Below are 144,179 nucleotides of genomic sequence, written 5' to 3' on the forward strand. Positions count from 1 at the left end.
TTAAGGCCCTGTTTGTTTGGGCTTCAAAAGCCGGCTTTTTGAGCTTTTTTGACTTTTAAGCCTAAAAAGCCAGCTGATCAACGTTTGTTTCGGCTTTTTTAACTCCAATCAATTTTAAAAAAAAGTCAAAAAATGGCTCATTTTAAGAGTCGCACCGTGCTCGCTTCTTCATTGGGCTTTCACGCGAAGCTAATTTTCGAAAAATAATTCAAGTGCAACTACCGAAATGCCCTTCACTTTTAATTAAATTTCCAAACAAATTTTAACCTAAATCGAAAGAGAATCGAGACCGGTCCTCTCTCAGCTTTGTCTCCTTCAACCCGATCGACTATCAACCCTTCTCGCCTCTCTCAACTTCGTTGCCTTCAACCCGATCGACTGTCAACCCTTCTCATCTGTCCCTCACGTTACAAGAAATGAGAAACGTTTTACGTTTCTCATCTTCTCCAGCAAGTTCACGACTGTCGATTGTTAGCTTTGTTTCCTTCAACCTGATCGACTCTCTCATCTTTCCTTGTCGTAGAGATCCTTTCCTCCCTCTCTCTTATCTTTTCCTCACAACTAACCAAGTGAAAAGCCCTAACGGTAGACGGCAGATCTCGTCTCATTACTGGTTGCCATTAACGATCTCTTCTGTAACGACAGCTCTCGTCCCCTTTCTTTTTGCCATTAACGACTAATTAAGGTATCGATTTTTAATTTATTTCTTTTTATTACTGATCTTACAGTAAATCAAATTGGGGAGTTCTTTTTATTATGAATTTTATTGTCAATCGATTTAATTATAAGACTTAAACTCCCACGAATTTTATTGTAAATCTGACATATAGACTGGTATTGAGTGAGTAAAATGAGGGCACTTCTGGAGTGTTATGTGATTGATTTGTATCCATTAACATAAAGGACTGATTTTGCAACACAACAATAAAACCAACTGTGTTTTATGGAGCTCATTGTTTAGTTCTCTATGAAGGAATAATGATGCAAATAATTTTTTACAAAAATGATTGGATGATTTTTTACAAAAAAAATTTTACAGAAACATTATGAGAAAATTCTCAAAAGAAATAGCTGAACTGGTAAGGACATCCCTCCCTTTGCTCCAATTTATAGATGAAGTAGATGAGAAAAATGATCTAATTTGAGGTAAATTGGATTTCATAATTTTCCAACCACATCCATTATTGATCTCACTTTCTAGGATTCCTAAGTTCAACTCACCAAATACTTTTTTCATTCCCCATAAGAGTTTTTATGACAAATTTCTAGAATTCCCTGAAAATTTTCCCAAACCTACTCTCCAATTGGTTCCATGTCCTAATTCATGTCTTCTTGGTGCTCCTTTGAGCTTTGACTATGTTTGTTATCTTCTTGAACATCAGAATTTTGATGCTGAGGGAGGAAGAGAACTGAAATGATGACTAAATTATTAATTATTTTCAAGGATTTGAATGTCATATGAAACCATTTACTCCTAATCATGGGACCACCGTTGGGTATTTGGATTGAATTAATATCTTGAAGAGAATAGCTTGCCTCCTGTTTTGTCAAAGAATCGAAGTCTTGGAAAATCTAATTATGTGAAGAAGTTAGTTAAGTTTGGCCTTTGTACCAAACATGGGCATTAATTTTATGACATCTATATTGTAATCATGCCAATATGTTGTTTTACTTTCTTGAAAACTCTCACGACAGAAGACTAATGTGGCAATTGCACTAAAGTGTGAGTTAAAAAATGTATAGTTGGAGTGTTTGAAAATAAAAATGCTTACCAGTGTCCTACCTAGGGATCCTTATTAGTTTGAACTATTTGATGGTTTTTACTATCTATTTTTAATATAAACTCTCAATAGATTATGTATGACTTAAAGTTTATATGATTAAATGAGTAAAAGTTGGGGTGCCAATAACATCTCTCATTATTTATGAAAGATACTATTGGCACCCTAACTCTTACTTTTTCTCTTATCTTAATCCAATAAGACTGTTAGTGAATCTCTCATGTATTTTATTCCATTAAAGTGTTCATTTAACCACAAATAAGATCTTATGTAGTATGTATCTACACACGCAATTGTTTTTAGGTATTATTTTGGGGAACGATGGGTTTAATATATTGTTTGATATTTTTAACATTTATTTATAGTGATATTTATTTACGATAATTATTTGTTTGCTCATTATTCTTGTTGTTGTTACTCATATTTCATTACGTTTTTCATTCCTTATTCTTATCCATCACTTTTCATTTTTTTTTAAATGAATAATCAAATTGTCAGATGTCGAGACAAAAAGAAACAGAGCCAAAAGAAATAGAATCAAAAATTGATTCTACAAGATGGACACCCTATCTTCATAAGATTTGGGTTGATATTTGTGTGAAATTGGTTAAGAAAGGAAAATACCCAGTACTTCATTGAATATATCAGGGTATTCATCTCTAATAAAGCAATTTCAAACAACGACGAGGCTTAATTACACTAAAAAGCAACAAAAGAATCGTTAGGATAAAACAAAAGGTATTTGGGTTAGATGGATTAAATTAAAAGCATGTACTGGAATGGGTTACGATGCTGTTAACAATAAGGTATTGGCGAGCGATAAATGGTGGAACTCTTGGTTGGAGGTAATTTTTTATTAAATTACCAAATAGGAATATTACATTTATCAATTCGAACTTATAAAACAAGTTTATTTATTTTGAAAAAAAAATAAAACTGATACACAATGGCGTTATGACGGACTGGAACATGTTGAAAAGTTGGACATACTATTTGGAGGGACTTATACTATTGGAGAGTATGTTGCAAGCTCTTGTAATCTTGGTGTGCGTCCATCTACTGAGTCATCTAGAGTAGTTGAGCACGAGCTTTAAGATGATGATGATGATGATGCATTTGCTTAAGAAATGCAACCACTAGAGTCCCAACCATCAAGGTCCCAACCACTAGTAGATATTAGTCCTGATGTTGATGGTGATGGTATCCCTCTATTTATTGCACCATCGCACATGATACCTAGAAGTAACCTAGATTTCCAACACTCCAAACGATAAAAAATGACGAATGCAGCTATGTTAGGACGATAAATTGAACTTTTAGTTGAAGCAGTGTCATAGAGGACGAGTGCGAGTAGTGCAACATCCCCACTACCACCTACACAACTTGGTAGCATTAAGGAGTATATTGATTTATTGGATGCAATAGCAGAAATCATCCCTAATAGTGATCGTTATCGATTTGCACTAAAATTATTTAGTATGAAGAATGAGTACAGGAAAATTTAGTGTATGCTAAAAACAAATGAACTCCGTATTGGGTGGTTGGATGGAAAAATGGAAGATGCTCGAGTTCATCATTCTAAATAGTGTGTGATTTTAATGTGTTTGTGTGTGATTTTAATGTGTTTTTTGTATTGCCATATTTCATTGATGGTTATGACTATATGCCACCCCTATGGTGGTATGACAATTCCTGTCTATTTTTTTTATATTTTCCTTGGATTGTGTAATATGTCCGTTATGTGGTGAATGCTATTGACAATGTTTATTATATAGTAAATGCTAAACATGTCTATTTTATTATCTATGTTATTTGAATGTTATAGTTTTAAATGAATAATTTGTAGTTATGTATTTATACAGACTTATGGATTTCAATAATGATATTTTCACCCATGATGGTATGTCTACCGACGATGATATGTCCAATATTAATGAAGTTCATGACGTGAATACCATAGATGATGATTTATCGTTAGATATTTTGGTAACAGATGCCATTGTTGCAATACATTAATACGTTGACTCCTTTATTTATAAGGAACCACATAGGAATTCTTGTTATACTGGAGCAAATTATGTGCGTGACATCATTGATGGACTTAGTAACACATGCAATGATTTTTTTAGGATGGAATGACATGTTTTCTTAAATTTGTGTGACATATTAGAAGGAAGGGGTCTTATAAAAGACGAAAAGAATATCTTGATCCAAGAACAAGTTGCAATGTTTGTTTATACCGTGGGTCATAATGAAAGGCATAGGATACTTAGGACTACTTTTAAGCATTCATTGAATACTATTAACAAATATTTTCATGTAGTTCTTAGAGGCTTAATTGAAATTTCAAAGTTTTTTATCGTTCCTCTTAATCTCAACGAAGTCTTTATGCATATACGAACCAATGAAAGATATTGACTATATTTTAAGGTATTTTCTCAATGATTTCTTTTATTTATCATTATTTATAAATAACGTCAAATATAATTATTTATATTTGAATTATGTAAATATAAGGATTGTGTTGGGATGATTGATGGGACTCACATTAGTGCACATATCTCGTTCATGCATCAAAATAGATTTCGAGGACACAAAGGCATAACACAAAATGTTATGGCCACTTGTACTTTTTATATGACATTTACACATGTCGTAGTTGGATGGGAAGGATCTACTAATGATTCTCGCGTATTCCTCGATACTATTGCAAAGCCAACATTACAATTTCCACATCCTCCTCAAAGTTAGTTTTTTTTTAAAGTAAAGACAAAATAAAATATTGAAAATATCATTATTAATAGGTTGTCATTTTTTTTCAAGGCAAATATTATTTGGTCGACTCTGGATACCCATTGATGGAAGGCTACCTCGCACCTTATCGGGGTACAACATATTATTTACAAGATTTTAGAAGAGAGTCAAGGTCAAGAACAGATAAATAATTATTTAACTATATGCATTCTTCTCTTAGGAATGTCATTGAGCAATGTTTTGAGATTTTAAAAGTCAAATGGACAATTTTGAAATAAATGTCACGTTACAAATTTCAAACACAACGAGAAATTACATTGACTTGTATGGCACTCCATAATTTCATAAGGAAGCATGCAATTATAGACGAAGAATTTTTACGTTTCAAGCAAGAACAAGTTATGAAAGATGAAGGGAGTGCATCTGAACATAATAATAATAATGAGCTTGTAGATCGTTGATCTCGTGTTACCATGGAGAGGATAAGGACTGAAATAACTAATGCATTATATGATGCTTATGATAGAGTTTAAGAACTTTGATTTATTTTGAATTTGTTATTAATGAAAATTATAATTTTCGTTTTGTATGATATTGCAACACTTTGTTCTTTCATATAAGATGTATTTGTTTGAATGTTAATGTGTATGAGATGTTATGTGGATGTCGGATTGTGCATGAGATGTTATGTAGATACTATATTGTGTATTATGTAGGTATTTTCTTTATAAAGAAAATTTTATATGTCCATTTTTAAGAGGAGATATTATCAAAATTTTGATAGAATTATAAAATTTATACATTTATTTAAATTGAAAATAATGAATCTGTAGATCGTCGATTTCATGTTATTATGGAGATCACAAGGAGTGGATAACTAATGTATTATATGCTGCTTATGATAGAACTTAAAAACTTTGATTTATTTTGGATCTGTTGTTAATGAAAATTATATATTTTTTTGTATGACATTGTAATACTTTTGATTTCTGTATAGTATGTATTTGTTTGAATGTTGTGTATATGATGTTATGTAGATGTCGGATTGTATATAAGATGTTATGTGAATGTCAAATTATATGTAGGATGTTATATAGATATTAGATTGTGTATTATGCAGGTATTTTCTTTATCATAAAAATTTCATACGTCCATTTTTAAGAGGAAGCGCTGCCGAAATACATTTATTTAAATTGAAAATAATTATTTTAATAATTTTTTAATATATATATATAATATATATATATATATATATATATATATATATATATATATATATATATATATATATATTGTATTCTTCTGGTCATTTTTTGTGTATTTTGGATGTATTATCAACATTAAGGGTATTCTGGTCATTTTACCAGAATTCAGCAATAAAATACTGTAAAACGAATAGGCTTTTTTGACTTCTGTGCTTCTGTAATGGACAAACTTCTGTCGAATATGGTTTTTCAGGCTCTAGGCTTCTGCTTTTCCCAGAAGCCAGGTTCTATAAAGAACATACCCTAAATGTTTACTAAGAGCTTATTATTGAGTTACTAGGGGAACTTACCTCAAAGAGGGATTACTCTATACCCTTAAGCCATCAAACTAACTATGGAATAAAAGACTATATTACTTAGAATTTAAATATACATAAAAATAAAATATAGGGAGATGTTAGAAGAGGGGATTTTTGGAAAAATTAACTTCAAAATAGAAATGTAAATGTTGCTCCCCATCTTGATGTTTTCTCCTTCTTTTTCTAGTTTGACTTATGGAAATGTGAGAAATTATTTGAACAGAATTTTGGGGAAGACTAAAAAACTTAGAGAAAAGATTTTGACAGAGATTTGGAGCTCAAAGTCCTTTCCTTTTTTGTCTTAGATGCATATCCTATTTATAAACTTTTGAGAGACCTTAAAGATAAATTTGTCATAAATACAAGAGTTCCCAATATTCTCAACAAAATCATATAGAATGACTTCTTTTGTCCTTCATCATCTTGACCTTAATGGTCTTTTATACATCTATGAGTCTAAGCAGTTATGATAATTGAGGGATAGAATAACAAAAATCCACTAGTTTCTAAAGAATTTTTGAAGGAGGCTAAAATTGTCATAGACCTTAGACTTTGAGTCAATTTGAAGAGAACTAGACCAAATGGCATGTAAATTGGTTATTAGTTTTTGCATATTCTAGACTTTCTACCTAGCTAGGCTTCTAACAACCTAGATATAAGAGTGTCTTTGCACACAAATTCTAGAGCCTTTTCTTGGGTGGGAAAAATTGTTATAGCCTCTTGAACTTGAAAATTTTACATTGAATCATCTTTGAATGGTGAGCAAGGTTGGGGTTACTAAAGTAAACACTCTTAATAAGTCTCAACAAATCAAGGTTAGATGAGTAATTCTACTTAAGTGGGAACCAAATGTGTCTTGAAGTCAAAGATAGAAGAATGAGAAATTTACAAAAAGACCTTGATAGAGAAATTAGAGAGGGATTAATGCATGAGTATTGAAGTAATTAGAGAGGATTTTCTTGATGAATAAATCAATTAGAGGGGATGTAAGGAGTCATTTCCTCTAAGCAATCTTTTGAGCATATGTGCCCTAACAAACTTAACCGAATGGGTCTTAGGTGGGGATGTTGGAATGCAAATTTGGTTGAAATAATGACCTACCTAAAGTTTTGTGCAAAATTGCATGGGGTTGTGGGTCCAACCTTGTGAAAAATTCCTCTAGGTTCTAAGTACCCTATGGCCTAGCTTAAATGAGCTTGTAAAATTGGTTTGGAGAGATGGGCTCCACTAAAGGAAATCCTACTCAATCCACTTTGAAGACTTGGATTGAGCTTTCCTTTATTGGATCTCGAGAGCTTTTGGGCTCAGTTCGGATAAATTGTGGTGTCTACAAAGACTTCCTTTTATTTAGAACATGCACCTCGACTAAGGAAATTATAGAATTGTAAATCTTAAAAAAATAGAAATAATAATGTAGGCATTTTAGAATAACAAGCCCATGCCCAAATCCAATGTTGGACTAAAGAGTTTCAATAACAAAATACAAAGTAAAACCATTGTTAGTAAAGATTGTTGGGAGTTGATTTTTCATTCACCTATAAAAGGGTTTTAGACAAATGATTAAATGACATTATTCTCCTTGATGAGGAGAATAGATTCCGAGGCAGACCCGCCTCAAACAAAATGTGGGTCCCACTTATATATAATTGCTCAAAGTGACTTACTTGGTCATAACCAAAATTCTGGTTTTACACCAGATTTTTTCTTACAGCTCATCACAACCAAAAGGTTAATGGGTTGGATATCCATAATTGTGGTGGGAAAATGAATCCAACTTGCTAGTAATGGAGGTTTGGTAAGCATCATGTCAATGTAAGAAAAGTAAGAGAAAATATTACTTGAGCGTGTTCTTAGTCACTCATGTACTACATCCACCGTGCGCTTGTGCTCACATATTGCCTGTGCCTGTATAGGTCCGAGGACTGGATCTAAATGGATGTTAATTTGGCCTATGCTTCTATTGTCTAGGAATACAAAGCAAACGCACACGCAATGCAAAAAATAAGAACTAATACAAGATATTTTTAAATTTTGAAAGATAATCTAATTTTATCTTATTTTATAATTTGATGTATTGTAAGAGCCTTTTCAAACTGCTAAAAAAATGGTCTTTTATTAACTAATTTATAAAGACATATTTATAAAAAGATATTTTTGCAACTTTAGAAAACTAAAAACTAACTAAGCTAGTTATAGGGTTGTGGGCTTGTAATTTTATTCATTTTGATCAATATGACCTTGATAATAGTAAGGTTAAATGTAAATGTGGTAGGCGGGGGTTTATTTTGTTGTATCAATCCACCTTCTCTTGTTATAATAGTAAAGATTAGAATTTCTTGATTTCCACATTTTAAAGCTCATGGGAATCAACTTAAATTCATTGACCTTAATTGAATTTTATGTTGACTTGGTATAGATAGCCATTTGAACCAATTCATTGATATGACTTGGAAAAACACAGAGACTGGATCGAGTTATGTATTATTTTTCCATTTTTAATGAAAAATAGGCAATAAATATCTTATAACACTAGACTTGAACTCACGACTTCAATTGTGCAAGCCACACCAAATACACTTGTTGAATTGACTTAACCACATCGAATTTGAGTCAACTTTTATCTAGAAGTTTGGGAACAAGAAATAGTTAATGCAAGAAATTGCAATCCACTTTGGGATCCCAATTCTTATAAAGATAACACAAACAAATCATACAAAGAATACAAAAAGAGAGAAGATTCGGCAAATATGCTTATATCCGCAGACTACGCGAGGTTTCCTCTCGTGCTCCCACTTCCAAATGCCTCCCTTTACAATGTCTCATATCTTTTATTTATTTATTTATTTAATTTTTTAATAGATAAAAACCCTAAAACCCAAAAAAGGAATTCTAATGGTAACTAAATTCTATTGTTTCATTAATCCTTATCAAAATAAGTTAATTATCTATTAGGAAAGTTGGAATTCTAGATTCTTTCCTTAACTAGATAAGATCTAATACAATGATGTCTTTGGGATAGATCTCAAGATGCACATTAACATAATTCTCTTGACCCCATACTTAATCATACCTGCATCGATATTGGCACTGATTGGTGTCATATGAACGGTCCAGATGGTTGTATCGCGGTAAGATTTGGGAGTGCTCCCAGATTTCGCTTTCTATAGGAGTTGGAAGCACTTCCATCAAATTTAGAGTCATTTGGATAAAGAAGCAGCTTTTTCTTCTTAGTTTTTGCAAGAGCAGGAAGTGCGCTCTGAAGGAACAACCAAGAGTTGCTCCTCCACTAACACCTCTACAGGAACCTAATCAACATCGAAGGTAATTTTGAACTTTAGGTTTTTGATGTGAAGTTATTTTAAAAAATTATTCCATTATTCATCTCTACCTCTATGGAAATCCATTTAATATCCACAAGAAGTGTCCCAAATACTTGTCACATTTTTTCCATTTTAAATACTTTTTACTGTGGTACATTGTTATCTCGTTTGGCTTCTAACCTTTATTTTTTAATGATCATTAATAACTGATTGGTGATCTACCAAATGATCATTGATCAATGATTAATTTTTGTTGTTATTTTTATAAAAATTAAAAAAATATATAAACATGAGTGATTGATTGTTGATCTATTTTACCATATGATCATTGACTATTGATCAGTGATTGTTGAGTTGTTTTATCAAATTATCATTGACCATTGGGATATGGTATTTTTTTAAAGTTAAATTTGACCTTGAAATCTTGCTTGTATCTATGATGAGTAATACTTTTTAGATATACATCCATATATATCAGTTGAGTCGTGTACCACACTACAGAAGATGCCATATAAACCTATCTGACATTATATGCATGCCTAGTTACTATTCCATATTGTTATGCATGTTGATGTATACATTACACCACGTTGGTCCCATACATGCCGTGAAGGGATAAAATCACCCCCATCTGGATTGTTCATATTGCACCAATCAACACCGTTCATATTACACCAATCAACATGTATCCCAACACATATACCATGTATATTATCATGTCATGGAGCATTATAAGGATGGGATCATATCATATCTAATTAGGGAAAGAATTCTAATATGAAACAATTCTTTCCTTGTGGGCACTTAATTAAGATTGATTTATTAGTTACAATTTAATTAGGATTAGGGATTCTATTTTAGGGTTTGAGATTTTTATCTATTTAAAGAGACTAGAAAGATTGAGAAGGGGATCACGGAGAGGGAGGCCTAAAGATTATCATGTATAAGGATGGAGTCAAGAGGGGAGCAATTGTCCTCTCAATTTTTTTTTACACTCTTATATATTTGATAATTATTTGAGATCCCTATTTTTTCAAATAGATTTCATGCCCCCGTTGACCCTTCCTAAATTTTCAAATGCCCCCTAAATTTTTGGTTAATTTCCACCTCCCTCCAAATTTTGGTGAACATATTTTAGATATCCTTGTTTTTTCATAATGATGACATACCCTTGACCTTCTTGATCCTCACCCCATTAATTTTTTAGATGATTTAAACACGTTTTGCATATTATGGTGAATATCTAAGATATTCTTATGTTTTCAACCTAACGACATGCTTCCTTTGACCTTGTTCTCCTTTACTAGTTAGAATAACAAAAGATAACCTAATACTTTTATTTTCAACATCTAACAAAAAAAAAAAAAAACCTCAATACTTCTTCCTAAAATCAATCATCTTCGAGCTCTTCAACCTTGTAAGTTAATTTTAATCTGTTTAACCTCATTGTTAATCCATTTTATTGAATTTCTTCTTAATCCATTGTAGAAAATCCTAGAAAGATTTACTACAAAATCTCACCATCTTATTTATACTTGAAAAATCATGTCATGTTCTTCAGGTTTGAAGTAGGTTGATTGAACGCTAAAGTAAAAAAATTTATGCAAGGGATTGAAAATTGGGAAGAGAAATCAATGGGATTTTGGTTTCATGTTGAAGACGAAGGTAATGAGGTAATACTGCATTAGTTTAATAGATACAATCGAGGTTAAGGGGCATGTAGATGCTTTAATGAATATTTGAGATACCTATATTTTCAATCTGATGACATAGTACCCTTGATTTAGGTCTTCTCTCATAGATTAAAGAGAAAGACTTAAATGCCTTTTTCTTCACCTTATAGTCAAAATCCCTTGAATTTTCTCCTTAAAATTAGTCATCTTCAAACATTTCAACCTTAATTACCTGACTATACTTTGCACCCCTACTAAAAAATCTTGGCTCTGCCTCTGACCATGTAATAGTGGAATTTATGTAATAGGAAAACAAATTATATATAGTGGAATGACTCTCCATGAAATCTGTGGATCTAGCCTTTCTTGTACCACCAAAAATCTTGGTGATTTCTCTCTTTCCCTCTTTTTCTATTATTTTTAGGATTTCTCTGTGGGATCTTGATTGAAGTCGAAATCTTGAGGTGGATGGCAGATTATGATGTTTTGCATCCATGCGTGCTATGGAGATTGTCGATTGAAACAGATTCAAATGGATGCAAGGGTAATCTCGATCCATTTTACACTTTTGTTCTTATTCAATTGAATTATCCGAATATCCTATGCAAATGTGAATCAATTACGAAGATTATGGAATACGAGTAAGCACTCTCACTCCAATGATTGAGATGGGAAGAGAAATATAGACTTCCTACGAACCAATAAAGCTTCACACGAAGCAATTCTCTTTATAACATCTTCCAACATCTCAACCATCAGTTATAGACACTATAATTTTTTTTGACTTTTTATGATCCAACACCCAGTGGACACACTAGGTAGGATGGCACTATTTCCACATCTAAAATGTTCAATGTACCTACTTAATGTCAAAACATAATATTTTATTTTACAATTTTACCTTTATACATACATATATATATACTCTTTGTACCCATCATAATCTATCGATAAAAAAAAAATCCACTTCTTCTCTTTCTCTCTCTCTCTCTCTCCATCTTCATCTCCTTTTGAGTTTTGTGAGAAATTGAATCTAAGGAGATTAAGTTTTTTTGAATTTTTTTTTTTTTTTTTAAATTATCTTATTTCTTTGAAATTTTTCTTATGTTTTTGCATTTAGTCACTAATGAAGATGAAAAAATCACTTTTAAAACTTTCAAAATGATAATTTTAGATTGAAGAATTCAAAGATTTTTAACAGATTTTTTTTGGTAAGTTTAGACTGAACTTGTTTTAGTTGTTTCGTTAGGTATCTATTGAATATTAAACAGATTTGGTAGGTGCGTATCAAATCTTACAAACAAATTCAGTTGGTACCTACCGAATAGAACTTTCTCAAGTAAATCTTTTGTTTTGTATGCTGGTACGAAATATTTATATATAAAATGGGTTCAGTATGTACATATTAGACATTGCAAAAATGATTCGGTACGAATATATAGATCACAAATTCCGTACACAAAAATTATCATATAAATTACTTGACTCGATCGAATTGTTGAGGTCTTAGAGTAAAATAACAAGTAGGATTAAATCTTAATAGTCTCATTGAAACTTTTTTAGATGCAAAAAAGAAAAACGAGATGAAGAAGAAGAATGAGAGAGAGTGAAGAAGAAGAAGAAGAATTGTTCGGTGGCCACTTGGGTGGGTGGATTATGAAGTAGTTAAAATTCAGTGAATTAGGTGTAGCATTGAGAATTGTAATTTTAGGTGGGTATGACGAGTAAGTGGGTACAATGAGAAATTTAGGTGTGTGCAAATAGAGCATCCCCACTATGTGCACTGAGATGGGATGAGAAATACATGTTTTCAATAAATTAGTTTACATTAAGAAACCCTTAGTATTCCTACCAATCTCTCCCATTTATGAGACACCATCATTAAAATTAATGATGTTATTTCTACTTCAAAATGACAGAAAATAATCTATTTTCCCTCATTATCAACCTCTAGCAAAAATCCCTTCATTTTTCTCTAATTGTGTTTGATTGTATACGCAAAATGTCATTTTTCATCTATTTGGTTGTTCTTTGTCATGAAAGATGATTTTCCACGTATTTTTGAAAATTCACCGAAGTATAAATTTTATTTTTTCTACTTATACCCATTAGAAAATGAAATCCACCCCTAATTTTCATACTAAAATCAAAATCCAATCTCCTCTTATATTCTTTCCCACCACCACTATCACCAACCATTGCTACCAATTCTATCTTCAATTGTCGTCGTCATCTCCATCAACTAGGGACAGAGCTACATGGGGTCGAGAGGAGGTTATAACCTCCATTGCTCTTTAAAATGATTTTTTTTTTTTTTCATTATTTAACCCTTCTATTTTGATTAATATTGAAGATAGCCACTATGGTTTCAAAGGACGGATCCACATAGGCAATGAAAGCTATAATCTGTGATTTAACTCCCCTCCTCCTCAGTTAGGATGGATATTAGAGATACCCCTAAAATTTTCAAACCGGAGGTCATGCGTCTAGAAGTTGAAAAACACTTTCCTTACTAGCCTAGTAAGATTTCAAATCTTACTAAGGGTTGTTAGGCTCAAATGGATTACTAAATTGGCAAATCCAACAACAAAGCCCTCTAGATTTCATAGAAAAAGTTATATAAAAGAAAATTTTAATTTTAATTTTTTTTATTTTATTCAAGATTTTTAAAATGGATGGCTATTGAACTCTCAAACTTAAAATTAATATTCAATGGTAAAAAATATATATATATATTTTTTTGGATTTTTTTTCAAAATTCTTAAAATGATGTCCTCTACATCACTTTGGTGACGGATCATGTTTTTAGATGTTACAAGGTAAGCTCAACGACCCTTTGTAAGATTCAAAAGTTATTAAGGCTAGCCTTAGTCCAATACTCCGGGAAGTTCCACTTTGAAGTTGTTAGTCCACTTGAAAATTTTGGCGAAACTTACAAGTGGTTTTTTTTTTTTTTTTAAAGTAACGATATACCCCTCAACTCTTTTATGAATATTTGAGACACCTTCTTATTTTCTTTAAACCATAGTGAAGTCAAGGATGGAAATAATTTGACCAGAGAAAGTTTTGAAAAAATTCGACAAAAGTCAAACAGATATTGAATATATTAAAAAATAAAAACAAAAATTTTAAGTACAGAAAAATATATATTTTATGTATTAAATGATATAATTATACTTAATATGCTAAAAATAAAAATAATCTATGATGTTTTTTTTTCAAAAAGTCGTCAATTGAATCACAATTTAATCGTATATATTTTTTTTAAATAATAAACTTCACGATTTTTTGAAAATATCATGATTTAATCGACAAATATTAAAATTGCTATACTTCAAAGTGATGATGTGCCTCTTGACTTTTGTATTTTCCTATAGAATAATGAAAAATAACTTCAATGCCCTCATCACCCTCATCATATTCATCACTAACACAACCATCATCATCATCATCTCATCACTATCATTATTGTTATCATCACCACCTTCATCATCAACATCTTATCATCTTCACCATATCTAAAAGAGGTTGCATATGATTGATTTTGAGAAAAAAAACCAAATATTTCAAAGTATATTTTCTTTAGTTGATAAGTGAAAACGGAGATCAAGGGGTATGTCAAGAAAGTGAAAATAAAGGTGTTTATATTTGGCCCCCATTGACTAAAAATCCTGGCTCCACACCTACTGTCAACTATCATTCCCCCTCTCTTTTTCTTTTCTTCTTCCTCCTTCTCCCCCCTCCACCTCTAACCAGGGGCAAAGCTAGTAAGGAGCTAGTGGGGGCAATTGTCCCCACAGAACTTTGAGACATCCCTATATTTTCAACTAATTACATATCTTATTTGCCCCCACACTCTCACCTCCTTCCAATCATATCTTTTAGCCCAAATAATTTTCCCACCATTCAAGTTCTTCTACTATACAACTAACCATTGTTTGCCTCCACTACAAGAAAATCTTTACTCCGCCCCTGCATCTAACCTACTTGCCTCCACCCTTTCTTCCTACACAACTACTCTCCCTCTCTTCCTTTTCTTCTTCCCTCTTTTCTGATTTCTTTCTTGTTACAATTTTCTAGATGTAATCAAACACTAAGGGTGTGTTTTGATTGTAGAGAAATTATTGCTTGAAAAATCATATGCCTGACAAATTATTTCTCAAACAAATCATTTGCTAGGCAAATCATTTTTTCTGTTTGAGTACATCATTAAAAATTTCGAAGAAAATTATTTTTATTGTTTGAGTTGCATTTAAAAAGACAATAAAAACCATTATTTTAACTTTTTTTTTTTTTTTTTTGATAACTACATAAAAACCATGTTAATATCATTTTTGTGAAAAATTTGAAATAATCTCTTTTATGAAATAAGATAAAAAATTCCTTCTAATAGACAAGCATTGAGAGTATCTATAAGTACAATATTTAAAGTCCTTGGGATCAAGTTTTGGCATTCAAAACCATGATCAAGTGCTTTAGGGTTGTAGAAGACAAGAAAAATTCCAAAAAGAAAAAGTTACTTTTTACCATTGGATTTTATATTTAAATTTGGGAGTTATGTAGCTATCCATTTTCAAAACCTTGGATTAAGCACAAAGGAAATTATTTTTTAAATATAATTTTTTCTATGAAATCTAGAGGGTTGTCTTGTTGGATTGCCAATGTGGTTATCCATTTGATCAAAACAACTCTTAGTAAGGCTTAAATCTTTATTAAGTTAGTAAGCAAAATGTTTCTCATGAAAGGTATATACATTGTACCACTCGTTCAAAGTTTAAACAATGTAGTACTTGTTTAAAACATGTAAAAACTAAGTTCGATAGGCACCCAATAGTTTACAACTACTATAACTCTTCGATTAGTAGTTGCTACATACTAAACTACTCGTTAGGCTCATATAATATCCTATTCTAAAGCCTAAAAAGTTGGAAATTTAATAATAAAAGAATGAGAAAGCAATTGGATTCGCCTCATCTAATATTCTACTCTAAAACCTAAAAGATTGGAAATCTAATAAAAAAATGAGAAAGCAATTGGATTTGCGGTGTGTGCTAGTAAATCAATTTCCAGGGGGGGTAAGAGTTGGATTTGCCTATGATCATGGAAAATCCTCAGTGCAGACAAATAGATTTTCCCCCAATTTTGTTTTATTTGCTGCGTCAAACACATGAAAAATATAATTTTACCACGGCAAATCATTTTCCACCTAATTTTCCTTGCAATCAAATGTACCCTAAATAATTCTTTTTCCACTCTACTCATTTTTCCATGGATTTCTAATTTCATAGAAATTGAATTTCCATGAAATCAAATAGACTCTAAAGAAGGTTTGAAAAGCCTTCAATCTCTCAAATAAATTATTTTTAACCTATTCAACCTTAATTGTCTTCAAACTTTTCTTCAATTTGCTATAGAATAATTTTGATTTTTATATTAAAATATAATCATCATCTTTTACTTATCAAAAATCATATCTTAGTTTTTGGATTTGAAGGTTGGAAGACAGAATCTTCACGTCGAAGGCGAGGGTAAATTATTTTACTCGATAGGTTAAAAAGGAGGGATTTTTCGCTGGTGGTTGATAACAAGGGTATTTAGATCATTTTAAGTCAGCCTTTAGAGAAGATCTAGGTCAATGACTCAAAAATGCATGAATTGAATTAGAAACTAAATCAAGTTATTCAAACATATATAATATTTTTATGGAAAAAAAAAAAAAGAAAAAATCTTATTTATTTCAGTTACAAGTATTTATAAATTTAATCTAGAGATATTTCCCAAAACATGAGCAACTTTTGGCGATATTTCGATTCCAGCTCACTATTCATTTTAATTCCCAAAACGTAAACCTCAAGATAGTAGGTTTTTCAAATGATGGTCTCATTAAAAGTAGTGAACCTACGTGATTGTCGCTTCAAACCTGCAAAATTGTCACTTTAACCTGTGAGATCGTCACTTGAAAGACATGCGATCTTGTTGTTCACTTTTTGGGAATTAAAATGAACATTTATCCGAAATTGAAATTTTGTTATATTCAGCTCACAAAATTGTAATTTATCCTTTAATCTATTTTATTTTATTCATCTGACTAGGCATGTGAGTTTTCAGCTTGCCTCCACTTCATTGACGAGGAGTCGAGTTTTCAAACTATGTCTAGACAACATAGAGGGTATCTTAAATGTGAACAGTTGTATCAAGACTTGAAGGCCTATTTAGCTGGTAAGCATGTGAAAATGGGAATGAAAACTAAAAAAATTACTTTATGGGTCGTGATTGAGAAATTTCTTCCTAAACACCACCTAATTTTTCTTATTTGGTAATTTTTTTTATTGCAAAGTAATTTTTTTATGAATTTAGTAACTTTGATACTGGTGGGATTCGAATCAAGTGTCTAGTGTTGTCACTTAAAGAGTTTACCAACTAAGTTAGTTGGCACCTGCAATTATTTAGTAACCTTTTTTCTTTCTTAACGCCCCTCTCCCTCTTTTGGTTGGTGTGATCGATGATTCAAATGGTTGTGATCGACAATTCAAACTATTTGAGATCCACTTTATGTTAGCTCACATTTGGTGTGGCCCATACAGCCTACACGGTTTAAAGTGTATTGATTTAATATGATTCATGATTAAAGAATGTCAATAATTAAGGAAATCTTATTTTATGGAAATTGGAAACAATCCTTATTAGGTTTTATTAGAAAATCTTGATGGAAAAGAATTATAATGAAAGAGGAACTCTAAGTGCTCTACTTTCATCTATATAAGAAAGGATAAGTACACGATATATCCCTAACAATTGGTTTTCTATTAGGACTCTATTTTCATTAGGTTTAGTTTCTATTTCTATTAGGATTCTATCAATAGGATTAATTATTGCTTTACTAGGTATTTGATTTGGATAGGTATTTTAGTAAGAGTAGATTTGGTAAATTATTAGGACTGAAACTCTTTATTTATAAACGGATGTAATCCTTTTATCAATTAATAAAGAATATAATTTTAATTGTGTTTTTACACAATTCTTGGTGTGTTGAATACTTGAGATCGCCTTATCTCTTGTTTGAGTGGGCACATTAGGAATAGCTTCCTAACAATTGGTATTAGAACATTATTCTGGGCATACTTGCAAGGAAAAAGCCAACAAAGATGAATATATTGGAGGGTGAGTGGACCGTTTAGAAGAAGCGACCGCGATTGTACAAGTTACCTTGCTGTCAATCCAATAGACTATGGAGAAATTGGCGGTTCAACAACCACCCCCCTTACCGAATCCTCAAGTACAAGCCACTTAGGTTGTTGGTTGAAACTCAAAGGTAGGAGATCAGGTTGGTGATCTTGTCAATCGAACGATTCCAAGGCCTCATGAAGATCAAACTAATGGATGATTTTTGTCACACTTTGCTTAGATCAATTTCCCTCATTTTGATGGGAATAATCTATTGGAATTTATATACAAAGCAGAACACTTTTTCTATTATCATCAAATTGTCGAAAACGAAAAGGTTCTTTCCTCGTTCCACATTGAGGGAGTTGCGTCCAATTGGTTTCAATGGTATAGTTGTACCAATCCAGACCTTATAGGGGAAAGAATGGCAAAAGCCATGTTGGTTCGTTTTGGATAAATTGATTACGAGAATCTTGATAGAATGTTGGCAAAGATACAGCCAGGTTCTAGATCTGTACAAAATTACCAAGAAGAATTTGAACGACTTTTCAATTGAGTTGATGGTTGGACAAATAGAGCCTTGATGGGATCCTTCATTCGAGGCCTTCGAGACGAGATCGGGCAAGAAGTGTTGATGTTTCAACTTTCAACATTACAAGAGGCAATGATGTTCAGTCGACGACAAGAAGATAAATTGTTCCGACTACAACATACAAATCAACCAATGTTAGGATTAGTTACCAATGGTCAAACACACACACAAAATCTACATGAGATGATCGACGGGACAAAAGATTGTGCTAATATTCTGATGAACGTTACACTCTAGTCTATCAATGTAAGAAAATGCAAATATATTTACTATAAGGATAAGATGAAGTGGATGATGAAGTGGATGATGAACTTTACCGCCATGAGGAAATGGTCAATTTTTAAAAGGGACATTGTTAGAACTCTATTTTCGTTAGGTTTAATTTCTATTTTTATTAGGATTCCACCGGTAGGATTAATTATTGCTCTAATAGGTATTTGATTTGGATATGTATTTAGTAAGAGTAGAATTGGTAAATTATTAGGACTAGGATTATTTATTTATAAAAAGAAGTAATCCTTTGATCAATTAATAGAGAAGATTGTTTTAATTGTGTTTATACGCAATCTAATCTCCCTTTTTCTCTTTTGAGTGGCCACGTTAGGAACTAGGTTAACATGTTCAACATGAATTAAGGCTCACCCTAATCAATGTTGCAAATAGATAGAGAGGATTAGGTAAGTCTAAAAATTGTGAAACGCGGATTGAGAATGAACGTGTGAAATTAAAGGGCAATAATTCACTCCGCCAGATTTGACATTAAAGCAGGTTTTTATCTTATGGCTCAACAAAGTTAGGACCCTAAAATTTTGATTAGATCCTAACGTGATAGGTCCTTGAGATATAATTGATTTTGGACGATTTTCATAATTATGAAAAATATTTTTGAATCATATAAAATTAACACGTGGCATCAAAGTGGAGGTTACAAGATCTATATATCTTGGAACTGTTTTCAAAATGTTGCTTAACCTTGTTATTTTGATTTTTGGTTCTTGATTTCTTAAAAATTTAAACTCACCCTTAATCAAGAAGTTTTGGGCAAAGGGTTTTTCTCCCAAGATCCAATCTAATAAGTTTTTAAAATTGTGAAATAAAATTCCCAGTTCAGTTTTCGCAAAAATCCATTCAAAATCAATTTCGGTTTTCGTAGAAATCCATTCACGATCAATTTTGATTTTTTCAAAAACCCAATCAAGATCAATTTTGCTTTTTGCAAAAACTCATTCAAGATCAGTTCAGTTTTCAAAACATATTCAAGATTCATGTTCAATTTTTCAAAACCCATTCGAGATTCGAGTTCGGTGTTTCGCAATCCCATTCAAGATTCAATTTTGATTTTAATTAAAAGATCCATTAAGGATCAATATTAAAGAAATGGTGATTATTGGTCGATCATGAATTTTAATCCAAATTCCTTTTAGAATTTTTGGATAAGTTTAAGTTTTCAGCATTTAATCAATTGTTCCCAAAAAATTTATTATGGTTAATTTTAGTTTTAACTAATTATTATATTTTTAGGCTATCAATTAATAGAATTTCTTCTCAAATCATAATTGTAGCTAGTTTCGGTTTATGACTAATTATTGCAATTTGTTGAAATCATGATTATGGTAGTTTTAGTTATGGCCTATTATTGCAATATTACTTTTAGATTGTGGTCAATTATTGCGATGTTATTGAAAATTATAATTATTTGGTAATGACCTTTATCCTAACGTTTGAATAAATCTTACTTATAATTAAATTCACCTTTTGGCCTATTATTGTAAGGATATTAATTAAAGTTGGCCATTTTTTTTTTAAAGAAATTGAAAATCAATGATGAGTGAATATTGGGCATTGAAAAACATAACCTATTATTATTGACAACCTTAAGGATATGAGAATGAACCATTAAAATTTTCATATAAAAGACTATTGAATATTATTGGTTAATTTAGTAAACATAGACTGTTATTAGTTTAGTAGCCTAGATTAGTAGAACTTTATTACAAACTAAATTACATAAAAGTTTAGTCATTAGGGTGATATAAAAGATAATAATATTCACAATGACATATTCGATTAGGAAAATGAGGCTAACCAAAAAGGAGACTCATATTTAATTAATTGAAATCTGGATAAGATAATAAATTTACATAATTTAACAAATTAAGGATTGGATGCCCAAAGGTGAAAAATCCAGTTGAATAAACTATGTAAATTTATTAGCCTTAAGGGGTGATTATTTTTACTCCAATTTTGAGTAAACAATAAATATACCTAACTTTAAGCCAAAGGATAAATTTATGTGATATTAATAGTTCATCAAAAATTAAATATAACTCAAAGCATTAGTTCGAGCATTATCCTATTTCAGTTCCAGTCCCTAGTTATTAGCATTTTCTTACTCCTAGCGTTTTGATCCTCTTAAGATCCAACTACTTTGAGTGGTACAAGCATGTATAATTTATTCTAGGTATTCAAGGCCTTGACCTAGTTCTTCCTACTCATAAGTTCACAGATGTCACTGATGACAGCACCATGAAGCAAGAAAATTACTCTCATGCTTGAGAGGGGTCTAATATCCTTACCTCCAATTAAGAACACATTGGAATATCTAAAGGTTGTGGAAGAAATGTTCAAATCTATTGGTAAGATTCTTGCATGCACACTGATGACTGAGTTGATTAAGAAAAAACATGATAGGACATGAGAGATTCATGACCACATCCTCAATATGACGGACAAGACAATGAAACTCAAGACTTTATGGATAAACATGGATGATTTCTTTCTCATGTAATTCAATCTCAAATCTCTCCCTGCTCATTTCAATCCTTTCAAGATCTATTATAACACAAATAAGAATAAATGGAACTCGAACAAACTGACTAATATGTGTGTTTAAGAGGAGATGAGGCAGAGACAAGAAGGGAAACATTAAGTGTTCATGATATCTGGAGGGCTGGAAAGAAGAGAGGAAAATCGAGAAAATGGAAGAAATCACCATGGAAGGGAAAAAGGTTTGGGCATACTATCAAACTGAAGGAAGGAACATGAATAGTATAAAGTACTACTATTGTGGAAAGACTGGGCACAAAAAGAAGGATTGCACCAAACCCATGTCTTGGTTCAAAAAGAAAAGTAAATGCTTTTCTCATATATGTTATGAATCAAATTTGACTAATGTTTTTTGTAATACTTGGTGGATTGATTTTGGAGCCAAAACTCATATTACGAATTCAATGCAACGATTCATTTCAAGAAAGAAATTAAAGGAAAACATGAAAAATCTGTCTTCATAGGGAATTGCCTCGATATACAAGTGGTAATAGTTAGGACCTATTGCTTAGTTTTGGGGACTAGCCATCATGGACTTAGAGAATAATTTCTGCATCCCTTCTATTTCTAGTAATTTGTTTCTTTGTCTAGGTTAGATAGTATTGATTATTATTATGTTTTTTTCTTTTGGATTTGAGAAATTACAATTATTCTTGAACTCAGTTTATGTAGGATTTGAAATTTTATATGATGATTTATAGAAAATTAATTTAATTTATGACTCTTCAAATATTTAATTACCCTGCAGTTGAATGTTGGTTTGAAATGTGGCATGTTGAATGAAAATTCCTCCATCTTATGGCATAGAAGTCTGGGACACATTTCAAGAGAAGGGATAAAGAGATTAGTAAGCAACAAGATTTTGGATAACTTGGACTTCACATATATTTTTAATGTGTGTGGAATGCATTAAATGAAAGCACACACAACACACAAAGAAACTAGCCATAAAAAGTAAAGAGCTTCTTGAAATAATTCATATGGATATTTGTAGACATTTTCCCCACTACATATTTTAGTAGTGAAAAATATTTCATTACCTTTATAGATGGTCTTTATAAGTATGATAAGTCTATCTTATTCATAAAAAATCTCAGTTTGTAAAGATCTTTAACAAATTTATTACTAAGGTTGAAAGACGACTGTAGATACGTGATTTTCGTCATTACGACGGTCACATCTACTAAAATTTGGAGTCGCCACCATTCATATTGTAAGTGGGTGTGAATGGTCACCCGATGTACATTTTCCAAAAAATTATCATTTTTGGCTCGTAGTGACTCACGATGGATAAGGATAAGTCAAACCTTGATATTCGGGGTAAGCGGCTTGGTTGGAGAAAATGGAAGGTGTTAGGCACCCTTTTCTCCTCGTCAAGTGGCGGTAACCTCAAAGAACTCGATTATTTTGATTTTTAAAAAGTGAAAAATAAAGTGTCACGTGTGTGCATTTGTACCCTAAGTAGGGATTTACTTTCGGCTCGATCATAGGATCATCTCATTGAAAAAAGATGATCCTAATGAATCATTTGCCTTGAGGTTCATTCATCCTAAATCCATTTGAACAAAGTGAAGAGGAGAGGGGATGATAGAAGAGGGAGGAGGAGAGGGTAGAGAAGGAGGGAGGAGGGAGGTCTTCTTTGAACCCACCTTGATGCTTGACCCTTTTCTTTCCTTACTTATCTTCTTCTTCTTCTTCAATGTCTTCTTGAGTTGAATCCTTGATGAGTCATGAGAATGTAACTCCTTTTAGATTAGTGTGAGAGAGTAATGAAAAGGTGAGTAGAGAGAGTAGAGTGATATTTATGAGACTTAGTAAGAGATTTTTTGTGAGAGTTGGGAATCATTTTTGGAAAGAGAAGGGGGGTTTTTATAGATGTTGGAAGGGTATTTTAGGGGTATAATGGGGTGAAGTGTGGGGGGAAGTAGAGAATGACATATGTTTTAAAGGTAGGGGGTATGGAATTATGAGTTGGGAGAGGGGTAATTATGTAATGAGGGTAAATGGGTTGTGTTTTGATTCAAATGGTTTGGATCTTACCCAAACCATTTAGGTGAAGTGTTTGATAAGATGAGATGATGGGTGTTTAAGAGGGTGGTTGATTGATTGAGTGGTGTTTGATTTAAGAGAATGAAGGGTGTAAGAGGGTGGTTGGGAGGGTGAGGGAGATGGTGACATGTGGCAAGATGTGTGAATGTTAGGGGTTTGATTTAATTGATGAGAGAGATTGAGTTTTTAATTTGAGAGAATGGGTGTAGGTTTAGGTTGTAGAGATGGGTTTATAGGAAATGATGATGGTAGATTAGGGAGAGGTATGATGATGGTAGGTTAGGGGGAGGTGTGGGTTGGAGGTGTTTGATTTGAGAGAATAGGAGTTATGGAGTTATGAGGGTAGGTTAGGGGAGGGTGTAGGTTGATGGTGTTTGATTTGAGAGAATGGAGGTTTATAAGGAGTAATGAGGGTAGGTTAGGGGAGGGTATGGGTTGATGTGATTTTTTAGAGAAAAGATGATGTAGGTAGTTAATGTTTTAGAGAAAGGTGATGGGGTGGGTGGTTTGATGAGGGAGGTGAGAGGGAGTGATGACATGTGTCATCTTTTGATGATAAAAGAGTGATTGGTTAATGTGGGTTGTATTAGTGGGTTATGGTTGTAGGTTGGATATGAATTGGATATGGGTTTGGGCTTAGGGGCATTGGACTTGGGTTTTAAGAAATGTTAGGGGTTTTTATGAATTGGTTTGTGGTTATTTTGAATTGGATTTTTGAGGATGGGTAGGTCATAGGGTTTTAAGTGACATGAGATTGAATTTTAGTTAGGGGGGTGAGAAATTGATTTTGGAGAGTTGAGGGCTTATGGGCTTTAGGTGGGCTTGAGGTCTTTTCGGATTTGGAAGTGGAGAGGTGGAAGGTATAGGAGGTGGTAGGCGTCCCAAGTCTTTAATTTTATTTATTTTTTTGAGGTTTTTGAAATCATTGGTTTGATCAAAATGCCACGTGTTGGCAAATTGGGCTTTTTTAGGGCCCGTTGGTAAATTTTATTGAGAATTCATCATTTTCGATTTTGGGAATGGCGCAGTGAATATTGGGAAAGCGTAGGGTAGGCCGAGTCCTTTTGGTGGGCCTCCTAGACCATTAAGAGATCTTAGGGGCATCGGTTCGATCAAAAAGTCACTTTTTAGTGATGTGGACCTTTGAGATCCGTTGGCCCATTTATTTGGAAAATCGATATTTTTGGGCCCTTTCAAGTATGGGCCCGTTCAAATTGGGGTGTCTACAACGACCAAATAAGAAAATTAAAATAATTAGGTTAGATAAAGGTGGTAAATACTATGGTATAAATGATGAATCGGGCTAGAATCTTGATCCATTTGTCAAACTCTTTGAAAGTATAAGTATTTGTGCACAATACACAATGCATGATATACTTCAACATAATGGTGTTGTTAAGAGATGTAATCGTATAATTTTAAATATGGTTGAGAGTATGTTAAGTTTCTCAACTGTACCTGAATCATTGTGAGGGCAAAGCTTTAAAGACCACTATATACATCTTAAATCAAGTTCCTCGTAAGGTAATCCCAACAACTCATTTCGATTCGTGGATTGTTAAGAAACCTAATTTAAGACATCTACATATTTGGTGCTGTCCAACGGAATCAAGGATCAATAATTAACAAAAAAGGAAGTTGGACCCAAAAATATTTTTTGGATATTTCATTGGTTATTTAGAAAAATCCAAATGGTACAAGTTTATTGTCCTAATCACTGTACAAGAATAGTAGAATCCAAAAATATTAGATTATTTGAAAATGATGAGATTAGAAGTGAGATTATTTAACGTAGAACTTGAAGAGATAAGAGTGGATGTCCTACCACCTCTTAATGTCATGGTAAGGCGTAAGTCATTGGTTCAAATTCGATAAGGGACTTTTTCCACAAAGCTCCAGTTCGAGTCTTTAGTTTGGAGCAGAGAATAGAGATATTGTTGATATTTCTAATTTAATAAAGTAATCGGAAAAAGATGGATTGTTTTGTGAAAGAATTTTTGGGCCTATAAAAAGTGGAATTTGTGCTTGTGGAAATTATCGAGTAATCGGAGATGAAAAAGAAGACCCGAAATTTTGTGAACAATGCGGAGTCGAATTTGTTGATTCTCGGATACGAAGATATCAAATGGGATACATCAAACTGACATGTCCAGTAACCCATGTGTGGTATTTGAAACGTCTTCCTAGTTATATCGCGAATCTTTTAGAGGAAGCCACTACGAAGGAGTTTTGGGAGTTACGAAGAAAGCTTCGACTCATAGTGGTCATAGGTTGCGAACGAGAATTTAACTCTATGAGATCTAATTTCTCATTGTTCCTCAGTAGCTCAGTGGTAGAATGGTCGGCTGCTCCTTAATTTGTTCCAGACATTGAGGCTCACAACAAATAAATAAAAATGATCCACTACTTTATCATAACATCATTAATGAAAATATAGAATTATCACAACTTGTAATGCTAAGAAGATCTCTCAAAGTAAGAAGACTTGAAATTTTAGATGATTATGTGGTATATCTACATGAATTTGATTATGACATCAGAATTAATAAGGACCCGGTTACATATTCACAGGTAGTAGAAAGTGATGAATTTACCAAGTGGATTGATATTATGAAAGAAGAGTTAAAATCAATTGAACAAAATGATGCTTGTGATATTGTCGAATTCCTACTAAATGTAAAAAAAAGTTGGGTGTAAATGGGTTTTCAAGTCCAAATGTGACACAATAAGCAATGTCGAGTAATTTAAAACTAAATTTGCAATCAAAAGTTTCCCTCAGAAAAAAGGTATGGATAAAATTAAAACCTTCTCTCCAATTTTTAAAGTAAGATTCACTAAAAACATTTGGCTGTGAAAACGACATTTCTGAATGAGAGTTTGGATGAAAAAATCTATATAGAATAATCAAAAGGTTTCTCAAAAAAAGGAAAATAACATTTGGCTTGCAGATTAAAGAAATTCATATATGGACTTAAACAAGCTTCAAGGTAATGGTATGTAAAGTTTAATAATAGCGTTACCTCCTTCAAATTTAAGAAAAATATTGTTGACTACTATAAATATCTGAAGATCAATGGGAGTAATTTTATTATGTTGGTCATGTATGTTGATGACATTCTATTAGCTAGTAGTGATCTTTGTTTGTTGAACGAAACCATAAAGTATCTCACCAAGAATTTTAAAATGGTTGATATGGGTGAGGCAAGTTATGTGATCAGTAAAGAAATATTTAAGGATCGGTCTTGAGAAATATTGGGAATGTCTCAGAAAGGTTACATCAATCGAATCTTGGAGAGATTCCACGTGCATTCCTGTTCAAAAACAAATGTACCCATCGAAAAAGGAAATAAACTCAATTTATTGCAGTTTTCAAAGAATGACTTAGAAAGGGAATAGATTAAAAACATTTTGTATGCTTCAAACATTGAGAGTTTGATGTATGCTTAGACGCACACCAGACCAAATATCAATTTTACAGTTAGGATGTTAGAGAGATTTCGGAGCAATCCATAAATGGAGCATTGAAAAATCGCAAAGAAAGTAATGAGGTATTTGCAAGGGACAAAGTATTACATGCTTTGCCTATAGGAGATCATATTATCTAGAGGTGGCCGATTTTTTAGAATTGAATTTTGCATTATGCACAGATAATAGAAAATCTACATCAAATTTTGTGTTATATTTAGTTGGTAGAGTTGTATCGTGGAAGAACGTGGGGTAGAGTATCACTTCTTCATCCATTATGGAAGTCAAGTTTGTGGCATGCTTTGAGGCCACAAGTCAAGCTCTATCATTCTTGAATTTTATTTCAGGACTTAGAGTTATCGACTCTATAGCTAAGCCATTAAATATATATTATGATAACACAATAGATGTTTTCTTCTCTAGGAATGACAAGTACTTGAATTGTGTGAAACATATGGAAATCAAGTACTTAGTTGTAAGAAAAATAGTCTAGAAATAATAAATGTCAATTAAATATTAATACCTCGTTTATGATTGATGATCCATTAATAAAAGGGTTATCACCAAAGGATTACAAAGAACACGTTAAGATGAGGCTTTTGGAGAAACCTTGATGAAAATAGAATTTTCTCTTAATGGTATGTTGTAATTGACATTAATATAGTACTAAATAAAGTGTTTCTATTTATTTTATTTTTCCATTTTGTATTTTATTATATAGATATTGAAATTGTGAGACTTCGTACCGTTTTTAGTCCTATTAAACCTATGATCTCAAAGTAGTCAAGTGATAAGTTTAACTCACCTAGAGCTATTCAGATACACCCTAAGTAATCTTGGTCCGCAATTTTGCAATGTAGTGTAAAGCACTCAAAATTACAAAATTTAACACATGACATTCATAATCATTCGAGTGCAATTTGAATTAAAAGCATAGATCAAAAGAAGAGACAAGACTTATAGTGGTTCGACGATGTACCTATATCCACTCTTAAGAAACTGTCCACAAGGTTCTTAGTTTCACTATCAAAGGTTTGTGATTAAACCTTAAACCGTTTACAAGATTTTTATACCTAGGCTAAATCTTAAACCTTAAGCTTGAGAGAAACTCTTCCTTTCAAAATCTTAGTTTTATGTTTAGAGAACTCAAAACTTATTCTCTTATCAAGAGTCCTAGACTCTAGAAAGATGTTGATTTTTTATGGGCTCAACCAAGTAATCACTTACAAATGACATTCAAATGAAAAACAAACTATAATGACTAGCTCAATACTTAGAATTTTCCAATCGCGGTCATGTATTCTTTGAGTCCTTGAGCTTCACTAATCTGTTAGATTTTGTTTCTTCATGCAAAATTAACACATTTGGGAAATAGAAAACCAAAAATAATATATTTTGTGGAATCAAAAACCCTAGATCTCAACTTCAATAGTCAGTATAGTGTTATGGATCTACCAACCAGAGAGAGAAAAGAGATAGACTCACCTTAAAATCAACAGAGAAATTTCAAAAGGTTAATGGCTTCTTCTTCTCTCCATCCTTCCAATGTTGAGAGATCAAGAGATCACTTCGACAGATCAAAGACAGAGAGATCACTTGGACAGAGCAAAACAGAGAAATATGAGATCGAGTGATCAGAGGTGAGATGAGATCGAAGAGAGAGAGAGAGAGAGAGAGAGAGTCCCAATCGCGGTTTAATGGGGGAAAAACATGAAATTCGTGGTCTACTAGCCGTCAAATTTGGACTCTAAAATTTGTCGGGCCAGGCCCAACAATTTTTTATGTCAAATTTTGAAGTTTTCACGTAGTGGGTTGCTGTTAAAATGTTGTGGAGAAGAAGGGTGATAATGGCTATTGTTTGGACGTTGTAGAGAAGGAGAAGGGTGATGTGGCTATTGTAATAGAGAAGAAAGAGGGATGTGAGGCTGCTATGGTGGATAATAGAGAGGAGCATGACTATTGTGGCAGAGAAAAAAGAGAAACGTGGCTGCTGGAGTGGAGGAAAATAAAGAATAGAGAGAAATGTGGCTACTGGTTGGAGGAGGATAAAGAACAGAGAAAAATGTGACTGTTGTACTGTAAGAGGTGTTTAATTGAAGAAATATCAACCTAAACAACATAGTGAGAAATGAGAGAATGATGAGAACGTGCCTTCTAAAGAGATAGTGGACTTCCCTTTTTATAGGGTTAATTTTTTCTTTTTTACTTTTACTTTCTAATTATATTTATTATTTATTATTTTCTCTTTCTATCAATTTTTAATTGGGAAGTTGGATTGGTCTCTTACATAAACGATTTTTTTTTTTCCTTTTTATTTCTCGTATTTCTCATGTTTCAATTTTGATTGATTAATTAAGTCAAAATTTTAATTTGATTGGTAATTAAGTTTAATTTTTTATTTGATTGTTAATTAAAATGATAATTATAATTTGCTCACTGTAGAGATCATCCTCACCAAAAATCAGCCAATTTCAAAACTTCTAACTCATGTTTTGCCAAAATTTTTGGTGCTGAATATTTCCCATATACATATATATATATATATATATATATGGGAAATGTTCAGCACCCTAAGTTTTACCACACTTTAACAAACGTTTTTTGTCCTACATGGGTTAGAAGTTTTGGAATGAGCTAATTTTTGGTGAGGATGATCTCTATGGTGAGGAGATCATCCTCCCCAAAAATCAGCCCATTCCGAAATGTTTAGCCCCATATTTACAAGTTGAAAAATCGTGGACCGTCAATTTTTTGTAAATCATTTTTGATGGGGTTAGAAGTTTTGAATGAGCTGATTTTTGGTGAGGATGATCTCCTCACCATAGAGATCATCCTCACCAAAAATCAGCCCATTCCGAAACTTCTAACCCATGTAGGACAAAACGCGTTTGTTAAAGTGTGTGGTAAAACTTAGGGTGCAGAACGGGACCCTATATATATATATATATATATATATAGGGTCCCGTTCAGCACCAAACATTTTGGCCAACATTTTAGCCAACCATTTTTGTCCTACATAGGTTAGAAGTTTTGGAATGGACTGATTTTTGATGAAGATGATCTCTACGGTGAGGAGATCATCCTCACCAAAAATCAGCCCATTCCAAAACTTCTAGCCCCATGTTTACAAGTTGAAAAATCGTGGACCGTCCATTTTTTGTAAACCATTTTTGATGGGGTTAGAAGTTTTGGAATAGGCTAATTTTTTGTGATGATGATCTCATCACCGTAGAAATCATCCTCACCGAAAATCAGCCCATTCCAAAACTTCTAACCCATGTTTTGAAAAATGTTTTGCAAAAATGTTTGGTGCTGAACATTTCTCATATATATATATATATATATATATATATATATGGAAAATGTTGAGCACCCAACCATTTTTGTCCTACATGACTTAGAAGTTTTGAAATGAGCTAATTTTTGGTGAGGATGATCTCTACGGTTAGAAGATCATCCTCACTAAAAATCAGCTCATTCCAAAACTTCTAACCTCATTTTACAAGTTGAAAAATTGTGGATCGTCCGGGTTAGAAGTTTTGGAATGGGCTGATTTTTGGTGAGGATGATCTCCTAACCGTAGAGATCATCCTCACCAAAAATCAGCCTATTCCAAAACTTCTAACCCATGTAAGTCAAAAATGTTTGGGCAAATGGTTGGGTGCCGAACGGGACCCTATATATATATGGGTTAGGATCCCTAGACACATAAAGCTGCTCATAAAACTACAACGTTTTTATCTTATATGAGCAAAACTGTTTGGAATGGGCTGATTTTTCATGAGGATGATCTCTATAGTGAAGGGATCACCCTTACAAAAAATCAGTCCATTCCAAAACTTCTAACCCCATCAAATGTGGTTTATAAAAAATGGACGGTTCAAAATTCTTCAACTTGCTAACATGGGGTTAGAAATTTCAGAATGAACTGATTTTTAGCAATGATAATCTCCTCACCATAGAGATCATTCTCACAAAAAATCAGCCCATTCCGAACCTTTTTGCTCATATAAGACAAAACACATTGTAGCTTTATGTGTATACAGATCCTGATCCTATATATATAAGGTCAAGATTTGTGTACACATAAATTTTATCATATATCTACAACGTGTTTTGTCCTATATGGGTTAAAAGTATCGGATTGAGCTGATTTTTGGTGAGGATGATGTCTATGACAAGGAGATCATCATCACCAAAAATCAGCTAATTCTAAAACTTCTAACCCATATTTATGAGTTGAAGAATCGTGGACCGTCCATTTTTTATTTAAAGGTTAAAAGTTTCTGATTGAGCTGATTTTTTGTGAGGAGATCTCAATCCAAAACTTTTAGCCCAAATAAGATACATGAGTAGATATATGTGTACACGGATCCATATGTGTACACGGATCCTGATCCATATATATATATATATATGTGCATGTTCGGCACCCTACGTGTTTTGCCCTACATGGGTTACAAATTTTAGAATGGGTTGACTTTTTATGAGGATGATTTATGTGGTAAGGAGATCATCCTCATCAAAAATCAGTACATTCTGAAACTTCTAACCCCATCAAAAATGGTTTACAAAAAATGGATGATCCACGATTCTTCAACTTGTAAATATGGGGCTAGAAGTTTTGAAATGGGTTGATTTTTGGTGAGGATGATCATCTCACCATAGAGATCACCATCATCGAAAATCAGCCCATTCCAAAACTTCTAACCCATGTAAGACAAAACATAGGGCAAATGGTAGAGTGTCGAACATTTTCCTATATATATATATAATCTTCTCACTATAGAGATCACCCTCACCAAAAATCAGCCATTCCAAAACTTTTAACCCATGTAGGACAAAACATAGGGCAAATGGTAGAGTGCCGAACATAGGACAAAACATAAGGCAAATGATAGAGACCTGAACATTTCATATATATATATATAGGGTCCCGTTCGCCACCCTTAGTTTTACCACACACTTTAACAAACGCGTTTTGTCTTACATGGGTTAGAAGTTTCGGAATGAGCTGATTTTTGGTGAGGATGATCTCTATGGTGAGGAGATCATCCTCACCAAAAATCAGCTCATTCCAAAACTTCTAACCCCATCAAAATTGATTTACAAAAATGGACGGTCCACGATTTTTCAACGTGTAAACATGGGGCTAAACATTTCGGAATGAGCTGATTTTTGGGGAGGATGATCTTCTAATCATAGAGATCATCCTCACCAAAAATCAGCTCATTCCAAAACTTCTAACCCATGTAGGACAAAAAACGTTTGTTAAAGTGTGTGGTAAAACTTAGGGTGCTGAACATTTCCCATATATATATATATATATATAAGAGATCATCCTCACCAAAAATCAGCTCAATCTGAAACTTCTAACCTAAAATAAGACAAAATACGTTGTAAATATATGAGCAGATACATGTGTACACAGATCCTGACCTATATATATCCTACTATTTGCCCTACGTGTTTTGTCGTACATGGGTTAGAAGTTTTGGAATGGGCTGATTTTTGGTGAGGCTGATCTTTATGGTGAGAAGTTCATCCTCACCAAAAATCAGCCCATTCCGAAACTTCTAACCTCATGACGGTTCACGATTCTTCAACTTGTAAACATGGGGTTAGAAGTTTCAAAATGGGCTGATTTTTTGTGAGAATGATCTCCTAACCATAGAAATCATTCTTATCAAAAACCAGTCCATTCCAATACTTTTAACCCATGTAGGACAAGACACGTAGGGTAAAATGTAGGGTAAATAGTAGGGTGTCGAACATGCCCCATATAATATAAAGAATGAGAGAGAGAGAGACGAAAAGAGTAGAGGGAAGAGGAGGTGGAATAAGAAGAAAAGTAGGAGATTTTATGGTTGGATTTTATTTTCCTATGGGATTAGGTGGGAAAATGAAATCTAATCATAAAATCTCATACTTTTCTTCTTATTTGAATTTTTAGATGAAGGTGGAGATTCATTTTCCATGGAAAAACCATTCAAACATGAAACATACAATTTTCTATGAAAAATGAAAATCCTACGAATTTTCTATGCTTAATTAAACACCCTTAAGTTGTAAACCATCTAGGGTAAATTATTTTAACATATTTAACCTCTTCTTCAATATCTTGTAGAAACTTAGAATTTTCTATCCAAAAGTTCACCCCTTATTTCTCAGAAACCCCTACCTTGTCCTTGAGGTTTGAAGGTTGAAGTAGATAGACTTTTAAGGCTGAAGACGAAGGTAAAACAAAATTTCCAATGTGCTAAAGATAGTCAAAGGTTTTCAGCTACAGATTAAAGATAAGGGCATTGAGATCGCTTATGTTAGTCATTTAGAGAAGACATAGGTCAAGGAGCCATGTCATCGATTTGAAAATATGGGGGCATCTCTAACATTGATCAAAATGTTGAGGGCCATGCCTAATCATCCTTTCGGTTATACTTTAAACTAAACTATTCATACTTGTCAATCTATTCTTTATCAAGGATAGCATTTGACAAACAATTAAGGGGATAATTTTAATTTGTCTTATATGATTTAAAAATTTCAGATTTAATTTTTTTTTTTTTTGGTGTGTGTGTGTGTGTGTGTGTGTGTGTGAAGATGATCTCTTTCATGACGAGATCATCCTCACAAAAAATCAGTCAATTCTAAAACTTCTAACCCCATCAAAAATAATTTACAAATTAACGATAAAAATTGATGGCCTACAATTCTTCAACTTTGTAAACCACTTTTGATGCCAAAATTTTTAAGTCATATAGGACAAATTTTACCACTCAGTGTTGTCCCCCTAAAATTGTTTGCTGAACACTCCCCCTTTATCAAATCCATCTTTTGTGGATTCTCACAAAAAAATCAACCCAATCTGAAACTTTTAAGCCATATTGGGCAAATTTTGTCTCTCAATTGTCCCCCTAAGTTTGTCTGTGGAACGCTCCCCCTTTATCAAATCCATCTCAAGGGGTTTGAATCATATTTACTTAAACCATCACCTGAAGCCACCCACCTTTATTTAGGCTCACAACAAACGATGCAAGCCTCATGCTCACACAGAGGTAGAGCTCCTTGTCTTCCCACTCATCCATCTCATCCCCTCGTCTCTTCTATTTTTATTATTGTGAACAATAAACAAAATCAGAAATTAGTGAGCTTGTAAAAAATTATAGGGGAAAGTCTATTAAAATATTCTGCACATGTATAAGAAAGATGAATATATACATCCATGAAAAGAAGTGTCTCGGTACAAGTCGAAAGCTCCAAAAAAAAGAAATAAAAATAAAAATAAAAAATGAAAAGTCTTTGAAGACAAGTGCTTGACTGAAAATATGACTCAAGATAGAGTTTCATTTTGCCTACCATATGGAATAAGCATAGATGATGATACATGACAGGCGATACTGTAATTTACATCATTATATCACTCAAAACTCCTCATTTGGAAAGGTTTTTTTTGCATGTTGTTTCATGGTATCAAAGCAGAGCTGGTGAGTAGAGGATCCTAGATCGAATTCTTTTCTCTTTGTTGAAATCGACCACAAGGTAAAACATCTACAAAGGCTAACCTTTTGTTCAAGCTGTTTAATTTATTTATTCTTTATCATTCTACTTAGGAGTAATGAAGACATATTGTAAGCCAGAGTTTCTGTCTTAACAAAACTGTACAGTAAGGCTTTAGACTTGCAGCTTTTGCTGTATGAACCATAACATTGGTAAAAATAAGAAATGCAAAGAAAATGGATTGGGTTGAGGACATTAAAGTGAGTGATTACCAACATACTTACTATTGATTTTCATCAATAACTTCTTGTCACATCAATGGCATCGGATTCATACCCATCTGCCTTGACAAATCTTCCTTTCACTCGCTTACGTACATCAGCTCTAGCTTTGTGAGTAGTGTATCGGATTCGTTTCTCATACCTGAAAATAGAGGAGACCCAAAGTAACTCTTAGATGAGTTCCTAAAAGGCACAAGGACAATACTCTTGGATTAATGTGGGATTTATCCTTATGTTTGAATAGAAGTGCAAGTAAAAATAAAAGTAAAAGTAAGAGTTAAGTGATTTGTTTGTAAGTTGTGTAAAATTTTAGTCTCACATTGGATAGAAATAACTAAAGAATGTAATTCTTATATTGAAGCTCTCACATAATGTAGTAAGTGTGAGAGAGATATGGGTAAAGCCCATGCACACATGAGGGCCAATGGGTTCTTAAAGCGGTTTTGACTCATTGGTCCAAAAAACCTTAAGTGCACGTGTGTGCAGGGGAAGGGGGTTGCAAATCTTCGGATTTAAACTTTTCATGGGTGCACGTGAAAGGCCCGCCCGCCCAATAAGGAAATGCTCGCTCATGCAAGGTTTTAAAGTTTCCTTGTATTCCAAGTTTCGGTTCCTCCAGAAGTAGAAAAATGTCACTGAAGTCTATGGAAACTTGCAAGAACACTGGAATTTTGGAAGAAATAATTTTGGAAGAAATAGGAAACATAAGTCATGCTTTAGAAAAGAGAAAACAGGTCAATTTGAAATATAAAGATCAAGAACAATAGCAAGAATTTCATAGTGACACATTTTGGGATGCAAGATCAGTATTCTTACATTGGCATCTTAGCATTCAAATAGAAATGTAATCTAAGAGAATTAATGCAAAGAAGATATTGAGCTCAAATAAAGTCATAACTGTGTGTATAGTTTTAAGTCTCTGTTTCCATCGTGAGCATCATTTCATCACTTGCCCTTCATTGAAGACCTCCAATTATAAATATTAACTTATTTTTAATATTTAAAATTGAAAAACACACCGAATGGGATCTTTACACGTCTATTTTATACAGTACATGATTATCACTAAACTACATATAATTATCTAATATTTTTATTTAAAAATAAAATTTTCTATTTTTATTCTACCATAATATTGGCTGTAAAAGTATGAATTTAGAGGAAGCCTTGATACTTACATTCGGGCTTTCTTCTTCTCCTTGTACCTCTTCATGGCATTTCCTCTAGCTTCAGAATGACTGTTCTCCATATCTGGTGAATTCCATGGCGGTTTCCCTTCTTTCATGTTGGGTGAAAGTTCGCTAGCGAGATAATCAGAAACAATTGTTTCAGCACTGAACCTTGAAAAAGAGAATGATAAACTCGAATAATCTGGTTGAATTGGAAGAAGATAATCTGTGCATCTGGTTAAATTATGCTCTTGGTCAAAAGGACCAATCTCTCTGTCTCCATAACGTGACTGGGTGATGTGAGAAGATGCAGCCATTGATCTATCCTGATATAAAAGAAAAAAAGAAGAGAAAAAAGATAAGAGGAAGGAGGCTTGCCGTTGGAACTGAAAAGTTTAAATGGACCTAAGACTAAGAATGATATGTATGTTTAACCACAAAATTAAAGCTAAACCAAGAAAAGAAGAATTACAATGAAACACAAGGCTGCCACAACAATAAAAAACTACACAGAAAGGACATTACCTAACTCATCTAGTACTAGAATCTCTAAATCCAAATGTTAAATATTTGTTGAAAGTGGTTAGTAACTTCAAATGGGCTTAGCAAAAAAGGAAAAACAAACAAACAAACAAACTTCAAATGGCTAAATGAAAATTGTACAATGGTGACTTTGAACCCGGGCATATAGAATTCAACATGAGCATGGAAAGCACCATCTCTTTAATGATAATATCATGCATATATAACCACAATTTTGATTACTGAAATGGTGGAAAGAGCTTGATGCAAAGGCATGAAATGATGCATACATGTGCACAACTACACCAGAATTTTCTAGAAGAGTGAAATATTTAACAAATATAAGATATAGAAATGAGATGAGGCCTCTAGAGTAACACAAAACTACATAGAAAAGAGTAGACTGGGAAATGTCTTCTACTATCAGATGCTCTAAATTTACATGGTTTATATTTGTTGAAGCTGACTGCCACTTTGAAGCGGGAAAAAAAAATGCAGTACAGAAATCTCGTACTGAGGCACAGCACTGCGAAATGATGCTTCAAAGAAGGCATATATGAATTTATGTGAGTGAAGACCCAGCTGGGGGAGTTAGCTTCAAAGAGGATTTACCCAATAAGCTTCATTGCAACAGCCTTGGTTATCCATTCACCATTCTCCCTTTTCATCTTTGCTCACTTAGTGCATCTTCTTACCATGCACAAAATTGTCAAGTTTACCATTTGGTTTACAACTGTGAAACATATAAACAAATATCCAAGTACCACAAACACTCTAATTGTCTCACAAAATTTTCCTCCCCATGCACATGTTATGAATAACAGAACAAAAGGTAACATGAAACAACAGTACATTGGTTGAGAATGACTCAAGTGTGGAGCAACAAGTCAACAATTAGAAGGGAGAACCAGATTGCTATGCCACATGCTCTAAAAGAAAAAACCCAGAAATTGTAGTGAATGTGAAACTTGCCTAGAACATCTCTATCAAGTTGGGCAAAAACAAAAATATGTCATAGGATGGCTATTTTAAATCACGGTTTAAAATATGGGAATGTATCGGCAGGGTATCGGTCGAAACCGACACGAAACATTGAACCCTAAACATTGAATGTATTGGCCGATACCGTATCAGTTTTTACATTAACTGAAACATTCAATCAATACGGCATTTTAAACATTGTTTTAAATTACACAGAAAACATTTTAGACTGGAAATTTAGCAAAGAATGATAATAAAGAAAAATTTAGGAGGTTAACAAAATTAATTTTTATCTCATTAACATTGTAATATTATAATGATAACGGTATAAGAGTTGAATTCATATCTGCTTTACCATACAAGAAAGAATGTAATTAAATGAATATAAATGCTCAAAATTCCTCAGCACGTTAATAAATAAGAGAGTAATGATTTAACCTCAAATGCTCTTGCGTCGCCATTATCCAATTTGTCAAACGATACACCCTTCTCCACGGAGTTGCTAGCCCCACCACCAATGTCATCAAACAGGGATCTATTTTGATCTTGAGTGCCACTAAAAAGTTCTTCATAATTTTGGAATGTCAGAGCAACGTCGGGTATCTTATCATGGAAACCAATTTCTTCACAAATTCCAAGGTCTTCTATATTTTGAGACCACAGCTGAAGAAATTCATGAGGAAGATTCAAAATGTTGAAAATATATTGAAGAATAAGGCAATAAGAACTTGATTGACCATATGTAGCTGTTTGCTTGTGTGTGGCTGGATATAATTATTTTCGGAACCAAAACAATGGCACATCAATCTCATGTCAGACATTAGTTTATGGGTTCAATTGAATTTGTTAAACCCAAAGGAGTACAAGAACACAGAGGAATTGTACTGCCCCAGGAATGCTTAATTTTACTGACCATTAAGACTAGAACAACTAGCACAATTGATGCAAAGTCAATGTAAAGCTTAGCACATAGAATACAAGGGGATTTTTAGATGCAACTGTATCTCCTTCCGGGATAGACCGAATTCAAAAGAATTATCTGGTGTTCAATTTAAGGGTTTATGGGGAAGGGTAATGTTCTTCGCCCTCCCAATGGAGTGCTTCTGCACACTTTGGTAGTTGTTACTTTAGAGTGAATAAGCATATTCTTTTCAGAAAATTGTCATCGTCTTATATCATAGTCCAAGTGTTGGGGCTGGTGGCAAGAATTGTTTTTCTCTATTAAAATCTATCTTAAGCAACATCTCCTGTTAAAGAGTATGCCTTTCTATCCTTTATTGTTACCTCCATCAAGGTCAATTTTGGCATTCCTCTCATTGTTTTAGAGATTAAGGCGTAAGTATTATAATTATACTAAAACCTACAGCCAAACAGTCCCTGAAACTGAAGCTTAATATTTTTTTCCCTGACTGTATTAGTAGCCAAGATGGACTAAAGGCATTCATTAAGAAATACCATCATGGACATATGTTAAATATTCGAAGGCATTTAAAATACAAGTTCTGGAATTCCCCATAGAAAAATCACTTTAACATGATCAGTGATGAACAAAGATTGATGATACAATCAAACTAAAATCTCTATATTGCTCCATCTTTTATAAATACTAGAGTTTGCCCATGCCTACGGCATGGTCATCCACTTTGGGGTTAAGGGGGTAAAAGATGAAAGACAATAAAGTTGTAGGGGTATTGCTGGAAAAAAGGTATAAGGGTGAACGCAATAAAGTTGGAAGGATATATATTATTGGAAAAGGGGAGGAGGGGGAGGGGGAAGAGGAAAGAATAAAGTTGGAGGGGTATTATTGAAAAGGAAGTAGAAGAGAAAAGACAATAAAGTTGAAGGGGTACTCTTGGAGTGGGAAGAGACCAAATGTTCCAGCATTGCATGGCACTGATTTTAGGTAAAATTTCCCACACATTAATGGATATCTTTCTAGTTACGAATTATTCGTCTATAAGGCTATGAATTCTATTTGGCTCGGCGTTTTTCCTGATTATTGTGCTTTGGGTGAAGGGTCCTTTCAAAGGTAACTTCCATCCAGTGGATTGTCTCTCTTGATATAATTCTAACCATTGATCATCTTAGGATAATAAATGTTCTCCTGTTGGATTTTTGTTTCTTAAGCAAGAGATGCAGAATCTGTGAATCAGCTATTTCTCCATTGTCTCCATAGCACATTATATATGAAGTTCCTTCTTCCAATTCAATGTGGAATGTGTGTTACCCAATTCTATTATGGATGTATGCCATAACTGGTATGTTACAGCTTTCTCTTTGAGAGGCCATATCTTTTGAACATTGCTTTAATTTGCCATTTCTTAGGGGATTTGGAAGGAAAGGAATGCCAGAGTATTTGATGGGAAAAAAATCATTTACAATATTTCAATCAATATTAAAGTTTTGATGTTTCACTACTCCAAGAACTTCATCTGGTATAGGGGGATATATTTTGAAGATTACATTTTCAATTGGGGTTTTATTGTGAATTCGGAGGAGTAGTTGAGTGGTTCTTATTTGATTTGGTTTTATTTTTTCCTTTCCTGTTCTTTATAAAATTGGGTTTATCAATAAATAAATAAAAAACAATATTCTAACAAAATAATACCAAAGGATATGTTATAAGAATGAAACATCAGTAATTGTTAATAATAGTGATCGAACCTGACTACTCTGAACTGGGCTTCTGTACTGCCAAAATGGGTCACTGTGCAAAGGGGTTCCATCACTCGAAGAAAAGTTTAGGTGCTCTAGTTGAGAAAAAGAAGGAAAATGCTGTTGTTTTAGCTCTTGATGCATGCTCCCTACTTTCTGATGAAAATCTTCATTAGACTGCAATGAAGTATTGTCTTTGGATGAATATATATCATTTTTTACCTTCCCAAATATTATAGAAGACTTCTCATTTCTCTCAATGGACTGGAGCCTTTCGAGATCAAGAATCTGTTCCAGAACAAAGTGAGTGTCTTTCTGGTGCCAAGTTTCACAAAATATCTGCAAGATTATGTATTAAACTAAGAATTAGTGATACCAAAAACACTAGAACAGAAAACAAGAACATAAGAGAGAAAGGCAATGGTCTTTGGTTTATTGTTGTGTATAACAAGACCAAATGAAAAACTGTCACAACTCACAATTTATTGAACCCAACCAACAAAACAAAATGAAAACAAAAAGTCTGAAAATTTCTGGCATTGGCCCATTAGATGGCGCCATGAAGAGGATAGTAAAAGTCAGAAATCATACCACCAAGACATACTACATAAACAGGCTTTGCACTTACGGCCAATGTAATCACAATAATGACCAGCCTTCAATAATGGAAAAGCCTTGGGAAATTTTCTATGTTGACCTCTTATCAAAAGAAAAATATAATTCCTTCCATTGTCATCATTCCTAAGATCATGGATGAAGCATTCCCTAGTTTTATTTAAACTAAACAAGAAATTGAGTACAAAACTAAGATAAATCTAACTTCACATTATAGCAACCATCACTCTTTTAATCACAAAGCCTACCATGCTTCCTTTTATTCTAAATATTCTGCTACACTTATCCCTTTCCACCAATTTATTGAGTGCCCCCTTACTATTGGAAAACCTAGTAACCTATCACAAGAACTTGAATTCTTGTGATTATAAACTTTAATGAAAGAGGTTCATCAAATAACCAATTCTGATAAAAAAAAAATACCCACTATGAAGTAAGAGTACGTAGTTCTCTTGTGAAACCAAAAGTCATCTAAATTACACAAATAACAAAATTTATTATGTTTCTAGTGATCAAATGTAAAGAAATTGAAAGTAAAAAACTGATCTGATTCAAGACTTCGATCAATTCAAGATGTATTCAGCCCCTAAATAAAGTTATTAAATTATTTTTTCTTGTGCTTGATCTTTTAAGCCAATTATAAGATACCAAGAACATGAAACTTCAATGAAATTTTATAAGACCAATTATTAATTAAACAAATAGTCAAATGGAGTAATCACATAAATAAAGCAAAGCAATAATCTAACACAAGCAACTCCTGCCTACCTTTCTTTGGGAATTGCCCAATCCCAATTCTTCAGAATTGTCCAAATGTTCGACGCCCGGAACCAAAGACCTCAATGAAGTGGACATAACCAAATCTTGAGAACCATTAGGCCTAGGTTCATTCAAATCAAAACCCCATAACACCGCGAAATCCCTAGCAGAAGGGCTACCCATGTAACCACTCATCTCTCGTTTTCGATGTTGTGCGGTGGCCTCATTGTGCAAGTTCCAATCACAATTACAACACATAAAGAGGCTATGATCGAAACACTGTACAGAAGCTGGGTGGTTCCCACAACCTTCACAAAGAAGGGATCGGAAATGCCGTTGGGATAAAGCATTAGCTGAATGAACCCTTGCATCGCAAGTAAGGCAAAGAAATGCAGAATCTGCCTTACAGTAAATAACCGGCCTCGATCCACCGCAAAATTCACAAGTTTTCTCCATTTCTTTTCACGTAGAACACAAGATAATCAAATTATCTGTTAAAATTCAACGTCAAGCATCATCCTTTCATCCTTACAATATCTAAATGATTGAAAATGTGGTCTGCTTCCATAAAATCAAGAAATATATATATAATCTACTCCAAACTAGACAAATTTATAACATCAACATCAATCTTAAGAGATCTAAACCATAAAATCTAGAACAGAAGTTTATACTTTGAACTAGTTAATAACCACAACATCAATCTTAAGAAATCTTAATGATTAATTCTAGAAAAAAAGTCTAAATTACTTTGAACTCGATAAATTTATAACCTGAACATGAATGTTTTTCTGTTTTGTTTTGGGATTGGTTCCAAAATATGAATGTTAAGTATTCTAAACCATAAAATCTAGAAAGAAAAAAAAAATCAAAACTATTTATAACGTCAACATCAATCTTAAGAAATACAAACCACAAAATCTAGAAGAAAATAAATCTAAATTGCTTCAAATTACATAAATTTATAACCTCAACATCAAAGTTATGAAATTTAAATAATAAAATCTACAACAAAAGTCAAAACTACTTTAAATTAGATAAATTTATAACCTCAACATCAATATTAATCAATTAAAAGGATCAAATATTAGGTTCAACAGGGGAAAAGCCTGACCTGCAGTTGGTTTTCATGAGAAAAGCTTGAATTAATAAATTCAAAGAAGACTTTTCGATTCTTTCTTCGAAACCCTTACGACTTTCATCCAATTCTCTCCATTACAGAGGTTTAAAAAGCGCTCTCTCTCTCTCACTGCTTTTTCTTTTTTTATCCCCAAAAAGTGATCCGTCATCTCTCTGCTTTATCCCCCACAAGAGACTTCACAGTCCACGTGGCCTATTTTGGCGCCAACTTTCTGACGCGGAAGAGACATGTGGCGTGGTCCCATACAAACGTCACCTTTTGTAATCCAAAGACCAATCGTACATCCAATGACTTCTTGACACGTAATGATTCGATTTTGAATTAGTGGGACGGGGGTGTTAGAACATGTGTGGGCCCCGCTTGAAAAGTGCATAACCTAACTGAACTTCTCCCAACTTTAGTGAAGGATAAGTACATTACTGAGGGAGCTATTTACATAATGGCCTTTGATTCATTCCATTAATTACATCAATGCCCCTTATACTTATTCGCTGTTACGTTTAAATTGGAGATGACCTTAGTTATTTTCATACAAGAAATTACTTATGACTATGGAGGACGATAAAATTATCTTTTTTTCTTAATGGCCCCTTATACTATAATAAGGCAAAATCGAGGATTCAAATCATGGATATTGATGATTCATGTTGAAAGTTGAAACATCAAGATCAATGATTATGACGAGATTCTTCTCGACAAATTGAATCATTGGTCTCGATGATTCATGTTCAAATATCGAGTTGATAATTTATAATCGTTGATTTTGATGATTGTAAAAGGTTGACGTCGACAATTGGAATAAAGTGTTCATTTTATATGATTCAAAAATATTTTTCATAATCATGTTCCTTGCTAACAATCTTCTATTTAATTCTTGAAAAATTTACAAAATTTTTTGTTTTTTCCAATGAAAGTATTATTCTTCAGATTATTGACCAATTTTGAATAATTCATGTATTTTAAGTTAAAAAAGAATAAAACACAAAATTTATGACTGTGGACATCAAAATTTAAACGGGCCCTCGTAACTTTCTAAATTAACAAAAAGCCCATTAAATCAAAATTGGGCCTACAAGTCTAAATTAGGAGTCCATTAATTGGGATGGGCCACATATAATTTGGGTTTGGGTTTTCGTATATAAAACCCATGATCCAACCAATTCAAGTGATCCACATATTAAATATTGGGCCTTATACCCAAATAATTAAGTTTGGCTCAATAATAATCCATAAAATCCTTAAAATTGGATTCAGACGAATTTATCATTTAAACAAACCAATCAAAACTCTTTAAATTAAGGTATAATTGGAAAGCTTCCCTCATTTAGAGGGGATCTGGATCACTTTCTTTCAAAAGAAAGAAGCTCTCAAGTCCTCCTCTAAAGACAAAACAAAAGTTTTTTAGAAATCCGAACTCTAATTAAAGAGAAGATTAAGCATACAGCCCTTATTCGCAAGTTAAGGAATCATTTTCAATCGATAAAGCGTAAAGTCTAGAGAGTAGAAAATCTACAGAAGCCCCTACTAAAGATCAAGTACAAACAAAGTCATCATCAAAGTAACATTTTCAATCGATAAAGCGCGAAGCCCAGAGAAAAGAAAAGCTACATACATTACTATTTTATACTTGACTGTTAATCAAAGGAAAGTACTGAGATTTGTACTTTCGTTTTCATCAAAATCAATGTAATCATTTGTGATTTTATTTCACGAATCTCGAGGTAGATTTGTTGAAATTTGTTGTCGACAAATTTCTAACATGCTTGATAGGATGATCTCAACCTCTCATTTTCCAGTTGTAGACACCCCAATTTGAACGGGTCCACACTCGAAAGAGCCAAAAAATACTGATTTTTCAATAAGATTCCCCAACGGACCTTAAAGGGCCAAATCACTAAAAGTGACTTTTTGATCGAACCGATGCCCCTAAGACCTCTTAATGGTCTAGGAGGCCCACAAAAAGGACTCGCCCTACCCTACGCTTTCCCAACCTTCACCACTCCGCGTTTGTATCCAAAAAATTGATAAAATTCTCCAACAGGCCTAAAAGGTCCAATTTGCCAACACGTGGCATTTTGATCGATCTAATAATTCCTAAAAATCCTAAAAAGATAAAAAAATGAAAAAATGTGAGACTTGGGAAGCCTACCCCTCCTCTACTCTCACCGCTCTACGTCCGAATTCGCAAACACCCTAAGCTCATTCAAAGCTCATGAACCCTCAAATCTACAAAAACCAATTTCCCACCTTACCTCTAACCCAAATTCAATCTCATGTCACCTAAAACCCTATGACCTACCCACCCTAAAAAAACTCAATCCAAAATAACCCCAAACCAATTCACAAAACCCAAAACCTCTCCTAAAACCTAAGCCCAATGCCCCTAAGCCCAAACCCATATCCAATTCATATCCAACCCACAACCATAACCCACTAATCATAACCCACATCAACCAATCACTCTTTTATCATCAAAAGATGACACATGTCATTACTCCTTCTCACCTCCCTCATCAAACCACCCACCCCATCACCTTTTTCTAAAACGTTAACTACCCACATCATTTTTTCTCTTAAAAATCATATCAACCCACACCCTCCCCTAACCTACCCTCATTACTCCCTATAAATCTCCATTCTCTCAAATCAAACACCATCAACCTATAACCCCCTAACCTACCATCATAATTCCCTAACCCCTATTCTCTCAAATCAAACACCTCCAACCCACACCTTTCCCTAACCTACCATCATCATACCTCTCCCTAATCTACCATCATCATTTCCTATAAATCCATCTCTACAACCTAAACCTACACCCATTTTCTCAAATTAAATACTCAACCTCTCTCATCAATTAAATCTAAACCTCTAACATCCACACATCTTGTCACATGTCACCATCTCCCTCATCCTCCCAACCACCCTCTTACACCCTCCATTCTTTTAAACCAAACACCACTCAATCAATCAACCACCATCTTAAACACCCATCATCTCACCTCACCAAACACTCCACCCAAATGGTTTGGTTAAGATCCAAATCATTTGGATCAAAACACAACCCATTTACCCTCATTACATAATTACCCCTCTTCCAACTCATAATTTCATACCCCCCACCTTTAAAACATATGTCATTCTCTACTCTTCCCCACTTTACCCTATTATATCCCTAAAACAACCCCTTAACATCTATAAATACCCCCCTTCTCTTCTCAAAAATGGTTCTCAACTCTCACAAAAAAATTTCTTACTAAGTCTCACAAATATCACTCTATTCTCTACTCATCTCTTCACTACTTTCTCACACTAACCTCAAAAGAGTTACATTCTCATAACTTACTAAGGACTCAACTCAAGAAGACATAGAAGAAGAAAAAGGAAGGAGTGAAAAGAAAAGAAAACCTTGAAGCTTCAAGGTGGGTGCAACAAAAATAACCCCCCTCTCTCTCTCTACCCTCTCCTCATCCCTCTTCTATCATACCCTCTCCTCTTCAATTTATTTTAAATGGAATTAGGATGAATGGACCTCAAGGCAAATGATCAATTAGGATCATCTCTTTCAATGAGATGATCCTATGATCGAGCCGAACGTAAGTCCCTACTTAGGGTACAAATGCACACACGTGGCACTTTATTTTTCACTTTTTAAAAATCAAAATAACCGAGTTCTTTGAAGCTACCGCCACTTGACGAGGAGAAAATGGTGCCTAACACCTTCCCTTTTCTCCAACCGAGCCGTTTACCCCAAATCTTCAAGTTTGATTAGTTCCTATCCATCGCAAGTCACTAAAAATGCCAAAATGTCATTTTTTCGAAAATGTACATTGGGTGACCATTCACACCCACTTACAACATGAATGGTGGCGACTCCAATTCTTAGTAGATGTGACCGTCGTAATGATGAAAATCACGTATCTACAGCTGGCGACTCCACTGGGGAGGTATGGCTCATCCCTCACGAGTAACTCGATTATTTGAAAAGGAAAAAAAAATAGATTTTTATTTTACTAATATTGTTTCTTATTGTTGTGTGTGTTTTGTTTTACTTTTGATTTCATTCCTATGTCCGCAATGTAATATTTACTTACATTCTTGTTCACGATATTTGTAAAGGGTCGATGAAAAAATAATGAATGAAAATGCACATGTGTACTTGCGAGCATAGCTTTACTTCCGAGCCACCCCACCTTCAATATACTTAGCCCTGATGCTCAGTAGTTCCACAACTTGAGATCGTTATTTCAAGTGTCGGGAATGAACACATCAAACTCGATCACCAACCAATGACATGTGTACTTCGGTATGCATTGAGGTTTGAAGATCGGGTAGCCGTGAAGCCACCTATTAAGCCGCATGCATGTGCCCGACTAGACAATGCTATGACACGAGTTTCCAACGTTACATCGACCCCAAGCAAGGTTGTAATTGTACAAGTTGTTATCGGGCCTCGAAGCCCAAGTTGTAAGTCACAATGGCAAGTTGTATACGCTTAGGGGTATGTATTTTCTTTACTTATTCCCTTGGTAAGAAGGGAAAAATCAATTTTTTATTTTATTTTATCATGCACATCATCAAAAAATATAAAGAAATGAAAAAATGAAAAAAATGAAAAAATGTAACTTTTTTTTTTGGCCCAAACCAAAAACCAGAGACAATGTGCCTCATTTTGGACTAACAACTAAAAAAAAAAAAAATTTAGCCAAAAATTCGTACTGGTCCGTATTTCAAGTATGGTTCGGCGTATTTTATGCCCAACCGTGTTTGAAACACGGATTAAAAAAAAAAATTTCTCATTTTGTTCTCGACATCAGACTTAACAACTTTTGTTCTCGGGTTTATTTTTCTTTTGATGTTTAAGGCTTGAAAATGCTTAAATAAATTATTTTTTAATTAAACTTAGGGCCTACTCCTCGCCGTTTTTCTTTGTTTGATCAAAACAGAACTCGCATGCATTCTATCGATCAAAGTTGACCCTACTTAACGTGGTATACTATCAACCTCGCCTACAATCAAATCCGTTACCGTCCATCACCAATCATAAAAAATGGGTCTACGACCCATATCCATTTAAATGGGTTCACGACCCGCACCACTCAGACTGGGTCCACGACCCAGATTCATTCAAACAGGGACTACGACCCAGATCCATCTCAATTGGGTCCCCGACCCAAATCCATTTTAACTGGGTCCCCGACCCAGATCCACTCCAACTAGGTCCATGACCCAGATCCATTTTCAACTGGGTCCACGACCCAGATCCAATACAACTGAGTTCACGACCTAGATCCATTCCAAACTGGGTCCTCGACCCAGATCCATATCCATACCAACTGGATCCACGACCTAGATCCAAACCCTTTTCAACTGGGTTCACGACCCAGATCTGTGTCAACTAGGTCCACGACCCAGATCCATGCAAACTGGGTCCACGACCTAAATCCATTCAAATTGGGTCCACAACCTAGATCCATTTTAAACTGGGTTTACGACCTAAATCTGTTTCAACTTGGTCCACGACCGATCCATCACAACTGGGTTCACAACCCAGACCCAAACCCATTTCAGTTGGGCTTACGACCTAAATCCACTACAACTGGGTCCAAGACCCAGATCCGTTTCAATTGGGACCACAACCTAGATCCGTTTTGACTAGGTCTAAGTCCCAGATCCACTACAAACCAGATCCATATCCAATTTCGAACTAAGTCCATGATCCATATATGATCTAACAAGGCTGACAACTGATCAATCTACTCAAATTAATTCAATCTTTTTCAACAAAAAAAAATTTAAGCACCAATTGCAGTCATTGATCAAAGTCGATGCCTAGAAAGATCTTACCCTATTGATACGAGGGGGATAGACTATGTCTATTTAGGGAATAAGGTGATTTAAGAGTGCTATTGTGCGTCGCCTCTTCCTTGGAGATCTGCCTGGCCGGCGGTGATTTCAGAGAACTGAATTGGAGGCTACCAAAAAACATGGGTTATTCCAACTCGATTTATCTCAGAAATTACTTTTTCAAAATATTTTCCCGACTCTGTGTCTATGCCAGCTCCGTGTTGATGCCAACTCTGTGTCGATGCTAGCTCCGTGCTGAGATAATTCCTTTTTCAAAATATTTTCCCGACTCCGTGTCGATGCCAGCTCCGTGCTAATGAAATTACATTTTCAAAATGTTTTCCCGACTGTGTTGAAAATATTGACACTTCCAACATGACCTCTGCCACCTTTGGATCTTTTGGTCCAATACTCTTATCAAGTTAGTATGCAACACAGACTCCATCTCCCCAAATCACAAAAGTTCTACTTCAACCACCACAACCCATATCCATACACTCTGACATTGAAAAGGTCCATCTCATGCTAGGAACAAGGCCAAATCAAGGTAAGAGTGTCACACTTCCCATTTCACTTCAATAAGGATAGTGATTTCATTCGGCTTCAAATTCAAAGACTAGTATTTTGTAGTCCTCTTCAATTGATGACGAAGGATAGATAGTTGTAACTCGTCAAAAAATATATTATATGCACATGCCAACTCCTCCAACTCCAAAGCCAAAGAGAAAGAAAAGATAGTCAAAATTAAATATAGGGTCAAAATTGAAAAGGAGAAACAAAGAAGAAAGTTTTTCAAGTTCTGCCCGTAGACCCCGAAAACGTCCTTCAGCAACCTCCTCGTGTACCGGTTGCTCTATTATAATTTTTACACAAGAAGCTCTTGAAAGAAGTTAGCACAATTTCATGTAACCAAGTGGAAGTGAAAGTGCTAGAAGATGATGTCGATAATAGGTCTGAAGAGCATCTTACTACTTCTAGTGATGGATATCAAAGACTTAAGAAAGATAATATCACCTCAAAAAGGAAAGATTCATAGGTCAACTTGGATTTCTCTAGTGGACTCCAGAAGGCTCAGCATGCTTTAAAACAAAGCTCAGTTGAATCAAAATAGGAAGTTCAACCCGACATATATCTACAACAAGACGGTATGTGCATGGTCACGATCACCTTTACTAATGAGGATATCCAATTGGGGTCTCGACCTCACAAACAACCTTTTTACGTCACAAGTTATGTGAGGAAAAATAAAGTTTAAAGAATCATCTTAGATTGTGGTTCTACAATTAACATTATAACAATTCGTACCATGAAATAAGTTGGCATCTCATCGGACGAACTTGCTCACAGTAAGTTGATGATTCAAGGCTTCAACTTGGGTGATCAGAGAGCTATTGGCATAATAAGAGTCAAGTTCTCTATTGTAGATTTAGAGTCAACAATACTCTTCCATGTGATTGATTGTAAAACCTCATATCATTTGCTTCTCGATTGATCGTGGTTGCATGAAACTAAAGTAGTAACATCCACATTACACCAGTATTTCAAGTATTACTAAGATGATGTGTAAAAACGTTTAATAGTCAAAGATCAATTGTTTAACAAGGTAGTAATGAATTTTGCCGATGCAGAAAACACTTCTAATTTCAGTACCTTCTTCTAGTAAGTAAAGACCTGACAAAAAAAAAACATACCATGAATTATATCGAGTAGATTTCTCGTAGTTCTCAGCTTTAGAAAGAATAAATAAAGAAGCATGAACTAGAAATTCAATGGATCAAGGTGAGCCAACCAAAGGTGGACGTGTCATCCACAGTTGTGCTACCAATCCCAATGATTCGTTACGTACCGCAATTACGACGGAAGTAGGGACAATCCCCTTTCAAAAAGATTTCTTCAAAGACCAAGCCTTCTATCTCTAAAGTCAAATTGGAAATGCTGAAAAAAAAGTTAACCCTTCCAGTTACACCTCTTCAAAAATCTTATATAGTAAAGACACCTCGTGGAAAAGTTGTCATAACTACGTCAATCGCGAAAAATCATAAAAAAATATTGCAAAGGTAGAGTCCAAAAGTTGGTTCGGTCCTAAAGCTTCAAAGTTATTTGAGATTGTCGATTACGAAAATGATGAACCTGTGCGATTGGGTGAACTATAACCAACTAATCAAATTCATGGCTTAACGACAACATAGAGAGAGAGAGAGAGAGGGAGGAGAGAGAGAGAGAGGGAGTCTTATTCACATGAGTAGGGCTAAGATATGTGACAGACACTCCGATCAAAATTTTAGGGATGGAGACAACTTCTTTATAACATACTACAGTAGTAGTCATCGATAAGTCTATAAAAAAAACACTGGTTCCATGCGCATCGGTCTTTGATCGATTGAGTGTTTTAGATGACCATGACGATGTATAAATTCCTAAAGCTCATACATTTGCATTATTTAGACTTGGTCAGAATGCCAGGTTTAACCTACAAAGGGAATCACGATACCGATATAAGCAAATAAATAAACATGTTAAGCATAAAGATAGTAGCGACTTACATAATACTATTCCATCTCGCATGAAATGACAAGTAGTTTTAGAGGTCTCGGTATCAAATGCATTGGTTGTGAAGTGTTACACCATCATCTTCACAAACCAAACGAGTGACAGCCGAGCTTCAATTATGGGGACAGATAATTTTGAAGATGTCATTTATGTAATTTACATTACCATTGAGGAATTATTTGAAGAAGATTCTACGTCGTTAGATAAAGAAATCAAAAATACTTCACTAGTCTTCGAAGAAAGTAGACAAGCCATTGTCGACGATTTGAAAGAATAAACCTTAAAACGATTGAAGAGTCGTGACCCACGTTTGTCAACGCTCTTCTAAACCAGAATGAAGAAGTCGAGTACTTCAAGTTGCTACAAGAGTACAAAGACATATTTTCTTGGACTTATAGAGAAATGCCAAGACTTGACCCAAAGATCGTTGTTCATCAGCTGGTAGTCAAACATAGAGTTTGCCCAACAAAACAAGCACACCGTTGTTTTCGACTAGACTTGGTACCACAGATTGCGACAAAGGTCAACAAGTTAATTGAAGCTAGTTTCATCCAAGAAGTAAAATATCTAACCTAGATTTCCAATACAGTTCTGATAAGGAAAAATAATGAACAGATTTGAGTGTGTGTGGATTTTCGCAACTTGAATAATACGTGTCCAAAATATGATTTTCTGTTCCCAATCATAGAACTTATGGTTGATGCGATTATGGGATATGAGGCTTTGTCTTTCATGGATAGATCTTTTGGCTATAGTCAAATTTGAATGTCATTAAAAGATGAGGAGCTCACGGCCTTTTGTATCCTAAAAGGCATATATTGTTATAAAATTATGTCTTTTGGACTTAAGAATGCTGGTGCCACTTACCAATGAGCTATGCAAAAAAATCTTCGATGACATGCTACACGACAAGATAGAATGTTATGTTGATGACCTAGTAGTAAAGTCTAAGAAAAGAGAAAATCACTTATGACATCTACGTGATACCTTTAACAGACTTCAGAAATACCAGTTCAAAATGAATCCACTAAAATGTGTTTTTAGAGTTACCTCAAGTAAATTATTAGGGTTCGTAGTTCGGCATCGTGGCATTGAAATCGATCAAAATAATATTGATATTATCCAAAAGATGACTGTACCAAAGAATATTCACAATCTCAAAAGTCTACAAGGTCGACTTAAAATTCACAGATTTATTTCAAATTTAGCTAGACGTTGTCATCCCTTTAGTCGATTGATGAATAAAGATACTCATTTGAATGGGATAAAGCTTGTGAGAATGCTTTGAAAAGTATCAAAGAGTATCTTCTCAAGCCACCGGTTCTATCCACGTCGATTTCTAACAGAACATTGATTTTCTATATCAATGTACAAGAAATGTCACTAGGAGCATTATTGGCTCAAGAAAATAACGAAGGAAAAGAAAGCGCATTTTACTACTTGAGTTGAATTCTTTTTGGAATAGAAATAAACTATTTACCCATCAAAAAAATATGCTTAGCGCTCATCTTTGCCAAAAAGAAACTTCGACATTACATGTTATCATACACAATTCGATTCACTACGCGAGCTAATCCACTCAAGTATATCATGACAAGGCCAGTCTTGTCGGGAAGACTAACTAAATGAGCCCTTTTCTTATTAGAATTCGAGATTATTTATGTCCCTTAAAAGGCTATAAAAGGACAAGCATTCATCCTATTCTAGTTGATTGGGAATTGTCTCACGACCTGCCTGACGAAGAAATCTTTTTTGTTGATGTGCTTCTAGCTTGGAAAATATTCTTTGATGGCGTAGTTAGAAGAGATGGAGCGGGAACAAATGTAATTTTTATAACCCCACAAAATGAGATATTACCGTTCTCATTTACCTTAACGAGACTATATTCAAATAATGTTGTAGAATACCAGTATCTGATCATTGGTTTTAGAACTTAGGCTAGAAATGAAGTTACACCAACTCTATGTATATGGAGACTCACTACTTGTCATCAACCAACTTTCAATAGATTATGACATTTAGAAACATGAGATGGTGCCTTATCACCACTATGTTGCACAACTTGTAAGTCGATTTGAAGACATCATTATCAAACATACACTAAGAGCTGAAAATATGCAAGCTGACATTTTGGATAGTCTTACTGCAAGCTTGGCTATGCTAGAAAGGAAGACAATAAACATCCCTATTTATCAAAGGTGGCTACTACCCACTCAAATATATGACAATTACGAGCCACGTGAAACAAACATCGTCAAAATATCTGAAGTCAAAGACATGAAATAACCGCTTATCGACTATCTATAGTATGAAAAGTTGCTAGATAATCTAAAACACAAAACTGAAATACGTCGTAGGACACCTCGATTTTTATACTTCAATGATAAGTTATATCGTTGCTCTTTCGACGACATTTTAATGAGATGTCTCAGAGATGATGAAATCTAAAATGTTTTAGAAGAAACCCATTTTGAAGCGTGGGGTTCACATCAATTAGGACTAAAACTTTATCATAGTCTAAAGAGGATGAGATTTTACTAGCCCACTATGGTGAAAGATTCCTTAGATTATGCAAAAAGGTGTAGAACTTGCCAATTTCATGGGGATTATCCTATAATTACATCTTAGACTTTTAACGGGTGGGGACCTGATGTTGTCGGACAACTCCCAAAATCTGCAAGGCATCACTTCTAAATCCTCGCACAACAAATTACTTTTCTAAGTGGGCTGAAGCAGTTCTCCCTCGAGAGGTCAAGAAAGAAATAGTAGTAGACTTTGTAAAAAATAATATTATCTTCCACTACGACATTCCATAATATATTATGATAGATAATTAAAAGTCTTTTAGTAATACGTTGATGAATTAGTTCTGCATGAAGTTTGACATCAAGCAGAGATGATCTACAATGTACAACACTATAACAAATGGACTTGTTAAAGCTTTCAACAAAATCTTTTGCAAGTTTCTTGAAAAGATTATCTCAAAATATAAAAAAATTGGCCTGAACAAATTAGGAAAACATTATGGGCATACAAAACCTCATACCACACCCCCACGTAGGCGATACTTTATTCATTGGTCTATGAAGTTGAAGTTGTTATTCCTTTGGAACGTCAGATACCTTCACTAAAGATAGCCATTCAAGAAGGTCTAACCTATGATGAGAATGCCAATATACGTCTAGCTGAACTTGATACATTGGATGAAAAGATATTGGAAGCACAACAATGATTAGAGTGTTACCAAGCCCGTTTGTTACGCGCATTCAATAAGAAAATTCAACCATGTTCTTTCTAAGTTGGTGATTTAGTACTCGCAGTATAACGACCGATCATCCTCTCACATCGCTCTGGGAAGAAGTTTGATTCAAAGTGGGATAGACCTCATGTAATGAAGAATGTGTACACTAATATAACGTACCTTTTTGTAACACCTGAAGGATTACGTCTTGGTCCAATCAACTACAAGTTCCTCAAATGATATTATGCTTAAAAATAGAAAGCTCATCGACACGAACCTAAACTGTTTAACAATGCTCCTTGATATGAGCCTAAATTGTTAGTTACAATCCTCAACACGAGCCTAAACTGTATGACACGTTTCTCGAAATGAGCCTAAATTGTCTAATAATGCTCATTATCATACGAGCTTAAACTACATGATACTCTTGACCCGCATGAGTTAAAATTGTGAACGTGCTAAAAAAAATTGAAAGAACTCGTTAGATTGAAAATCCAAGAGGGCGATTTATGCAAAACTTAGAGTATTATCCATCTGAACTACATTATGGTTTGATCCAATTTTGGGTATGTAAGCAGCCTGTAAAGTTACTTCAGGTTCAGCCACATAAAAAAAAAATAGTATACTTGTATAAGGAAAGAAAATAATTTTATTAATTTCAAATGAAATAGATAATGTTATAATTTCCTAAGTTCTATACAATGAAATAAAAAAAGAAAAAAGATAAGCATAATATAAAGAAGTAAGGGTCTATAACTTCTTTTTCAAAGACTCTTCGTTTCGCAAGCAACTGTTTCATCATCATCAATGATTGGAGCATTAACATGGCGAGTGCATTCAGTCTCAATAGTAAATAGAGCATCCCCCTCCTATTGAACTTGGGTATTAAGAGACTCTTTAGAAGCAGTGACTTATGGTAGCAGTTATCTGATTTGAGACAACTCGATTTCTATCTTAGCTTCTCATTTAGTTAGTTCAATTATTTTCTCTTTAGTTTCAATCAGTTGTGTGCTTAAACTATCCATTGATTGATGTTTTAGTTGAGTTTCTTGGTTTAGGATGGATAGCTGAAAATCCCTATTATCTGTTGACAAAGATGATAAAGCTCTCTCTCATCTTGAAAGTCATAGGATCAGTTTTGAGAGAAGAGACAATTGCAGGCATATGAAAAGATTGTCATTCTCTAAGTTTGGAAAAATCAAAACTAAGCATCAACTTAACCCTAAATCGAAGGAATTCATCACGAGCTCTATATAGTGCTTGTTATATGCATAAATCGATGTTACTATCATGTAAGGAAACTTGTTGATTGCGTATGATTTATGCAAGCAAGTGCACTAATCGTTTCAAGTAATAATATAAGATATCGTTCCCACGAGGATTAAGTTACTAAGTACTAAAAATAATCACCTAAATTACTATTTGATGAATCAAGAATTGTGGAATTGCAAATTGAAATAACAATGAAACAAGAAAGAATGGATTCTTATGGATTAAAAACCTAGGGCTTTCGACTTCACTACAGATACTCCTACGTAATTGATTATTCAAAGTAATTCCTGCTTTGCCTTATTTGGAGGTTTAATTCCCTAAACCAACTAGTGTTTTCTCTCGAAATACACTAGATTACTCCTTAAAATATTAACTCAGCACATCTCTATGTGAATTTAAATACCAAAGAGTCATAAAATCTGTGGAATTATTGTAAATTGAATTACTAACCTCTTAGAACATGCTAAAGTACCTCTACCATTCATTCATTCCAACGTGATCTATTTTATTGATCTAACCTAGATTCTAATTCTCATTATAAATTTAGATCAATAAATCAATCAAAACTTTGGTCTTCAGAATTGATAGCATTAAACTCAAAATAGACACACAAATAAGTAATTGCAAAACAAGAAATTGAATTTGTATAAAACAACTACGAAATTGTATCTGAGTTACATCTCAACCCTAGAAACAAAATTTAGTTCATAACGAAATACGAAACAAACATCTTGAAGTTAAACATAGAAGAAAGGAAGAATAAACCAGTAGAATTCGAGATTGTCGTAGCAATCACTTGATCTCTTCTCCCCCTTCTTTTCTAGCCTCCAAGATATCTCTAACCTTTCTCCTCTCTCAATAAACCCTAAAAAATCAACTACTTATAGCCTCCATACGTTCTGAATACAATTAGGGTTAAATCCCTTTTAAATCGGATCTAAACAATATGATAAAAACACGAGACGAAGTGTAGAAAACGGGATCGCGCCGCGTGCCGCGGCAGGAATGTACCCACCGCTGCGGCGGCCAGCTTCTGTCTTGGGGCCCTTGTTGATTTAAATACGAGCGCCGCGGCGAACATGTATCCACTGCTGCGGCGGCCTCTGCCTCTTGTACTCCATTCTTCGAAAGTTCATCTTTTCTTCCGATTTCACCCCGAATTGCTTCCTTTTCGTATTCTTGGCCATTTATTACCTAAAACAATAAAAAATAACGATTACTAAATAAAATCACTCTCAAATTAGCAAAATGTCAAGTAAAATTACATAGTATAAGTAGTTACAAATTGACTTATCAAATTCCCCCAAACTTAACATTTGCTAGTCCTCGAGCAAAAATAGAAATAAACCTAACGAACTGAATCAAAACTAACTTCAGATTCTTCAACTTTCAAGAACAAGTTTCATTTAACAAGCACAATTCACAATAGTGTCTCAAAAATCACTGATAACATAAAGCGTCAAGAATCTATTGGACATTACAAAAACTAGAAAAATCACCTAAACTTTCATCCCATTCAAATCATCAATCCTCTGAAAAATCCAAGTAAGCAATTTCTAAAACAATCAATTCTACCATCCGGATAATTTTATAAAAACAATGCAAACAAATTTGACCTCCAAATAGTAATGAAACATCAAATCTCATAAGCTTGGCTTTCTTGTCACTCTCCACTAATGTAAACTCATCATGCCACCTCGGATCAAAAGGTCTTAATTAAGCTTGTAATGTTAGGTTTAGGTATTGGCTCAAAAAGAATAGATAGGATAATTCAAAGAATGAGAATACTCACAATTGAACAAAATGTAACATTCTAAAGAGCTTAAGAATACTAACATCACAACTTCACTTTTCATACTTTCCTTCTTTCTTCTATGCTATAACACTTTCGCACACTTTCACCACTACTACCATCAAATTCTTTTTTTTTTTTTTTACGAACAAAATAAATAAATGCAGAACACTTTTCTTCAAACTTGTATTCTTCCTTTATTTTTCTTCAAGACCCCCTAACTTATCTTTGATTATCACTGGGGTCAACAACATTTTTTTCTATCCTTTTCTCCCTTAACAATAGATTTTTTCTCTTCAATCTCAACAAATCACATACAAGTGAATATTCTCATTAAAGGTAAGGATAAGTGTTTAGGCTCAAAACCAGGTAGGAAAATAAGTTTTAAAGAAAGAAAATTAAGGCCAAAAATTAAATAAATGGCTCAAATAGGTAACTAGCGGATAAAAATAATTAAGGTAGGCAAAAAAAGCTCAAACGGTCCAAAGATATCCTAAATCATTTCCTAAGAAACATGAAAGTCTAGGATTTCTCCTCGAGCGACAATCAGCCAAGTTCTAAAATCTGTTGAGGCCTATTTTTCATTCACAAATGTCTAAATAAAATGTCTCTAAATAGCAAAACAGGATTATTATTCAAAATACTATACTAGACAAACATTGAATATCCAATTCAAACAAAACAAATGTCTAAGCTATCCTCAAAGTCTAAGTAATATCGAATTCCAACTCAACAACCACATATCACAGTAATCAAGTTATCATCATTGACTTTATGAATTGACTCGAAAACAAAAGAAATGCTCAAAAGTTGAAAATTTTAATGTAGAAAATAAATAAAAGAATAGAAAAGAATAAAAAAAATTGAAAAATAGAAGAATGAAAAGAATGATAGTATGAATTTAATGCAGTTAACAACTCAAAGAATAAAAGAATCAAATTATTTTCTACCCCCCCCCCAAACTTAAGTATCGTCATTGCCTTCAATGAACAAAAGCAAACAAACTAATGTAAGGAAATTAGGGGATAGAATAACTCCCTTCTCGATTTATCTTTGGTACAACGACATTTTCTCCTTTATTTTCAAGCAGTATCGACTTTTGCAAATCTCAAACCTCTTCTTCAAATATCGAATCCAAACTTCTATGCAATCACCTTCCTTCCCCCAAACTTAGTAGCAATCTTTCATTTTTCTGAGAAGAAACAAGAATAGTGAGAGTGATTTGAACAAATGAAAGAAATTTTGTGGATTTAAATAGAGTTAGGGGAGGTAGAAGGTTGAGGAAGATAAAGAGGTGAAAGAAAATGAGAGGTTTTTGGAGAAAAGAAGAGAAAGAGGCGGAGAGAATGTGAGAGATTTGAACCAAATGACCGATTTAATCACTTAAAATTCCAATTTCACGACTCGCGCCGCGGCAGGTAAGTCATTTCCGCCGCGGCTCGTGCCCTAATTCCTTCAATTTGGGCTGGTGTCTTTTCTGATTTTGAGAAACCGCCGCAGCGCACATGTACCCACCGCTGCGGCGGAATTGACTGGGCAGCACTGAAATCGTATATTCACCTGAACAATAAAACCAACATAATTAAAATCAAAATAAATAACATAAAATAAATCCTAAACTACCTAATAAAATAAAATAACAACTAAAACTAAAATAAAATAAACTAATGAAATCCAAAATCCTTGAAATTTTAATTTTGGAAATAAATCAGGTTGTCTCCCGAGAAATGCTAAAATTTAAGTTTTTAGCTAGATTTTCTTGAATCTTCACTTCGGAATTGAGAGTAAAATGGACACCCGCTCAGTATTAAAGTTCCCTCCGAAGTAGTGCTTCAATCGATGCCCGTTTACTGTAAAAATCCCTTTCGACGGATGCTTGACTTCTATTGCCCCGATGGTAAGACCTTGTTGACAGTGAAAGACCGGACCACCGTGATCTTAATTTTCCCAAAAAATGTTTAAGTCTTGAATTGAAGAGGAGAACTTGTTGTCCTTCTTTGAATTCCCGTTTGTGAATGTGCCTATCATGCCATTTCTTCGTCTTTTCCTTATAGATCCTAGCATTCTCATAAGCATCATTCCGGAACTCTTCCATCTCATTTAGCTATAACAGTCTCTTCTCCCCTGCAGCTGTAAATTGAAATTCAAGAACTTAACAGCCCAATATGGTCTATGTTCCAACTCAACGGGGAGATGACAAGTGTCGACAATAAATTTCAAACGGATCTACCTCAAGATTCGTGAAATATGATCACAAATGATTTTATTGATTTTTGATGAAAAGTAGATACAGATCTCAATGTTTCCTTTGATTAACAGTCAAATACAAAAATAGTGATGATGATGTATGTAGCTTTTCTTCTCTCCGGGCTTCGCGCTTTATTGGCTAAGAAGGATGCTTTGACGTTGTCTTTATTTTGTGCTTGATCTTCTGTAGAGGCTTCTGTAGATTTTCTTCTCTCCGGACTTCGCGCTTTATCGGCTAAGAAGGTTTTCTTGGCTTCCAGAGAAGGGCTTTATGCTTGATTTTCTCTTTAGTTGGAGTCCGGATCTCTGAAGAACCTTGCTTTGTCTCTGGAGGAGGGCTTGAGAGCTTTTCTTCTCTAGAGGGAGAGCTTCTGTCTTCTGAGAGAAAGTGATCCAGATCCCCTCTCAATAAGAGAGGCTCTTGTATTTATAGACTTAAAAGTAATTTAGCTTTCCAATTATACCCCCAACTTAAAAAGGTTTAATTGATTTATTTAAAAGGCTAAATTTGTCCAAATCCAATTTTAAGGATTTAATGGATTATTATTGAGTCGAACTCATTTTTTTGGGTGTAAGGCCCAATGCTTAATGTGTGGATCACTGGAATTTGCTTAGGTCATGGACTTTATCTGCAAAAGCCCAAAACCCAGGCTTGTGAGAGGCACGTTCCCATTTAATGGACTCAATTTGGATTTGAGGCCCATTATAAAATTAGGAATTTTTATTTATAAAATTTGTAAAGGCCTCCTTAAAATTTAGGTCCCTACAACAAGATTTTCCATAAACCAATTGATATGGAGACATTCCAATAGGTGTCTTGAAAGCTGTCCGGTAGGCCCATAGAGCATCATCCAATTTGCTTGACCAATCCTTCCTTGAAGAATTGACTGTCTTCTCTAGAATCCTCTTTAGCTCACGGTTGGATACCTCAACTTGACCACTTGTTTGCGGATGATAAGTGTAGCTACCCTATGTGTCACTTCATATTTGCTCAGAAGTGAATCAAATTGTTTGTTACTGAAGTGTGATCCTCCATCACTTATGGTAGCTCTTGGTGTTCCAAATCTTGCAAAAATATACTTCTTCAAAAATCTCACCACCACCCGAGCATCATTGGTTGGCAATGCTACAGCTTTAACCCACTTGGACACATAATCTACAGCAACCAAAATAAAACGATTAGAAAAAGAAGATGGAAAAGGACCCATAAAATCAATACCCCAAACATCAAACAATTCAATTTCTAAAATATTTGTTAGAGGCATCTCATTTTTCCTAGATATATTCCCAACCCTTTGACATTTATCACAATTGGCAACAAAATTATATGAATCTTTAAAAATAGTAGGCCAATAAAATCCTGATTGTAAAATTTTTGCTGCTATCTTGGTTGCTCCAAAGTGTCCTCCAACTTCGCGAGAATGACAATGTTGAAGGATACTCTCCATCTCCTCTTCCGGCACACATCTTCTAGTTATACGATCACCACACATCTTGTAAAGGAATGGATCATCCCATATGAGATACTTAATATCTGAAAAGAACTTCTTCCTCCTTTGGTGGGTGAGTTCGGTAGGCACAATCCCCCTAGCCAAATAGTTGACAAAATCAGCCTACCATGGGACTTCTCCAACTGTAAACAGTTGCTCATCCAAAAATTTCTCATTAATATCTCCATCAACTTCTTCATTCAGCTGCACATGGTCCATCCTAGAAAGATGATCTGCAACTACATTTTCGGTTCCTTTCTTGTCCTTGATTTCCAAGTCAAATTCCTGCAAAAGTAAAATCCATCTTAGCAACCTTGGCTTTGCATCTTTTTTAGCAAATAAATACCTCAAAGCCGAATGATCAGTGTAAACAATCACTTTAGAACCTATTAAATAAGACCAAAATTTGTTCAAAAGCATAAACAACTGCTAAAAGCTCTTTTTCGGTAGTTGCATAATTCAATTGAGCCTCATTAAAACTTTGCTAGCATAGTAAATCACATGAAAGACCTTATCTTTTCGCTGCCCTAAAACAGCACCTATAGCATATTCACTAGCATCACACATCAAAGTAAAAGGCAATTCCCAATCGGGTGCAGCAATAACAGGAGAAGATATCAATTTCACTTTAAGAATTTCAAAAGCATCTAAACATTCTTTGAAAAAATAAAAAACTGCATCTTTTACCAACAATTCACAAAGAGGTTTAGCAATTTTAGAAAAATCTTTAATAAATCTCCTGTAAAATCCTGCATGTCCAAGAAAACTTCTAACTCCCTTAACATTGGTAGGAGGCGGAAGCTTCTCAATTACATCAATTTTTGCTCGATCCACCTCAATTCCTTTAACAGAAATTCGATGTCCCAACACAATTCCTTCTTTTACCATAAAATGGCATTTTTCCCAATTCAAGACCTAGTTTGTGTCAACACATCGCTGGAAAACCAAAGAGAGATTAGAAAAACAATTATCAAAAGAAGAACCAAAAATAGAAAAATCATCCATGAACACTTCAATGTATTTTTCAACCATATCGGAAAAAATTGACATCATGCAACGTTGAAAAGTAGCAGGGGCGTTGCACAATCCGAATGACATTCTTCTATAAGCAAAAGTTCCATATGGACATGTAAAAGTGGTCTTCTCTTGATCCTCCGGTGCTATTGGAATTTGATTATCGCCCGAATATCCATCTAAGAAACAATAATAGTCATGCCCGGAAAGTCTCTCCACCATTTGGTCAATGAAGGGCAAAGGAAAGTGATCCTTTCTTGTGGCATCATTGAGTTTCGGTAATCTATACAAACTCTCCATCCAGTTACCGTTCTTGTGGGTATAAGCTCATTGTTGTCATTCTTCACTACGGTCATACCACCTTTCTTAGGAACCACTTGGACCAGACTTACCCATGAACTATTCGAGATTGGATAAATTATACCTGCATCCAGAAGTTTCACAGCCTCCTTTTTCACCACTTCTTGCATGGAAGGATTTAATCTTCTTTGAGGTTGCACCAATGGTTTGTAGCTCTTTTCCATCAAAATCTTGTGCATACAAATAGATGGGCTAATTCCCTTGATATCATCGATAGTCCATCCAATAAGTTTCCTATGCTCCCTTAAAATCCTCAATAACTTTTCTTCCTCCAAATCATTCAAAGAAGAGTTAATAATAACAGGATAATAACAAGACTCTTCTAAGAAAGCATACCTAAGATGTGATGGCAATTGTTTAAGTTCAAGTTTAGGAGGTTCCTTTTTAGATGATGGTTCATTAAATGCACAGCTCCCAACTCTTTAAATTTAAGCCTTTTTGGAAACTCATAAGATGGCAAAGCATTCAGATTATTCACACATTCAATTATATCTTCATCATCACTTAGAGTTCCTAAAGTTCTACCATTTAATATGCAATTTTTCAAAGGTAAGGGAGGAAAAGATTCATTAAATTTTTCAGCTACTACCCTATCCAAAACACTTATTGCAAAACATGCATCAACATCGGAAGGAAATTTCATAGCCTCAAAAACATTAAAAGTTACTTGTTCATCTTGAACCCTTAAAATCAACTTACCTTGATGAACATCTATGAGAGTTCTACCTGTGGCGAGAAAAGGTCTTCCCAATATTGTAGACACCCCATTTTTGCACTCGCCTGATTAATCAACTCGTCAACCCGATCGCAATGATTCCCAATGATGGATGTGTATTCCATTGCTTTATTTTGTTACCAGATGTGTTTCAGAAATCCGGATGAGGTATCTCGAACTGACAAAATCTTAGAAATCACACTACGCTAGGAAAATACAACTCCAGAAACATAGAAATCATCATCTTGCAAACCGAAAAGAAGTTTCACGATAAAAATCACTAAAAATTGACCAAATTACCAAAATATCCCTAACATCAAAACAACCCTAGAGCCTAAATTACGCTTAGGAAAACTCATTCAAACACATAAAAAAAACAAATCGGAACCAAATAAATCATTTCACCAATTTTAACAGAATTCGATAAAATTACGAAAATACCCCTCATAAAGTTCACGACCATTTCATACAAAAAAACTTCATAAATGGCAAAAACCAACATTCCCATTGAATTTCTTACGAAAAACGGATTCCAAAACATCTTGGAACATGGAAAAATGACTTAAAACGTAAAAAATCCTCTCCGAGGGCAAAATGGATAATTTCACAATTTTAATAATTAAAGATTTCGAAATTAATAAATAAATTATTAAATAATGTAAAGTGAAACATTAATAAAATTAATTTTAAAATGTGAATAAAAAATCGATCAATCAGGCTTTCAAGCAAAATTGTTGAGGGTTCGCAAGATATTTCTTTAAGGACCCCTCCATTTGGGGGTCCAAAGAATTAAAGATATAATAGAGAGGGGTTCTCCAAAAATTTAAAGTCAATCAAGCAAGACTAAAGTCAAGATATTAAAGTCAATCAAATAAAACTAAAGTCAAAATTAAAGTCAATTAAGTAAGACTAAAGTCAAGTATTAAAGTCAATCTCATAAGACTAAAGTCAAAACCCTAAATTAAAACCCTAAAGACTAAGTCAAAACCCTAATTGAAATCCTAATCAAACCCTAATGCTTTTAAAAAACTTTATAAATAGGAGTCTCCACACCCTCGTATCAAAGAAAAAATCCTAGGAAAAGTAGGTGAAGAAGCCTCCACAACCTCTCCAAAACCCTAATTTTGGAGCCTCAACTCCTTACCTAACACCCCTGCTCTGATTTTAGCCTAAAAAAACACCCAAAAACCTCTCAAAAATATCCTAAAAATCCACAACAAATTCGAAGCACCCAGATCCAAAAAGGAGATACCTTACCTCGGAGATCAGAAATCAGATCCTAAGATAGAACGAAGTAAGGAATACGGTACAAGGAGCCGTTTTCACCAGATCTGAGGGAATAACACTTTTACAGATCGAAGGTAAGTTTTTTTTTTTTTATTATTTTTTAATTTAGGTTTTTCATTAGCGATGTAGATTTATTTGGGATAAGTAGAGACCGACAATGGCGGGGCGGGGTTGGTGCCTAACACCTTCCAACCCCGTAACATGATCCCCGGATTCAGATTTTCTGTAGTAGATTAGTGTTTATCCATTTTAGAGTCAGTTTGGTTCCTAGACCGTAATAACTAGGTGGTGACTCCCAAACCTCAAGGGTCAAAAGTGGATCCGCGCACCCCGCGTATCGAGGGCGCTTTCAGTGGTGACGCCACTGGGGACTATTGAGGATCAAACTTGAAAAACCCCAAGTATGGGAGCATTGCCAAGATAACCTAATTTTTTTATATTATTTAGTTCGATTTATTTTATTTATTTATTTTTGTGACTTGATTGTAGATGATTTTGGGTATTGCATTTATTTTCCAATTAAGGATCACTTTTTGATGACCCCTAAATAATGAAAGATTCAAATTGACATATAAAAATGATGGAATGATGAAGGTTGGGGCAGTAATGTTCAAACGTTTTTACGAAGCATTCTAATGAGAATTAAGTCTGAGAACTTTTAATAAAACGTAGATCTCATCGAGTAGATTAATTTAGAACTGAGTTCACTCAATTTCGTTATCGGAAGCCTTAGATATCATTGATGCAAGTTCAATCTGTAAATCTAGAATTGTTACTGAATGAAGGTTGGGACAGCAATGTTAAAACGTTTTTACAGAATATTCTAGTAAGAATTAAGTCTGGACACCTATTAATAAAACGTAGATCTCATCGAGTAGATTAATTTATAACCTGAGTTCACTCAATTTCATTATCAGAAGCCTTAGATATCATCGATGCAAAGTCAATCTGTCAATCTGGAATTGTTGCTGAATGAAGGTTGGGACAGCAATGTTAAAACGTTTTTATAGAACATTCTAGTAAGAAATAAGTCTGGACACCTATTAATAAAATGTAGATCACATCGAGTAGATTAATTTAGAACCTGAGTTCATTTGATTTCGTTATCGGGAGCCTTAGATATCATCGATGCAAGTTCGGATTGTATTTTCCTAATTCACAGAAAATCCGAATTTATCTAATGTTAGCACAATTAATGTTCCTGAGAGTGAGCTCATCTCAACCATTGTCATTCTATCATCAATGTAACATCTATTGGAATCTCAATTTATTTTGGATCACCCAAAAGTGATCATTGATTGGACCTTAAAAATTATAAAAATTATGCCTATTGCAATGTTTGTATGATCAATTATTATATGCCATGCTCATTAATTGATTTGCCATGATCTTGATAGATATTTTTTGATGTGCATGCTTTAATCTTAATCTTGATGTGATGAATTATGTGGGTAATATTCATATGATATTCATGTTGTGATGGTTTGATTAGGCCTATGGACCCATTTATTTGAAAAGGCCCCGGGCACACCCCACCCTGTGTTGCACACACTACATGCACGTTTACTGTTTTGCACACTTACACGTCCTATATAGCCAACGTGGCACTAGTGCGTGGCCCGGTCTCTTCAGAGATGCGACGTCATTCATGAAAATCACAACTCCAGTCACGTACCTTAGGGTATATCAAATTGGGGCATCAATACCGTCTAATCAGGTGATTCTGAGAGGTATATTGATGCACCCAGGCTGGAGCGACTTAAGCCTTTGACCTATTGTGAGCCACACAGTCACATGTCCCGATTGCCAACGTAGTACTAGTACGTGGTCGGTCCCCTCGTGGGCTAAACCATTTATGAAAGCTACAACTCTTGACTCGTACCCATAGATATGTAAAGATAATCTAAGTATATCAATTGCACTTCTTGGTCAAAATCGGTGCCTAAGCGAGATCTTGCCCCGTTGTACCCTACTATACGAGGGGGATAGACTACGTCTATTCTAGACGAGAGGTATTTAAGTAGGCCCTTGCTCAGCATCGTGCGTTACCTCTCAACTGGAGATCAAACTGGCTGTTTTTGACTTCAGAGAAGTGGGTTGAGGTTTTAGATTATCACCTATACGGTATATCAAACCAAGTTACCACGTATCGAAAGGTATATAGGTGTGCTTAGGCAAGGGTGGCCAGATAAAAATGCATTGCACGTAGTAAGCTTAGAGTCTAGAAACCTCTCATGTAGGTCACGACTCGAACTTATTGTGGGTGTTCCCGGGTTGTTTATTGAATGGAACATTTGGATTGATGAATGTATGTGAATGATGTAAATGATGAGATCAGAGTGTATGATTGTCCCCAATGATAAAAAATGTTGTTTTTGAAAATTAAAATGGGTGCACCAACCCAATAAAAAATCCATTTTAAACTTGACCCAGTCCATCTCGATCCAACAATCATTATGGGCCGAGCCATTTGAATCAAAATAAAATTCAAACTTTTTCTGATTCGGATTTGAAACCCATTTTAAAAGAAGAAAAATATTTTCCATAAGAGAAATGCTTTTCAAAAGTAAAATATTTTTCGGAAGAATAAGATTTTCCAAAAGAAAATGCTTTCCCAAAAAGTTTTCTAAAAAAAAGAAAAGGAAGAAAAATATTTTTCAGAAAAAAATGGTTTACAAAAAATATATTTTTGCATAAAAAATTATTGAAATATGTTTGTGGAAGTTGTTATTCAATGAAAACATTATTTGTCAATATTTTTCAAGAGTGCAATAAAATTATTTTTCTGAATAATCATTACATTAATGAATTGTTTAATGGATTGGTGCACAAAATTCAATAAAATCCCAGGGTTCGTTTAAAATGTTATTAAGGGGGTAATACTGAAATTGACTAAATCTACCTTTGATGGGGTCATATAGGTTTATCATTGCGCCCAAATTCAAGCGTCCACCTCCTAGTTGGAGTCGTAAGTCCAGTCGGTTAGAAACAACCACAGTACCAAGTCAACAAGCAGAGATGGCTTCAGAATCTGAGCTCACAGAGATCCGTAAGATCTTGGCAGCCTTTGCCAATGATATCAGCAATATAAAAAGCAAAGTGAAAATGTTAGAACAGACCTCGGAATCGATGGGAATTCCCCTAGATGACCCAAAAGGAAAAAAGGTAGAAGAGAAATGTCCACGTGAAGTCTTCGAACTCGACGGAGACGAAGATTATGTTGATGAAAATCCGGCATTATCTAACAGAATGTCCCAATTGGAGTCAGCTATGAAGAGTATAAAGGGTATCGATGAAATTGCAGCGGGCATTGAAGCCCTGAACCGTATCCCTAGAATTCATCTGCCAGAGAAGTTTGTGATGCCTGAAATGGAGAAGTTCAGTGGGGTAGGTTGTGCAAAAACGCATCTTAAAGTGTATGTTACTAACATGCGCACTATGGGGCTTAGCGACGAACATATGACATTACTGTTTGAACGAACTCTGACAGGATCAACTCTACGATGACTAATGTCTCTAGATCCAGCTACAGTAGGTACATGGGAGAATATGTCAAAGGCTTTCTGGCATCAGTACAAATACAGTACCGAAATTAAAACTTCAAGAAGGGACTTGGAGTCAACCAAACAGAAAAATGAGAAAACATTTACTGACTTCATCGCTCGTTGGAGGGCCAAGGCTGCACAAATGTGGGATAGACCTTCAGAGAAATAACAAGTGGCTATTATCTTGAAAACCTCTCGCAAGGGTATGCCCGACATCTAGTCTCCCAGTACCTTCCTACATTCGAGTCTCTATTGCAAGCTGGTAGCCAATTGGAAGATGCTTTCGCTTTCGGAATCCTTTCCAATCCTTCTGACAACAAGTTCAAAAAGCCTTTCACCAATTCTAAGTCTAGCACTGATCACGCCTATGTAGCCCATACGTCTACTACTCCCGTCCAATCTACTATCTTGCCTAGTAACCAAGTTAACCCTAATCAACCTCGACCACGTAGGAAATTCACCAATCTTGGTATGCCTTTGAACATTGTCTTTCAGAAACTATTAAGTAAATGGCTCATTGCACCTCTCCAACCTCGACCTTTACCAAATCCACTTCCCACTTCTCACAATCCCAACCTATTTTGTGAGTTTCACGAAATTCCGGTCATCTTACTGATCGTTGCGTTGCTCTTCGTCATATAGTTCAAGACCTCATTGACGCCAAAAAAGTTACTGTCCCTACCCCTGAGCAGCCAAATGTTACTACAAATCCTCTACCCATTTACCAACCTCCTCAGACTTTGAACATGGTATCCAATGCTCAACTCTCGTTTGACCCAATCTTTCTCATCCGATCTGTCAATCATAAACCTCCTAGCCCCCATCTTACCAGAGTGATGGTCCCTAATGAGATTTTCACCACCAAACGCAGTCTTGGCCATGAGAGAAGAAGTAAGTTTGAAGAATGCAAAGAACCTGAAGAAGAAGACTCAGTCCAATCGCTTGGAAATAGTTTCTCGAGTTCTCAGTCTGTAATCAAGTCCGTTGTCGGTAATTGTCTTTAGTTATTTATGAGTCTTGAGTCTAGTTCTTTCTATCAATTCAGTAATCAAGTTTGTCTGTTTATTTCTTATTTTGTTCTATTCAAGTTAGTTTGTCGAGTCTGCAATGGTGTCAGTCGCCCTATCTAAATTGAATAAAGAAAATTTTTGAATACCTTGAGCGCATTAACGAGTTAACTAATAACTGGCTTCAAAAGGAATTCTTCTAATAAGGAACCCTCTCTTGAATGAGAAGATAAATGTCTTGTTCGAGGAACTAAAGGTCATTGACCTCGGAACAAAAATAATTCTCAAGAAATTCAGATTGGAACTAACTTATCCCCAGAGGAGCACAAAGAGATGATAAATTTATTCAGAAAATTCAAAAGACTTGCTTACATGGTCCTATGAGGATATGTCGGTTAAATTTGGAGTGTTGTTTAACATGAAATATATACCCATCCTGTGAGAACACCAACCAGAATAGACTTACATAGCCAGAGGAGGGATTATAAAATGTATCAGTGCTGGAATTTTAAAATCGACGGAATAGTTGAAGTAGCCAGTAAAAATCTCAAGACAATCATCGTGAAAATGTGTCAATCACACATCACACCGGGACTGGCCAGATAAGTTACCATTCGCATTATGGACATATTACATTTCAATACAGTCTTCTACTAGAGTTACTCTAGTATGATATGGAAGCAATCTTACCGATTAAAATGGAAAATCCTGTATCTCAAGGTCTTGATGGAAGTTAATTTTTAGAAACAAATTGGGTCTGTCAATGGAGAGGAGTCACTTGCATGTTTGACAAGAAAGTCAAAGTTCATCACTTATGAGTCAAGGATCTAAAGCATCAGACTACCCAAGAAAAAAAAATTTTGAGTACTCTTCCTCGATCCTAGAAAGTTTGAACCCAATTGGAGAAATTCATTCATTAAGGAAATATTGTCTGGGAAAGTCATCAGACTTCAAGATCATGATGGAAGTGAACTACTAGAACCAACCAACCTTGACCAGATCAAGCGGTACTACATTTAAGGAGGCCATCTTTGGCCAAATCAATTCTCTTGTTACCCAGTTCAATATATCCTTTCTCAACCCCTTTGCAACCTTTTTCAAAAAGAAAAATTATGCCTTTTCTTTCTTAGCCCGATCACCTAACCTAGGGGAGGGAAGTTCCGAACTACGTTTTGGTCTGATCCCAAAAATTTGGGGTACGTAGGTAACCTGAGAAGTTACTTCAGGCCCGACCACATCAAAATAAAAAATAGATTCCTCGACAAAGAAAAAATCTAAAAGAAAAAAATTCAAAAGAAAAAGAAATATCTGCAAAATGGGGAAGAAAATTCAAAGCAAAATAAAAGAAATGCCACACAAGGGGCATTCGGATTTTTGAGCCTCAAAATCCCTTTTTATACCCAGTCCTAAGCTTACCCATGAAAGTCCTCTTAAGTACCGTGCGAGAAGTCAAGGAAGATAGCAAAGCATGATCAGACATCAAATCTAGAAGTTTAGAATGGAAGAAGAAAAAAAAAAGTCTGCTAAGTTGAAAACCCAAAAAGGACGGCTTAGGTAAGAATTAAGGCAAGCTCGCAAGATTGAAAATCTGAAAGGACGACCTTGGCAACAATCAGAGCAAAGAAAAGAGAAAAAATTATAAGCTCGCTAAATCAAAAACCTAAAAAGGCGATCTAGGCAAAAGCTAGGGCATGCTCGCTAGATTGAAAATCAGAAAAGGCAATCTAGGCAAAACTTAGAGCAATGAAAAAATAAAAGAAAATCTCCGTTGAGTTGAGAAGCTGAAAAGACAGTCCGAGCCAAAATATCAGAAGTTCTAATGATCAAGTTTCAATACCCAGTTTGAACCAAATATAGACTCATTGGATACAAGTATCTCGTCTATGATTGATCTGAAGAGTTCATATCCCTAAGTGAACCGACGGGGAGAAAGAACAAATTCTATGATGAATTTCAGAAAGAAATATTTTGTTCCAATTTCTTTGAGCCTAACTCAAAATCTTTAATATAAAAAGTCAAAATTAAAAGTTAAACCTTTATTGCGCTTGTGGTAATCAAGGATTTCAAACTTTCATAACAAGGGCACTTCCTTTTTCTAAAGAGTACAGTTTCCCCCCTTACACTAGGGGCATTTATTTTCAAATTATATTCGATTATCCCCAGTACAATGTTCCTTGTCAAACTAGGGGCATTTTTGTTCTGATGCTTGGTCAATTTCAACCCCAAAGGATAAGGTTAACTTTGAATTAAAGGTTACCCTCTTGATAACAATTTTGAAAACTCCTCAGATTCAAAGAGAGTTAAAATGTTTACAGGACCTTCATAAAATCAAACTTTTTATTAAAAAAAAATTCAAATGCGAGGTTAATCTCCTGTTCGTTCCCAAAAAGAATTAGTTCATTACTTTTTCACTCCGAGTAAGTAGAGTAGAACTTCAAAAAAAAAATTAGTTCATTACTCTTTCACCCTGGGCAGGTAGAGTAGGATTCCCAAAAAGCTTAGTTCATTACTCTTTCACTCCGAGTAGGTAGAGTAGAACTTCCCAAAAAAAATTTCATTACTCTTTCACCCTAGGCAGGTAGAGTAGGACTCCCAAAACAATTAGTTCATTACTCTTTCACTCCGAGTAGGTAGAGTAGAACTTCCCAAAAAAATTAGTTCATTACTCTTTCACCCTGGGCAGGTAGAGTAGGACTCTCAAAAAGCTTAGTTCATTACTCTTTCACTCCGAGTAGGTAAAGTAGGACTCCCAAAACAATTAGTTCATTACTCTTTCACTCCGAGTAGGTAGAGTAGAACTTCCCAAAAAAATTAGTTCATTACTCTTTCACCCTGGGCAGGTAGAGTAGGACTCTCAAAAAGCTTAGTTCATTATTCTTTCACTCCGAATAGGTAGAGTAGAACTTCCCAAAATAATTAGTTCATTACTCTTTCACTCCGAGTAGGTAGAGTAGAACTTCCCAAAATAATTAGTTCATTACTCTTTCACCCTGGGTAGGTAAAGTAGGACTCTCAAAAAACTTAGTTCAGTACTCTTTCACTCCGAGTAGGTAGAGTAGAACTTTCCCAAAAAAAAATTAGTTCATTACTCTTTCACCCTGGGCAGGTAGAGTAGGACTCCTAAAAAGTTAGTTCATTACTCTTTCACTCCGAGTAGGTAGAGTAGAACTTCTCAAAAAAAATATAAATTCATTACTCTTTCACTTAGAGTAGGTAGAGTAGGACATTCAACTTTCTCCCAACTTTTGCTTAGATTTTTCTCAAATCTCATTCGAATTTTCTCGAGTTTTGTTTTACTCAGTTTCACACAGTGCACACACTTGCACATTTGTTTTATTAGTCAAGGAGAATTTTCTAAAATTCAAGGATCTGACACTGTCAGTGAGAGCTCTCGCTCAAGGACCTGACTACTTTTTAGTTCAGGGAGAGCTTTACCTTCAAGGATCCGAACGCCTCGACGAATTGCTAAATCAGGCTGCAAAATGAACTGTCACTAGCTTTGGCATTCAGATATCGCACTATCTACCAAAATAGATTTGCTATCTAGTTTGCTTCAACCCTTTGCCAAAGAGGGGCATCTGTAACACCCCATTTTTGCACTCGCCTGATTAATCAACTCGTCAACCCGATCGCAATGATTCCCAATGATGGATGTGTATTCCATTACTTTATTTTGTTACCAGATGTGTTTCAGAAATCCGGATGAGGTATCTCGAACTGACAAAATCTTAGAAATCACGCTACACTAGGAAAATACGACTCTAGAAACATAGAAATCATCATCTTGCAAATCAAAAGGAAGCTTCACGATAAAAATCACTAAAAATTGACCAAATTACAAAATACCCCTAACATCAAAACAACCCTAGAGCTTACATTACGCTTAGGAAAACCCATTCAAACACATAAAACAACAAATCGGAACCAAATAAATCATTTCACCAATTTTAACAGAATTCGACAAAATTACGAAAATACCCCTCATAAAGTTCACGATCATTTCACACAAAAAAACTTCATAAATGAAAAAAACCAACATTCCCATTGAATTTCTTACGAAAAACTGATTCCAAAACATCCTGGAACATGGAAAAACGACTTAAAACGTAAAAAATCCTCTCCGAGGACAAAATGGTAATTTTAAAATTTTAATAATTAAAGATTTCGAAATTAATAAATAAATCATTAAATAATGTAAAGTGAAACATTAATAAAATTAATTTTAAAATGTGAACAAAAAATCGATCAATCAGGCTTTCAGGCAAAATTGTTGAGGGTTCGCAAGATATTTCTTTAAGGACCCCTCCATTTGGGGGTCCAAAGAATTAAAGATATAATAGAGAGGGGTTCTCCAAAAATTTAAAGTCAATCAAGCAAGACTAAAGTCAAGATATTAAAGTCAATCAAATAAAACTAAAGTCAAAATTAAAGTCAATTAAGTAAGACTAAAGTCAAATATTAAAGTCAATCTCATAAGACTAAAGTCAAAACCCTAAATTAAAACCCTAAAGACTAAGTCAAAACCCTAATTGAAATCCTAAAAGAAACCCTAATCAAATCCTAATGCTTCTAAAAAACTTTATAAATAGGAGCCTCCACACCCTATTTTCGTATCAAAGAAAAAATCCTAGGAAAAGTAAGTGAAGAAGCCCCCACAACCTCTCCAAAATCTTAATTTTGGAGCCTCAACTCCTTACCTAACACCCCTACTATGATTTTAGCCTAAAAAAACACCCAAAAACCTCTCAAAAACATCCCAAAAATCCACAACAAATTCGAAGCACCCAGATCCAAGAAGGAGATACCTTACCTCGGAGATCAAAAATCAGATCCGGAGATAGAACGAAGTAAGGAATACGGTACAAGGAGCCGTTTTCACCAGATCTGAGGGAATAGCACTTTTGCAGATCGAAGGTAAGTTTTTTTTTTTTTTTTTTTTTTAATCTAGGTTTGTCATTAGCGATGTAGATTTATTTGGGATAAGTAGAGACCAGCAATGGCCGGGCGGGGTTGGTGTCTAACACCTTCCAACCCCGTAACATGATCCCCAGATTCAAATTTTCTGTAGTAGATTAGTGTTTATCCATTTTAGAGTCAGTTTGGTTCCTAGACCATAATAACTAGGTGGGACTCTCAAACCTCAAGGGTCAAAAGCGGATCCGCACACCCCGCGGATCGAGGGCGCTTTCAAATATGAGTGGAATATCCTTGTCTTCTTCCATACCCAAAACGATAAAATCAGCAAGAAATATGAATTTGTCCACTTTTACCAAAACATCCTCAATAATGCCTCTAGGATGCTTGATAGATCTATCTGCAAGCTGCAAGGATACCGTAGTAGGTTTCACTTCTCCTAAATCAAGTTTCCTGAAAATAGAGAGAGGCGTCAAATTAATACTTGCACCAAGATCACATAAAACTCTATCAAAATTAAAATCACCAATAGTGCAAGGAATAGTGAAACTCCCTGGATCTTTTAGCTTTCGGGGAAGCTTTCTTTGAAGAATAGCACTACATTCTTTCGTGAGCATAACCTTCTCATTATCTACCAATTTCCTCTTGTTTGATAGAATCTCCTTCAAGAACTTAGCATATTTCGGCATTTGCTCCAGCATATCTACAAAAGGAAGATTAATATGTAAGCTTTTAAAAATATCAATAAATTTAGAAAATTGCTTATCTAAATTTTTCTTTCGCAATCTTTGAGGAAAAGGAATGGGATTAGAAGTTGGTTGTGAAATAGGTTGTTGAATAGGAGCGGTAGCATTTTGATCTTTAGGAAGAACAATTTCATCGTCATTTGCTTGCTTGCTACCCCCCTTTGATTGTTCTAACTCTTTCCCACTTCTAAGAGTTATAGCTTTCACATGCTCCTTGGGATTCTTCTCAGTACTACTTGGGAGTGCTCCTTGAGCTCTTTCCGTCAATAGCTTGGAAATCTCTCCAACTTGATGTTCAAGGTTGCGAATACTTGCACCTTGATTTTTGAAATTGGCTTGGGTATCATCAATGAATACATTGGTCTTTTGCATAAATTGGGTGAAGACCTCTTCCATGGTTGGTTTCTTCTCTTGAGATTGAAAAGAATGAGGAGGTTTTTGCATATTCGCATTGTTGCTCCATGAGAAGTTAGGATGATTCCTCCACCCTTGATTGTAGTAATTGGAGTTACGATTGTATTGTCTTTGATTGTTGGCCACATAATTCACTTGTTCGGAAGAATTTGCTTCATATGGGCCTTGACACTCCAAAGTAGGATGATTCCCTGCACAATTATCACAAACTACATTAGAAACTGCAGCAACATTCATTTTCTTAAAATTATTATTTAAAATAGTAACTTGAGCAGCCAAATTAGTAAAAACATCAATGTCATGAACTCCGGCTGTCCTTTTCTGTGCATTCCCATCAGATTTCAGGAAGTTGTTACTAGCCATGACTTTAATAAGTTCATATCCTTCCTCCGGTGTCTTGTTGAAGAATGCTCTTCCACTTGCTGCATCCACCATGGTTTGAGCATTTGAGAGCAAACCGTTATAAAACGTTTGCACTTGCATCCATAACAGTAGTCTATGGAGCGGGCACTTCCTTAAGAGATCTTTAAACCTCTCCCAAGCTTCATAGAGAGATTCTTGATCTTGCTGTAGAAAATTGGTTATATCGTTCCTCATCTTCGCAGATTTTGTTGGTGGAAAGTACTTAGTCAGAAAGACATTAACCAGCCCATCCCCTGTAGTAATGGTTCCTGAAGGTAGCGAGGTCAACCATGCCTTAGCCTCGTTGTTCAATGAGAACGGAAACAAACGCAGTCTTATGGCATCATCAGTCACCCCATTGTGCTTGAATGTATCACAAATTTCTAAGAAATTTGCAATATGCAGATTTGGATCATCATTAGCCAACCCCCAAACTGAATCGAAGATTGTATCATCTGAATGATGGCAGGCTTGATCTCAAAATTGTTTGCTTGAATAGGTGGCCTTCGAATGCTAGAGACACCCACATTAGGAATAGAGTAATCCTTTAGTGCTCTATTTGGGACTGCATCTCCACCACCACCATTATTCTCTTCTTCTGCCATTACTAAAACTTCTTGTTTAGCTCTTTCTTACGTTCCCTATTTAGCCTTCTAAGTGTCTTATTGATATTAAGGTCGATTGACACTAAATCCAAGCTACTTGTTCGTCTCATACACTAGGAAAAACCTAAAAAGAGATAAATGAATAAAGTAAGAATAAATAAAAATCAAATTAGTAATAAAAGCAATTGGTATTAATATTAGTAATCTTTAATCCCCGGCAGCAGCGCCAAAAACTTGATTGCGTATGATTTATGCTAGCAAGTGCACTAATCGTTTCAAGTAACAATATAAGATATCGTTCCCACGAGGATTAAGTTACTAAGTACTAAAAATAATCACCTAAATTACTATTTGATGAATCGAGAATTGTAGAATTGCAAATTGAAATAACAATGAAACAAGAAAGAATGGATTCTTATGGATTAAAAACCTAGGACTTTCGACTTCACTACAGATACTCCTACGTAATTGATTATTCAAAGTAATTCCTGCTTTGCCTTATTTGGAGGTTTAATTCCCTAAACCAACTAGTGTTTTCTCTCGAAATACACTAGATTACTCCTTAAAATATTAACTCAGCACATCTCTATGTGAATTTAAATACCAAAGAGTCATAAAATCTGTGAAATTATTGTAAATTGAATTACTAACCTCTTAGAACATGCTAAAGTACCTCTACCGTTCATTTATTCCAACTTGATCTATTTTATTGATCTAACCTAGATTCGAATTCTCATTATAAATTTAGATCAATAAATCAATCAAAACTTTGGTCTTCAGAATTGATAGCATTAAACTCAAAATAGACACACAAATAAGTAATTGCAAAACAAGGAATTGAATTTGTATAAAACAACTATGAAATTGTATCTGAGTTACATCTCAACCTTAGAAACGAAATTTAGTTCATAACGAAATACGAAACAATCATCTTGAAGTTAAACATAGAAGAAAAGAAGAATAAACCAGTAGAATTCGAGATTGCCGTAGCAATCACTTGATCTCTTCTCCCCCTTTTTCTCTAGCCTCCAAGATATCTCTAACCTCTCTCCTCTCTCAATAAACCCTAAAAAATCAACTACTTATAGCCTCCATACGTTCTGAATACAATTAGGGTTAAATCCCTTTTAAATCGGATCTAAACGATATGATAAAAACACGAGACAAAGTGCAGAAAACGGGATCATGTCGCCTGCCGCGGCAGGAATGTACCCACCGCTGCAGGGGCTAGCTTCTGTCTTGGGGCCTTTGTTGATTTAAATACGAGCGCCGCGGCAGACATGTATCCACTGCTGCGGCGGCCTCTGCCTCTTGTACTCCATTCTTCGAAAGTTCATCTTTTCTTCCGATTTCACCCCGAATTGCTTCCTTTTCGTATTCTTGGCCATTTATTACCTAAAATAATAAAAAATAACGATTACTAAATAAAATCACTCTCAAATTAGCAAAATGTCAAGTAAAATTACATAGTATAAATAGTTACAAACCGACTTATCACTTGTCAAGTTTGGATAGAAACAATAAACATTCCACGCAGCTTCGGGGCAATTACGGACGAATCAACCAATTTATTAGAAGTAGGTAACGCCAATACGACAAGATTCATATGTGTAGTTGAAGTTGATGGAGTACCATGTGAACTTTGGCGAGAATAGGAAGAAATATTGTCCCCATCACTTTTCGAGAGGTCTTTAGTACCGACCAAATTCAAAAGTCCTTTTTGTTAAAATGACTGACATTCCGAACATCTCCCATACCTGAGAAGGCAGGGATGTCCACAAAATCCTTCGGATCAAACAAATTGGCGACGAAGTATATATTTGTTGATGATCCTACGATAACAATTTAATCACAAAAAATTATGTATATATATATACATATAAGAAGTGTGAAATTTTCCAACAGAGATAAGTACGTAAAATTACCTCTTCTAAAAGATATATTATTCTCAACTTCAGCTTCATGCCTACCCGAAGTCACACCCATATCATTAGGCTCAGTCCTGAACAATAAGCTTCAAAGAATTTGTAGGGCTTGACCTATGAATAGCCTGTTCTACATCTACCCCCAGAATATTAGCTAACTCCGTTTGAGTAATCGTTGAAGTTGGCAATATTATTTTGAAACGCATTTTCAATGTAGGCTTCGTAACAATTTTTTTGCATTTCATCAATACGCGACTGTTCTATTCTTTTTTTTTTCCTGAAAGATTTTTGAATGGCAAGCAAAACACGACGCTCCTTGCAATCTTCAAACCTTTCATTTCGTCAAAGTTAAAGTTCATAATAGAGACACTATCCTAAAGAAGACAGAAATCAAGGGCAACCAAGTGAGGCATTGCATTTTGAACCCACTAATTTCTATAAATTTTTTCAAATTGTTGAATCATGTCTTGTATTTTCGGATGAATAAAAAAGTTGACTCGACTCTTTATTTGGGTCAAAGACAACCACAACTATGTAACTCTACCATATCCACGGATCTTGTAAAAGAAATCGGAGTTCTAGGGATACGTTGATAAAAGTTTTGCTAACAAGAAAACCTATGAGGACTGTATATTTCCACCTGATAAATATTACCACGTCGAAACACAACAAATCCAGGATGACAACTTATCATGAATGCTTGAATCTCAAAAAGGTTATCACCATTATCAGTCTGTATTCTTCTATCATCTTTTGGCGACCAAACCTTCTAAAGATGCCATTTAAAATTACTAGAACTCATGTTGAGAATTAAATCCCTCCCATCCTTAGCAATATCTTCCCAACAGAAGTATGAGTTGGAAACACTAGCTGTGCAAACCAAATATAGAGGTCCAAAGTCAGTATTAAGGTTACTAAATACTTCCCAAGAAAAATGAAGTCCAACGCACCCAAACAAATAATGAAGGAGACAATAACTTGTGGAAGCACTTATAACTATATGTATTTTCATACCCCAATAGGTCTGAGTTAGACCATTGTACAAACCACACATAAGTAGAGGTACCAAGCTAAATATAGTGCCTCGAGCCATCAGTGCTACTACCTTGAAAGTGCTTGGATGAAGAACATCATCATTTTTACAAAAGAAAACAAAATGACACAACCACAAAAAGAGATATGCAGTTATCATAGCTTTATCTTCAACATTTTGATTCACAGGAAAATCGAGTCTGATAAATGGATTTTCTTCTTCTTTACGACTCTTCTTAACCAAAATAACTCAAGAAGAAAAAGGTTTTCATAATTTTGTTCTAAAATGTTAACAGCCATTACGGTTAAAGTAGAATGATTCACCATTTTCTTTGTACTCCATCATCAGATGAGGATTAGAAATCAATTCAAATTTAGTGTACCAGAAATCAAGCCACTTAGTGTGTTTAGCACAATCACTCCCCTTTTAAAAAACCAGTAAAGCATAAGTTTTGAACAGATATTAGCAAGAAAGAGAAAACCTTGAAATACCATTACAGCCTATGAGTTTATCGAAATTGGGAACCACTTCTTCATAATACTCACTCGTGATAGAAAGTCTAGAAATCTTCTACATTTTTCATAAAGAAATGCCAACTTTCCCACGACTCATCACAAAAGTGTTGGTCTCAAGATACCAAAATTCACATAAAGTCTGATACATGCCATTTGGACAATTGTATTCCTTACTAACTACAAATATGACTTTACCAAGGGAATATGTTGACTTCTACTTTGTAGTTTATGGCTCACATCTAAGTTTTAGTCCTAAAATTTCACTGAAATATCGAATGTCGCCTCAAGGTTCAATATCTAAACCATATTGAGTGAAATGTTGCATGATTTTCTGCGTCAAAATAGGGTGTGGACAATTGCGAGCTTTATCATAATGAGGAGGGTGACATAAAGATAGCTAACACTTCGTATCAATCTCATCACTAAGAAATACGTCGGCTGTCGAAGGATATTCACTTAAAGCCATCAAATTAAGTGATGTATCCCTTTCTGTATCTTGTGCCTTCAAAGGATCGGTCATCGGTGTGGCAAGCCTCAACTCCACAGATGAGATATTTCCTCCTCTTGAATGATCAGTTATAATAACATAGGGAAAGTAAAGCTATTTTCCCTTCTGAAAAAGATCTACAGGGTCATCTACCCAACCTTCACGCGGTAAGCATCGTTTTAACTGATTCTTATTCCTTGTACCTTTAGCAAGAGTATCATTAGCCATCTCTGGGGAATAAAAAAATAATAAAAGTGAACATACTTATTCAAAAATGTCATGTTTCACCAAGTACTAGTGTCACATTGACTAAATGTATGAATCAAAAAGTCTTCATGCTCAATAATGTTCTAACACCAGTTGACGTAGTCCGCCCCCGAGCACCACTGATAAACAACTGCTCTGGAGATTGGCCAACCAACGTGTAGAAATCCTTCGTCAAGTGATTCTTCTAGTCAATTAGCGTTGTCCGTCCCTGAGCACCACTAATAAATAGATGCTTTGGAGACTATCCAAACTAGATAAAGTAAAAAATCTATTATTCAATTGCTTGATCCATTAGAAGTTTGGCGCATTCGACATAGACGATAGCGTATCACAAATTCTTGTTATATAGTGACAAGTTAGCATGCAATATATAAAAAAAACATATTAAAACAAATCTACGCGTCAAGAATACCGAAATACCTAAAAAAAATTCTCAACGATTGTCTAAAGACAAATGAACTCAAAATCTGAAGCTGTCTTTTCAAGAAGTTTGTACTTGCGCGATTACTCTCAAAGTATCAAAGAAATTTGCATCGCCCTATGAACCAGAAATAGGGAGTTAGAAACAATAACACATAATATGTTATTTGCTTCATCAAAGGTTTCAAGATGGATGACTAGCAAAATCCCAAATAACAAAAAATTAGAATCTTACAATTTTCTCCTCTACTTCTTTATGACTTCGGATCATGCTTTAGAGGACCAGAATGTCTGATCAATTACCCTTTGGAAGATTTGAAACCTTACCAAGATAGTAAGTATTTTGTTGAAAAGAAAGAGAATCAAAAAATAAGTTCTGTTGGTTCAAGATAAATTTTTTTTTTGACCACCAATTCGGACATCGTATAATTCTATAGGTATTGATACCGGCCAATCTACATCGTGTTTGGGGCGGTGCTTTGAAGGATGTCTGGAAAATATTTAATAAACTAAAAGGTGGGGTTGCTAGGTAAGTTTTGAAAGGTGCATGGACGGCACAAGCAGATCAGGGGGCATGGCCTTATTTGTTCTCTTTCTTTTAAAAAAATTTAAAATTAAAGAAAACAGAACAGACGAAGAAGAAAAGAAAAAAAAATATCCTTTACAGTATTGTGCTGCTACAAAGGAAGAATTCCAATATATATATATATATATATATATAATATATATATATATATATATATATATATGGTCAGGTTCAAGGGCCATATGAGAAAACATATGAGAAAACTTTCATTTTTCAAAATAAGGTTAGAGGTTTTGGATTGAGCTGAGTTTTTGCAAGGATGGTCACTATGATGAGGAGATCATCCTCACAAAAAATCAGCTCAATCAGAAACTTTTAAATCCATCAAAAGTGATTTACAAATTAGTGATAAAAATTGATAAAAAATCGACGATTCACATTCTAAATCACTTTTAATGGGATTAAAAGTTTTAGATTTGGCTGATTTTTTTTTTTTTTTTGAATGATCTTCCCATCATAGAGATCATCCTCACAAAAAATCAGCTCAATCCAAAATTTCTAACTCATATTTTAAAAATTTTTGAAAAACGAAAATTTTCTCATATGTTTTCTCATATGACCCTTGAACCTGACCCATATATATATATATAGTGTTCATCTAAATGTGTGGGAGGAGCAAAGGAAAAGGAATTAAAAAAAAAAAAAAAGAAAGGATCAGTGAGTGTCCACGATGTGTGCGCGTGTGTGCACATGTCACGTGTGTATAGGTGTGGAGCAGTCCCTGTTTTATTTAAAAAAATAAAGAGAGAAGAGAAGAAAAGAGGAAACAAGAATTGAGTGGTGGACGTGTGTGCATCTTTTTTTTTACTTCTTATTTTGACACACCCAACTTTTAATTATTAAACCTCAATGATTTTACATAAAGATGATTGTTCATAAACCCCAATTTTTATTTATTTATTTATTATTTGTTTTTATCAGCACCCAAACGTTTAATTGCTAATTTAAAGAAAATTGGTAAAACCGAAAAGATAGTAAGCTAAGCTTACTAACTTAGTAAGATTCAAACCTTGTTAAGGGGTTTTGAGCTCATTTTGGTTCATGATAAAAATATGAGCTAACGTCTTATGCTTGTAGATCATAAAATTCTATGGGCTAAATAAATTTCTCCATTGAATTTTAATTCTAAATTGGCGGGTTCGATGGAAATTCGGTAGCCACCTATTTCTTTAAAATCTTGAATAAAAAAAAATTATATATATAGTATGAATCTAAGTTTTCTCTATGAAATGAAGAGTTCAGTGATTTTGGATTGCTAATATGATGATCCATTTGATCTCAAGGACCGATAGTAGGAATAAAAATCCTACTATGTGAGTAAGAAAAAATGCATGAGAAAAGAATCGAGAAAAATGTGAAAAAATATATGTATATACTTTTTCAAGAAGGATTTTCACAATATATATATATATATATATATATATATATATATATATATATATATATATATATATATATATATATATTTCATCAAAATGATTTTCACTAAAATTTTGGAAAATATTCTTCATGAAAATTTTGAAAATGTTTTCATAAAAATATATTGGAAACATTTTCCATAAAAAAGGGTGCCTCGAAAATAACCCTAAAAGGAATCATTGATATTTATTTGTTAATATCTACAAGATTAAAAGAGATCTCGTCACACGTGGTTGATTTCCCCTAAAGCCCCAACTACTGTTGATTACAAGCATGATCAATGATGTTCTCCCTTCTACTTCGCTTCAAACTACGCATCATTGAGGGGGTATTTGTAGATATCAAAATTTAAACGGGCCCTTATAACTTTTTAAATTAACAAAAAGTCCCTTAAATCAAATTGGGCCCACAAATCTAAATTGGGGGTCAATTAATTGGGATGGGCCACATATGGTTTGAGTTTGGGTTTTCGCAGATAAAACCCATGATTTAATAAATTTAAGTGATCCACATATTAAATATTGGGTCCTACACCCAAATAAATGAGTTTGCCCAATAATAATTTATAGAATCCTTAAAATTGAATTTGGATGAATTTAGCTTTTAAATAAACTAATCAAAACTCTTTAAATTATGGTATAATTGGAAAGTTAAATTATCTATAAATACTAAAGCCTTCCTCATTTGGAAGTGATTTGGATCACTTTCTCTTATAAGACATAAGTTCTTCCTCTTGAGAAAAAGAAATTTTCAAGCCTTCCTTCAAAGACAAAGCAAAAGTTCTTTAGAGATCCGGACTTCGATTAAAGAGAAGATCAAGCATACATCCCTTCTCTAAAAGTCAAGAAATCATTCTCAACCGATAAAACGCGAAGTCCGGAGAGAAGAAAATCTACAGAAACCTCTATTGAAAATCAATCATAAATAAAATCATTATCAAAACAATCTTATCAGCCAATAAAGCGCGAAGCCCGGAGAGAAGAAAAACTACATACGTTACTATTTTGTACTTGACTGTTAATCATAGGAAAATACTGAGATTTGTACTCTCGTTTTCATCAAAATCAATAAAATCATTTACGATTTTATTTCATGAATCTCGATATAGATTTGTTAAAATTTGTTGTCAATAATGACTTTTACGAACTTTTATAAAACTTGATAGAAAAAAAATGTTATTGTAACTTCTTGTATGTTGTAAAGTGTAAACTTGTAAGTTGTAACGTGTAATACAAGTCGAATTTGAAGCAGCCATGCTTCAAAATTTTAGAGGAATCCACCTTTTTAGATGCCAAATGTACATTTTTATCTTTGAAAAAAATAATGATATGGCCCTCAACATTTATTTGAGATTACACCTTAATTTTTCAAATTGATGATTTGTCCCTTGACTTTGGTCTTCTTTTATAAAGCAATTGAACAGCAACCTCAATGCTCACATTTCACCACCATCATTATTACCATCACCACTATATCATCACCTTCACCATCACCAATTTCATCATCACTATCATGTTACCGAATAATACACGTATGAAGTATATGCCGCATATTTTTCATTTATCGAATTTTTTACTAGATTTTTGCTACTAAAATCGAATAAAACCCAAAATTTTCATGCATAGAATTTTTGCCCTATTCCGAATTGCTAACAAGGATCATGTCAATCGTTCAAAATCAATTATATCTTAAGAACTTGTCATGTTAGGATTTAATCAAAATTTTAAGGTACTAACCTTGTTGAGCCATAAAATCAAAACCTGATTGGTTGAGTAAATCATTCCCTTTTAATTTCACATGTTCCTTCTTGATCCGTATTCCACGATTTCTAGACTCATCTACTCTTCTCTATTTATTTCCAAGATCCACTAGGGTGTGCCTTAATGGATGGAGAAAACCAATTCCTAGAGATAGACCCCTCTAATGTCTTGGTTGTGCCTGTCATAGGGGTGTCAATTAATAAATGCATTTGTTATGTTGGCATTAATTGCCAAAACATTTACTACAAAAAATATATTTAATTCAAAATACTTAAATGCTCATACCATTTATTATGTAAATAAACATTTATCCCCCCCCCCCCAATATATATATATATATATATATATGGGTCCCTATCCGTGGCCAACAGTTTGACAAACATTTTAGCAAACACTTTTTCAAAACATGGGTTAGAGGTCTTGGAATGGGCTGATTTTTGGTGAGGATGATCTCTACGGTGAGGAGATCATCCTCACCAAAAATCAGCTCATTCCAAAACTTCTAGCCCTATTTTACAAGTTGAAAAATCGTGAACCGTCCATTTTTTGTAAATCATTTTTGATGAGGTTAGAAGTTTTGGAATGGGCTGATTTTTGGTGATGATGATCTCCTCACCATAGAGATCATCCTCACCAAAAATCAGCCCATTCCAAGACCTCTAACCCATGTTTGAAAAATGTGTTTGCCAAAATGTTTGCCAAACTGTTGGCCATTGAACACTACTCTATATATATATATATATATATAGGGGCGGTTCATGGGACATATGTAAAAATAATGGTTTTTCAAAATATGGGTTAGAGATTTTGGATTGAGTTGATTTTTTGCGAGGATGGTCACTATGATGAGAAGATCATCCTCACAAAAAATCAGCTCAATCTGAAACTTCTAAATCTATCAAAAGTGATTTACAAATCATTGGCAAAAATTGACGAAAATTTGACGATCTACATTCTAAATCACTTTTAATGGGGTTAAAAGTTTCAGATTGGACTGATTTTTTTTTTTCGGATGATCTTCCCATCATAGAGATCATCCTCAAAAAAAAAAAAAAAACAAAACAAAACAAAACAAAGAAAAAAAAATAAAAAAAAAACAAAAATCAGCTCAATCCGAAACTTCTAACCCACATTTTGAAAATTTATTAATGTTACATTATTTTTACATATGTCCCTTGATCTGTTCTCATACATGGGAAATGTTTAGCACCAAACATTTTGGCAAAACATTTTTCAAAACATGGGTTAGAAGTTTTGGAATGGGCTGATTTTTGGTGAAGATGATTTCTACGGTGAGGAGATCATCATCACAAAAAAAAAAGCCCATTCCAAAACGTCTAACTCCATCAAAAATGATTTACAAAAAATGGACGGTCCATGATTTTTCAACTTGTAAACATGGGGTTAGAAGTTCTGGAATGGGCTGATTTTTGGTGAGGATGATCTCCTCACTGTAGAGATCTTTCTCACCAAAAATCAGCTCATTCCAAAACTTCTAACCTATATAGGACAAAAATGGTTGGCTAAAATGTTGGTCAAAATGTTTGGTGCTAATCAGGACCTCATATATATATGGGAAATGTTCATCACCCTAAGCTTTACCCTACACTTTAACAAACGTGTTTTGTCCTACATGGGTTAGAAGTTTTGGAATGGGCTGGTTTTTGGTGAGGATGATCTCTATGATCAGAAGATCATCCTCATAAAAAATCAGCTTATTCTGAAATTTTTAGCCCCATGTTTACAAGTTGAAAAATCGTGGACCGTTCATTTTTTATAAACCATTTTGATGGAGTTAGAAGTTTTGGAATGAGCTGATTTTTGGTGAGGATGATCTCTTCACTATAGAGATCATACTCACCAAAAATCAGCCCATTCCAAAACTTCTAACCCATGTAGGACAAAAAACGTTTGTTAAAGTGTGTGGTAAAACTTAGGGTGCTGAACATTTCCCATATATATATATATATGGGAAATGTTCAGCACCCTAAGTTTTACCACACACTTTAACAAACGTTTTTTGTCCTACATGGGTTAGAAGTTTTGGAATGAGCTGATTTTTGGTGAGGATGATCTCTATGATTAGAAGATCATCCTCCCCAAAAATCAGCCCATTCCGAAATGTTTAGCCCCATGTTTACACGTTGAAAAATCGTGGACCGTCCATTTTTTGTAAATCAATTTTGATGGGGTTAGAAGTTTTGGAATGAGCTGATTTTTGGTGAGGATGATCTCCTCACCATAGAGATCATCCTCACCAAAATCAGCTCATTCCGAAACTTCTAACCCATGTAAGACAAAACGCGTTTGTTAAAGTGTGTGGTAAAACTAAGGGTGGCGAACGGGACCCTATATATATATATATATATATATATATATATATATATATATATATATAGGGGGGGGCATTCAATGGCCAACTTTTTGGCAAAACATTTTTCAAAACATGAGTTAGAAGTTTTGGAATGGGCTGATTTTGGTGAGGATGATCTCCCGTAGAGATCATCCTCACCAAAAATCAGCCCATTCCAAAACTTCTAACCCATATTTACAAGCTAAAAAATCGTGGACCGTCCATTTTTTGTAAACTGTTTTTGATGGGGTTAGAAGTTTTGGAATGGGCTGATTTTTGGTGAGGATGATCTCCTCACTGTAGAGATCATCCTCACCAAAAATCAGCCCATTCCAAAACATCTAACCTATGTTTTGAAAAATGTTTTGCTAAAAAGTTTGCCCTTGATCGCTACCCATATATATATATATATGGGAAATGTTCAGCAACAAACATTTTGACAAACATTTTGGCAAAACATTTTTCAAAATATGGGTTAGAGGTTTTGGAATGAGCTGATTTTTGGTGAAGATGATCTCTACAGTGAGGAGATCATCATCACCAAAAATCAGCCCATTCCAAAACTTCTAACCCATCAAAAATGATTTACAAAAAATGGACGGTCCACGATTTTTCAACTTGTAAACATGGGGCTAGAAGTTTTGGAATGAGCTGATTTTTGGTGAGGATGATCTCCTCACCGTAGAGATCATCCTCACCAAAAATCAACCCATTCCAAAACCTCTAACCCATGTTTTGAAAAATGTTTTGCCAAAATGTTTGCCAAAATGTTTGTTGCTGAAAGGAACCCGATATATATATATATATATGGGTCCCGTTCGGCACCCTAAGTTTTACCACACACTTTAACAAACGCGTTTTGTCTTACATGGGTTAGAAGTTTCGGAATGAGCTGATTTTTGGTGAGGATGATCTCTATGGTGAGGAGATCATCCTCACCAAAAATCAGCTCATTCCAAAACTTCTAACCCCATCAAAATTGATTTACAAAAAATGGACGGTCCACGATTTTTCAACGTGTAAACATGGGGCTAAACATTTCGGAATGGGCTGATTTTTGGGGAGGATGATCTTCTAATCATAGAGATCATCCTCACCAAAAATCAGCTCATTCCAAAACTTCTAACCCATGTAGGACAAAAAACGTTTGTTAAAGTGTGTGGTAAAACTTAGGGTGTTGAACATTTCCCTATATATATATATATATGGGTCCCGTTCGCCACCCTTAGTTTTACCACACACTTTAACAAACGCGTTTTGTCTTACATGGGTTAGAAGTTTCGGAATGAGCTGATTTTTGGTGAGGATGATCTCTATGGTGAGGAGATCATCCTCACCAAAAATCAGCTCATTCCAAAACTTCTAACCCCATCAAAATTGATTTACAAAAAATGGACGGTCCACGATTTTTCAACGTGTAAACATGGGGCTAAACATTTCGGAATGGGCTGATTTTTGGGGAGGATGATCTTCTAATCATAGAGATCATCCTCACCAAAAATCAACTCATTCCAAAACTTCTAACCCATGTTGGACAAAAAAACGTTTGTTAAAGTGTGTGGTAAAACTTAGGGTGCTGAACTTTTCCATATATATATATATATATATATATATGGGAAATGTTCAGCACCCTACCATTTAGCCTACATTTCACTCTAAGTTGCACGGTCATCAGATTTTGCGAAAATCAATAGTCAAAATCATCCCAAAAATAAACGAACACGTGATTTCTTAAAATTCTTAAACAATTACAACGACCTCCTTGCTTAATTACAAGAACCCATCAGGTTTTTTATCTTTTTAACCTCCTTCTCAGTCAATGAGGAGACCTTTCTGCAACTCGCTCTTCGATCATCATCATCTTAAAATCGATGGACTTTTTGATATTTATCATCTGTTGCTTCGACCTTCATCGCCACATCTCACAATCAAGTACAACCACTCCAACCTCCTCTCATTTCTATATTTTTTATTAGGGATTATTTTTTTTGGCTTTGATTTGGAAAAATCCTTTATTATTTAGCAAATTAGATGGACATAGGTCTACAATTTGGATATAAAACTCGTTGGGTGGATGTTTGTAAAAGATAGGTAATTTTCATCTCTCTTTCTGTTCATCTTTCTCTTGATGTATGTTGCAGAGAGCTATGAACTCTATTAATGGATTCCACCATTTCTCTCTGTTTATGTGAAATAGAGTCAAACCTGAATTGTAAATCAAAGATCCTATTCATTTTTGTTTTACTTTTTAGAATTTCTAAGTTCAGGGGTTTTGGTTTTATAATAGATTTAGAGTTCTTAAATTTTGAGAGTTGATGTTCATAGGTTTTCAATAGCTCAATTGAAGCGTTTTTTGAATTTGTTTTACTAACATAGGTGACAGGTTGTTTGTGAGGTTCCCCATGCGTAACTTGTGCTGGGAGTTACAGAGAGAGAGAGAGAGAGAGAGAGAGATTTGTAGAGAGGTGTTGAAGAAGAAGATGGATTAGAGAGAAGAAGAGATAAGTCTCGAGACCGATCGGATCTTCTTATTTGAGGAGGGGGTCTCTATAATTTTGAAATTATACAGTGAGCACCTGCTTTAGATTTTGGGAACCTTTGACCCGTTGGATTGTCCAAGATCGTGTGGCTCCTATATGTTTGTCAAAGCGTTTGTAAAACAATGAGGCGCCGAACGGCTCCCTATATATATATAGGGGACGGTTCGACGAACGACTTTGAAACCATATGAGAAACCCATGTTTCTCAGCTGGTGGATTTTGAGAAACAAACGGCTGAGATTTTGTCCGACGTCATTTTCGAATGAAAAACGGAGTTCTATAAATTTTTATTTCAACTCCCTTGTTTGTCATTTTTTTTAACTAAGCCCAACTCTCTTCTCTCGACAGAAAACCAACTGAAAACCCAACACTCTCAGTCGATTGAGATCAACAGAAATCACAGAGAATATATATATATATATATATGAACAGCGTTCCTAAGACTCATATTGGGACTCACATTGCGACACACCGTTTTGTCTTATATGGGCAAAAATATTTGGAATGGGCTGATTTTTTGTGAGGATGATCTCTGTGGTGAGGAGATCATCCTTGCCAAAAATCAGCTCATTATGAAACTTCTAGACCGTCCAATTTTTGTTGAAAAATTATAGGACCGTCCAATTTTTGTAAATCAATTTTGATGGGGTTAGAAGTTTTGGAATGGGATGATTTTTTGCCAGGATGATCCCCTCATCACAGAGATCATCCTCACAAAAAATCAGCTCATTCCAAACATTTTTGCCCATATAAGACAAAACGGTGTGTCGCAATGTGAGTCTCAATATGAGTCTTAGGAACGTGACCCTATATATATATATGGGTCCCGTTCGGCGCCCTACCACGTAACAAACATTTTGACAAACACTTTTCGTGCGTTGGATAACAACCAAATGGGCGGTCGAGATTCAAAACAATAGCCGATCTGTTGAAGTGAGAAATTATGCACTTATTTACAGCGCCATCCCTCAAAAATCTAGAAATTAGTGTGTCCTCCCTTTCTCTTTAAAACCGAAGCAAAAAACAGAGAGTGTCATTCTCACTCTCGACCGAACCCTCCTCTCTCGCTTGAGCTCTCTAGTCTCTCTCTCTCTCTCACTCTCTCTCACTCTCTCTCTCTTGCTCTCGCCTGAAACTCTCTCTCTCGCTCGAGCTCCCGCTCTCGCACGAAGCACGAATTGTTGACCTCGCTGCTGCAACTTCATCGTCGAAACACGAACACCTGCAACTTCGACCTCGCTGCAACTCCATCTCTCTCACGTTCTTGCTGTTTGGACTTACTCACTGTAACTACCTCCCTCTCGACCCTCTCTCTCTAATCGCGACAACTCTCTCCCTATTCCTTGTTGCAAGTACCTTGCACGAACGCTTTTCAACACGACCTATTCGTGATTTTCCAGCCGTGAAAGAGTTCGATCGAGAATGAGAAAGAGAGAGTTAGTGAGAGAGTGAGAGTGAGAGATGAAGGTTCTCTGGTTTTTCAAAATGGATTGAAAGAGGAGAGGGGTGGAGCTGTAATTAAATTATAATTTTATGAGTTAAACCGATCGATTGTTAAATTAAATCCGATCCATTCATTTGTGTTATATCCGACGGCCTACAAATGTTTGCCAAAATGTTTGTCAAAATGTTTGTTGCTGAACATTTCCCTATATATATATATATATATATATATTATATATATATATATATATATATATATATATATATATATATATAGGGTCCCGTTCGCCACCCTTAGTTTTACCACACACTTTAACAAACGCGTTTTGTCTTACATGGGTTAGAAGTTTCGGAATGAGCTGATTTTTGGTGAGGATGATCTCTATGGTGAGGAGATCATCCTCACCAAAAATCAGCTCATTCCAAAACTTCTAACCCCATCAAAATTGATTTACAAAAAATGGACGGTCCACGATTTTTCAACGTGTAAACATGGGGCTAAACATTTCGGAATGGGCTGATTTTTGGGGAGGATGATCTCTATGATTAGAAGATCATCCTCCCCAAAAATCAGCCCATTCCGAAATGTTTAGCCCCATGTTTACACGTTGAAAAATCGTGGACCGTCCATTTTTTGTAAATCAATTTTGATGGGGTTAGAAGTTTTGGAATGAGCTGATTTTTGGTGAGGATGATCTCCTCACCATAGAGATCATCCTCACCAAAAATCAGCTCATTCCGAAACTTCTAACCCATGTAAGACAAAACGCGTTTGTTAAAGTGTGTGGTAAAACTAAGGGTGGCGAACGGGACCCTATATATATATATATATATAGGGGGGCGTTCACTGGCTAACGCTTTAGCCTACGCTTTAGCAAACGTATTGAAAACGTTGGATTAAATGCGATCGGACGGTTGAGATTAAATTTAAAACGCGATCTGCGTTTAAGTTATAAACCATTGGTTATTTACAGCAACATCCTTCCAATGTTAAATATTTAGTTCTACCTCCTTGGATTGAATTAAACAGAGGCAGAGGTTCTGTATTTCTCTCCTCTCTTCTCCTTCGTTTTCCCTTCTCTAACTCAAACCCTAACTCTAAACGCAGACAGATTTCTCTCATCTCTTGTCCTCATTTTACCTCAAACCCTAACCCTCTTCCTCTCTATTGCGACGACGGCGACGACTCACTACTGTTCCAACCTGATCTCTCACTGTCTCATTCTCTCTCGCTCTCGCCCTCGTGTAGTGTGAGTATTGTAATGATGGGATGGAAATCCATTGCTCAAAGGGTTATACCCTAACCAATGATGCTGGTACAATAACAAAAGGGGGATATTCTAGTCACACTATAGTTCATGAAAGGCAAGTCAATTCTGCTACTAACATTACTTGAATTTGTTTTCTATGATTTGATCCCTAGTTATGATTTTTTTTTTTTAATCTTTGGTTCAAAATTTCATTCAATCTCAGCATATTTTGGATTGTATTGAAATAATTTCAAATGTTTCTGTTATAAACGTCTTTCTCTTGACCCAAACATTGCTTCTAAACAAGATTTTGAACCTTTCTATTATCAAAGAGATATGTTAATTTTTCATTCAGTTTTTACTCTCTGTTGCTGGGGGTGAGGCCTGCAAGGAAATCTTGTTTGAATATCCAGTCTCATAAGAAATTATCTTTTTTTACGACTTAACAATATTATAATAAAATGACTATATGTTTTCTCTTTTAACACTTTGTTTTTTCACCTTCCTTTGCATAAATATTTCTCTGCCAATGCGAAGATTTTGAACTGATTCCCTGCTGTTAAAGAGTCTAAACATAATTCTGATGTGTTTTTGGTATTTGGGCGCACAGATATTGCTACAAAATACCAAATAACTATCCATTAGAATTGGCAGCACCCTTGCTGTGTGTTGGAATTACAGTATACAGTCCCATGATTTGCCATTAAATTAACCAACCAAGTAAATCTCTCAGCGTAATTGGGCTAGGTGGTCCTGGTCATATGGCTGTGAAGTTTGGAAAGGCTTTTGGATTACATGTAACAGTTTTCAGCACGAGTGAGTCTAAGAAAGATGAAGCCCTGAATCTATTTGGAGCAGATAGTTTTGTGATCTCATCTAACAAACAACAAATGGAGGTAACATTAATTATAGAGAAACTCTGCAGTCATACTCGTTTGAGATGATTCACATCAATTTCTTATTTTGGGTTCTTACTGGATCCTAAACTAGCTCACCTATAATTCTTTTGTGTGCGAACATGGACACAAACGTCCTTGCAAACAGATGGTTAATTTAGGGCAATCATATTACCTTACAATTATGTTTGTAAGTGATTTTAATATATGGTGAGATTTTATAACAAAATATTCATAACATAAAATGGTGTGGTAAAATCACAGCTCTTAATTTAATTAGAGAAATTTTGTTGCAACGTCAACCTTTTGTCGATACACCCTAGTTGATGGAATTATATTTATAAAGCACCAAATATGGATTAACACATATTAAATATTATCTTAGTATTTTTCTTTGGAGAAGCAATAAAGACTAATAAGAAATGGGGAAAAAAGATAGTGGAGTGGTTAGAGAGAGGGCTATGGATTTTACACGAAATCTAGATGCAAAGAAGAAAAGTGGAGTGGAGTGGGAATGTATGTGTTTCTGCGAGTATTTAGAAATTCACTTTGCCATAATTTATTGTGTATTTGGTTTAATGGATGATTACGATACTTCTCCTTTTAGTGCTCTGTTAATTTTGTGTGGCGTTTTTTCCATATAGGGCTTGGCAAAGTCCTTGGAACTCATATTTGACATTGCATCTGGGGCTATTGGATTTCAATCTACTACACTATGGAAACCTAACACTGTTCCTGAAGAAAGGCAAGGGCTAGAGAAGAAGTCACAAATCCTTGAAGAAAGTCAAGGGCCTACAAAGAGTTCACATAACTGCGAATAGTCGTTGTTTTACAAAATTTATCTTTTAGCTATGTTTATATTTGTGTTACTGATGTATATGTTGTAGATGGAAATTTTTAATTCGTAGGTGTTTCTAGGTTTTGGGTTTGGACTCTTGTTAGATGTGTAAGATAAGTTTTTTAAAATATAACCTTAATCTTATTAGGGGTCGTTAAGTTTGCCTTGTTAGATGTGTGATCTTATTAGGAAAGGAACGTGAGAATTTGGTAGGGAAGAACATAAAGGTTGTTAGCCTTGCTACTAAAACTCTTGTACATTTGTCGGTTCTTGTTCCAGAATGTAGGGGCATTATATTTAAAGATGCTTTATTTATATCGACGGGCATCGTATATGAAACTGCTTTGTTAGTGCATACTTCGACTCTTTGCTGAAGTTATATTTCTGGACATAGATAGTAATGAGACATTGTACATCTGTCGTTAATCTAAGGGTTTGCATTTATCATTTTAGGATTCTTGTTAACTGTTTTGATAGCTCCAGAAAAGATTCGTGACCATATGCTTGATCCTGCTCTTGCTTCCAATTTATGCTTCCGATTATAAAGTTATTTCAATTTCCAGTTTAGATGATTCTTCCGCTCCCAACATAGAGCCCACTTCTTGGCTCTTCTGGCAACTAAGGTTCAGTACTTGTTTTGTTTGAGTAATCTATAATAGAAGCTTTTCAATATAATTTGATGGGAAAAGTTGTTACACTTTTATGGAATAATAAACAGTGATTCCTATTATTTTCTAGTTAATTTTTATTTTAGACACATTGAACCATATTATTTTCATGTCACTGTAAAAGATCTTGTATTTAGTTTCATTGCATTAGTTGATGTCAGATGAGATTAAAAAAAAAAAAAACCTAAAAACTTTGGGTCATGTCCAAAAAAAAATGTATTTGTTTTACATGAGGTTTTCCATGTTCACCATGGGGAATGCATATTGGGGAATTTGGCGGCTTACCAATAGTCCATCTTGGTTTGGGTTAGTTGTTGAACAACCAATTTATGGTTGTCGACTCTTGCTCTTATCACATCAAGGAAGACCATCGAACGGCTCTTGGAAGAATTTGGTGGGACATCAAGTCGGTGAAGGAGATTGTTAATCACAACAAATATTTCCAATCCAATGTTGTCACTTATTCATTTGTTATTGGTGATTGTGAGAAAATATTTCTTTAGTGTAAAATATGACAGAATAGATTTCAATCAGTCTGCAAATAATTTGACTAAGTTTGGTTGGTTCAGTAATTTTCTTCATCAGGTGGCTAATTATTTCTTCATTATATGTGAATTAAAGAAAATAAAAGTCTTATTTATATTTGAATAATTTGCAAATTTCTAAACCTGGTAAAATAATGTATATTATTAAGTGGTGAAATAGGATTCATTTTATCAAAGCGTCAAATCCCGATCCCATTTCCACTATCTTCTACAAAAGAACTCCAAGGTGGCAGGTACCTTCCCATCTCAACTTCCTTGGGATAAGAAGTCATCCCCTCTAGCTTGGCTGAACACTTGACCTAAAACTGAAGACCTTCCTGATCAGTAAGGGCATCAAGATGCAATAGAGGAATTTTATAATTGATAAAACACATATTTTTGAAAGTCAGGTTTACACAATCATCGTCGTCTCTTTTGCAGTCTTTCACAAAATAAAACAATTCTGTGCTACAACAGCATGATTAATAACAGTTGTGTACAAGCCTTACATATTGAAAAGACTAACATTAAAGTTCGAGAATATAAACAATTACTAGGAGATGAAGAGTGTGGTTAACTATTAGATGACCCAAAACCAATGACAATGAAATAGAGGTTTGCAGTACTTCTTAGACCTTGTGTGTCTCGGGAGAATATAGATTTCGTTATGATCCTCAAAATTGAAACAAGCACCCCTGCAAGTCAATAATTCAAACATTAAAGATGGATACCCAATATACTATTAATCATTATAACCCCAACCCAACCCAACATTATTAGGCAAACAAACAAGTCACAACCGAAACTATTTATTTTAACACATGCTTTGGGTTTTCTGAAAGCCGATATGGAGCTCCACAATAAATAATTTAACTTACATCAACACATAAAAAGTCAAAAATTGATGTGGACTTGATGAGCCCAGGTCTGAGTTTACTTGAGCTCAGTTAAGCAATTTTATCTCACACTTTAGAAAACAAACTTCAGGAAAAAAGATGCCCAACCACATATTTACTTTAATTAAAAGGTGAAAATTAAAAAACAAGACTACCACACCAATATATCATTAGAGCATAATATTGGCATAACAAAGAGTATATGAGTTTTCAGTAAAATTGGAAATCAATATCTATGACCATGACTATATCTATACTAGACTTGTGGGTCCAATTTTCTCTCTTATGAGGCACTTGCAACTTCCCAAGTAAAGCTGGTAATCAATAGCTATGCATATATCTATATTAGATCTATGGTTCCATTTTCTCTATCCTATGAAGTACTCTCAACTTCCAATATGCCGTGTCAGCTACTAAAACAATACTTGAATTCCTCCATCTCACAAGTATCGATATCCAAAACAAATTCCTAAGAACATCAATCCTCCTTCAAAATCTTTCCTCTCATTCCAAAACGTTTCCCCTAGGTTATTTTCTTTATTTGAGGAACAATGAAAAGCAATTTAAAGAATTGCACGTGGTAGGTCTAACTTTCATCAATATTCTTATCTAAACCTAGTATAATAATAAACAAATCAAAGGTCTAGACAAGTTGGTATAAATTAAGGAACTGATATATCCAAGATTGCTCTGTATTTATCTCCTTGGTCTTTTAGAGTATTGTAAGAGCATCACAGATACAAAATATAGAGAAATAAAAAATATGGGCAAGTAAACAGGGAAGATATGGTGAGGATTAGAGGCTTCTGGAGTTCAGGAGACTTGCTTCTCCATCGTCTTAGATTTTCAGCATTGACAAAATGACTTTTGGCAAACTCTCAGGCCACCTAAACTCTTGAACCCAAGATTGTTTGGTCCACCCCTAGGTAGATCTAGTCGAAAAAATCCAGCCGGATTAAGGCTTCTAGCCTCTTGGGTTTGAACTGTTTTCACATTCGGCTTAGAACCCAGTTATAGGCCTATCCATGAAAATCACAAAGAAAATAATACTCAAATGTCTAGAATATGATCTCGCCCTTTTCTTTCATTAAGGTCAAAGGGCAGATTGAAAGTAAAACATGTTTCTGGAGAGTAAAACATGTGCTGACTAAGCAAGGGAGTGCAGCTCAGCCAAATGAATTAACAGATCAACCAACAGATCATCATCAAAGCTGTTGTCATCTTCACCTTAATCCCAATTACTAGGTCAGCAACATGAATCCTATTTCACAATTTAACTCTATCATGAACAGTATCTTCAGTCAAAGCATATTTAAAATACAGTTAAATCAGCTACTTGATCCACTGAAATCAACAATCAAAACATACCTTGAATAATTTGGGTCCTGTGTGAGGCTCTAGAACTCTTTAGGGGTTTCTCCATGGTTCTTCTCCTATGGTGGTTTGTACTGGAAGCTTGTTCAACATGAACACCTTCAAGAAACTATAGAATTAAAGGTAAGTACTAAGATGGAGTGAGTCGCAATGGCTGCACGTCTCCGTCTTTTTCGTCGCAATGGCTGGAACGGTAGTGAGTAGTCGCCGTCGTCGCAATAGAGAGGAAGAGGGTTAAGGTTTGAGGTAAAACGATGAGAAGAGATAAGAGAGACGAGATGAGAGAAATCTGTCTGCGTTTAGAGTTAGGGTTTGAGTTAGAGAAGGGAAAACGAAGGAGAAGAGAGGAGAGAAATACAGAACCTCCGCCTCTGTTTAATTCAATCCAAGTAGGTAGAACTAAATATTTAACATTGGAAGGATGTCACTGTAAATAACCAATGGTTTATAACTTAAACGCAGATCGCGTTTTAAATTTAATCTCAACCGTCCGATCATGTTTAATCCAACGTTTTCAATACGTTTGCTAAAGCGTAGGCTAAAGCGTTAGCCAGCGAACGCCCCCCATATATATATATGGGTCCCGTTCGGCACCATAAGTTTTACCACACACTTTAACAAACGCGTTTTGTCTTACATGGGTTAGAAGTTTCGGAATGAGCTGATTTTTGGTGAGGATGATCTCTATGGTGAGGAGATCATCCTCACCAAAAATCAGCTCATTCCAAAACTTCTAACCCCATCAAAATTGATTTACAAAAAATGGACGGTCCACGATTTTTCAACGTGTAAACATGGGGCTAAACATTTCGGAATAGGCTGATTTTGGGGGAGGATGATCTTCTAATCATAGAGATCATCCTCACCAAAAATCAGCTCATTCCAAAACTTCTAACTCATGTAGGACAAAAAACGTTTGTTAAAGTGTGTGGTAAAACTTAGGGTGCTGAACATTTCCCTATATATATAGGGAAATGTTCAGCACCCTAAGTTTTACCACACACTTTAACAAACGTTTTTTGTCCTACATGGGTTAGAAGTTTTGGAATGGGCTGATTTTTGGTGAGGATGATCTCTATGATTAGAAGATCATCCTCCCCAAAAATCAGCCCATTCTGAAATGTTTAGCCCCATGTTTACACGTTGAAAAATCGTGGATCGTCCATTTTTTGTAAACCATTTTTGATGGGGTTAGAAGTTTTGGAATGAGCTGATTTTTGGTGAGGATGATCTCCTCACCATAGAGATCATCCTCATAAAAAATCAGCCCATTCCAAAACTTCTAACCCATGTAAGACAAAACACGTTTGTTAAAATGTGTGGTAAAGCTTAGGGTGCTGAACGGGACCCTATATATATATATATATATATATATATATATATATATATATATATATATATATGGGTCACGTTCCTAAGACTCATATTGAGACTCACATTGCGACACACCGTTTTGTCTTATATGGCAAAAAATGTTTAGAATGAGCTGATTTTTTGTGAGGATGATCTCTGTGATGAGGGGATCATCCTGGCAAAAAATCATCCCATTCCAAAACTTGTAACCCCATCAAAATTGATTTACAAAAATTGGACGGTCTATAATTTTTCAACAAAAATTGGACGGTCTAGAAGTTTCATAATGAGCTGATTTTTGGCAAGGATGATCTCCTCACCATAGAGATCATCCTCACAAAAAATCAGCCCATTCCAAATATTTTTGTCCATATAAGACAAAACGGTGTGTCGCAATGTGAGTCCCAAAATGAGTCTTAGGAACGCTGTTCTATATATATATATATATATGGGTCCCGTTCGCCACCCTTAGTTTTACCACACACTTTAACAAACGCGTTTTGTCTTACATGGGTTAGAAGTTTCGGAATGAGCTGATTTTTGGTGAGGATGATCTCTATGGTGAGGAGATCATCCTCACCAAAACTCAGCTCATTCCAAAACTTCTAACCCCATCAAAATTGATTTACAAAAAATGGACGGTCCACGATTTTTCAACGTGTAAACATGAGGCTAAACATTTCGGAATGGGCTGATTTTTGGGGAGGATGATCTTCTAATCATAGAGATCATCCTCACCAAAAATCAGCTCATTCCAAAACTTCTAACCTATGTAGGACAAAAAACGCTTGTTAAAGTTTGTGGTAAAACTTAGGGTGCTTAACATTTCCCTATATATATATATATATAGGGGGGCGTTCAATGGCCAACTTTTGGCAAGACATTTTTCAAAACATGAGTTAGAGGTTTTGGAATGGGCTGATTTTTGGTGAGGATGATCTCTATCATGAGGAGATCATCATCACCAAAAATCAGCCCATTCCAAAACTTCTAACCCCATCAAAAATAGTTTACAAAAAATGGACGGTCCACGATTTTTCAACTTGTAAAGATGGGTTAGAAGTTTTGGAATGGGCTGATTTTTGGTGAGGATGATCTCCTCACCGTAGTTATCATCCTCACCAAAAATCAGCCCATTTCAGAACCTCTAACTCATGTTTTGAAAAATGTTTTGCTATTGCTAAAAAGTTTGCCATTGAACGCTACCCATATATATATATGGGGACGGTTCGAGGGACGTTTTGGAAACTGCCTTGGAAACCCATGACTGACAGTCGTCGGATATTAAGAAAACAATGGCTTGGATTTCTAATTGGAAACAGCTGGAGTGAAATTGCAGTTTTAGAAAAGAGTCATGCATTTTTAATAAACTCCCTCTATTTTTTCATTACATTAAAATTAAATCCCTGTCTTATCTCAAAACTCTGGTTTCTTTCTCTCGAGTATGTTTTCTCTACAGAGAACATAAACTCCATCAAACCCTTCTCTCTCACAAAGCTCTCAATAGGAAACCCTCTTCTAAAGAAAATGTGGGATGCTAAGAACATGATGTGTGTAGCAGATCCCCGCCATGGCCGTTATCTCACAACCTCAGCGATGTTCAGGGTAAGATGAGCACCAAAAAGGTTGGTGAGCAGATGATAAATGTGCATAATAAGAACTCCTCTTACTTTGTGGAGTGGATCCCCAACAATGTGAAGTCGAGTGTGTGTGATACCCACCGAGCCGAAGATGACATCAACATTTATTGGGAACTCAACATCAATCCAAGAGATGTTCAGGAGGGTGAGCGATCAGTTCACGGCTATGTTTACTCGTTTGGCAAAAAGTTGTTGATTTGTTGCAACTTACCCATTATTGTGACTTAAAAACAAGGGCGAAAGAGAGATAACTAGTTCATTTTCGATCCATTTAGTTGAAAACGAAGGATGTTTTCTGTCGAGAGCAGAACGAAGGGTGGTTTCTTATCTGTGAGAGAAATTCGTTTGAAATAGAGAGTGGGTTGAAAAAAAAAAGAAAAAGAATAGAGGGAGTTTTTTATAAAATCCTAAAACTCCGTCTCTTATTTGGAAGAGACGTTTGAGTGCATCTCAGCCGTTGTTTCAATAAAATCTAACGGCCCTCATACATGGGCTTCTTATCTGGTTTTGCAGATGTCCCTTGAACCGCCCCCTATATATATATATATATATATATATATATAGGATGGCGCTCTTACGACCCCCATTACGACTCACTGTTTGTCTTATATGGGAAAAAAATGTTTGGAATGTACTGATTTTTTGTGAGGATGATCTCTGTGATGAGGGGATCATCCTGGCAAAAAAATAATCCCATTCCAAAACTTCTAACCCCATCAAAATTGATTTACAAATATTGGACGGTCTAAAATTTTTCAACTTATAAACATGGGGCTAGAGGTTTCATAATGAGCTGATTTTTGGCAAGGATGATCTCCTCACCATAGAGATCATCCTCACAAAAAATCAGCCCATTCCAAACATTTTTGCCCATATAAGACAAAACGGTGTGTCGCAATGTGAGTCGTAATAGGGGTATACGGAACCCGACCATATATATATATATGGGTCTTTCTCCTCCAAATCCTTCGCTCATTCAAATAAAAAACAAAAAATAAAAAACAGAGAAAGCTTTTTGAATTAAGAGAGAACAAGAAGAAAAGATGAGTTGGATGAACAAAACATGGATCGTGGCAGCAATTACGAGAGTTGTTGAGACTCTGAAAGATCAAGGTTTCTGTAGATGGAATTACGCTTTTAGATTGATACGTCAACACATGAAGACCAATCTTAGATTATTTTTTGAAGCCAAGAGACTATCTTCTCAATCTACTTCTGTGATCATAAATAAGATGAGGGAGGAGAAGATTAAGCACTCGGAGGAGTTTTTGAGGAAAGTTATGTACTTGAATTGCGGGGGACCCAATTAATTGATAGGGGCGCCATAGCTATAAATGTTTGGATTCATTGTGGATCACACATAAATTTTGTGTTGTTTCCTTAGATTCAATGATTGTAAATAATATTATATGTGTGAAATTATCAAAATTGTTAATTTGATCTTTTAAAATCTATTTTGTAGAAGTTATTATTTATCAAATTAATGTAGTTTCCTTTCATTTGCCTAGAGAGATCGAGATCGAGAGAGAGAGAGAGAGAGAGTGAAGGGTTGGGGGGGGTTTTGTTCTATTTCTTGTGGTCTTAGTCGATCGAGAGAGAAGAGAAGGAAACAAAGTTCTGTCGAGAAAAAAAGGTTATAGAAATATAGAGAGAGTTGGTTTTTTTTAAAAAAAAGAGGGAGTTTTTTTAAATAATCTAAAACTCCATTTTTCATTCGAATATGACGTTTGACAAAATCTCAGCCGTTTGTTTCTCAAAATCCAACAGCTGAGAAACATGAGTTTCTCATATGGTTTAAGACGTCCGTCGAACCGTCCCCATATATATCTATATATATATATATATATAGGGTCCGGTTCAAGGGCCATATGAGAAAACATATAAGAAAACTTTCGACGGTTAATATAATTTTAAAATATGGGTTAGAAATTTTGGATTGAGCTGATTTTTTGTGAGGATGATCTCTATGATGGGAAGATCATTCAAAAAAAAAAAAAAAATCAGCCAAATTTGAAACTTCTAACCCCATTAAAAGTGATTTAGAATGTGGACCGTCGATTTTTTACCAATTTTTATCACTAATTTGTAAATCACTTTTGATGGATTTAGAAGTTTCTGATTGAGCTGATTTTTTGTGAGGATGATCTTCTCATCATAGTGACCATCCTTGCAAAAAATCAGCTCAATCCAAAACCTCTAATCCTTATTTTGAAAAACGAAAGTTTTCTTATATGTTTTCTCATATGGCCCTTGAACCTGACCCATATATATATATATGATAGTGTTCGATACACAAAATTGTAGACAAAGCTTTGTCTTATGGCTAAAAAGTTTTAGAATGGGCTGGTTTTTTGTGAGGATGGTCTTTATGGTGAGGAGCTCGTACTCACAAAAAATCAGCCAATTCTGAAACTTCTAACCCCATGAAAAGTGATTACAAGTTCACGATAAAAATGAATGGTCCACGATTCTTCAATGTACAAACTAGGGCTACAAATTTCAGAATGGGCTGAAGAGTTCACCAAAATATAGAGTGATTTCTTAAAATTACCTAACATTAAATAAATGGTGTGAATATATAACTTTTAAATATAATAATTGGAGTGATTTTTCAAACTAATGACACCCCCTTGGCTTTGGTCATTTATCAGAGACTAACATAAAGGGTTGAACTACCCTTATCTTCAACCTCTGCCAATATCCCTTGGCAGCACTATTGCACCTAGACCTAAACTTGGGGGACCAGAGGGGTCCCAGTAAATCTACCCAAATTTAGATTTTCGTTGTACGCATAGGTTATACTCCTATTTCTTATCATAAAATATATATTTTTTGGGTATTTTATATAGACTGATAAAAGTTCTTCAACTATCTCATCTAAGAGTAATATAGGATCTGGGGAGACATTAAAGATGATAGTTTTAATGGAAAAAAAACAAGGAATATTTACTAAGTGATTGACTATGTTTCACAGGATAAAAAAATAATCTTAGAGGTTGAAGACAAATGGGGTTAGGTGAAAATTCAAGGGCTTTTGTTATGTTGAAGGTGATGGCATCTTGATCATCTTTGTTAGTCTCCATCCAGGACTAAAGGTGTACCTCAAACTTACCATTTTAGAGAGTCCATGTTCTCGTGTTGCTGTATGTTTTTCAGTCTTGCTAGCCTAAATTTTTAAGAGAGCTATCATAGCACCGCAAATTTAATGTATTACACCCCAATTTCTTAAATTATCTATCATAACCTATTAAAGATTAACAAGCAACAATCAAACATTACAAATTTTTTGTTAAAGTTATTACTTCAACATTACAAAGCATTATAATGCATTCAAACAACTTCAGAACTTAATTATAATTAGGATTAGGCCCCAAATAAAATCCTAAATCTAACAAATAGAGATCTATAGAGAGAGAGAGAGAGAGAGAGAGAGAGAGAGAGAGAGAGAGTTTCTATTGGCACTTAGAAATTGTTACTGTGTGTCAACATAGATTCTGTGTTGGGTTTGAAGGGCTCAAAGAATTCAAATACATAAGAGTTGCAGAAAGATGGAAATATAGAGGAAATGAAAATAGAAATATCAAAGAGTTGAAATATTCACCTGAGAAAAATCAGCATCAAGCATGGGTACACTTTCACATATTCCCTTCCCCTTTCCTTCGACCCTATCCATGGCTTGAAACCACAATAATAGATGCTTGAGTAAGACAAAATTTATATGCTTGCTGTACAAAATATTCTCACTAACAATTGATAACTAGGTAGAGCAAGCCATTTCTTAAAAAAGACTATCCTAGAAATGAAACCACCTTACTGTCCAAAAATATTCTCACCATATAAAAGTTTCTTTACAATTTGCAAGATGGTAAAGAATGATACTAAGCTGAGAAAATCTTATACTAAAGCACAATCTCATACACAAAAAATTAGAGAAAAAGAATCTACTAACTAAACAACAGAAGAGAAGAGAGGGAAGATGGAGTGGCAAGGATCAAGAGAGAATGATAAAGGGTAAAACCAATGGTTAATATTTTTCAGGATTATTTGATCACTAAAATTGAATTTTCTTCTACTTCAAGGAGTAGGAAATTTAGCTTTCCAATTCATCGGGTATGTTTGATCCTCTCATTTTTTTTTTTTCAGTAGTTAATATGTATCTATGCTTAACACTTCTAAGTTGGTCATATTCATATAACCTTATTACTAGGAATAATGATGAAAATTATAGTATTATAAGATTGCACAACTCAATAAGGAGTATTGTGATATGTTATATCAAGTTAGCCATATGAAAGAAGTATGATGACATTCTGTTTATAATCATTTGGATTATTAATCGGTGTCTCAAAACATTAATTTATCCGCACTTTTCGTAGGCATTTATCTCGATTTCCATCCCTATTTTATTAGATTAGGTAAATAATTGTGTTAATCATCAATTTATCACATTACAAATTCTACCATGCTAATTAGACTTATTGCATAAAATTAATGCATTTATCAAAAGACTGATTACGTGTGTCTATTGTACAGGTCAAATATCAAATCATAAAGATGGACCACTGAATTAATCAATTAAGTGTGCTTTACAATCTAGAGGACCAATCAAGTAACCATGAAAAATTGAAGATCTAGATGTCTCCAGATCAATGTGGTGCAATGAACATCCAATGTGGCGTAGTGAATTTCGAATAGAGCACCCTAAAATTTCTCTAGTATGCTCCGTGCACGATATTATAAGCAAAAATGATGGCGGCTATTTTTGAGACCTTCTAGAGAACTTAATATCCATAAATAAATCATTTTTCCAATTTCGAAAAGGTCCTTGGCCCTTGATCCATTCTCTCTTCTTCCCCCAATGTCATTGGTATTTTCTTTGTAATTTTTCATTTTTAGATAGGTTTAATTTTTGCATTTTTTTTTGTAAATTCTCAAAGAAGGAGATAGTGTATCTTAATTACAAATGAGTATACATGTTAGTTTCATGACTTCTCCTTGTATTTTTGCAATGACCATAAGCTAGACTCCCTCCATTAACGAGAGGAGGAAGCCTAGGAGCAAGTTTTTAATTTTGTGTTTATGTTCTTTATGATTATTAGATTTTCTTCAAGGTTTTATCTAACTCTAATGAATCAAAGCATTAGATGAATCTCTACACCTCTTATGCTTAATTTAGATGTTTTATGTTTAGGTAAGATCAAAATAAAACGTATTTAACCTAGATAATTGGTAGTAGGACTTCACATATTAATGACTGAAGGAGTCCTAACTATTGTATTAATTCAAGCTTCATGTTATGTCTTCCAACCCAAGGAGCTCACACCAAGCTCTTGGAATTGAGTGAAAAGAATGATAGACTTAAATATGATTTTATTTGCTAATCCTAGGTTATTCTAATGACTAATGATTTTCTTTTTTTGTTTCATATATAAATTCCCTTTCTATTATTTTATTTTCCAACAACATTTATTCTCCATTTTTGTTTCACAAAAATACAAAAACAGATTTAAAAATTAAAACTTAGATTAACTTCATTTGACCTAACTTTGTAACAACCCCCGTTCTTTTTCAGTTTGATCCCTTACTTGCCCACAAGTAAAGGAGAGTATAAACATATTAATTTTTTATTAGATGACGATATCAATTATGAAATTTTTTTTATTATATGGAAATTCAGAGAAAGAGCTGCATGTGTTGCAACATGAAAAATTAAATCATCTATCTACATTGCCACATGGACAATAACATCCATGTCCACATCATATTCATATCTTACTGCATTAAAGAAAAAACATTTTAAATTAAGATAGATATCTCTCATAAAGAAAACTTAAGATAGACATCACTTGTGGCAATCCAATTTTTTTTTTCTAAATCAAGAAAATTAATTTGTTTTCAATGAACTCCCATGTTCAAATTTCAATCCAAACCTCAAAGACAGAAACAAAATAGACCCAATTAGTTGAAAATTTCTCTTTGAGCTTATATTAAGAAAAAAGATAAAATTTAAGCCATTCTTAATGACACATGTTTGCTCTAAATCAGTTCACCAATTGATTACTAAGTATGAAATTTCTTTTGAGTCCTCAAAAGACAAATAATAATATGGTCAAAATCAATTCTAATAAAAATACAAAATGGGAAGCAAGAAATAGTATAAAACTAAAACTGGAAATCTCAAAAATCCTTTGTACTATATAATGGTCAAATGCTTCAAAAGATTTCACGGGGGTAAAATCTTAGTGATATGGATTGTAAACACCTCATTTTTGTACTCGCTTGATCAATCAACTCGATTGTGACGGTTTTCAATGATGGATGAATTTATAAAGTTTTATTTGTTACTAAAACTGAAAATCTCAAAAATCCTTTGTACTATATAATGGTCAAATGCTTCAAAAGATTTCACGGGGGTAAAATCTTAGTGATATGGATTGTAAACACCTCATTTTTGCACTCGCTTGATCAATCAACTCGATTGTGACGGTTTTCAATGATGGATGAATTTATAAAGTTTTATTTGTTACTAAATGTATTTCTGTAGACACCCCATTTTTGCATCCGCCTGACTTGACGATCCGTCATCGGGTTGCTGTGAATTTCTAATGATGAACACAAAGAACTCGAAAACTTGAGAGAAACATTCTGCTAATTCTCTTTTTTCTTCTAGTTCTATTCCCTTCTTCCTTATTGCCACGCGACATAGAATTACACATGCTTAGGATCGCTACACCATACACTTAACTTAGCAAGCACGTATGCTTAGGCTCGCTACACATTTGGATAACCTAGAGACTTCGCTATGCTAGGAAAATATGACCTCGAGACTTAGAAATAATCATGTTGCGATTAAAAGAAATTTCACGCCAAAATTCACCCAAATGGACAAAAATCGAAAAAATGACGAAAATACCCTTCATAAATTTTGAATGTCCGAAAGATTTCGAAAGTAGCTCTAATGCACTCAGGACATGATTTCGAGTCTAACGAGACCCAAATCGACGAAAACAGAGAAATTTAAGAAAAATCATAAAAATGACCGAAATGCCCCTCAACCTCCAAATTCAACTTAGAGATCCTGATCCGTAGGAAAATGTAATAAAAATCGAAATCCAGTGAAAAACCCAATCTAACTAAAAATAAAATTCAAAATAAAAATTAAACAATTCAAATTCAAACAGTTAAAATTAAAATAATTAAACAATTAAAATTAAAATCCAACAATTAAAATTAAAATCAAGTAATTTAAACTAAAAATTAAACAATTAAAATTTAAAATATAATCTAATTCAAAATTAAACAATTAAAATCTAATAAAAATCAAGATCAAAATTAAACAATTAAATCGAAATCAAGATAAAATTGACCAACAAGTTAAAATCAAAACGCAATCAAATTAAATCCAATCAATTTTTTTTTTCAAATTAAATATAAAATTCTAAAATAGATCGAATAAAATTCTAATTAACCAACCATTAAAATTACACTCAAAATCTAAACAACAAATTTTAAATCCATTTAACCCAATCGAAGCTCGAATTAAACTCAATCGACCAATCAAGACTCAAAAATCAAGATTAAAGATAAAATAAATCAACCATTCGAGGATAAAAAGAAAATTAAAATCAACCATTCAAGATTAAAAAATAAATAAAATAAATAACATTAATCAACCATTCAAAATTAGATCACATAAGAAATAGAAAGAAAATAAAAATAAAAACAACTGACCAATCATAAACCCATCAATGAGGGACAACTAAGGTGGGTAGTATGGGATCAATACCCACGATTCTTCAAAGAGAAACGTGAGAAACAAATAAAAAAGAAAAATTGAAAAAGAAAGAAAAGGGAAAGATAGAAGCAAAATTGGTAGAGGATTTCTAAGAATGGAAGAGAAGGAAATATTAGGTTTGTAACATCGGTCAAATGAAGGGAAAGAAAGAAACTTCTAAAAATGATTAAAAAAAAACCTTTATAGAGAAGCCATTTCTCACGTCAAAAGGGGGGCTGTTTTTTTTTATTCTTCTCAGACATAACTCTCATACGAGAGCAACCAAAAAGAAAAAAAGAAGAAAAAAGAAGAAGAAGAACAGGAGAAAAGGAAAAGAAGCTCATCTAGATAGCTTCTGCACCCATCGCCCCACACCTCAGACTTCTCCCTGCTCTTTTCCCTCCACGTTTCACAACCCATTGCCAACGTATTATTAGCTTTCTCTCTGCTATCTCTCTTTCCCTTCGATTCATTCTCAAGCATCTACAGCATTCTCTCGATCTCAGCCCCTCTTCTTCCCAACTCTCTCTCACGTTTTCACCTCCCCTCTTTCATCTTGGACAACACTTTACAAAAAAAGGAAGAGATAAGAAGAAGAAGAAGAAGAACAGAAAAAAAGAACGGACTTATTTGGATTGCTGCCACCATTGCCGCGCCCTTTTCTTCATCACGTTCAGCGCGGCCCATCGCCTACGCCTTGGTCTTCTTTCTGCTCTCCTCTTCGCCACCATTACAACCCTCTCCAACAACCTTGCTGTACCAACGCCCCCACCATTACAGCCCTTTCCAATACTCCATCATAGCCTCTACCTCGCGTTCAGCCATCCCCCATAACCGCACAATCCTCTCACGTTCAGCCCCCCCTCATAGACATTCTCCTCACTTTTTATTTAACTCTCCTTCAATAATGATCGGCAGATCTTTCGGCATTCACTCCCCTTTAAACTCCCTTTCAATTTGATCTCTTTTATTCTCTATTAATTTCTCTCAAGACCTCTCTTTTGGACAGCAGCTATTTTGTTTTTCCATTGGGCGGCGAACAAGTCCAATAATTCTGAAGGGATTCCAAGTAGACAAATTCTTGCAAGTGGTAAGTGTTTTTAGTTATTTATTTATTTATTTATTTTTTCTTTTCTCCTTCTCCATTGATCGTTATTTCATGTGTGGTCTTTCTTCATGAGTGTTAATTTGAGCATTGGCGTGAACCAACTCATTGATTTGTGTGCTTTAGAAGCATAAGATCGATTTTTTTATAAGATGCACGTGAGTCCACTCGCTGTGTTTTTGTGCACATAGGGATTTAAAATTGATTTTTTTTTAATGTGCATGTGGGTTGACTCACTGTTTTTTTTTTTTTTTTGCACATAAGGATTCAAAATCGATTTCTTTTAATATGAGTGTGAGTCAACTCACTGAGTTTTGTGCATATAGGAGGTTTAAAATTGGATTTTTTATTCACTTTCCACGTGGGTCAATTCACTGATTTGTATGTGTATAGGAATTCCAAAATCACTTTTTTAATAAAATTGGCACTGAGTCGACTCACCGATTTTTTTTATGTACATGGAAATTTAAAATCATTTTTTTTAACAAAATAAGCATGTGTCAACTCATTGATTTCTATGTATATGGGAATTAATTCATCGATCAATTTATTAACGTTTGCCACGTGTCCTTTTTTTAGTCAGGTGTCCTTTTTTTAAAGGAAAATTTGCATATATGTGTGAGCGGTTGATTCACTAATTTGTCCCATGTCCCTAATATTTTGATTGTTGAGGCACCGACATGTTGATCCACCATGTGTTCGTAATTTGAAAATTTGCTTGTTCACAATTCCCATTTTTTTGTAAGATTCACTTTTGGAATATTCTAATTTTGGAAATTTTGTCATTTTCTAATTTGGGAAAGTCAATGTTGATAATTTTTCTATTTTGGAAAATCCTTCTTACAAATTTCTAAATTGGGACTTTCTCATTTGAAAATTTCTATTTTGGGAAGTTTATTTTTCAAAATTTCAATTCGAGAGCTTCTCATATTTTTATAAACTTTCAATTTAGAAAATTTCAAAATTTCAATTTAGAAACTCTTTGAATTCCCAAATTAGAAATTTTATATTCTCAATTTTCCATTTTAGAAAACTTTTGCAAATTCCTTTTTTAGTCTATTTAGAAAATCTTTGTACATGCGGGTTTGTGATTGAAATATCTTGCCACGTGAGCTTTGAAACATGATCTAGAATTTGGATTTTTTCAAATATTTTCATTTTATGCGAAATTCGAGTATCATGTGATATTTAATAAAATATTGGCCTTGAGATTTGTTTAGTACATTCGATATAATTTGATGATGATGGTGATGATGATTGGACCATAATCTTGACTTTAGTCTCTACCTGTTGACCATAGGATAATTTGGATCGTAGTAGAGACCGATCATCTCTATCGGGCGGGTTCGGTGCCTAACACCTTCCGAAACCCGTAATCTGACCCCTTACCCATTTCTCTGATCCGTGAACCGACCCGATCCATTTCGGAGTCATTTATGGTTCCTAGACCTAAACTAGGTGGCGACTCCTTATTCCTTAAAAATTCCCAATTTATCAATCGGACCCTCATCTACAATTTGATAGAAAATGGGTCGAGGCGATTTCAGTGGCGATTCCACTGGGGATTTTAGGGTCAAACTTGACCCGACCCAAGACTATCCTTAGGTTGACCTTTTGCTCGAGTCAACTCAGTTGACTCAAAGAGAATCCTAGATTAGGTTAAATTTTGTCTTTTTTTTCATTGGGTTGTGATTGGATATAATCAATTATTATATTCATTGTGATTGGTTTGATGATGGGATGAATGTAGTTTATATGATTGGATATTCGAGAAAACGCCCCGGGCGCACTTTGTTCCTTTGCACACACTCACGAGAATGCATACTCATATTTGCATCATAGCATGTCCCTCTGAACCCCGTAGCCGAATCCAAGCTAACCCTGTCCTTCGGGACACGGGGGATGACAGTGAACGCTACAATTTCAGTACAGTACCTTTGGGTATATCAAATTGGAGCACGTACTGCTTGACCAAGTGAAATTGGGATAGTATATCGGTGTTTCGGGCTGAAGTAACCTAAGCTTTGGCGTAACCTAGTCTCAATCATATAGTGAGCTTAGAACCTTGAACTTAAGTGCGGTCCCATTAAGTCACGACTCGAATCGACCATGAGTGCTCCCAGGTTGCTCCATTTAATTTAACCAAAAGGTAAGTGGGTGGACCGATCCACACCGTTCAAATTAAACCCGCAATATCGATCCGACCCTGTTGGTAAAATGCACCAATTAATTTGAACCAATTAAACCAGTTGGCCCAATTGGCAAATGGATTTAACCGAACAACATCAAACCGATTGGACCAATTGCTTTTTAGGTTCAAAGACTCAACTTAATCTGTGCCAAAGAGATGCAATCAAGAGGTCAAACTAATTAGTCTGACCCAAGGCTCAACCTCAATCAGGGGTAGGCCCGTAATTAACCCCATTCACCATTGTGGTTTCTATAGACTTATAATGCATTTGGACTCAATGTTTACAACCAGACTTGGGATAATTTATGTCAAATTTCCTTTTATCATGTGGTTAAGAATCCAACCTTCCAAGTCAATAGTTGATCTTGATTTACTTTTAATTAAGTAATAATTGCTCCTAGGCATTCTAAACCAACCGTGCCACTTTGGGTCCGTGAAAAAAGTCGTCTCACCAGAGTACCTTTGTCAAGCCCAAGTAGTCAATCATTGCCATAAGAAGAAATAAGTACAATGGATGAAATAACACTCCGTCAGATTTTGGACTCCTTTCAAGCATAGATTATTACTTCTGTTCAGCCACAAATTGAGGCCCTGAAAACTGAAAAGAAAAAGGATAAATGTATACAACTTCAAGTCGTGTTTGATTTGGTTGAATATTTTGAAGATGATCAAGTGCCCATTGACCCTGTATTAGCTCATCGAATAACTCAGGTAGAAACTGTGTTGAAGAATATCAAGGATCCCGATGATCTTGCTCTTGGATTAGGAGCGATGACATTATTTTCTACGGTCAAAATTCTGATGAGACTATCGTTGTTCTTATCACCGGAGTTAATAATAATCTTACGTTTACCTTACTTGTGAGGCAAGTAGGGGATCGAACCCAAGAGAAATGAGGAATAGAGTTAAGATAGGAAGATAAAATTCAAATTAACTAAAAGGAATTAAAACTGTTTTTCTTTGTATTTTTGAACTTTATAAGAAAATGTAAAATTACTAGAAAAGAGACTAAAGAAAATGAAATTAAAAACAAGTAAACTTATGAAATTAAAACACCATTAGAGGTGGATCTACCTAGAACATGTTGATGAGCAATTCTTAGTTTCAAGCCTTTTTATAACTCAATCGTAAGGGCTTGGTGTTAGCTCCTTAGATCGGAAAGTTTTGCAAATGAAATGAAATAAGGGAACATAAACAAAGTAGAATTCTTTGAAAACTTCCTACTACCAATTATCTAGTTTAAGCATACTTTATCTTGATCTAATCTAAGCATAAAGTATCTATATTAAGAATAATAGGTGCAAGAAACTTAAAGAGAATTCATAAGCATTTTAAATAAAAGAAAGGCATGAAATTAAAAATAACACAAGAACTTGCTCTAGGCTTTTCCACTTTCCAATGGAGGGAACTTAGCTTAATGTCATTGCAAGAGAGGGAAGATAAGAGATGAAAGAACTTTTCTTCATTTCATGGACAACTTCTTCTTCTTCTACTTCTTACAAGACTAATTAGTCAAAAGGAAATAACTAGAAAATGAAAATACAAAAAATAAGAGAATAGGCAAAGAGCCTTAAATTAAAGGAGTCTTGGATAAGAGAACCAAGATGGGACCCTTTCTCTAGAAATGAAGGCTCTATTTATAGAGAAAAATGTGTGTAGAAGAGTCTAAAAGTAGCCTCCACTTTTCTTTGCACAAAAAGACAAAAGAGGAGAATATGAGTTAAGGATTAGGGCATTCCAAAGTGTTAGGGCATTCCAAAGTGGGCCCAAATGCTTTTGCCTTGAGATTTTGATTCCAAATTGTTGATTTTCTGCACAAGAAACACACGTAATTAGATTTATCTAGTAAATGAATTTATTTATATATAATTAAGCCTAATTAACATGCAACGTGGTGGTTTGAGGCTTATCATGATTATTATCTTAATATAGAGAAATAGGTACAAAAATCAAGATAAATATCGGAAAATGTGCGTATAATTGAGTGTTTGGAGACACTCATCACACCCCCAAACTTACCTTTTTCTAGTCCCTAGAAAATAAAACTGCCACTTTCGCAGGCACCTCGACTGCATTTAGCGAATGCAGCAAGCCCTTGAACCGTTAGGTTACCCCTAGTGGACGAGTTTGACTCGTGAGGGTTGCAGAAAATATACCCACAAAATTTGAAAACAACTTTGAAGTAAAAATAGTCAAAATCAAAACTTATATTGAAAAGCACAAGTCTTTTTTTTTTGGTTTTATCAATCAATTAAAAGTACTGTTTGGTATAGAGTCCCAACCCTTATTTCTCTACGACAAAACTTAGACTTAAATTGACCTTTTAGCGATAGTGATTCTAACTTAGAAATTTAAGAGATTCGATTTCCCAAAATGAGTTTCAACCTTCTAACTACTCAAGAATAACTGGAGTAACTTAGGGTTTAATTCTAAACTTAGCATCCTGTCTGGGGTAGTGAGAAGTGTGGATATTCACTTTAATACCTCTAAGGGGCTTTATCTGTGATATTCCAGTATACTCACATTTTTACACTTGATGGCTTTCACCCTACTAAAACTTTACATAAACTTTTGGATCTTTGACTTTTTCTCTTTTATATATATATATATATATATATATATATATATATTATTACTTCTTCACTAAAAAGTAGGCAGTCCTTTTCAAGGTACCCAGTCTAATTCAATGGTTGCTGTACAAGGTGTATACAATCCAGTTCTATTTTTCTTCTAATCAACCAACCAATTGAACAAGGAAGTCAAAGTTCATCAAACCTAGTTTTTCTTTAAACTTAGGTAGAAAGAAGGTAACAAGCTCTTTTAATACAATCTAGACTCTTGGTAACCTTATTAGAAGTGACTATAAACCAAAAGATAACTTTGCTCTAGTTTTTGCCTAAGAGAAACATAAATGGGGACTCCAGATCATAGTTTCCAATGAAAGACTGATTAAATATTTTCACTAAGTGCTTAAAAGATACAAGCTAAGACTTTGAGAAAAATACAACAAAGTTGCCAACCAAATATTTTTCAATTTTTTTTTTGTATAAAAGAAGAAAATAATAAGTGGAAATCCAACCCATACACCCCCAAACTTAAACATTATATTGTCCTCAATATTTCAATATATACATGCAAAGGTAAAATTGAAATTGACAAAATGAAATGAAATGGGTTAGATAGCACCTGAGAAAGACCTTATAGTCCTGTTGATATTTAACATAATGTCCCTTGAAGTGCATGGATTGCCTCCCAGAAGCGTTAAGTTTAACGTCTTTAGCTAGACGAAAACATAGTTAATTTTGATAGATGGGATCATCAAGAAAAAAAACTTCCTCCTGCAGAACATACTCGAGAAATGGTTTGAGACGTTGGCCATTCACTTTGAAAGTGGATCCGTCCTTAGGATTAAGGACTTCAACAGCACCATGGGGATAGACTGTTTGGATAATATATGGGCCAGTCCATCGAGATTTAAGTTTTCCTGGAAAAAGGTAGAGTCTATTATCATACAATAAAACTCTTTGATTAGGAATGAAATTCCTCATAAGAATGTGCCTATCGTGAAAGAATTTGGTACGCTCTTTGTACCTTTTGGCACAATCATACGAGTCATTTCTAATCTCTTCTAACTCGTCTAGTTGTAATTTTCGCTTCTCACAGGCTTTATCAAAATCAAAGTTGAGGCGCTTGATCGCCCAATATGCACGATGTTCTAGTTCTACAGGGAGATGACAGGCCTTGCCAAAAACTAACTTGTAAAGAGACATCCCTATGGGTGTCTTGAATGCAGTCCTATAAGCCCAGAGTGAATCACTCAATCTCAAAGACCAATCTTTCCTTGAAGGATTGACTGTTTTTTCTAACATAGTCTTTATTTCCCTATTAGAAATCTCTACTTGCCCACTTGTTTGTGGGTGGTAAGGTGCGGCAACCTTATGCGTTATGAGGTATTTCTTCATCAACGCAGCAAATATCTTGTTGCAAAAATACGAGCCACCATCACTTATGATAGCTCGTGGAGTACCAAATCTTGAAAAAATCGTCTCCTTGATGAATTTTATCACAACTTTGTGATCGTTAGTTCTACATGCCATTTTGACACAGTCAACAGCAAGTAGGATGTATTGGTAACCCTGGGAGATAGGAAAGGGTCCCATGAAGTCTATACCCCACACATCAAAAATTTCGATGATCAGGATAGGATTTTGAGGCATTTCATTTCTCTTAGAGATTTTTCCTAATCTCTGACATCTATCATAAGATTTGCTAAACTCGTGGGCATCACGAAAAATACTAGGCCAGAAAAAACCACATTGTAAGATTTTCATGGCGGTCTTCTTACCACTGAAGTGCCCTCCGCAGGCATGATTATGGTAAAACTCTAGGATACTGACTTGCTCATAGGTTGAAATACAACGTCTAATGATTTGATCGGGATAATACTTAAAATAAGTATGGTTCATCCCAGAAATACCATTTTATTTTTGACAGAAGACGAAGTTTCTCTTGACTAGTCATTTTGACTGGGAATTGACCTGTAACTAGGTAGTTGACAATGTCCGCATACCATGGAGCCTTGGCTTGAGAGATTTGCATAAGTTGCTCATCGGGAAAGGATTCAGAGATGGGTAAGGATTCCTCGGATGGCTTGTTAACTATCCTAGACAAGTGATCAGCTACGACATTTTCTGCCCCTTTTTTATCTCGGATCTCGAGATCAAACTCTTGTAGAAGTAGAATCCAACGGATTAATCTTGCTTTAGCATCTTTCTTTGATAGAAGGTACTTCAATGCTGCGTGGTCTGTGTAGATCACAACTTTAGATCCTATAAGGTAGGGACGAAATTTTTCAACGGCATAGACCACTGCTAGCATTTCCTTCTCCGTTGTAGAGTAGTTAAGCTGAGCATCGTTAAGGGTTTTACTAGCATATTGGATAACATGAGGTTGTTTTTCAATTCACTTACCCAAAACAACGCCTATTGCATAATCTGAAGCGTCGCACATAACTTCGAATGGAATGCTCCAGTTTGGAGGTTGAATAATGGGTGCCGAGGTTAACTCGGACTTGAGCTTGTTGAAAGCAGAGAGACATGACTCTGAAAAGTCGAAAGGAACATCCTTTCCCAATAGCTCACATAAAGGCTTCGAGATTTTCCCGAAATCGTTAATGAATCTACGATAAAAACCTGCATGGCCTAGGAATGACCTAATTTCTTTGATCGTTCTAGGAGGTGGTAATTTTTCAATTAGACCTACCTTTGCCTTATCTACCTCAATCCCTTTAGCAGAAACAATGTGCCCTAGCACAATCCCCGATGTTACCATGAAATGACATTTTTCCCAATTAAGGACTAGATTGACCTCTTTGCAACGTTGAAGGACCAAAGTCAAGTGATGGAGACATTCCTCAAAACTTGGTCCGAAAATTAAAAAATCGTCCATGAACACTTCGAGATGTCTTTCTAGCATGTCGGAAAATATACTCATCATGCACCATTGAAAAGTAGCGGGTGCATTGCATAATCCAAAGGGCATGCGACGATACGCGAAAGTTCCAAAGGGACAGGTGAACGTTGTTTTCTCTTGATCGATTGGAGCAACAGGTATCTGGTTGTACCCGGAATAACCATCTAAGAAGCAATAATAAGAATGTCCTGCTAGACGCTCTAACATTTGATCAATGAAAGGTAAGGGGAAATGATCCTTAGGAGTCATCGAGTTGAGTTTCCTATAATCGATACACACTCTCCATCCATTTTGGACTCGAGTGGGGATTAATTCGTTGTCTTGGTTCACTACCATAGTGATACCAGATTTCTTAGGAACTACTTGTATATGACTCACCCAATGACTGTCAGAGATAGGATAGATAATACCTGCATTTAGTAATTTCATCACTTCCATCCGAACCACGTCTTTCCTGACAGGATTTAGTCGTCTCTGAGGTTTTAAGGAAGGTTTAGCAAAATCCTTTAAACAAATGTGGTGCATCACCACAGATGGACTAATTCCCTTGATGTCAGCTATGCTCCAACCAATAGCTTCTTGATGTTCCCTTAATACTCCTAACAACTTTCCCTCTTGGATTTCATTGAGGTGAGAGGAAATGATCACAGGCAAGGTTTGATTCTTGCCTAGAAATGCATATCTCAAGGTCTCTGGAAGAGACTTGAGTTCCAATTTTGGAGGCTCGACATGAGAAGGAACAAGATTGGATGTGCGCACAGGAAGACTTTCAGCTTTTGCGTGCCACCACACAGAATCTAAGAGTGGAACGGATTCAAGCAAAGCATTGACTTCGCTTATAGACTCTTCTATGTCCAAGTCAAGGCCAAAGTGAGCCAAACATTTCGTTAGGGGATCAGAGTACCCTAATTCTTGATACGTTTGATTGACTAGCGTATCTATCATGTTCACTTCCTCTATACCATCATCTATATCAATTCCTTGGAAATTGTGGAAGACGTTTAGTTTCACTTTCATATCCCCAAATGCTAAAGTCATAATTCCGTTTCTACAACGAATGACTGCGTCAGACGTGGCTAAGAATAGACGTCCTAAGATGATAGGAACATGATTATTCGAATTGATGACTGGCTCTGTGTCTAAGACAACAAAGTCAACAGGAAAATAGAAATCTTTGACTTTAACTATCACATCCTCAACTATACCCTTTGAAATTTTTATGGACCTATCGGTTAGACTCAACGTGATATATGTGGGTTTCAAAACCCCCAAACCTAATTGTTTATAAACCGAATATGGTAAAAGGTTCACACTGGCCCCTAAGTCTAAGAGACATTTTTCGACCACTTGATTTCCAATATGAATAGAAATTGTCGGACATCCAGGATCCTTAAATTTTGGTGCAATCGTTTGTTGGATGAGTGACGAAGCTTGGGCTGCCATAATAGCTTCCCGAGGAAATGGTGTTTTCCTTTTAGCTGTAGTCAAATCCTTTAAGAATTTCGCATAAGAAGGTATCTGCTTAATGGCATCTAGGAATGGGATATTGATATGCACATTTTGGAAGACTTCTAAGACACCCTCAAACTGCTTACCTTTTTTAGAATCTCTAAGGCGATGGGGAAATGGAGATTTTGGAATTGGCAAAATGATAGGAGGATTTTCCAAATCTTTCTTCTTCTCTGTTGGAGACTCTATGGCTTCTTTTTGAACTTTTTCCTTTTCTAAGACCTTTTCTCCCGTGTCTGTGGCGTCCCGCCAAACGCTAACACAAATCCCAAGGCCAAATCCCAAGGTACTAGGTGGCACCTCGAAATTTCGGCATGGTCTCCTCTATTTATGTTAGCGTTTCACGGAACTCAAACCTGATAAACCAATTTATAACAAAACCTGTATATAAAAATGTAGATACAGGAAAATAACAGCGGAAGACTAATTACATCTAACATGTAAGTAGATCAGAGTGCGGAAGATTTATCAATATACAGGCTTACCAAAACACTCTCACCCTAACAGAAGCCTAAACTCTCAAATCCAAAAATTACATACATCCTGGATGAAACTGACAACACTAAGGGATGTGGCCCTAGTGCTCACCAGGCAATAAAATCTGATCGACCAGATACTCCTCAATTACTGCCTCTACGCCTGCCTCGACAGCTGCAAGTGCTGAAACTAAAAAAATAGGAAGGAAAGGGTGAGTCCACAACCGATTCCTACTAATAACCCTTCCTAAGCATGATCGAATAAAACATACTGAACATTTTAATACATGAAAGATTTTACAAGATAAAATCCGATCAACTGGTACGTATAGCCAGGGATGAGCAACTAAACAGTTCTAAAAATTTCACATAACATCAATCATCCATACTCATTATACATTTTCCATTTTATGCAAATACCGTTGGCAACATTAAAATAATAGACATGTTTCTCAATTTGTAATTCGAAATATAACGACATATACATAATACAAATGGTGGAGTATTGGAATTAAAGAGTTGGGACTCACGACTGGATCGCTCCCAGTCAGGACATGATATTCTCCAATAACATCGTAGTTCCTGATTTTGTGGCTGGTCGTGTCTACCACGCTTGCGGAACTATTTATCCGGCTCAGGCTGGCCGTTTGACGTGACTGTAAGCAATGGGTCTCTTTTCGATGTGTCAGAACGTTCGACTACTACTAGATTGTTAGTGATCACTGACTAATCATTTTCGTCTATGCCTATCAGGCGTGCATGTAATTCCCAAATGACACTCCACTCGTATACGACCACCTTTACAATACACATTCACTGGTGAAGATAAGAAAGGAATGCACCCGGATTCCAGTTGTGACTCCACTCTCATACGCGTCCCATACCACGTATGAGTTTGGTGGTCCCTACCGTACATCCTAGGATAGTGTATCCCTCCGGATGATATGACACACTATCCCTTCAGGCATTCACAAACCCTTTAACAGATCACAAAATAGCTACGTACATATATGATTTTTCATTTAAAACAAAAGAGAAATTAACAGAACAGGGTTGAGAATGGATATCCAGTTCCTACCATGCAACCGTGGCCACCCGGCCTAAAATAAATAACAGTACTCAGCGCACGCGCTAACATAATCGGAAATAAACATGCAACCCTTTCATTAATAACCTGGATATCCTTTCACCAACCTACACACGACATACAATGTAAAAGGCAGACATCACCCCTCGGGTGTGATTCTGACATTTTACCGTTCATTCCCTTTTCCCATTCTCTCAACATTCTCATTTTTCATCCTTTCAAATCAACCATTCATTTTCAATCTTTCAAAGTCATTCTTTTGGTCTTTCCATTGAAAACCATCGAAGTTTATTCAAAAATAAGGTCTCGATGACGCACGGAGCAAAAGCTGTTAAAAATAATAAAAGCTGGTGAAAATTTGGCTAAGTGTTGGAAACTCAAATTTTCAAAGTTCTCGAAATTGAAAATGGGTTTTTCAAAATGAAAGTCTCGCTTACGAGATTCAACACCATATAGTTTTTGTAATCTAATTCAAAGTAATGTGAAATTATTATATTTTGAAAACTTGTCGAAAACGTCGAAATTTACGTTTTGTTCTTAAAACCAAAATTTGGATTTTGATCCTTTGAGATTTGGATCTTAAAACCATTCCCATTGTTCCGAAATGGGGGGTAAAACCTTAATTTCATTAAAGAACTTACAGTAAATTACTTAAATGTTTTTTATAAAAATAAAGGGTGAGAAATAGTGTATAAGGTGTGAGGAAGTCAAGCCAAGAGTCAGAGTCTGTTTTTGATTCAGAACAGTGCTGTCGGCAGTAGAACCTTGTTCTGTCGGTGGAACCGATGGTTCCTGCCGACATAAGAAAATTTTCGGTGGCAGAAGCTTCATTCTGTCGGTGGAACCGACAGAATGCCTTCGGTAGGTGCCGGTGGCACCGACCCTTCCCACCTACAGCCTGAACCTCGCTCGCGATTTTTGGGTTTTTCGATCCCTTTTTCGATTTCTTCTTCCATTCTTCCAACCATTCGACCCACCCACGATTTTGTTATCAAAATTCGATAAAGCATAAACAAAACACCTACTTCTACCATGAATTTGAAATCAAACACCAATTTCTACGATTTAAAGGCAAACAATAAGTTTTGTTTCAAAACCCTAAATGCATATTTGAGAAATCTAAAGCTACCAATAAGAATTGGAAGTCCCTTACTTGCTTGTGGACGCCAAGGGTACAAGCTAGCACTACAACTCAAGGTTGGATGGCTCAAGAGTCAAGGTTGGGCTGACTTGGATGTGAAACGAGCGAGGGTTTGCAAGGTATCCGACAATGACGTTCTCCTTTGCTTCTACAATGAAGTATAGACCTTGCTCCTAACTCGATGAAGCCCTCAGACGGAAGAGGTGGAGGTTTACTCGAGCTACCCGGCTGGTTTTTGATGGAGGATGGAGAAAACGAACAAGAATGTACAACCAAAGGTGGTGAAGTTGTAGCCCTCGTCGTGGCCGACAACTTTGTCTTCTTCGTCGAGGTTCAACTCGGCTTCGTTCGGGCTAGAACTTGATGGGAATGGGTCGAAATCCTAGGGTGGAGAAGTGGCTGTCGTTTGGGGTTTCTTAGAGAATGAGAGAAAAATGAAATAAAAGAAAATCAGATTTTTCTTTTATAACACAGCTAAGGGCATACTTGTAATTTTTCCCTTATTTCTAGTTTCGATCGTAACTTAACTATTCGGACTCGAAAAACGACAAACGAATATACCATTTCGAATAATTTTTCGATTCGGATCTAATGGTATCATCAAATCTTTTTGATTCTCGCTCTAACGAAATTCTACTATTTTGGGTCCCACTTAACACGAAATTCGAGGATTCTATAACTTCTCTATTCGAATTCGAATTCGGACTTGCTTACAGGCTAATGTATATATTTCGATCCTTTTGAATCTAATGGCGAAGTTGATTTTCCTCGAAATTTATCATAACAAGATCCGAGTATTTTACTCTAAGTCTCTCCTTCGATATTTTCTTCAAAATCTCACTATTTAATTTCCTCAAGATATGAGTTGAAAATCCGAGGTGTTACAGTGTCAATAGGTTGGACCTTGTTGTCCACCTTCTTTCCCGAACGCAAGGTGTGGATAGCCTGGACTGAGTCTTGTGGAGTTCCAGAATGGCTTCCTACTTCGTATTGACCTTTTGATCCTTTGGAATCAAAGGTTGACCTCTAGGGTTAGGGATAGTCTGACTAGGAAATTGACCTTTCTTTCTCCCACTCAAGGAAATAGCTAACTGCCCCAACTGAACTTCCATCTTAGCTATAGATTGCGCAGTGACCTGGTTAATCTGAGTTTGATTTTGATGGGTTTGCTGTTGAGTTTGGATGAACTGCTGTTGCTGCCTTATCAACTCGGCAATCATAGATTCTAAGGACGACTGTTGTTGGGCAGGCTGCTGGTAAATTGGTCATGGGATTTGGTATGATGGCTCTGCAATCGGTAAATTGTTTGGGTTGATAAGGGACTTGAGGAACAATGGCTTGGTTTGTGGAAGAACCAGATTGCCTAGGAAAACTCCTATTGTAACCTGATGGACCACTAGATTGAATAGGTTCGTTCTGTCTGTATGAGAAATTAGGATGAAACCTATTATCTGGGTGATACGTTTGGCTAAAAGAGTTTGGAGTTGGCTTCTTAAAAGTACTATAGCCATTAATCACATTTGCTTGTTCAGCTTTGATTTGAGGCAAGGTGGGACAACACTCGACCAAATGGTCATTGCCGTCGCATATGATACACAAAGAACTCGGTTCGACAGTCATTTGCGAAATTGTACGAGGGTCTAGGTGAGGTTTGGATGCTGAGATGGTAAAGTCATCTAACTTCTTCGTGAGATTATTCATCCCACTAACTAGACTACACATGACATTTTTGAGATCAGGGTCTGCCTTCATCTCATACATGCATGTCTTCCTAATCGGATCATCTCTATCAAATTCTTCTTGGTTAGTACTCCAGTTTTGAGCACTCTCAGCTAACTCTACGAGGAAATCGTACGCTTGGTTGGAAGTCTGGTTCATGAACTGACCCTTATGCATTGACTCGACTAAGGTACGTTGATTCATTGTTAATCCTCTATAAAAACTTTGCACCAACTGTGCTTTGTCAATGCCATGGTGTGGGCACTTGACCAATAAATCATTGAATCTTTCCCAAGTTTGAGAAAATTCATCATCAGGACGGGTTCTAAAATTTCTAATAGAGTCCTTCATTTTCTCAGTTTTGGCCACGGGGTAGAATTTGGCCATAAATTTTTTTGATAGAACATCCCAGGTAGATATGGAATTGAGTGTTAGGGAGGTCAACCACGCAGCTGCATGGTCTTCCAAGGATAACGGGAATAGAATAAGCTTGATACTCTCCTCATCTAGATTCTGATTTCTAAAAGTTTGACATATAGTCAAGAATCGATTAAGATGGGTGTAAGGTTGTTCACTCTCTAAATCGTGGAATTTAGGGAGCATATTGATGGTGGTAGCCCTAATTTTAAACTGAGGTGCATTGTTCAACGGTAAAACAATGCATGTAGGAGGAAATGCGGAAGTTGGAGCGAAATGGGTTGTGTTTTAACCCAAATGGTTTGGATCTTACCCAAATCCATTTGGGTAGAGTGTTTGGTGGGGTGAGATGAGTGGTGGTTGATGGAGAGGAGTGGGGGTGTAAGGGGGTTGTTTAGAGAAGGAGTGTTAGGTTGGTTGAAGAGGTGAGGTGTTTAGATTTAGGAGAATGGGTTGTGTAAGAGGTTGGTGGATTGATTTTTGGGAGAAGAAAGGGGATGATGCCATATGGCATATGTGACGAGAGAGTGAGGTGATGAGATTGGTTGATTGGTTGATGGTGGTTGTTTGATTAGAGAGAGAAGTATGGGTTAGTTAGTTGATGATGAGGGGAGTATGGGTTGAGGTGATTTTATTGGAGTATTTTAAAGAAGATGATGGGTAGAGATATGGGTGGTGATGTCGGTGGTTGATGATGTTAGAGAAAGTTGATGGATTAGGGTATGGGTTGAGGTGTAGGTAGTTGATGATGTTATAGAATGGTGATAGGTTAGGTTAGGGTAGGGTATGGGTTGAGGTGATTTAGGAGAGATGTGAGGTGGGTTAGATGAGTTTTTTTAGAGAATAGTGATAGGGGTAGGTGATTAGATGAGGGAGGTGAAGGATGGTGATGACATGTGTCATCTTTTTATGTAGAGAGGGTGATTGGTTGATGTGGGTAAGGGTTGATGGGTTAGGGTTGTGGGTTGGATAATGGATTGGGTATGGTTAGTGTTTTGTGGATTTTTGGATATATTGGGCTTGGGCTTTTAGAGGGTTGTAGGTTATTTTGGCTTGGATGGGGTTTGATTTGAATGGGATTTTTGAAGGTGGGTTCATCATATGATTTAGGTAATATGGGATTGATTTTAGGTTGGGGTTAAGATGGAAAATTGACTTTGAAAAAGGTTGAGGGTTTGTGGGCTTTGGAGTTTTTAAGGTGTTTGTGGATTCGGATGCGGAGCGGTGGAAGGTAGATGAAGGGTAGGTATCCCAAGTCTCCTATTTTTATTTTTTTTAATTTTTTGAGATTTTTGAGATCATTGATTTAATCAAAAATGCCACGTGTTGGCAAATCGGGCTTTTTAGGCCCGTTGGTAAATTTTATCGATTTTTTGGATGTAAGTGTGGAACGGTGAGGTTGAACATGTGTCGGATGGGTCACAACCCGTTTTGTAGGTCCCCTAGACCATTGGGAGGTCTTAGGGGCCTCGGTTCAATCAAATTGCTATTTTTTAATGTTTTAGGCTTTAGAGACCCATCAGCCTATCTTGTTGGAAAGTCGGGTATTTCGAATGAAACGGGGTAGAAGGGAGCGTGACGAATCCTTTTGGTGGACCTACTAACCCATTGAGAGGTGTTAGAGGCTTGGATTTTGGCAAAAATGTCAGATTTTAATGTTTTGGGCCTTCAAAGCCCGTTAGCCAAGTTTATTGAAAAATTACTATTTTTTGGCCCTTTCGAGTGAGGGCCCGTTCAAATTGGGGTTTCTACAACGACCAAGTAAGAAAATTAAAATAATTAGGTTAGATAAAGGTGGTAAATACTATGGTATAAATGGTGAATCGGGCCAGAATCTTGATCCATTTGTCAAACTCTTCGAAAGTATAGGTATTTGTGCACAATACACAATGCATGATATACTTCAACATAATGGTGTTGTTAAGAGATGTAATCGTATAATTTTAAATATGGTTAAGAGTATGTTAAGTTTCTCAACTGTACCTGAATCATTGTGAGGGCAAAGCTTTAAAGACCACTATATACATCTTAAATCAAGTTCCTTGTAAGGTAATCCCAACAACTCATTTCGATTCGTGGATTGTTAAGAAACCTAATTTAAGACATCTACATATTTGGTGATGTCCAACAGAATCAAAGATCAATAATTAACAAAAAAGGAAGTTGGACCCAGAAATATTTTTTGGATATTTCATTGGTTATTTAGAAAAATCCAAATGGTACAAGTTTATTGTCCTAATCACTGTATAAGAATAGTAGAATCTAAAAATATTAGATTATTTGAAATGATGATATTATTTAACGTAGAACTTGAAGAGATAAGAGTGGATGTCCTACCACCTCTTAATGTCATGGTAAGGCGTAAGTCATTGGTTCAAATTCGATAAGGGGCTTTTTCCACAAAGCTCTAGTTCGAGTATTTAGTTTGGAGTGGAGAATAGAGATATTGTTGATATTTCTAATTTAATAAAGTAATCGGAAACAGATGGATTGTTTTGTGGAAGAATTTTTGGGCCTATAAAAAATGGAATTTGTGTTTGTGGAAATTATCTAGTAATCGGAGATGAAAAAGAAGACCCAAAATTTTGTGAACAATGCAGAGTTGAATTTGTTGATTCTCGGATATGAAGATATCAAATGGGATACATCAAACTGACATGTCCAATAGCCCATGTGTGGTATTTGAAACGTCTTCCTAGTTATATTGCAAATCTTTTAGAGGAAGCCACTACGAAGGAGTTTTGGGAGTTATGAAAGAAGCTTCGACTCATAGTGGTCATAGGTTGCGAACGAGAATTTAACTCTATGAGATCTAATTTCTCGTTGTTCCTCAGTAGCTCAGTGGTAGAACGGTCGGCTGCTCCTTAATTTGTTCTAGAAATTGAGGATCACAACAAATAAATGAAAATGATCCACTCCTTTAACATAACATCATTAATGAAAATATAGAATTATCACAACTTGTAATGCTAAGAAGATCTCTCAAAGTAAGAAGACTTGAAAATTTTAGATGCTTATGTGGTATATCTACATGAATCTGATTATGACATCAGAATTAATAAGGACCCGGTTACATATTCACAAGTAGTAGAAAGTGATGAATTTACCAAGTGGATTGATATTATGAAAGAAGAGTTAAAATCAATTGAACAAAATGATACCTGTGATATTGTCGAATTCCTACTAAATGTAAAAAAAGTTGGGTGTAAATGGGTTTTCAAGTCCAAATGTGACACAATGGGCAATGTCGAGTAATTTAAAACTAAATTTGCAATCAAAAGTTTCCCTCAGAAAAAAGGTATGGATAAAATTAAAACCTTCTCTCCAATTTTTAAAGTAGGATTCACTAAAAACATTTGGCTGTGAAAACGACATTTCTGAATGAGAGTTTGGATGAAAAAATCTATATAGAATAATCAAAAGATTTCTCAGAAAAAGGAAACTAACATTTGGCTTGCAGATTAAAGAAATTCATATATGGACTTAAACAAGCTTCAAGGTAATGGTATGTAAAGTTTAATAATAGCGTTACCTCCTTCGAATTTAAGAAAAATATTGTTGACTAATATAAATATCTAAAGATCAATGGAAGTAACTTTATTATGTTGGTCATGTATGTTGATGACATTCTATTAGCTAGTAGTGATCTTTGTTTGTTGAACGAAACCATAAAGTATCTCACCAAGAATTTTAAAATGGTTGATATGGGTGAGGCAAGTTATGTGATCGGTAAAGAAATATTTAAGGATCGGTCTTGAGAAATATTGGGACTGTCTCAGAAAGGTTACATCAATCGAATCTTGGAGAGATTCCACATGCATTCTTGTTCAAAAACAAATGTACCCATCGAAAAAGGAAATAAACTCAATTTATTGCAGTTTTCAAAGAATGACTTAGAAAGGGAATAGATTAAAAACATTTTGTATGCTTCAAACATTGAGAGTTTGATGTATGCTTAGACGCACACCAGACCGAATATCAATTTTATAGTTAGGATGTTAGAGAGATTTCAGAGCAATCCATAAATGAAGCATTGAAAAATCGCAAAGAAAGTAATGAGGTATTTGCAAGGGACAAAGGATTGCATGCTTGCCTATAGGAGATCAGATTATCTAGAGGTGGTCGATTTTTTAGAATTGAATTTTGCATTACGCACAGATAATAGAAAATCTCCATCAAATTTTGTGTTATATTTAGTTGGTGGAGTTGTATCGTAGAAGAACGGGGGGTAGAGTATCACTTCTTCATCTATTATGGAAGTCAAGTTTGTGGCATGCTTTGAGGCCACAAGTCAAGCTCTTTCATTCTTGAATTTTATTTCAGGACTTAGAGTTATCGACTCTATAGCTAAGCCATTAAATATATATTATGATAACACAATAGATGTTTTCTTCTCTAGGAATGACAAGTACTTGAATTGTGTGAAACATATGGAAATCAAGTACTTAGTTGTAAGAAAAATAGTCTAGAAATAATAAATGTCAATTAAATATTAATACCACGTTTATGATTGATGATCCATTAATAAAAGGGTTATAACCAAAGGATTACAAAGAACATGTTAAGATGAGGCTTTTGGAGAAACCTTGATGAAAATAGAATTTTCTCTTAATGGTATGTTGTAATTGACATTAATATAGTACTAAATAAAGTGTTTCTATTTATTTTATTTTTCCATTTTGTATTTTATTATATAGATATTGAAATTGTGAGACTTCGTACCGTTTCTAGTCCTATTAAACCTATGATCTCGAAGTAGGTCAAGTGATAAGTTTAACTCACCTAGAGCTATGCAGATACACCCTAAGTAATCTTGGTCTCGCAATTTTGCAATGTAGTGTAAAGCACTCAAAATTACAAAATTTAACACATGACATTCATAATCATTCGAGTGCAATTTGAATTAAAAGCATAGATCAAAAGAAGAGACAAGACTTATAGTGGTTCGACGATGTACCTATATCCACTCTTAAGAAACTATCCACAAGGTTCTTAGTTTCACTATCAAAGGTTTGTGATTAAACCTTAAACCGTTTACAAGATTTTTATACCTAGGCTAAATCTTAAACCTTAAGCATGAGAGAAACTCTTCCTTTCAAAATCTTAGTTTTATGTTTAGAGAACTCAAAACTTATTCTCTTATCAAAAGTCCTAGACTCTAGAAAGATGTTGATTTTTTATGGGCTCAACCAAGTAATCACTTACAAATGACATTCAAATGAAAAACAAACTATAATGACTAGCTCAATACTTAGAATTTTCCAATCATGGCCTTGTATTCTTTGGGTACTTGAGCTTCACTACATCTGTTAATTTTTGCTTCTTGAGTTTTACTCTGTTGAACTTTTGCTCCTTGCTTCAACTAATGTACCAATGTATGCAAGGTGATGGGAATATAAGTGAAGATGGATCAAGTGATAGGTTTAGAGATGTTGTAGGTGGGTTCAACTGGATCTAGGCTCTCATGCGAGTTGAGGGTGCTCTAGGATGTATGGGAGTCTTGGGAGCAGAATTCCTCAAGCTTTGATCAAAGCTCAAATGAAGCAAGAGCTTCAAATATAAATAAAATGTGTTGGGTAAAGGATACCTGTCGGTGGTACTTCCAAATTGTCGGTAACATCGATAGTTAGTAATAGGGGGACACGGTTGAGAGATCATTAGTGTCCTAGAATGCACACGTGCACTCTACCAATTCTCGATCGACGGTTCAAAGGGAGCATATCCCCAATGGATTTTTGAAAATAGTCAGAACACATCGAATCCAAGGGTTTAGTGAAAATATCGGCTAGTTGACTCTCGATAACATAATAATTGTCGAAAGTGCAAAGACCTCTTATAATGATTGTCCCATGAATGTTAGAGATCTCACACACCTCTTGGTTGAATCTCACCAAGTTTGTTATCTATCACATATTTGAGATATGTTTAGGAGGTTATGTTTCAAATCGTCCACATAGAAACATTTTCAACCTTGGGCATTCCTAACTCACTGACCATACCACACCCAATAATCTTAGCGGTGTTACCATCACTAAGGGCAACCTCTATCAATCTACCAAGTAATTGAATTGACTTCAATCACCGATCTTGTGTCTAGAGCAACCTTTATCTAGCTACCATCTTGTGAAGTTTGTCGATCTTAATAACAGCGTGAATCACAAGGCACTGTCCCCAAACATAACTTTGCATTGTAAGTTCAATTTTTGGGGTTGGGGATTGCACACCAGAGGAGAACAGATTTTCATATTAAGATTACTTTTCTCTTTCACATATGAGTTTTTATTGGGGAGCCTATTTTTCTTAGGTGGTCTTGAAAAGGATTTATGTTTTGAATTCCTTCCTACATTTTGATTGTCTCTACTTGATCTAAGAAATTCTCAAGTTTTCTCATTTATGAGTTAAATTTTCTTAAGTAGGTCCTGTAGAAACGTTGGTTTCAAAACCTTTGTAGAGTTCATTTATGCGGGGTTAAGAGTCGCCACCATTCAATTAAAGTGTGAATAAACACTATAAAAAGTTTTTTAAAATTTTGTCTTGTGTCTTGTAGTGACCCACATATCCGAAGATAAGGAAGAAATGGTCTACCTAGATTTGTAAGGTAAGGAGGTTCGGTTGAGAGACAAGGAAGGTGTCAGGCACCTTGTCCCACCCATCTTAAGATAGTTACCAATATAAGACCATAAGTGAAGATTAGAAACTTTTTTTGAATTTTGAAAATAGAAGAAATTATAAAAACAGTTAAGAAACAAAAGAAGTATAATTTAAACTAATGAGTAAGCTAAAATATAAATATTGCTTGTTGAAATTTTTTGTGAGCTTAGGATGTGGTGAGAATCCTTGTGGATTTTACCTTTTTAAATACATTGACTCCTTTAAAGGGCATGTGCTCACTTGGGAGCATCTTTTTGTTGGTTTAGCCTTTAGGAGGTGTCCATGAGTTAGACACCACTATGACAGACTAGAAACCTTATGCATGAGATGTGTTCTCTTTGGGACTATTTTTGTTAGCGTAAAAAATTAAGTACAGATCTAGGTAGATCCACACCTTTGACCCTTAACTATTTTAAAGAAAACACAATGTGATGTTTGTATGCATGTATAGAGTATGCATGTAATGGACTTAGAAAGAGAAGATTACCTCCAAGGTGGGATTACTTTAATCTATTAGGAAAGAAAATAAAAAAATCTCTATTCTAAGAATTTAAACTTACAAGAAAAGTAAAAAATAACTAATCTAAAAAATTGAAACTTGCAAGAAAATAAATATAAAACTAATCTACATTAATGCTTTCATGGAGTTTATTAAGGGTTTATAAGAGGAGATTACCTCTATGAAGTTTTATTCTCTACCTCCAAGCTCATCAAGGCAAATAAAATCTACATTGTTACATGCATAGAAAACCTAAACCTGCTTAAATATAAACAAGGGGAATAGATAAAGGAGAGAGGTTTAGAAAAATAATCACATAAAAAATTAGACCTAAACCCTACCTTGGTCTATTTTTTCTTCTTCTTCGTATTCTTCTTTGTTAGAGGTTTTTGAAAGTTTGGGAAAAGATTTGAACAAATTTTTTGTAGGTTAGAAAGCTTTGAGGAGAAACTTAGACACAATTTTAGATTATTTCAATTCCTCCTTTTTGCCTTGGAAGGGGTTCTATTTATAGGATTTTGGGAGACCGTTGAGGATAAATTTGTCCAAAATCAAAGGATTCCCAATATTTTTAATAAAACCTTTAAAATTACCTCTCCTCTCATTGGACTTGATGGTCTTTTACTCACTTTTTACCTTGACTTTGGGTCAAATCCTAGAGAATTAGGCTAAATAACATATAAATATGAACTTGGATTTTGAACGTTAAGAATGTATTTGTTTACAAGTTCTAAAGAATTCTTTGAGTTAGGTAAGGTGGTCAAATCTCATTGAACTTGATCTAATTACATTGACTCTTTTTAGATTGTGGATAGACTTAGAGGTCATAAGTGTAATTTACATTGATTTAGTTTTAATAAGATGAGGTTAAGGTGATAATTACACTTATGTGTGGACCAATTTGACCAAGGGTCTTTATTGGAAGAATATGTAAATTATAAGAAGGCCATGATGATTGGTTTATTAAAGAATTAAAGGATGAGCAAAAATGTAAAATATAGGGATTTTCTTGAGGAAAAAATCATTAAGGAGAAGGTTAAGGGGTAACTAACCCTAACCAAATTTAAGTGCACATAAGTTAGAAAACTGTCCGATAGAATTGGCTTTGGGTGAACCAAGGCTTGAGCAAATTTTATGCCTGGCCGTAGGTCATCCTTGGACCAAACAAATGTTGTGTCTAGTTGTAGGTAACCTTTGGCCAGGCTTAAAAATTGCTTTAGCCGTGGTTTACCCTTGGCCAAGCTAAAAATTTTACCTAGCTGTGGGTCATCCTAAGTTAAATTTTGTTGAAAATGGTCATCGGACCTTGGTTGCTTGCAAATTTTGGATTTTTGAACCCTCTAGAAATTTCCTCAGGTCAAGTCTCTTCTTAGAAAGTTTTTGATGCTCTCGAACTTGGCCTAGGAAAAAATGGGGTATTTACAGGTCCCTCACATTACTGTCCACTTTAGGAGATGAAGAATTTCTCATTTCTTGGACTTGGAAGGCTTTTCTTTTTTCACAGATGGTTATTATAACAAAGCATTTTCTTTCCTATGAACCTTTTTCTCCACCACTAAAGGTTTACCAATAAGAGTTAGGGTGATTTGAGAGTAGTTGAACTTATATTTGGCATACTAGAATTTCATGTGACCATTATTTCTCCAGAAGTTACTAGTAATGACTTTATTGGAGTTGGATGATTTTCTTGAAATAAACACCTAGGGAGAATGAGGTGAAGTAAAAGTATGCCTATAATAACCCAAGCCCCCCTTATCCCCAAAAGGCTTTCTCATACCCAAAATTTTTTCTAGCTTTTCACTTCCTTGGGTATAGTTACGTTTGAGTATAGATGTATCAGATTCTAATGAATTAATGTCCAATTTGAAAGTCTTATTTTCTTCTCTAAGATTTTCAAGATCTTTATTCTAATGATCTATAGTTGAGTTTTCTATGTCAAGAAAGGTTCTTAACTGTTGTGCATGTTTGAACAACTCCTTTTCTTGTCAATAGACTTCTTAGACACAACTAGAAGACTAGACTCTCTTTGAAAAGTTATTTCAAGTTCTATTTTTAGATTTTTGATTTCTAGCCTTAACAGGTATTTTTCTTCACAAGCCTTTTCAAGATCTTCTTTCAGCTTTTCTTTTTGTACTTTACCTTGACATGTCTCTATGTTAATTTCACATGGTTTATAAACAATTAGTCAAAAGTCGACTGAAGTTCCAAGTCATTATCATCACCTTCCTCATTCTCCTCATTGGAAGAAGAGGCTTCTTGAGGAGAAGTCTGATCTACAAATTGTTTTTCTTCCTTAACTTTATCCTCATCAGGGATGGAAATCGTGGTAGATGTCAGAAGGATACTAAGGGTGCTATAATCTTCCGAATCTGAAAAAAACTTATTCCTTGCCCTCTAACTCATCCGAGTCATCCCACGTGGCTTTTTAGCCATGGTTTTACTCTTAAACCTAGGTTTTGGGGGATCCGACAATCCAAGCTTAGAGGGACAAAATTTGGCTTAATGTTCAATACCTCCACAATTATAACATTCAATATCATCCCTTGACTTTGATGGAGTTTTACAAATGGGATTTCTTTTGCCAATAGGATTAATCTTTTTATTGAAGCTATTTGATCCTTTCTTTCTAAATAATTTTTAAAATTTTAATATCATTAAAGCTAGTTCGACTTCATTTATGTCACTCACATCATCTTCCTTTTATTGTGATTTTGGGAGGAAGAATGAGATGAAACTTGTTTTGAAAATTTAGAAAAAGGCTTAGAGGAAGAGGTTTTAAGGATCATTGTCTTTCCTTTTGAAAGAGGACTTTCAAAATGGAGTTCGTAACTAGTGAGAGAATCCATAAGTTTTTCACCCATCATTGTTTTCACATCTTGATATTCTTCAATCGAGGTTACCTTAGCGGTGAACCTATTTGGTAGGGATATAGGAAATTTTGCACAAATCCTACCTTTTGAAATAAGCTCTCCTATATAGAACATATAATTATAAATGTGACTAAGTTTTGCATAGAATTCCTGGACCTTATCATTTTTTTCTATCCTAATGTTTTCAAATTATGTCTTAAGAAATTGGAGTTTTAACTTCTTGATAATATTAGTGCCTTCATATGCAATTTCTAGGATTTTTCAAGTTTGTTTTGCAAATGTACAAGTGCATAATCTTTAAAATTCATCCTTAAATATAGTCGAGTGTATTACATTAAGTGTTTTCATATTGTTTTCAACTGTCCATATTTCCTTGATCGGTCAATTGCCTTTTTGGCTTTGGAATCATTATAGAGATACAATCTTTTTTTATGATGTCCATAAGGTGCTCCCATTCTTCCTCAAGAATGCTCCATGCATCTTTCCTCAAGGAATTGATGTGAATTATCATCTCCAATTTCCCATAGGCACATTTTGTGCCATCAAAAGTTTGAGAACAACCAGAGGACAATTTGTCAAACTTAGACATTGATTCAAAGTCTTGGGATGAACTATAGGTTGTTAAGCCTATCGAGAATGGTACCAATTGAAATTACAAGATTTTGTATGGTATCTAATCTTGGACGTAGGTGAATAGAAGAATTTTTAAAAAAAAACTTATGTTCTCTAGGTAGGTTAAAGGATAAGTTTTACTCACCTACACCTTAAGTAATCTAGGTTTCACAATTATGCAATGTATCATAAAACACTCAAAAATTACATAATTTAACACGTGGCATTCATGGCAAGAATTCATGACATTCATAATCATTCAAGTGAAATTTGAATTAAAACTAAGGATCATAAGAGGAGACACAAGATTTATAGTGGTTCGACAATGAGCCTATATCCACTCTCAAGAACATCCCCACAAGGTTCTTAGTTTCACTATCAAAGGTTTGTGGTTAACCTTAAACCATTTACAAGAATTTTATACCTAGGCTAAATCTTAAGATTGAGAGAAAATCTTCTTATCAAAAATCTAAGTTTTATGTTGAGGGAACTCAAAACATATTCTCTTATCAAGACTCCTAGACTCTAGCAAGAACTTGGTTTAATGGTCGGATCAATCAAATAACCATGAACAAATGACTTTCAAATGAGAAAGAAACTACAAGAACTCTGTGGCGCCCCTAAAATATTAACATAAAGTCCCATGTCAAATCTCGAGTTACTAAGTGGCGCCTCAAAATTTCAGTATGGTTTCCTCTGTTTATGTTACCATTCTAAGGCATTAAATACCTGCTTCACGTGATAAACGATATACATTATATCATGTATGTATAGATACAAAATATAATAATAACGGAAGCCTATATATATATATATATAATAATGTACGATAAATCAGAGTGCGAAAGAAGAAATTTATATACAGGATTATACAGAAACCTTTCACTTTAACAAAAGTTCTAATACTCAAACCAAAATCTATTATACTACATGGACTAACTGACGTCGTTAAGGGATATAATCCCAATACTCACCAGGGATATAATTCTATCTGACCGACTAGATAATCGTCACTCGTGCTCTGTACCTGCTTCGCCAAGCGTCGGATCTGAGACTAAAAAATAGAGAAGGAAAGAGTAAGTAACAATAATTACCTAATAGGGAGGCAAACAATTCTTGCCAATAACATCTCCTAACATGAAAAAATAAGCATAATAAATCATTTCAACATATGCAAAGTTTTACAGAATAAACTACAATTAACTGATACATATAACAGGGATGAGCAACTAAACATTTTAAAACTCACATTACATCAATCAGTAGTACTTACTATAACATTTTCTTTTTATACAAATCTAATTAACCAAATGAAAATATTAAACATACATTTCATTTTATATATCAAAATAAAGCAATAGATATTGTAGACACCCCAATTTGAACGGGACCCTGCTCGAAAGGACCCAAAAATAGTAGTTTTTCAATAAAATGAGCCAACGGGCCCTAAAAGCCTAAATCTAAAAATAATTGGACATTTTTCTAGAATCGAGGCCCCTAAGACCTCCTAATAGTCTAGTGGGTCCATCCACAAAGATTTGGCACACCACCTTTATCGTCCCTACTCGAAAGGGCCCAAAAATATTGATTCTTCAACAAAGTTCATCAATAGGCCTCAAGGGCCCAAATCAGTGAAAAATAACATTTTGATCAAGTTGAGGCCCCTAATACCTCCTAATGTTCTAATAGGCCCACCTGAAAAGACTCGGTATACTCCCGTCTACCCTGCTCTACTTTCAAAATCCAAAAATATCAATTTCCCAACAAAATTTGTCAATGGGCCTCAAGGGCCCAAAACATTGAAAAAATGACATTTTGATCGAACCGAGGCCCTTGAGACCCCCTAATGGTTTAGTGGGCCCACCAAGGGGATTTTCCCTACCCTACACTTTCCCAACCTTCACCGCTCCGCTCTTGTATTAAGAAATACCCGATTTTCAATAAAATTCTCCAACAGGCCTAAAAAACCCGATTTGCCAACACGTGACATTTTGATCAATCCAATGATTCTAAAAATTTCTAAAAAGATAAAAAAATGTCAAATGAGACTTGGGATACCTACTACCCTCTACCGCTCCCGAAAAATACCCTAAGCCCATCTACGGCCCACCAACCTTCAACTCCCTAAAATCAATCCCTAACCTTACTCCCTAACTTAAACCTAACTCCACATAACCTAAAACCCAAAATATCTCCAACACATCCAACCCTACCCTAAAACAAACCCTCCCCAATTTCAAAATACTTACAACCTTCTTAAAACCCAAGCCAATGGCCCTAAGCCCAAACCCATATCCAATTCATATCCAACCCACAACCCTAACCCACTAACCACTACCCACATCAACCAATCACCCTATTAACATCAAAAGATGACACATGTCATCATCCCCTCTCACCTCCCTCATCTAATCACCTACCCCTATTACCTTTCTTTAAATAATTCATCTACCATCTCACATCTCTCCAAAAATCACCTCAACCCATACCCTATCCTAACCTAACCTATCACTCTTTTCTAACACCATCAACCACCCACATCATAACCCATACCCTACCCTAACCTAACCTATCACTCTTCTCTAACACCATCAACCACACACATCACAATCCATATCCTCTACACCCTACCCCATCACCTTTCCCTAAAACACTCCACCAACTCACATCACAACCCACACCTCCCTCATCATTTCTTACAAAATCATTCCCACAAAAATCAATCCACTCTCCTTCTCTTTAATCAAACAACCATCATCACCAATCAACTAATCTCATCACCTCACTTTTCCATCTCCATTTGTCACATGTCATCATCCCCTCAATTCTCCCAAAATCCAACCAACCAACTTTTTACACAACCCATTACCCTAATTTAAACACCTTATCTCTTCAACCAACCTAACACTCAATCAAACACCTAACCCCTTACACCACCATTCTCCATTACTCATCTCATCCCACAAAACACTCTACCCAAACGGTTTGGGTAAGTTCCAAACCATTTGGATCAAAAAACCTTAAATTTTATCACTATATAATTACCCTCCTATCCACTTAAAATTAAATACCCCTCACACTCAATCCCTAATCATTCTATTCTTTTTCAACCCTTCATCCCATTATATTTGTAAAATCTTGAATTTTTTATTCATATCTCGAAAAAAAATAAATAGTAAAATTTGAAAAAATCTTGAAAGTGGGACTTCGGGGTAAAAACTTTAGGATATTTCTGATCATTTTTAATGAAATTCGACCTCACCATTGGATTCAAAATAATCTAAAAACATATTTAACTTGTAAACACACTCAAATGCGAGTCTGAATATAAAAGTTGCAAAATCCTCGATTACTGAATCGAACCAGGCTAAAATAGTGACTTTTTGCTAAAGCAAGAATTATTAATATTTGATTATACCATTGGACTCGTAACAAAAAATTATTGAACATAAACTATTTATTGTCATTTTTAAAAATCAGGAAGTCGAATTATAGTCAAAAATGAAAATGACGTCAATTTTAAGGGTCACCTCAGGCCAAAAATGTAAATTTTTGTTAGAGATAGAATTTATAAAAATTAACCACACCATTAGATCTGGAATGAAAAATTAGATCAAATAGAGTATTCATTTGTTAATTTTGAAGTCCGGATGGTCACGTTATCATCGATCAAAATAATATGAGAAATACCGATTTTGTCCGAAATTTTATATAAATAAAATTTTAATTTTTTTTATTACTTCGTCTTCCCCAACCCGTCCTACAGCCAACGTTTTTTTTTTTTTTTAAATTTGTTTTTTTTTTAAACTTTCACCTTAGATCCCTCACAAACAGCTCGCCGTCAACGAACGACGCAGAAGGGAGAAACATCCGCAACCTCATTATCTACAAAACCCACCCAATCTTTTTTCATTTCACTTTCTTTTTCACCTCGTATTGTCAAAAAATAGTCGTATATATATACGGGGATTGCGTAACTTCAACCTCGGATTTCATTCGTTTCGGGGTCAAACCGTCATCTATCGCAGAAGGAAGAAAGGACGACAGCATCGAGATTTTCAAAATCACCTGGTCAGATTCAAAAATCAGTCGCTTCAAAATCTGATCTGTCTCGATTTTCATGCATGTATTTCAATTCTGTCGCATAGAGATAGTAAGGAACTCTCAATTTCTATTAGTAATCGTAGATTATGAAAATTGCATTTAGGATTTTATTAAAAATTTATGGTGAGTTTCCAAAAATCTCGAATTTAATTGATTATTTCAAATTCATGCCAGAACTTTCATGTTTGATATGTTTAACTGTATTTTATAACAAATTATACATATGTAGGATATTTCACCGGGTTATTTCCGTTAGTTAGGTTATATGCATCGCTCGGACACCGTTTTGATTTAAATTTTGTACTTCTTCAATGTTATTGATAAAAATGAATTTCATAGCTAAAAAAATGATTTAATATTCAATGAACTCATATTGAGTTGATGAATATGAGAAAGTGGATATTTTGTTTGAGAAATTGAAAATTATAAAAATCGAAAAAAGGAAAAAAACGTATGAAACAGTAAAATGTCAGAGTTACACCCGAAATGTGATGTCTACATTTTACATTGTTGTGTTATGGGTAGGTTGGTGAATGGATATCCAGGGATAATGTTACTGGTTACATGTTTATTTACTTTCTGTTAGCGTGAAGCCCTGTTTACTAGATATCCATTCTCAACCTTGTATTGTTAATTTCTCTTTTGTTTTCAAATGAAAATAATATATATATATATATGTATACTATTTTGTGAGCTTTTAAAGAGTTTGTGAATGCCTGAAGGGATAGTATGTCATATCATTCGGAGTGGTGTACTATCCTGGGATTTACAGTAGGGACCACCAAGCTCATACGTGGTATGGGACGCGTATGAAAATAGAGTAACAACTGAAATCCGAGTTATTCCTCTCTATCTTTATCAGTGAACCTGTAATGTAAAGGTGGTCGTATACAAATGATTTGTATATTTGGGAATCACATGCACGCCATATAGGCATAGACGAAGATGATTAGTCAGTGATCACTAACAATCTATAATAGTTGAACGTTCTAACACATCGAAAAAAGACCTATTGCTTACGGTCACGTCAAACGGCCAGCCTGAGCTGGATAAATGGTTAATCAAACGTGATAAATGCAGCGACCGGCTACAAAATCAAGAATTAAAAGCTAAAGAAGAATTATAATATCATATCCTGACTGGGAGTGATCCAGTCATGAATCCTAACTCTCTAATTCCAATACTCCACCATTATGTATTATGTATCTATTGTCTTATTTTGATGTATAAAATGAAATGCATGTTTAATGTTTCCATTTGATCAATTAGATTTGTATAAAAAAATAATGTTATATTGAGTACTGCTGATCGATGTAATGTGAGTTTTAAAATGTTTAGTTGCTAATCCCTGATTATATGTACCAGTTAATCGTAGTTTCTTTTGTAAAATTTTACATATGTTAAAATGATTTAATATGTTTATTCGTTCATATTAGGAGAGGTTATTGACAGAAATTGTTTACTTCCCTACTGGGTAACCATTGTTACTCACCCTTTCCTTTTCCATTTTTTTTAGTTTCAGATCCGAAGCTTGGCGAGGCAGGTGTACAAAACGAGTGAGAATTATCTGGTTGGTCAGATAGACAGCTAGAGTCCGTCACTTGGTGAGTATTGGGGTTATAGCCCCTAGTAGTATCAATTTGTCCAAAAGTATTATAAATTTTGTTCTGAGCGTTAGGACTTTTGTTAGAACGAAATTTTTTTATATAATCCCGTGTATAAATTTTTTCTTCTGCACTCTGATCTATCGTACGTTATTAGACGTATATAAGCTTCCGCTAGTATTATATTTTGTTTGTTTATATGCATGATTGTATGTCGTTTATCAGGTACAGGTTGAACACCTTGGAATGCTAACATAAACAGAGGAGACCATGCCGAAATTTCGAGGTGCCACCTAGTACCTCGAGATCTGACATGGGGTTTTGTGTTAACATTTGGCGGGGCTCCACAATATCTCTAAAATATCTTCCTAACACCTATAAATACCACCCTCCACTCCCCAAAAATGGTTACCAAGTCTTATCAATTCTTCCCTACTAATTCTCCCTTACCAATTCTCTCTCCCCAAGTTTCACAACAAAAAAAAGACTATATTCATCTCAATTCTCTCATTACCTTTTCCCCTACTATTTTAATTGTATAAAACAAAAAGAACAAAAAAAGAGACGTATCCTAAATCACTAAGGACCTTAAAAGACATTGAAGAAAAAGAAGAAAAGAAAGATTGAAGCTTCAAGGTGGGTCAAAGCAAACCCCTCATTTTTCTTTCTTTATCCTCTCCATTTCCCTCTTTTACTATCCCCATCTTCTATTTATTTTTGTTTTTAGAAGACTTCTAAGATGTAATGATCCCCTTCCTTATCTCCGGTAGATTGGACTTCGTTCCACTTTAAAGTATAAGGGTTGTAACCCCTTTCAAAAACAAAAGTTGATTTTAATCCTAAAAAATTGTTTTGAGACAAGTTGGAATTCGGATTCTTCTCAACCCATGAGAATGGATCTGAAACCTTAGCCAACATTTTTTTAATATCAACTATGCCTAAGGCTAATGCCCTTTAGGATCATCTCTTTCAATGAGATGATTCTTACAAGCTAAAATCGAAAACAAATCCCTACTTAAGGTACAAATGCACAACACGTGACACTTTATTTTTCATACTTTTTAATCAAAATGGACGAGTTGAGTTGAGGTTACCGCTACTTGGCAGGGAGAAAAGGGGGCCTAACACCCTCCCTTTTCTCTAATCGAGCCACTTACCCCGATCTCGAGGTTGATCGGTACCTTATCCATCGTGAGTCACTAAATGCCAAAAATGTTACTTTTCCGAAAAATATACATCGGATGGCCATTCACACCCACTTATAACATGAATAGTAGCGACTCCAAACCTTAGTAGACATGGCCATCGTAATCGTGAAATCACATATCTACAGATACATAATACACAATGGTGGAGTAGTAAAATTAGAGAATTGAGATTCACAACTGGATAGCTCCCAATTGAGATATGGTGTTTCAGAATAAAATATTAGTTCTTGATTTTGGGACTAGTCGCTGTTTACCACACTTGTGAGACCATTTATTCAGCTCAGGCTGACCATTTAACATGACAGTAAGCAATGAATCTCTTTTCGATGTATCAAAACATTCGACTACTATATAGTGTTAGTGATCATTGACTAATCATCTTCATTTATGCCTATCAAACGTGCATGTGATTCTCAAATATATACAATCCTATTCGTATACGACCACATTTACATTACATGTTTACTAGTAAAGATAGAGAGAAATAAACCCAGATTCCAATTGTGATTCCACTCTCATACACATCTCATACTATATATGAGTTTGGTTGTACTTACCATACATCCAATGATACTATATCACTACGGATGAAATGATAGACTATCCCTTTAGGTATTCACAAGCCCTTTAACAGTTTATAAAATAGCTACATATACATATCATTTCCTTTATTTGAAAACAAATAAAAAATTAACATTATAGAGTTGAGAATTGATATCCAATTTTTTACCATGCAATTGTGGTCACGTGACCTAAAATAAATAATAGTACAGAAAAGTAAATAAACATGCATGTCACCTCATGATAACAGAAAGTAAATTAACTCTGGATATCGGTTCATCAAGCCACACATAGCATCACAATGTAAAATACTTACATCACCTCTCAGGTGTGTTTTTTACATTTTACCATTTCATTCCCTTTTCTTTTTTTAATTTTTGCACTTTTCACTTTTTCAAACACACCATTTATTTTTTTATATTCATTCACTCAATATGAACTTATTGAATGTTAAATCCATTTTATAAATTTTAAATTATTTTTATTATTGAAATTGAAAATTACAAAACTTAAATCAAAATAGGGTCCGTGTAGTGTACAGAACCCACCCGGTGATATTCCTACCTACGTATAATTTGTTATAAAACAAAATTAAATCTATCAAACATGAAGATTTGGCGTGAATTTGAAAAATAAAAAGAATTCTACATTTTTAAACACATTATAAATTTTCGTTAAAATCCTAATGCAATTTTTACAATCTACCATTACTAATAGAAATTGAGAGTCTCCTACCAATCTCTATGAGATAGAATTGAAGTACGTGTACGAAAATAGAGATGATTGACATGAAAATCGAGGTGAATCTGATGTCGAAGTTGTTGATTTTTAAATCAGGCCCGATGATTTCGAAGATCTCAATGTCAGTGTCCTTTCTTCCTTCTGCGATGAAAGACGATTTGGGCTCGAAGTAGATGAAATCTAAGGTCGAAGTTTTGGAACCCCTCATGTATCCTACTGCTATTTCTTAAGGAAACAAAAAGAAAGAGAAAAGAAAAAGAAAAGAAAATTGGTTGGTTTTGTAAAGGTCGATGCTATTGATGTTTTTTCGTTTTTCGTCGGAAGTTAACAGTAATTTGTTCGAGATGAATGTAAGGTTGAAAGTTGGGAAAAAGACAATTTTTTTTAAACTCTTGGCTGATTTTTATGCATTAGAAGAGAAAATGAATAGTGATTTAAAAAAAAATTATTTATATATGCTGACAGGCTGAAATCAATATTTTAATATTGTTTCGTTTGATAATAACTTGACCGTCCGGACTCCAAAAGTGATTAGTGAATACTATATTTTATATAATTTTTCATTCCAAATCTAATGGCATAGTCAAATTTTACAAAATTTGTCTCTAAAAAATTCACTTTTCAACCTGATGGGACCCTAAAATTGATGTTGTTTTCATTTTTGATGATAATTTGACTTTCTAGGCTTAAAAAATAACGAGTAAATACTCTATTTTCTAAAATATTTTGTTGTAAATCTAATGGTGCCATCAGATTTTTAAAATTCTTATTCTAGTAAAAATTTATTTTTTTAGCTTAGTCTAACTTGAAAATCGAGGATTTTACAACTTTTTCATTTGAACTCACAATTGAGTGTGTTTATAGGTTAAAATATATTTTTCGGCTATTTTGATTCTAATGGTGAGATTAGATTTCATTAAAACTAACCAGAATAAAATCTTAAAATTTTATCTTAAGTCTCACTTTTAGAATTTTATCGAAATTCTACTATTTATTTTTTCTCGAGATACGAATAAAAAACTTGGGGTATTACATTCCCCCCCCCCCCTTAATAAAAATTTCATCCTCAATATTGAAATCATACTTTATCAAGCTTTGTCTTCATTCCACTAGCATGACATGTATAATAAACAACACTTATTTTCGATTATCATATATTCTTTGTCTGAAACCAATTTCATTTATAATTCATAATCTTATGTCATCGATATTGCATTAACCCAAAATATTCATTAATTAATCACTCAAATTCAAACTTATACTCCAACTAATCCTTTATTTGTACACCCTAAGATAACAGTCAACTCACATTATACCAATTCCCCAACAATCTCTATCAATAACAATTATTTTACATCTTCTCTATCATTTATCTTTACTTCTCTCACCAATTACACCGTCTATTATATTTTACTCATACTTGCCATAAATATTACTTCTCAATGCATAGTCTTACAGCAAACATACCATTTAATACTTCTTAATAAAATAATACACAATATCCACACTTAATATACCCCTATTATAATACAATATTTATTAACACTAAATTCACAAACTGCACTAAAATCTCCATTTTCAATACATCACTATCTTTATATTCAATTCAATATTCTATTTTCTACTTATTATGATATTTCCTCGAGACCTCTGTTATAAATATTATGATTTAAAATCTTACGTGAGAGGATAAATCCTACATCACATCTTTTTACCCATCAATTCTAATTCGAGATATATATACTTTTAATTCTACCTTACATCAACCAACCTCTACATCTTCTTTAAACATATCCAATAAATTGTCTAGTAAATTAACCACATGTGAAGGATCTGAAAAATAATTCTTCAGCACAAACACGTGGAACACATTGAAGGTTTGCTTGAGTTGTGGTGGTAGAATCATTATGCAAGCCACACACTTTCTTACTCTACGTCCAAAATTATAACTTCTACTAATTACTACTTAAATATCAATTAAACTTTATTCATTTA

At 34.7% G+C, this 144,179-nt stretch overlaps 2 protein-coding genes, 1 long non-coding RNA gene, 1 other non-coding gene and 1 pseudogene across 6 annotated transcripts; 2 read left to right on the forward strand and 3 right to left on the reverse strand.

Moving 5' to 3' along the window:
• Nucleotides 1-34,382: 34,382 nt before the first annotated feature.
• On the reverse strand, nucleotides 34,383-42,933 carry LOC147406201 (putative zinc finger protein At1g68190). Of its 2 annotated transcripts, none has more exons than XM_086434159.1 (6): nucleotides 42,782-42,933; nucleotides 41,677-42,125; nucleotides 40,303-40,632; nucleotides 38,077-38,301; nucleotides 36,145-36,461; nucleotides 34,383-35,108 (listed from the first exon to the last, which is right to left on the reverse strand). In XM_086434159.1, the coding sequence occupies exons 2-6, from the start codon at nucleotides 42,121-42,123 to the stop codon at nucleotides 34,982-34,984; spliced, it is 1,446 nt and encodes a 481-aa protein (XP_086290285.1). In that variant the 5' UTR covers nucleotides 42,124-42,125; nucleotides 42,782-42,933; the 3' UTR covers nucleotides 34,383-34,981. The 2 variants fall into 2 exon arrangements, with proteins under 2 accessions (XP_086290285.1, XP_086290284.1); XM_086434158.1 differs by having other exon boundaries at nucleotides 41,677-42,158.
• Nucleotides 42,934-61,370: 18,437 nt separating this feature from the next.
• Nucleotides 61,371-76,256, reverse strand: LOC147406202 (uncharacterized; annotated as a pseudogene).
• Nucleotides 75,743-75,849, forward strand: LOC147406203 (small nucleolar RNA R71). The gene has a single exon (XR_015177165.1). It is a non-coding gene; the product is annotated as a small nucleolar RNA R71 (small nucleolar RNA).
• A 15,648-nt stretch (nucleotides 76,257-91,904) lies between the features above and the next one.
• On the forward strand, nucleotides 91,905-94,132 carry LOC147406204 (putative cinnamyl alcohol dehydrogenase 4). Of its 2 annotated transcripts, none has more exons than XM_086434160.1 (3): nucleotides 91,905-92,369; nucleotides 92,988-93,150; nucleotides 93,795-94,132. In XM_086434160.1, exons 1-3 carry the CDS (start codon nucleotides 92,275-92,277, stop codon nucleotides 93,969-93,971), a joined length of 435 nt encoding a protein of 144 aa, XP_086290286.1. In that variant the 5' UTR covers nucleotides 91,905-92,274; the 3' UTR covers nucleotides 93,972-94,132. The 2 variants fall into 2 exon arrangements, with proteins under 2 accessions (XP_086290286.1, XP_086290288.1); XM_086434162.1 differs by having other exon boundaries at nucleotides 91,924-92,369; nucleotides 92,865-93,150.
• A 1,402-nt stretch (nucleotides 94,133-95,534) lies between these two features.
• LOC147406205 (uncharacterized) lies at nucleotides 95,535-98,023 on the reverse strand. Its single transcript, XR_015176351.1, has 2 exons — nucleotides 97,445-98,023; nucleotides 95,535-95,875 (listed from the first exon to the last, which is right to left on the reverse strand). It is a non-coding gene; the product is annotated as an uncharacterized LOC147406205 (long non-coding RNA).
• Between the last annotated feature and the right edge of the window lie 46,156 nt (nucleotides 98,024-144,179).

Source organism: Akebia trifoliata, chromosome 3 (assembly GCF_017979445.1).
Source record: "Akebia trifoliata isolate Shusen 1 chromosome 3, ASM1797944v1, whole genome shotgun sequence".
Classification (NCBI taxonomy): Eukaryota; Viridiplantae; Streptophyta; class Magnoliopsida; order Ranunculales; family Lardizabalaceae; genus Akebia; species Akebia trifoliata.

Excerpts from the sequence above, each read along its gene's own strand:
- LOC147406201 (XM_086434159.1), bottom strand. The coding sequence starts at position 42,123 with ATGGAGAAAACTTGTGAATTTTGCGGTGGATCGAGGCCGGTTATTTAC. Across the intron at positions 40,633-41,676 it reads TGGGCAATTCCCAAAGAAAG|ATATTTTGTGAAACTTGGCA; the intron begins GTAGGCAGGAGT and ends ATAATCTTGCAG. Across the intron at positions 35,109-36,144 it reads GAGAAGAAGAAAGCCCGAAT|GTATGAGAAACGAATCCGAT; the intron begins GTAAGTATCAAG and ends CTCTATTTTCAG.
- LOC147406204 (XM_086434160.1), top strand. The coding sequence starts at position 92,275 with ATGGAAATCCATTGCTCAAAGGGTTATACCCTAACCAATGATGCTGGT. Across the intron at positions 92,370-92,987 it reads CACACTATAGTTCATGAAAG|CGTAATTGGGCTAGGTGGTC; the intron begins GCAAGTCAATTC and ends TAAATCTCTCAG. Across the intron at positions 93,151-93,794 it reads CTAACAAACAACAAATGGAG|GGCTTGGCAAAGTCCTTGGA; the intron begins GTAACATTAATT and ends TTTTCCATATAG.